This window comes from Poecilia mexicana, unplaced genomic scaffold (genome assembly GCF_051168715.1).
Source record: "Poecilia mexicana isolate PSO_F unplaced genomic scaffold, ASM5116871v1 scaffold_5, whole genome shotgun sequence".
In the NCBI taxonomy this organism is placed as follows: Eukaryota; Metazoa; Chordata; class Actinopteri; order Cyprinodontiformes; family Poeciliidae; genus Poecilia; species Poecilia mexicana.
The window spans coordinates 27,115,526-27,242,347 of NW_028263374.1; the positions used below are offsets into that span (position 1 = coordinate 27,115,526).

General features: G+C 37.3%; 9 protein-coding genes and 1 pseudogene across 11 annotated transcripts in view; 4 read left to right on the forward strand and 6 right to left on the reverse strand.

The window, feature by feature from the left end:
- Positions 1–3,232, forward strand: part of apcdd1l (APC down-regulated 1 like) — a 13,887-nt gene extending 10,655 nt beyond the window's left edge. For all 3 annotated transcript variants that reach the window (XM_015005670.2, XM_015005668.2, XM_015005669.2), the window contains 2 exons: positions 1–199; positions 1,169–3,232. The exon at positions 1–199 is cut by the window's left edge and continues 321 nt beyond it. In XM_015005670.2, the coding sequence (XP_014861156.2) occupies positions 1–199; positions 1,169–1,930 (961 nt within the window). In that variant the 3' untranslated portion in view covers positions 1,931–3,232. The remainder of the gene's footprint in view (positions 200–1,168) is intronic.
- A 9,282-nt stretch (positions 3,233–12,514) lies between these two features.
- LOC106929015 (vesicle-associated membrane protein-associated protein B/C-like) lies at positions 12,515–32,137 on the reverse strand. Its single transcript, XM_015005666.2, has 6 exons — positions 31,889–32,137; positions 26,802–26,954; positions 20,976–21,079; positions 20,091–20,171; positions 19,146–19,322; positions 12,515–14,789 (listed from the first exon to the last, which is right to left on the reverse strand). Exons 1-6 carry the CDS (start codon positions 31,944–31,946, stop codon positions 14,634–14,636), a joined length of 729 nt encoding a protein of 242 aa, XP_014861152.1. The 5' UTR covers positions 31,947–32,137; the 3' UTR covers positions 12,515–14,633.
- Positions 32,138–36,323: 4,186 nt separating this feature from the next.
- Positions 36,324–48,597, reverse strand: rab22a (RAB22A, member RAS oncogene family). Its single transcript, XM_015005659.2, has 7 exons — positions 48,244–48,597; positions 47,673–47,752; positions 45,862–45,943; positions 42,513–42,584; positions 42,148–42,254; positions 41,723–41,832; positions 36,324–39,100 (listed from the first exon to the last, which is right to left on the reverse strand). The coding sequence occupies exons 1-7, from the start codon at positions 48,277–48,279 to the stop codon at positions 39,003–39,005; spliced, it is 585 nt and encodes a 194-aa protein (XP_014861145.1). The 5' UTR covers positions 48,280–48,597; the 3' UTR covers positions 36,324–39,002.
- Positions 48,598–48,623: 26 nt separating this feature from the next.
- Positions 48,624–65,307, forward strand: ppp4r1l (protein phosphatase 4, regulatory subunit 1-like). The gene is made up of 20 exons (XM_015005656.2): positions 48,624–48,893; positions 50,915–50,959; positions 51,303–51,432; positions 52,362–52,468; positions 52,555–52,697; positions 52,847–52,993; positions 53,146–53,253; positions 53,702–53,767; positions 53,873–54,031; positions 54,233–54,357; positions 56,476–56,957; positions 57,038–57,330; positions 57,883–57,966; positions 58,065–58,250; positions 60,642–60,803; positions 60,890–60,990; positions 61,092–61,212; positions 61,965–62,099; positions 62,389–62,530; positions 63,577–65,307. Exons 1-20 carry the CDS (start codon positions 48,887–48,889, stop codon positions 63,720–63,722), a joined length of 2,889 nt encoding a protein of 962 aa, XP_014861142.2. The 5' UTR covers positions 48,624–48,886; the 3' UTR covers positions 63,723–65,307.
- Positions 65,308–65,505: 198 nt separating this feature from the next.
- Positions 65,506–67,819, forward strand: LOC106929010 (cytochrome c oxidase assembly protein COX14 homolog). Its single transcript, XM_015005661.2, has 2 exons — positions 65,506–65,651; positions 67,391–67,819. Exon 2 carries the CDS (start codon positions 67,401–67,403, stop codon positions 67,575–67,577), a length of 177 nt encoding a protein of 58 aa, XP_014861147.1. The 5' UTR covers positions 65,506–65,651; positions 67,391–67,400; the 3' UTR covers positions 67,578–67,819.
- A 7-nt stretch (positions 67,820–67,826) lies between these two features.
- bcdin3d (BCDIN3 domain containing) lies at positions 67,827–74,093 on the reverse strand. The gene is made up of 3 exons (XM_015005658.2): positions 73,740–74,093; positions 72,134–72,975; positions 67,827–68,457 (listed from the first exon to the last, which is right to left on the reverse strand). Exons 1-2 carry the CDS (start codon positions 74,043–74,045, stop codon positions 72,442–72,444), a joined length of 840 nt encoding a protein of 279 aa, XP_014861144.2. The 5' UTR covers positions 74,046–74,093; the 3' UTR covers positions 67,827–68,457; positions 72,134–72,441.
- Positions 74,094–74,799: 706 nt separating this feature from the next.
- LOC106929009 (cytochrome c oxidase assembly protein COX14 homolog pseudogene) lies at positions 74,800–76,933 on the forward strand (annotated as a pseudogene).
- Position 76,934: 1 nt separating this feature from the next.
- cers5 (ceramide synthase 5) lies at positions 76,935–97,371 on the reverse strand. The gene is made up of 10 exons (XM_015005657.2): positions 96,927–97,371; positions 87,545–87,650; positions 86,453–86,583; positions 86,306–86,363; positions 86,163–86,213; positions 83,320–83,412; positions 81,229–81,357; positions 80,534–80,640; positions 79,594–79,750; positions 76,935–77,736 (listed from the first exon to the last, which is right to left on the reverse strand). Exons 1-10 carry the CDS (start codon positions 97,097–97,099, stop codon positions 77,572–77,574), a joined length of 1,170 nt encoding a protein of 389 aa, XP_014861143.1. The 5' UTR covers positions 97,100–97,371; the 3' UTR covers positions 76,935–77,571.
- Positions 97,372–99,408: 2,037 nt separating this feature from the next.
- LOC106929022 (glycerol-3-phosphate dehydrogenase [NAD(+)], cytoplasmic) lies at positions 99,409–104,483 on the reverse strand. Its single transcript, XM_015005676.2, has 8 exons — positions 103,880–104,483; positions 101,997–102,174; positions 101,758–101,898; positions 101,317–101,455; positions 100,831–100,943; positions 100,509–100,745; positions 100,329–100,435; positions 99,409–99,971 (listed from the first exon to the last, which is right to left on the reverse strand). The coding sequence occupies exons 1-8, from the start codon at positions 104,059–104,061 to the stop codon at positions 99,875–99,877; spliced, it is 1,194 nt and encodes a 397-aa protein (XP_014861162.2). The 5' UTR covers positions 104,062–104,483; the 3' UTR covers positions 99,409–99,874.
- A 1,960-nt stretch (positions 104,484–106,443) lies between these two features.
- On the reverse strand, positions 106,444–121,289 carry smarcd1 (SWI/SNF related BAF chromatin remodeling complex subunit D1). The gene is made up of 13 exons (XM_015005667.2): positions 121,060–121,289; positions 115,150–115,328; positions 114,401–114,443; positions 113,297–113,419; positions 112,841–112,963; positions 112,632–112,748; positions 111,958–112,059; positions 111,716–111,877; positions 111,070–111,167; positions 110,354–110,489; positions 108,645–108,767; positions 107,581–107,682; positions 106,444–107,471 (listed from the first exon to the last, which is right to left on the reverse strand). The coding sequence occupies exons 1-13, from the start codon at positions 121,243–121,245 to the stop codon at positions 107,418–107,420; spliced, it is 1,548 nt and encodes a 515-aa protein (XP_014861153.1). The 5' UTR covers positions 121,246–121,289; the 3' UTR covers positions 106,444–107,417.
- Between the last annotated feature and the right edge of the window lie 5,533 nt (positions 121,290–126,822).

Consider the following 126,822-nt stretch of genomic DNA (forward strand, 5'->3'; position numbering starts at 1 on the left):
CAACACCCGCGCAGGCAGGGCGTGTCTGGCAGCCATGGGCTTCTCTGTGACGGAGATGGGTCTGGTACGCGTGGAAACGCAGCATCACAGCCATGGAGGGAAGGTTCAGGAGCTGTTTTTAGGGGATATTCACACAGACTGGGCCCAAAGAACCCAACACAGACCGTCAGGGTACCAGCAGCCTCTGCAGAACGCCATGGTGAGATTAATAAGAATCATTGATTAATGACTGCAAGACTGTCCAATGAGCAGCTGAAGTAGTACTAGTGCAGCACTAGATAACTTAACAAGTAACAACTCAAATGGCAAAAGATTTAGGTGCATTGACATCAGCCCTGTTTAGTCCGCTTTAATTACACTTCAGTTTGTTTGCCTAGAAAGTCCAGTTCCTTGGAGGAGGTGTGAATGCACAATCAAACTGTGATGCAGACCAAAACCACAAACTAAAACCTAGGTCTCAGGTCGGTCGAAGTGAACTCTGATTTTGTTTGAATGCATTTGCAAGTGAAACAGAGACCACTTCAAAAGCAAGAAACAAACTGTGGTGCTGGGAATTCTGGGTAAATACAATCAAAACAAATGTGAGTCTATCACAATCGTGTTTTTTTAACAATGACAAAGGAGAAATCCTACAATCGCTAAAATCTGATGCTACTCCACTTTCGTTTACATTTTGTGAAAAAGGGTGTTGTGCTTAGTGTTTTCTTCAGAGGTTTTCATGTTGTTTCCTTCAGTAGTTCTTGGTGCAGCGCCACCACAGGTGAACGTGGGAATAGGTTGCTTAAAGAGTTTGGTTTGTTTGACAGTGATGAGATTTATGGTTGAGAAACTATGTCAAAGTAAAGCTACATTAACTCACTTTTGGCCAATAAATGTTACTTAAACTACAGCAAGTTTGATGTTAAACTTGATTTCTGAATTGATTATGGATATTTTTACCTCCACTTTTTTAAAAAATAGGTTTTGTTTTAGTGCAAATGTAAACTTGAAACACATTTAATAGCAAACTCTCTTATTTATGTAGTTTATTGTATGTAGTCAGAAGTTTGTGTCTTAATTGCTGTCACCAGACAGAACATAGCACTAATTTCTCTGAGGTTAAGCTAATTTTTATAAAAACAATTATTAAAATCATCAAACCTTCTCACCTGTCTCTGTCTTTTTACAGCATCACATCCATCCCTGCCCTGTGTGTGCCCTGGTGTACCGATCCTCAGAGCAGCGCCCCCCTGTGTTGCCCCGCGGTCCTGCAGTTCCTCTGTCTCTGACAGGCCACTGGGTCAGCCTGCGCTGTGAAACCCGACCCAACGTTCTTTTCCTCACCCGAGACTTCACCTTTAACCCAAGCCAGCATGCCTGGGAAGGCATCTACCGTCACTACTTGGACTCCGCCTGCTCACAGCCCACGTTCACCCTGAGAGCCTGGGGGCACTACGCTCAGGGAAACCCCTCGTCCAAACTCTCAGGAGCCTCTGAGTTCGTCTTCAAGGTGACGCAAGTGAGAGTCACGGCCATGGACGAGTCCACTGCCAAACTGCTGAACAGCACAAGACCGGGAAAGTGTGGACGAGCGGGAGACTGGAGTGTCGGTGTGGAGCAGGACTTGACCGCCACAAACGGATGTCCTATGCTGGGCATCAAGCTGCCGCATAAGGAGTATGAGCTCTTCAAGATGGAGCTGGACCACAGAAAACGCCCGCTGTTATTCACAGGGGAGAGACCGACTGACGGGTCCAGTCCAGATCGACCATTAAGGCGGCCCACCTCCTTTCAGGCTCCCATGGTACTTTGCAACGGGGGGGAGACACACCCCTCCTTCTCAACTTTTAATAGCAGGCAACTACAGTTAGCCAGTGGGACAGCAGGTCTGGAGAAACTGGTGTTACTGGTGTTTGGATCAGCACTGTGCAGCTGGCTTGTTGTTTACTAGAGACGTTCTCACAAATCAAACCTGGTTCTCAGCTCAAGGAGGAGATGGATGTTTGGCAGCTGAAATCATCTCTTCCCTTTAAAGACTAGAACTAAAACAAGAATCAGGGGACCTTTAAAAAGCGCTGACAGGTTTTTCACATCTTGAGCTCAGATGTCACCTCATGAGTAAAAGACTAACCTGTTCAACAAGACTCCATTCTAGAATGAATTGAAATAAGATGGGAAAGTATCTTTGACAATATTTATCCAAAAGTGCCACAATCCATTAAATAAATGAGTAATGAAATAATTATTCCAGATTTCTAGTGCAAATATCTTAGTATGCTTGAAATAAGACAAAGCTAACTTTCAAGTAGCTTTTCAGTAAGGCAATACATAGGAGCTTGTTTAAAGTCAATAATTCCTTAATATTGATGGAAAACTATTAGTTCCATTGACAGATTATTTCACTTATAACAAGACATTTTCCCATGTCTTGTTATAAAAATAGAGCCACTGAATGCTCTCCAATTCATTAGATGACAGAAATTGTTTTTCTTGTTGTTTGGATAGATCAATGAGTTTCCATTAATCCTGAGTATAAATTTCAGATGCTGTATTTAAACGTTTTTGTTCAAAATATCTCCACAAAAAGCAGAAATCATAGATTAACCTGCAAATTTGATTTTCTGGACAAGACTGAAGAAAAAAAAATAACTACATAGAAGGCAAAGAGATTTATTTCTTTCCTAGTGACTGATCTATCTAATCATGTATATAATGGATTATTTGTGTATATATTTCAAGATTTAATGACACCCAGATATTGATTAAATTACATATTAGTGGAGTATGGCACTTTTGGACCTCCATATATTTTGGCTTTGGATTGGATTGTGCAGATGTTTTCCTCAGATGGCTCACCTGCATTTTTGAAAATCTAAGAATGTTTGAGGTGTAATAATTAAACAAAATACAAATACTGACATGAGTTAGTTCCACATTAAAATTTAAGAGATGCATATTAGTTCAGTTCACATTTACCAGGAGACACCATTACTAATTCAGTTTGTACAGAACATTTTTTATTTTTCATTGATAAAAACTAGATAACCACCGTCACTGATCCACAGACACTGTGGACTGAAATGTTATTTTATCTTGATGCCTTTCTACCAGCAAAGTAATCTAATCAAATGAGTATTTATTTTTTACCATTTATTTTGTATATTTACACACAAAGAGAATGTTTTTTTTTACAAAAATGGTTCCCTTGTCATTTAATATTTTGTATGTCAATTAAAAAGGACTTTTAATAACACATGGAGTTTATTTGCTCTTTCAAACATGATCTCAAGCTTGTTTGTTCATGCAAGTTCCTCTCTTGAGAAAATCATCTGTTTCCATACAGACAATGGAAACTGTCTTTGCACTACCACAGATGATGACATCTACTGTTGTCCTTATCTGCCAATCACTGTCAGCAGAAATGAGTGGCACTCATGCACTGCAAAAACACAAAATCTTACCAAGCTTTTCTGTCCATTTTGTAATGCAAATATCTTAAAACACTTGAATTAAGTCGAAACTAACTTACAAGTAATTTTTCTGTAAGATAAGAGCTTGTTTTAAGTGGATAATTCCTGAATATTGGTCCAACTGCAGATTATTTTACTTATGTATGGATATTTTTCCCAGAAGTGAAATATTCTTCCAGTGGAACTGTTTATTTTTTGTTTCTTTTATCAATATTAAGTAATTATTTACTTAAAACAAGCTCCTATGGATTGCTGAAAAGTTACTTAGAAGTTATCTTCACCTTATTTCAAGTGTATTAAGATATTTACACTAGCAACCAGATCAACAATACTTGGCAAGATTTTGTGTTTTTGCAATATAGATTTTTTCTGGTATAGTTTGCAAAGTTTCTATTTCATGTTCTTTCAAATTGTTTTTAGACATTCTCTGTGGAAAAATATGCAAATATTCAAATTTTCCACAGACAAATAAAGTTGCTGTTACATTCCACAGAAAAAATGCTAAATACTGAACACTGAATACGCCGAGTGGTTCAGATCCAAGCAAAGCCTGGTGTTAAAGTCAAAGTCCAAATCTAAATCCAATTGAGAATCCGTAGCAAAGCTCAACAATTTCTGTTCACAAATGTTTTTTCATCCAGCCTGACTGACCTAAAGCTAAAAGATTTGCAGCTGCAACTGGAGTACAAAGGTGTTTGTTCAAAAGTTTTGACCCGCAGCAACTCAATACATATGCATGCCACATTACACTCGGAAGATTTATACTTTTTAAAAGAATTTGGAAAACGTTTATATCGGTGCTGCCATGTGGAAGTGAGCCGGTGATTTATTTTTCCTGATACTTTAATAGGAGTACAAGAGTATAAAGACGGTTTTGATTTCACGCACATAATAAAAGGGCATTGTTAGAGGTGGAAAACAAACATGGCCACAAGTTTCACTTCAGTTATGAGTGGAGACAATAATCACAAAAAGGATTTTCTATCTTTTCCAACCAGCAAGACGGTGAATTAGATGCCTTTGAATCAATCGTTTAAATGTATTATAACTGCTTATGCCAGTTATACTGTACTGAAGGTGCAAGTTTGATTTAGTCCTTCACATTATTCAATTATATTATTCTAACCTTTCAATGATAGCACAGTAACCGTAAAGGAAATACAGATATTTTGGTCTTGTAAAGTAAAAATGTTACAGTTTAGCACAGACAGCTGACAAAGTCCAAATCAGAGCTTATGGGAGTGTTTGGACAATTTTATAAAAGCCTTCCACTTTGCAGCTCTGCTTTCAGGTCTTGTTTTTCCCAAAGTTTGCGTCTGTCGTGTGTAACATTTTTATACGTCCACACAGGATATACATGAGGCTCTGGAGGCTTCAGTTTTCAGTAATCACTGACAATCTGCTCAGTAACTGCTGAAATATTTATTCTTGACCAAAGAGGTGGACCGACTACACTCGCAACAGCAATAGTGAAGCTTTGTTTGAAACGTTTCCTGATGCAGCTGCTTTATTTCAAGAAGAACCAGAAAATTGAAGTGAACTTCCTCTGCAAGTTGTCGTCTTTAGCCTGATTCAGAGCCCAGATAGTGAGTTAATGTACTGGCATTTAATAAATACCTGTCATATCTGGTCTGCAAATTATTCCAAAGGAAACCCAGTGCAAATTCTCCTGAAAACACACAGAGAGGGACATCAGACAGCTGTCAGCACAGAAAACAGTCTTTGCAGCGAGTCTGGGAAGAAATGAGCCGAGAAGAGCTGTTGGAGGGAAATAAAACTCGTGCAGTGTTATGGCTAAGGCAACTCAAGAGTTGTGCACAGACCCGTATTAATAACATACTGACACCTGCTTCCACAAAATGAAGATTGTTTTTAGTTTAAGTCACTGCCGTGTCTCAAAAAAACAATCCATCACAAAAGTTCTTTAGTTTTAAAATCAGAAATAACTTCCATGTTTCTATGGTAATTTTTTAAATGTTTTTATTATTATCATTTTTGAAATGCCCCCTATAATGATTCAGCTGCATATAAGTGAGAATTTGATCATCAAATAACTACAGTGCAGGTGATACAAAAATCCTGCATATTCTAAGTAATAATATTAACATTTTTGCCTCTTTTTTTTTCAGTTAGTATTTTTTATTAGCTTAAATAAATGTCTGATTGGTCTTTGCAACCCTATAGAGTTTACTTCTTCACAGCAGAGGTAGAAACAAATGACTCCCTGAGAAGCACAGACATCTTTTAGTTATGAAACCTACTGCTGAATGGAGCAGACCATTTATGAAAAATGTTATGTAAAATGAAAATAGTTGACCCTGAAATGAATTGTTCTGGACCACAAATCTCACAAAATGGATTGTACTTTTTGAAAAATCTTAGAAATGAGGTGGAGATTTGTCCCTGTCCTCCAGGGAAATGTGCAGCCTTAGTAATCTACTGTCACAGTTTCCTCCTCCAGCATTCAAAATATCTTGAGAAAATTTCATGGTGATTTTTCAATTAATTAGATGAACAAACAAAGACTGATTGGATCTTAGCAGCATGTTTTTCAGTGAGTCTATTATGACATCAAAGTTTTATTCACATAAACACAGAGTTACTGTCCATCAAATACAGAACACACAAAACTGTTAAATCTGTACTGTAAGAAAAACTCACTCAGGTTACTCATCATTGAAAAAACAAAGGAGTTTAGTTTTTACTCTGTATTTAACCGTCAAAGTGAACAGTCTGTTTTGTCTCTGTAACATCGTTTATCTTAATTATTCTGTAATTATAAATTGAAAATGTTGCTCGTCCAATCAGAAAATGTAACTATTTCCACTTAGTAGCTTCTTTTTTGCATAGACTGCACCAAATATGCCCCTTGGGATCAATACTCTCCACATTTTAAAAAATTATAATCCAATAAAATAAACAACGGTGCAAGTTGCTTACATTCAAGAAACATAGGAAAAGTAGTGTCTATTTCCCTCAAGAAAGAAAGGAAGGAAGAAGAAAAGAAAGGAAGAAAGAAAGAGTATTCAGAGGATGCATGCTGTTTCCATTAACTCCTGTGAAAATGGTGATGGCAGCTGCTGGCCCCATGAGGTCATCCTTCAGGCTCGGATGGAGGATACAGGTCTGTACCCCCCATACTGACCCCAAGCCAACACAGAGAGAAACGAAGACTGATTGGAAGAAAAACAGAGAGTGGGTGAGCACCATTTATCTGTTCAACAATGCGCAGACTTTGTAATTAAGCCAATCATGATCCTGGATAAATCCCGTCTCCCTTTCGCTGAATCCAACAGCAACCGCACGGATCCATCTGGACGGTTGCAGGCTGGGGAAAACGCTGCGCTGGGGTCTGTTTGTGGTTTCTGTTGCACACCAAAAAGGCAGAGAGGAACACGATGCCAACCTGTTAGCAATCAGACCCGGTGGCTTATTAACTGCATTTAGGAAAATATAAAGCACACTCACAAATCAATTAATTACATCATACAGCGCTGTGGGTTTGGCTTTACACCAAAGTAACAGATTTCCTCTTTTCATTCACCATTTTTAAATTAATTTTGAGTATGCTGCATTTGGAGCCAGTTAGCTCACAAATTGTGAGCTTATAGATCTAGTTTCAGATTTGTATAAATGAAAATTAAATGACAAACACCAGGCACAGCTGTCTTCATGTTTTCACTCCAAATGATGCCGTCATCTTTGTTTTTTGTGTCGCATCTCTCATGCATGCATCTTGGAGAGATCCAAAGGATCTGACGTGTAGTGAGAGGATTGAGTTATAAATTAAAGGCTCATTTTGAGCAGGATGTATCTGCTTTTTAAATCACAAGTAATAGAGTGGACATTCTGTTTGTAAGTGGTACAAACAGTTCCCTGCTGATGTTTTGAGAACAGAAATAATCATAAATTATGATCCCAGATGCAGCCCATGTTATGCTGCATACGCACAATTTGTTTGAAATGTTTTGTAACAGAGGTAGTTCTTCAAACTTGGCGTGCAACAATCAGCTGGTCCTGATTTTTTTTCATTTTGGGAGGCGGACAATCAGCTGATCCTTATTCGGAAAAAGTGTCTGAATTTTCAGACAATAAAATCAATATCAGACAGCTGCAATTGGAAATCCCCTGATTAAAACCTGTTATTAAAATTTAAGTTACTTCTCTCACACGTCGTAGCAGAAGCCACAATATGAACTAATAACATTAACAACACATTTTATTTAGGACACAGTACAGATCAAGCAGCATAAAGTAAACAAAGGCACTTCGTTCTTGAAGGCCGAGCTAAGTCTGACCAGGCGTTTTGCGCAGCTGAATGGTTGTCATGGAGATTAAAGGATTTCTTAAACATGCATGAAAGAATCAAGGCAACATTACAGGTATGATTTGGATGAGGAAATAATATTATAACATGATGTAAAACCCAAAAACGTCTATTTTATGTGATCCAGCCTCTTTAAAGAACTAGATATTTGTAAAAAAAAAAAAAAAAAAAAAAAAAAAGAAGAAAAAATGTATTTAATGAAGTACAAATGAATGGTGTGCCTTTTCTTTAACTGTGTAAAGTAACACCTTTTACAAAGATAACTGACGAAACAGTTTTTAATCTAAGTCATTTTTGTTTTTTGCAAAAAGCTTTATTTTTGAAAACTTAATAAACAGAAAATCTTTATCTTTTGCAGTGTGATGCAGCACAACTCTCCCCTGCTTTCTTTGTCTTTGTGCCCGTCAGTAGTGAACAATCATTGGATACGCATAGCGCCATTTTGAGCCATGAGTCTCATTCAAGACCTCAATAACAGCAAAATAACTTTCCTAGCTTTAGCAGAAAACATACCTAGATTAATGTTGCTGAGACTAAAAATATAGAAATATATATTGCAGGCTTAAGATTGGGTCATTGGGTCAACGTTTATTGGATTAGGTAGAAAACAAATATGAAATAGAAAATAAAAGATTATAATCGGTTCCAACAACCACCATTTGATTTGCAGTGATGTTCTGTGTTGATCGATGCGATGCTACTTTAAAGCCAACCAAATGAATGTCCTGTGGTGCAGGAAGTCTTGTTTTTGGTGTTTGCTAATTAGACTCACAGGCTGCACCAGTAGCTGTCCAACATTTTCCACTGACCACAGAGACACAATCATCAGATATTTGGCCCCAGATGGTGAGAAGATTAATAACATTTTCAAATCTGTCTGCTGAAGGTGCAGCTGCAGCCAGCAGCCAGTTAGCTTAGCTTAACATAAATACTGGAAACTGGGGATTCAGCCAGCAGCGCTCCATCCAAAGGTAACAATATCTGCCCACTGACAGAGCAAATGCTTACCATCTAACTGCTTACATCTAGCCTGTGGAGAATAAATGTCAGGTGAGCTGTTTCACTTAAGTCATGGGAGAAAGTAAAGACAAAATGACTCCTTTTAGGCATAAAATGTGATACTGCAGGATTTTATAAGTGCCAACCATTAAAAGGCTAGCAGAAATATTAAGAGACAGATGTGGTAATACATGAGAAAACTGGCCAAAATTCCTCCAGTTGAAACCATCCAGACTAGAAGTGTGGTCCAAAATGATGTCAATCAAAAGAAAAATAATGTAAGAGGGAAACTTTTATGAAGGGCCAGTTGAGGAGTTCACAAAGTTGTTGTAAATCTCTGCTGCTCATCAGTTTTTTTGTTTAGAAATGATGTCGTATGACACTGTAGTGCCTTTATTTTGATTCCAGAAACACATTTTTTGGTCTTAAAAAATAAAAGCAAGATTCCAAAAGGTTTCTTTTCAGACAAACCAAGTTCCCAAACCACAAATAGTTTAGTGGTTTAGTTTGACAAATGTTCTAGTAAAAGAAGGACCGACTGCTGACTTTGGACAGGCTTTCTTTTGGTCGCTTCTCCAACATTCCCATGAAAATCTTACATGTGCAGTTAATGCTCACAGACATGACTGAGATGACTTCACTGCGGTAGTATGGGTAACTTCCAACTTCTCCCACTCATTCAACATTTCAGGCTCGGTTAAGAAAATCCCATTATTTCTATAAGAATATGAGCTGCAGCTGCATCAAAAAAGGAAAACATGAGCCACAACTCGGTTGGCTTAGTTCAAACAATTGAGTTTCTATTTAAACAACAACCTTCTGTCCTGTTGGCCGCAGAGCTGCAGCGTAGAGCAGCAAACGAGTTTTCCTTGATCTCAGGCCAAGCAGAGCGCGGGCTCCTTTCTGTCATGACCTCATGCTCACACTCACTGAACCAACTGAACAGAACCAGCGCCGCATTCTTCTCTGCTTTTTCAAAATGAGCTCCTCATCTATCACACCAACAAGCTGAAAGTTTAGCATGTTTCATTACATTATAGGTAAAAATATATATTAAATGTATTTTTCTGCAGCTGCTATAGAATGCAAATCGGCTTCAGAAGCTTGTGATTTCCTCTGGGTCGCTTAGATTCCTGCATGGATAATGATTTAAGAGAAATCAGATATTCTATCAGCACAACTCACAGATTAAATAATTTAACTGGATGTTTGTCCTTTCTTGGATTTGAACTTATTATTGCACTCCAGGTATTTTAATGTTTTTTTTATTCATTTATTTTGGCCATCTGAAACATCTGATAACAAAATTAATCAAAGGTGCCAATACAAAATGATTGATAATAATATTTTCTTTTTTCTTGTCATTTTATAGATTTTTAGTTTTATCCATTATAAATAAGCTTGAGTAAACAAACTGCAACATCAGTGGGAGAAAAAAATATTAATAAAATAAAATAAATAAATAAAAAGTTAATATGTAAAGATTTTGTGTTTTTGTAGTGTTGCATAAATATTACACTGCAAATACATAAAGTATCTTTGGTCTAATTTCAACTGCAAATATCAAAGCTAACCAGCAAGACATAAGAACTTATCTTAAATCAATAATAATATTGACAAAAGAAAAAAGTACTAGTTACACTGGCAGATATTTTCACTTATAACTAGACATTTTCTTTATAAGTAAAATAATCTGCCATTGGAACTTGTCCCTTTTTTTTTGTCAATATTCAAGAATTTATTGACTTAATGTAAGCTCCTGTTTCTTGCTGACGTTACTTGTAAGTTAGTTTTGCTTTATTTCAAGTCCGCTGAGTTATTTGAGCTATAAACTAGACAAAAACACTCGGTGAGATTTTGTGTTTTTGCAGTGAATGCATAAACCTGGTTGACTGGGTTTCATGCAGAGTGAAAAAAAAACACTTCCAGAGGATAAAATTATTGCAATTTGCATATTACATATTATTTGTTTAACCTGGTTCACATTTTATGTTTTACCATGGTTACAATCTTCTGGCAAAGTCACAAGCTTGAATTTTGAAACTCATATTTTACTTAACTTTTCCTACAAGTTATACTTAAACCACAAACCCATCGTTTTCATCTTCTCAGTATTTTCAAGCATTCCCCAGCAATTAATTTTGAAAATAGATTCTTTCCAAATTGAATATAAGAGCATAAATTAATCCTGGTAGCTTACCGAGTTTGCAGCTGTGCTCCAGTCAAGCCAAGCCAAACAGCCGAGGAGCTTCTGGCCCAGGAGGGCAGTTTCCTGACCCAACCTCAGCTGTGCTGCCTTCATCCAGGAGGTACACACAGAAACATTGTGTGGTTGCTACTCATGCAATAACACTGGGTGATTTACAGGAATTTATTTTTTTCTTAAAACCACAACTGAGTAAAATTTTAAGCAGTGATTAATTTGCTTGCAGCTGTAAATATTTTACCATTAAATCCACTGCAGATTGCGGTTCTGCCAACTCAAATAAGAAGGAACAACCAGCTTGGGCACAAATGGTGCTGCCTGCAAGTCACTGGGGGAAGTCAGTTAATGATCTGTTAATTTTTATTCCTTACTCTCATTCTTTTTTTTAAATTACATGCTATATTCACATATTTGGAGTTTCCTAAGTCCTCAAAAACTATATTTTTTTATTTCCATTGGCTACCAAAGGCTGGATCAGGGATCAGGGATCAGGGATCGTTCTTCAAATTCAACAAAAACTCATTTTCATTAGTTTTTAAAAAATCAATATTAAATATTAGTCTGAATTTGTCGCTGTCTTCAAATCTAAGCTACAAACCTGTTTAAAAGGACTTACATTTTATTTCCATCTTTCCTATTGACTCTCAGTGTAATACCTGTTGAATGTTATCATGTGCTCGTACCATTTTTCAATTTTTGTAGATGGTAATGATTATTTTGTTTTCATAATTTTCTTTTTTAAGCACTTTACGTTACCTTTGTGTTTTAAATGCGTTGTATTGATTAAATTTAACAGAATTTGATCTCTAGTATGAAAAGAAACATGTTCCAGCTTTTGATCATCTGTGATTTTATAGAATAAACGGTGGGTTTGGACGTCTGCTGCCTTTGCGATAAACCTGTGGAGACCTGTATGCATAAACGCATTAATGTAATTCCAGGGATATCGATGGTTACAGGTGCATTTCAGTAAATTAAAACATTACATTACATTAAAAAGTTGATTGATTCAATTTTTTTTTCAACCATGAAAGGGGTACCTTGCAATGGATAATGAAAAAGAAGATAAAAAGCATTTTCTTTGGAGAAAAAAAACTTAAATTATATTTAAAAATGCAAAAATAAAAAATTCAAAATAAATGATTCTAAAAAAAATGCCGTTAAAAAATATGATTTTAACAGGAAGAAACTTCCAGCAAAACCTGTCATGAGTTTTATCAATCACAACAAAAAATTAGCTTAAAACATTTTGAGCTCACTTGTGATAACCGTTCATCAGCAAACTTTCTTTAAGTGTCGTGTCTCTATAATTCCATAATAATCTCTCTTCACATAATTTTCGTATAACTAAAAATCATTTTGTGGTGTCTGAGTCAGCAATAGAGCTTCAACGTTTAACAGAAAATAACTTCACACATTTAGGAAGAAGCTTCATTCATTTAATTTATTAAGATGCTACATAGTCCAACCAAGTCAGGTTGGGTTTTTTTTTCGTTATTTTATTTTTTTTACACCAGACTACTCGACTAAGAATTTTAATCATCTTCTCAGATATACTTTTTATTTATATACATACAAAACAGTTTCTTGAGTGCTTACAATGATCACGGTGATGTTCGGAGACTTCAGGAAGGTTCAGCGTGGAACATTTTACAACCACGCCCGAATCCGTTAGTGTTCACACATAACTGCTTTATTTGGTCAGTCCCATACGGTGAAATTTACAGCATCAGAGTCAAATTTACACATTTGATTACAGAGTTATAATCTGGTGTTTTTAAAAGTGCCAAACATTCGGATGCTCCAAACGGGATGGAACTAAAGAACAACTTTGTGGAAACACTAGAGACTGAACTGTAGCTCCGGTCTGCTCTGCCCTCCCTCCAAAGCACAAAGTGATCCTCAACCCAAAAACCTCACAGAGATACAGTAAAAACACAAACTCATGTTTATTTCCACTTACTTACCCACCAATCAGATCCATATCAACGTTCCCTCCACTCAACAGAAGAAAAAAATAGAACATTTCTGACATTTTCTTTATTTCTCAGCAAATGTGAACTGAAAGAAAGTTTTTGTTAACCTTTTTCTGATTATTTCATTTGTACAGATGAAGATAAATATCACCAGCTGCTTATTTTTCCTTCAAAGAATGACAACTAAAAATAAGACGCTCGTCTACCACAGAATATGGATTTGAAGATGATTTGTGAACATGGTCCCCCACGTCATAGCCTGACTGCATTCATTCTCTGCTGCCATTCAGACATCAAATCAGCTGCAGAAGAATCCGTGATCCTTTTCAGTTTAGTGCATTACATTGTTTGTGATGCAATGCAGAGATGATGAATTCACAAAAATAACAGAAAAAAAACTCAACAAAGGTGTGTATTTTTTTTGTTTGTTTTTTAACATGCAATTTGCCAGAAATAAAACAGAATGTCAACAAATGTCAATGAGACGGAGGAAAACAAGAACTGAAAAAGGTAGTTTCTCCATCACATTCGGGACCCTGATCCTGCTGATGTCAGGGAAAGCCATCTGATCTCCTTCAGTCTATTATGTACTGTAATTGTACCTCCATCTTGGCCTGAGAATAACTTGCCCCAACAGGTCACAAGGCAAAGCTTTCATATCGATTTACAGAAACGATCCAAACGCCACTTCAGTTTGCTGAAATACTTTTGACTGCTTTACCTCCTACCAAAGAAAAAAATATATATATATAACATAAAACAAAAAAAAAACTGCAAGAAAAAAAGGACAAAGGAGGAAGAAGGAGAAAAAAAACAGCAATTAAATTGTGCAAATCTACAGTCAAATAACAAAAGCAATTAAATTAGATTCAAAAGTCCAGATGCAACACTCATGTGAACGCATGCAAACATCCTCCTCTGACAAGCGAGGATGTGGTGAGCAGTGATCGACAGGTGGCGGGAATAAATTAGGGCAACAAAAAATAAAAAGGGCATGAGGAAATAAAACACCCGTTGTAGTGTTTCTTACACATATCAAAGCTGTTCCAAAATCAAAGACGAGATTTTACAAAGCCTTCGACTGGAGAAGACTCTGTTGTAGCCCCGTGTGCGACCTCTGACCTTTTGGGTCCTCCCTTCCTTTAAAAACAGGGTTCCACCGGAAGGAAAAGCATGATTTACTGTGCGGTGGAGTCATCACATGTCGGAGAAGACTGGCTCTGGCGTGCATCAATTAGAAAAAGAAACGACAATCTAATCGAATAAAACGACATTCGCACAGCTGCAATCTGACCCGGTCGCATCGACGCTATCTCGCACGTTGTTAGAAGACTCTCTGAACTGAATTACCAGTTAAATGATGAATCTGTTTCCCCACCAACCCCTGAAACAAATCATCTGAATACATGAAACTTTGGGAAGAAGGCCAGAAGGATTATGTGATGATTACAGAGGTGTTTGTTCTTAAGATGAGTCATTTTTTCCCTCTTTGTCTCTCATAGATTACCGTTTTAAATTTAAACTTTTTACATAAATGGGACTGAATCAAAACTAGTACCGCCCCGCCCCACCCGCCCCCACCCAGCAAATATGGCATTCTGATCCAAAAATCCAAGATCCTGTGTGTATTTTCATCCACCATGAAAGCATGCTGCGGCTGACCGAAGTGCTGCGCTCTACAACATCAACTTCCCCACGATGACGCCGACGGTGAAGAAGAGGAGGATGAGGGCCACGGAGCGGGCGCTCAAGCCTTCCTCCCTCTTCATGGAGCCTGAGGCATGCTGGGATGACATGATGTTGCTCTTCCCCATCCGGAAACCGTCATCTTCCTGCAACAGGTTGGAGGAGGAAGAGAAACGGAGGAAGAGGTTAAAAAAAAACTGTACAGTTTGTTAATCAGTTGGGTAATGAATGGATTTTAATGATTCAATGAATTTCCTGTTTTTGAAGTTTTATTTTTAGGAAAAAGTGGATTTTTTTTCCCTACTAATGTCCTCTTTGGGTTTCCATAGTTCAGAGTGAGGTCAGCATCTTGTGCAGCTTCTATTAACTACAACTCTACAACAAAGTGTTAGGGCCAGGCTGCAATTATTTTTATCAACTACAAGAATAAAGTTAAAATGTTAGGAAAATAATTTAATTTGTAACTTTATGAGAACTCTGACACAAAAAACAACAAAAACTAAAATGAGGAATGCTGAGCATTTTGGTTAAAGTTTTATAGATAACTTAGTATTCAGAATATACTTAATAGAAAAACTTTATCTTTTAACAACAGAATCAAATTATTATCTGAATTCAACTATTTTAAAGAAAGATCGACACAAACCGAGGAGGTCACATCAGATCTTGGTAATAAAGATTTTTTTCTAATTAAAATAATTTTTTAATCATAATTTTGAGATAATTTTTCTGCTAATATTAGTGATGCGTTTATTGCATCGCTCATCATTTACCGTGATAAATTTCTATGAATTTTGGTGCATCGTTGTCACAATAAAATGCCAATTAACAATATTTAAAACCCTCCAAAACTGTCAATATTGTTAGTTTATTTTCTCCACTGTTCAACAGAATAATTAAATATCAATAAAATTGAAAATATGTTTAAATGCAGTTACTGTGTGCATTTAATTCACACTTTTTTATGTGACTGGTGTAGAAATGTATTATGAATGGACATGTTTTTCATGTTTTCAGAGGTATGATTGATGTAGTCACAGCCACACAGTTAGGTAAAAAAGAAATAATAAATAGTTCTTAGGGTCACATTATCACCACAAAGTATTGTGATAAAACTTTAAGTCCATATCGCCCCCGTTACTCCTAGTATATTCTTATCATAAAGCAAAAATTCTGGTAATCTGGCCCTAATACTCTGTCGGACAACTCACAGAAAGAATGATTAAAACGAAAGCCACTTTTTGAAAACATTTTCTGTAACTTTCTTTCTGGAAAAAAAAGAATCGGATCTGATATATATATATATATATATATATATATATATATATATATATATATATATATATATATATATATATATATATATATATATATATATATATAGGAGTATATATATATATAGGAGTATATATATATATAAAAATTCCCTTCTCACCCTCCGCGGGTGGTCTGTTTCATCCTCTGAGCTCGGGTCCTCTACCAGAGGCCTGGGAGCTTGAGGGTTCTGCGCAGTATCTTGGCTGTGCCTAGAACTGCACATTTCTGGACTGAGATGTCTGATGTTGTTCCTGGGATCTGTTTGAGCCACTGCTCCAGTTTGGGGGTGCCTGCCCCGAGGGCCCCTATGACCACAGGCACCACTGTGGTCTTCACCTTCCAGGCCTTCTCCAGTTCCTCTCTGAGGCCCTGGTATTTCTCCAGTTTCTCATGCTCCTTCTTCCTGATGTTGTGGTCACTTGGTATTGCTACATCCACCACAACGGCTTTCCTCTGTTCTTTATCCACCACCACAATGTCCGGTTGGTTCGCCATTACCATCTTGTCTGTCTGGATCTGGAAGTCCCACAGGATCTTAGCTCGGTCATTCTCCACCACCTTTGGGGGTGTTCCCCACTTTGACCTCGGGGCTTCCAGTCCATATTCGGCACAGATGTTCCTGTACACTATGCCCGCCACTTGGTTATGTCGTTCCATGTATGCTTTCCCTGCCAGCATCTTGCACCCTGCTGTTATGTGCTGGACTGTCTCAGAGGCCTCCTTGCACAACCTACACCTTGGGTCTTGTCTTGTGGTAGATCTGAGCCTCTATTGCTCTGGTGTTTAGGGCCTGTTCCTGGGCGGCCAGGATGAGGGCCTCTGTGCTGTCCTTGAGTCCAGCTTTCTCCAGCCATTGGTAGGATTTCCTGATATCAGCCACTTCAGTTATTTGTCGGTGGTACATCCCATGTAGGGGCTTGTCTTCCCATGATGGTTCCTCCAGCACCTCGTCCTCTGTTCCCCATTGTCTGAGACATTCGCTGAGCACATCGTCCATGGAGGCTTTGTCCTTGATGTATTTATGGATCTTGGATCCATAAATATATATATATATATATATATATATATATTTTAAAGTCATATCGCCCAGCCCTAGAAAAGAGTTTATTTATCAGCTCAAAGAAACAGGATCTGCTTAAAGTTTCATCCGACCCAATCCCCCGAGGAACACACAAGGCGCCAGGCTTTAACACACTTCATTTCCCAGCAGCGGGTGGGGTGGGGTCGGGGCGCTCTGTTAGTTTAATCTGAGCCGCAGGACCAGCCAACAATCGCTCTGCCTCTGGCAGGACCTTAAAGGGGAGGGATGGCGGTGATGTTAGAGAGGAGGCCGACTCTTTCTTGGCAGCCTGGTGGGAGCGTGTGTGACTCATGCCCAGCCCGACTTTTGCAGAACTCCTTTTCAAACCTTACCTCATCGATAGTTGTGACTGATAGCAGGCTCATTGATTTAAATTACTTGTTGCAAAACTGGGCTTTGAATAGCTGTCACAGGGTGGAGGGCTCTCCGCTTTCTTTGACTCAACAAGCTAATTCATTTGCTTTACTTTACCGTGATTATTAATCAGTACCAAAATGACGGTTTATTGAAGTCATATAAACTTTTGATGAAAAGTTTATTTGTTCAATCTGTCTTTCATTTAGGATGCAGGATTCATTTCTGCCATTTGGTTTTATACGCAGCACACATGAGAACATTTAGGCTCATTCATTTAAGTTGCTTTCATGATTTCTCAGACACTTCAGGTTGGGGCTGAAACAATTAATCGGATTAATCAGATTAATCTTTATTAATCTTGATTAATTGATTGTTGAAATAACTAGTTTAGTAATTGATTAATCATTACTTTGAGTGTACAGACGCAAAAAAAAAGCCATTTTCTGAGGGAGCAACATACACAGAGCAGTAATTAAACCAAAATTGTAGGAAAAATCAGTAGATTTTGAATTTAAGATAAAAAAAATTTGTCTGAAAATATGTTCTACACAAAACTCATCAAGTGGCGTAGTTTTAGTTTCACCTGATTCACATTATTAAAAAACTCTCAAGCACCTTTTGCTCTCCATTTATCAGTTAATGAATCCAAAAATAATCAGTCAAAAAGAAACAGCCAAACTTTTCATATATTGATGTTAGAAGCTGTTTTTCAGCTCCTGGTGCATCCTTTGCTGCAAATAATAAAACATACACTAAAGGAATATTATGTTATTGCATCTTAGGCAATAAATTATTTTCTTATTTAAAAAGCAATTGAATTATTTGTTTATTTCCATCTTTTAATGTGTTTCTAATGTTGTGTAAAAGAGTTAAGTGAAAACTATACAGACTGTGCCAAACTTTTTATCCAATTATCAGATCAGATTAATTGATTAATCAATTACTAAAATAGTCATTGGCTGCATAAATATGAAAAGACCTTCTCTTAGCAATATCTGAATATATGACCGATGGTTTATTTCAGTGATGAAACATTAAGTTTCCTGAAAACAAACAAAAATAAACAAAAAATATATTTAAATAAAGTGTTTCACATACATTGTTTTGTGTTTTCCACATATATACATAAATAACATGACATTTCTTGGATCGATACTCATAATGCCATTAATAAAAGTAGAAAAACTCCCTTAAAAACAAAAAGGAACATAAGACAGATCTAAAAGATCCCTTTAGCTGATGTAATGCTAGCCAAGATCTTATTTGAGATGGTCTTGATGGAAGGATGGATGTCAACCAGTCTTCCTAAGAAATGTTGAAAAAAGACTAAGATGGACTTGGACAGACTTAACATTAATGCAGTCCAGTGTTTGAAACCAACTCTAAATAACTGAGCTCGTTATATTTTATCATTTGACACTCTGGTTTGAAAAACCAACATTATTTAGTCTGGATGTTTCAGTCTAAACAATGAGTGGTTTTATTCGTCAAATTGTACTTTTGGGGAGATAAGCACTCACATTTTTCATTCCACAACAAAGAATAAATTTTAAGCCACAATTAAAACAATTTTTTAACTGTATTTAATTTCCCCTTGGGCTCAGTGAAGTATTTTTTGAATTGAACAAACTCAAGTTTCCTGTCTCTCTATTGACTTGTGAGCCTTTGAGAAATGGACCAAAACAAGAGAAACGAGGAGGACGAGAAGGAATGAAGTAATTCTTGTCTTTCGAGTTGTTTTACTCACTCTAATCTGTTTGTTTTCTTCCCGTAGCCTTTGAGCCTCCATCTGCAGCCTCTTGCACTCCTCCATGAAATTTTTTACTTCTCCGTCGTTCAGGGTGGAGCTCAGCGACTTCACGGGCAGCGCAGATGACTCCGACTTCAGCAAGCTCGACGACATCTTATTGGACTCCATATCGTGCTGTAAGTGGGTTACGGAGGGTTGATGCAATCAGTAAACTGGTGCTAAAATGTTTACACCGACATTCCCAACAACGTCTTAGTCGCCTGGCATGAAGTTAGAACCATCTGTTTACATTTGGGAACTTTAACACTGTTCATTTACAGCAGTAGAAAGACACAGACACCTCTGTAGGAGAGTTCACCCAGGAGTGCCTTTCATAAGAGGATCAAGCTGGTTTCCATCACCATTATGTCTGCTTAAAACACTCCATGGCACACAGCCCCTACTGGGAGCCCAGCAAACGTCTCATGTAGGTCATAACTAATTCAAAACAACTACTGAAGGCTGTTTTTGCTCCCTGCGTGCAATAAGCTGTTAGACTAAGCTGCTATCTCTGATGAAACGCCGTGTCTACAGCTGAACGGAATCAGGTGGCCAAGGAAGAACCACAACAAAAATAAACTACATGTGAGACTAAAACAAAGTGACTTTCTTAAAGGCCGTTGGAGTTAAAGTGTGGTTGTTGCAAGAAAAGGTGAAGAAACACAAGAGGAAATGGAAAAATAATTGACAACCAGAACTTGTAATTTTGAAAAAGAAACTTGAGAGTGTAAAAAGAAAATAAATATGCAGCCTCTCCTTGTAAACGTATGTATTAGGTGTTGTAGATGTGCTGGAAGGAAAGAAATGTTAAATAAAAATATACCGTAGTACAACAGTTTGAATTATATGTAATGACACAATCAGCATGCACAATAAAACAAAGCAAAAAGTACAAGAGCTGACCGTTTTTTCATTCTCTGTTGGCATCTCAAAAACACATCTCAGCTTAGAGTCCATCAACTCCTCTGGCTTTGCTTCTTTCCACTGCAGACAGAAAAATATAGGGAATATTTTAAACTATAAACTCATTGGTAAGAAACTTGTGATATTAGACAACACATGTCTCCTAATAAGCTGAAGGCTTATTAAACAATTAGTATGATAAATAACCAGAGTTATGATGAACAGCCAGCAGCACAAGAAATATTACATTAGCAAAATGAACCAAATTATTACAGACACAGACTGTTAAAAATCACTTATTTTATATTAGACAGATTTAAAATAATGATAATAATAATAATAATGATTATATATATATATATATATATATATATATATATATATATATATATATATATATATATATATTTGTACCATAACAAAAAATTATTAATATTGGTATTATTAATAACCAATAACAATTACATTGACATTTCTTTGAACCAAAACTGGTAAACAAAATGTGTGTTTTGTTTATGAAAAGCACAAATTTAGGCTTATTAATATTATAATTTGCAATGGTTGACACACTTCTGCTAATGCGCTAACAGCGGAGCTAATTTTTTATTTAGCGCTTCTGCTAAGTTTGAATGAACAGATAAATCGCCTGCGATTTCCTTAATTTTGGATGATACTCGCGTGAGAAACCAATCATTTCTACCACAGCAAAGGTTTGAAAATCAGCCGATGTCACTGTTTTATTGTTTTTATACAAACAAACAAAAATGATCCTGTAATGGTTTAAGTGTTTTTAATGTGTTTTCCACATATGCAGAACAAGAAAATGCAGGAACAGTTTAGATAATATTCCCAAACTACAGCCAAAGAATGATGAAAAACACTTACCACTCCCTCCATGTCAGTCATGTCAGGAGGCGCTAGCATGGACTGGACCATAAACTTGTGCTTACTTTTTTCATTTGGGTCGTATTCAAAGGGTTGCAACATGACTGAAAAACAAAAGGACAATCAGTGACAGAACAAATGAGCAAAACAGCACTGTAGCTTATCTGAGTCACAATACATTTCAGGTTGGCTTTAGGGATTTTTGAAGCCACAGCAGTAAATCTGAAAAGAAATTTGGTTGGAGATGAAAGAAGAAAGTCACAGTTGTTTTCAATATGATAGTTTTTCATTTTCTTTTATTTGAACTGACAACATTTATTGAATATGATGAGACATAATGGTGCTTGATTTAAAAATCCCTTCCTATATGGAAGTGATGCAACCAATAAATCAGCCAGCAGCTGAAATCAGACAGTTTTTTTCTTGTTAATGTTTGACAGATTAGACAGAAATATCTGTGTTTTCCCTGCTAAATAAATGCATTTCATGAACTGAGGTTGAGAATAAAAATATAAATGATTCTAAAATCACAGAACCACAATTTCCAACATGTCATTGTTTGTCACACAAATATGATGTAATGTTCCTAAGACAAAAAAGTACATGCACTAAACCCAAAATATGTACAAACTATTTAAAATTATAACCAGGCATTGTACTTTTTCAGCATTACTACATGGTTGTATCAATTCTTTTTAGAAAAAGAGTACTTTTTTTTTTACATTTTATTGCTTTACTTTTTTAGTTTCTATTGTCAGGCCAAAGTCACAGCAATGGTGCATGATAGTTCTGTGGGTTGATCAAAACAAATATACATTTTTTTTCTTATTTTCTTCTTTTTATAAAAAATGTTTTAATCAAAAAAGTAAAAGGAAAGGAAGAAAAACAAAGTAATGCTGAACCCTTCCCCCCACACAGCATGACTATTGTTTTCACACCTCTAGTTAATTCATGGAAATCAAAAATAGAATTTATTTTTGCATCAACAGATAAAACGGAACAGCAGACATTTGTTACAGCTTGAAATGTCCATCATGTCTACATAAAAGTCAAAGGCTTTGAGACTGCTTGAACAGCATGGAGAAAGTGGTGAATATGACTCGTTTCTGTTACCATGATGATGATACAGTGACGGACCGACAGATACCCCTGGGGCTAATCTTTCTAACAACTTTGAAGCCTTTTTCCTTCCGAGCATTACATATCGGCCTAACAAAAAGCAGGTGTGGAGAACATTTCTCCTCAGCCTCTCGCTTTATCAGTCCTCCTAGTATTTGATGTCACCAAGAAGGTATTTTAAAGCTGTAAAAATGATTTACAGTAATCACTTACTCGTGTCGTCAAACGGAGGTCTGGAAAGATGAAAATGGTTATAAATGGAGGATAATTTACCTCCCTTGACTCCAACTTTTAAATCAAGATGTAATCAGAAGCCATATTTCTACATCAGTGCTGACTACGTCCTCGATGCTTGTGGGATTATTATTTTTTCATTATTACTTTTATTATAATTTCACTGAAAACAAATGACCTGTATTCAAAGCTGGCCTGGATATCAGCATGACTTTCATATATGGCACATGCCAATGCTCCCAAGAGCAGAGTTGTGCACCATTTCAGCAATCAATGTGGCTCAACATTGCAAATCAGAAACAGACGGCATGAACAGATTGAGAATGTCCTGTTTCAGTCAGACCCAATTTGCACAACCATCTAGCTTGAGTCCGCTGGGACAACACCAGAGAATGGAGGCAGTAAAGTATGAATGCATTTTAGAGTAACAAAGGAGAGTGTTAAAAAGGTTGTTTGAGATGAGAAAAAAGTCACAAGACTTCAAAAAGAGCTTCTTTTTTAAGTTGTGTTATTTATTGCTCTAGTCTAATGCCAGAACTATCACTTTGTAAAACTCTCAGGAGCTAAAAGTAGCAAGCACAGCAAAGGCAGCTGGGTAAACAACAACCATTAAAAGAAGCCCTCAAAAAAGCATCGACAGAATGGTTTACGTGTATAATTAATATTCAATACTCCACAATGACGTAAGCTGACCTCCTGAGCTAAAGCAAAATATATACAACTGATATTCTTTTAAGCTTATTTAACAGCAGATGAGGAGATACATGTCAGATCAAAAGTTACGTACATTTTGCCAAAACAGATTGAAATCTTCTCTGCTTAATCGCAGCTGCATTCAAATTTAAAAGAAAACAGTGCTGCTATGATGTGATGTCTTAGTGTAAAGCTTTATACGGATAAACTCTTAAATCAGTACGTCTATACAAGTGGAAACTGACCGACAAAGTGGCTTCTTTGCATCAACAAGTCTGTAAAATCTGAAACTGGTGCACAGAAAACACTTTCCCCCCTTCCGACAACTAAAACAATGCAGTATTTTGTTAGATAGTTGTCTAATTCACAAATAGATAATGCATGCTATTTGCTGCCATAGATAGGTGCACTTTATTTTCAAAAGAACACATAACACTGGAACTGATAACTAAATAAACAAAGCAACCAAAAACAAAACTAAAATGGATTCTCAGTCTCCATTAACAAAAAACGTACTTGAATAAAAACTAAACAACATAAAGCCAAAGTGGAAATAAATACTGCATTCAACCAAAAGAGTGCAGATTATGAAGTCTGTATACTGTATTGCCCTTCAGTAATCACTAGATTTAAATAGAGAAGATGGGACATCCGACTACCTAATGCAGTAGTTCATACTACACCATTTTTTGCCCCCATTTTGCCTTTATGACAATCTTAGATCGTTGGCCGATCTAAGATTGTCGCTGGTGATTTCGTAACCGATCGTCCTGTGTTACGGTAGATCGTCGTGGCCGCTCTGATCTAAATCAGGGGTTTTCCCCGACTGGGAGCTTAACGCTGAATGTGACAGGTAGCCAATCAGAAAGCGCGGATTCTCCTCCGTGTTTTCTGAGGGGAAATTATGGAGGAGAATCCCAAACAGCTGACACGGCGCAACCCGAAGTCCAGCGGACATCGGAGAAGATATGTGGAAACAACATTAATATTTATTCAACATTTCGTACAAATAATATAGAAATGACAAGGGGAGGAGTTGGAGCCAAATTGCTACCACAGTCGATAAACCCGGTAACTTTTCATCTGTTCTTCGTTAACGTGACATAAATAGGTTATAATGATTTTCATTCAGTCAGGATTTTACGCTGACTCTAGCCTCATGCATCACAGGTAGATTCTAGTAAAGCATTGATTAATGCCCCATTTTAAATTAGTTAACTGGACTTGTAGCCATAATTTTGTGCCAGGTGGCTGGACACCACACGGCACGATCGAAACCGATAAAACAGTTACCTAGATTTTCTGTCGGCTAATGTGTCTTTCAGGTTTTGAAAATGGGCCGACAACTCGTGTAGTGTCCGCTGGACATTACACTAAGGAAATGAGGAAGGGAGGGTCAGTGCAGAGCACCGGAGTTGAGCCTTTTTTCATTCAGTGTCATCAACAGAAAGAAAAAAACGGCAGGAAGAGACGATAAAGCCGATAATTAAAATGAGGTCAATAGGTTTAATTTATCGTGCAATTAATTGATTTATCGTTTATCGCGACAGGCCTAGGCACAATGCCTTTACTCCCCTGATTATGTGCTTCTGAGACTGTCCTATTCAATTAAATCTGAAAGGGAAATAAGTACTGACTACACAGAAATAACCTGCAACTCATCGCCTTCCACTTTATACGTTGAACTTTGTTATGAAAATATATTTGACTTGAAATGGAGCTAGTACGGCCTCTGATTATTAGAAAACATCAGACATGACTCGGAGACTTTTGAGCTGATATATTGAGTAAATATCTACTCAGATCTCGGCTTGGACAGATGAATCAGTGTCTGGTTCAGTCAAAACAAAAGGCCCACAGGAAATAAATGCAAGGACAAGCTAATGAAATGATAACAGTATCCAGAGCTGCATATACTGTGTCATAAAAACATTCACAATGAGCTACATACATTTTAATAGTTGTGGATATGAAAGATGTTTTTACATGGTCAAGTTAGACTTTTCCATTTAGAAGATGTTAACACCAATCATGAACAACATTCTTGTGGTCGCAGTCAAACTCAGCATACAGTTACAGCAAAGAGGTATATATAATTATATTAGGGCTTGGACTTTAATGGATTAATTTTGATTAATTATTTCGATACATTTCAACCCGTTTATGTAATTAATGGCTTACAAAAATTGTATTTATTTTTATTTGTATGTTTCTGGTACACCTATAAATCTGACACACAAGCAACATGCACAAACAACTCAGTCAATTTGAATTAAATTTAGTAGAGAAAGCCTAGCCAAATATGATTTGAGATAGACAGTATAGATAATATTTTACCATTTTTACTTTTAAAGGTATGGAAGACCTTAAATCCATCTGGATGTATCCATCAAAACAATGTGCTCTGTTTTTAATAAGTACATTTTCTGAAATGCAAGAATCCACATTTCACGGTTCTGTCAACTGCAGTGCTTTAAAAACACCATGTAAGCCTGAGTACTTGCTGGGAAAAGAAACTGGTTACAGAGCACACCTTTAAGTTTGCCAACGAAATTCTGTTCTGAGGCAAGAAATCCTGTTTTGTGACTCCAAGTTGACCCTTTTCAGCCTAATAAGGGTAATGAATGATGGACTCAGCTTGTCACCTACTGTTGACAGCGAGCAGCAGTAACTCAGTCTGGGGTTGTTGACACCAGATAGGGGAGGCTGTAAAATGAGCATCTGGTTGGGGTGTCACAGTATGGAAACATTCATCTCTTTACTACAGAGCGAGTGGAAAAGCAGCCTGGTAGAACTCGGTGTACTACCTGGCTTTTTGGAGGAAATCTTTTGGAAATATCCTTTAAAATTTCCCATTGTTACACAATATTTAAAAAACAAACAAAAACCTTTTTTTGAAGGGAAATTTTGTTTACAGAGACATCACAATCAATTTTATTTATAGTCTTGGTTGCGAGGTGTTTTTATTCCCTTTTTATTTATTGTTTTTGATTGTGTTTTATTGTGGAAATCTGAAATGTCTTCCAATTCCAGTGTTAAGTGCCTGTTACAAAATTAAAGTTTTTAAGTTTCTGAGAGGGTGAACTTGCATTAATATGTCATTATCAATGCATTATTTGAAAATTATCTCAATAATAATATTTTTTATTGTAATAATTACTGAGAAAAAAATAAATATTGTGACAATCCAAAGAGCTGTATAATTAGATACTGGTGTATTATATTATTTTATAGTTATGGACTAAATATCCAGCATTTTAATGAACTACGTTGGACTCCCAGCAGCACATACACAAGTTTGATTGACAGCACTAAAATCCGCCTCCTGGCTCTGATTGGTTGTTTCTGGTTAGCACTGGCAGAAGGCAGAAAAGTTCATTTTTTTCACAGATTACCTGTCTCAAACTACGGTCATGATATAGAGGCTATTTTAACAAATAAAATAAAATAAAGTTACATATGCATAGTTGAAGCCATCTTTGAACAACTGCAAAAGCTAACACCCACTCCTGAGGGCACAACCAATCAGCAGCAAGGAAAATAAATGGTGTTCCTGGACTGGCTGCTCTGCAAACACCAGCCAATAGCATGTTAAGTACAATCGCACCTACATATTTCAGTTTTTTACGCTGCATTCTCTTTTGATTTACAATGAAAAAAAATCCAAGAATAAGCAAATTCGGAGTCACATTGCAGAGAAAAATTTACCATAACGCTGGGGTTCACTGAAACTTGTAGGAAAATCTAACAAACAAGTCAGTACTACTAATTTATCCTTACCAGAGACATTGATTGAGGTGCCTGCATCAATGATGCCGCTGTTGGGCCGCACACAGTACCGGCGAGGCGCTGTCGTCTTGACCTTAAAACATACATTCCTGTCTGTAGGGTTGGAGAGCTTAAGATTTGTGGTGACCACATCTGAAAACGGACCTGAGAGAAAAGTAAACAGAAGAGGCCCGTAAAAATATGAACTTTACGTAATCTTAATGGTTGGAAAAATAAGAGAAAAAAGAAGAGAGAAATAATTTCCAGGAAGAAACACATAAACTAAATCTGCAGAAAGATTCTTTTTAATTTAAACCTGGGGAGGTTATGATTTGAGCGACCACACAAACGGGTTTATACCATTCCTTGGTCAGATTACTGCAATGCCAAATGCTAGAAAAACAAGACAAATCAAAAAAGACAGATGGAGAATAAACTGTAACTGGCACGCAAAGTCAAAAGGTTCATAACGTCTTTAAGCTACACAGTAAAAAAAAAAAAAAATGAGCCAAAGCAAATGATCAAGATTCATCAGAATATACATCCATCATTTACTGCTGCAGGGGAAACACCAGCAACAGAAAAACAGTCAAACAACAAAAGACCATTTCAAACAAATACATGTTTTAATAAACTGGACTGAAAAGTATCTGTAATCCAGAAAAATAAATCCATAAATCACATTCTCCTTTTATGGTAAAACCTAAAAACAGGACAGCTAGAGCACTTTGGCTTCAATTAACTACAGGCAACATTACAGATGCAGCCCACATCTCTCCAAGGCTCTCCAAGGCCAGCTGCATTAGGTTGCACAGATTTGTCAATAACGCAGAAAACTAGAGTTCCTGGGAAAACAAAAAAAAAAACGGTGCTAAACCTGAAAGAGATGGTGAAGCTTTAATTATTCATATAGATTGCAAAACAGGATCAACATTGTTCTTGTAACAAAGTTAAATCCTAAATGTAGAACAGACAGAAACGCAAATGAAAATTTCATGAATAAATAAAATTCGAGTCAAATTACAGTTTACATCCTGATAAATGTGGGGCTGACAGAAAGCTTTCAGGCCCTTCGAGCTCTTTTTCTCATCCGTCTACACAAAATTCATAACTATAACAAAGCAAAAATGTGGATTAGTAGTAGTCTGGTATCAATTTAATTAAAATAAAACAGAATTATACAATTTAATAACACTTTCGGAGCAGTATGAATGTCAAAACAGACATTAATGCATACTTCACAAAGAAATAAGACTTTATTTAGAGTTCAAGTTAACCAAGTTGAATTACTCTGATTTTTCCTGTCTTATATAAAAGCAGAGGCAGCATCAAAAATACTATAGCACCAGAAAGGGATACATGCAACGTTATCAATAATACCAATTTATTTGTCACATTTAAAGGAAATCATGGACTGTAATGCAGTCAAAAGTCAAAATACAGCTGAAGACATGAAAATAACACCACTGATAACAGCAGAGCACTGTCTATTACTTCTCTGTTCAGTAGATAAGGATTTAACACTAATAATAAGTAAACACTAACAAATGTTGAGCTCACATGGGAGCTGACAAGTAGAGCAGCTGTGGGAACCTACTCTGCTGATTAAAACAAAAAATATGATGAAATATATCCAGGAACAAAACAGGCATGTTGCTGGATACATTTTCAATGGCCAGATCCTTTACAAAACAAACTAAACCTTTTGTACAAACCAGATCCTTGTTTACACATTGGATCTGGTTTGCCCATCTGGACCCAAAATTAATACATAAAGGACATAAAGGACATTACTACTTCTAAGTGTTGGCTTATCTATGGATTAGCTATATGAAAAAATTAGCTCTAAATCGATACTAAATTCCTGGCTTCTTACTCGTTTTAATATAATTAAGAGAAAGAAAATATTGTTATACAGTTGTTGAACATATTCTGAGGCACAGAGGCAACCCTGTGCTTTAAAACAGGTTTCCACAGAATCAAAAAATGGTGGAGTATTTTTCATTATCGAGTTTCAACTCTAATTGTGTTAATTAATCCTAACAACTCCGTTCAGGTTGCATTTTCTTTGGTTAGTAGGAATATGTTTTCATGTTATATAAGATAATAATCATGCCAATTCAGAATTATTTCCATTAGGGTGAATAATATTCATTTTTCTCATTCTGAAACATAGCATACTAAACCCATCAAATGTTTTTGTCCAGCTTTTGTTCACACTGGACAAAAGCTGCATTGAAATGAATACAATACAAAGCAAAAACAAACAACGTCTCCTTGGAAACTTATCAGCAAACTAAATATCTCTTCACTTTCTGCACAAACAGCATTGATTTGTTGAAATGCTTTCTACATTGGCAGAGAACCAAAACTGAAACGAGTACCTCCCAAAATAACAGTGATAAAGGCAATTCATAACTGACTAAGCAACAATAAAAAGTCTAGATGAAGTAGAAAGATCATACATACAGTTTGCAGGCTAACAGTTTTCAAATGTAATGTTTAACTTCTAGAAGACTATTTTAAAATACACATATTTGTAATAAAGTCCTTATTTATTTATTTTTAGCTAACTACCACAAAGTTAATATATTGTATCAACAGTAATCCTCATCTGCAGATCTTCTATGATGTGAAAAATGTTACAGCTTACAAAATACTATTTGTTTTCCTATTTAACAATTATAAATTACTCCCACTGCTCAAATCAAATATGTTTTATCATACCAGACGTCTATAGAAGCAGCTACTTTGAGGATAAGATTTGAAACTGAGTAAAGCAAACATTTACTGAGAAAAACATGGACATATACCACGAGATAAGATAAAGTTCCAGATCAGCAAACATCATCAGCTACTGATACTTCCCTTCTTTTCTGAGCAAAGACAAAAGGTAAATTCACACCTTCATAATCTTTGTTTGACATCTAAAAATAAACTTAATTGAAACAATCCAAACTACTGTAACACCTGATCTACTTCTTCCTGGAAGCAGCTTTGGGTCTAATTCAATTTATGAAAACCATAAATAAAAGCTGAAGACTATTATGAAAAAATTATATTTAAGAAAACACAATACATAGCTGGATCTTACAGTCAAGTTTTTTCCCTTAGATACGCATTACTAATGTTAGTGCTGACAATAAAACAGTTTAAAGGTGAGAAAGTTCAGTTCTTGATTGTTTAGGATATTTAATCGAGAGGTCATGCACAAAGCTAAACGGCCTAAACTTTATTTACGGGGTTTTCACACTGTGTGCCTAGAGAACTACTTGGGGATTAATTATGAGCATGTGATTTGTGGTTATTACCTCGTGTGCTAAGACTGAAATCTTTCTGTCTTGCACAGAACCATAGATTAAGACAATTAAATAAAAAAAAAACCCAGCAAAATCATGTGCAAAGGTTTTAAGACTTATAGGATTACATTGTTGCCCACAGTTATAAAAAAAAACAATTAAAACTGTAAAAAAAAAAAAAAAAAAGCGGCTTTGTAGGAGTGGTTGCTGTTTTTACTGCCTGGCATTACTTCTGGGAGGCTGTAAGCACAAAAAAATAAGAAAATGCCTTGCAAGCTGATGTCAAATGCATCAACAAAAATAGTGCCACTTTAAATAATGATTGTGACTAGCTGAACCACAAAAAAGGTTATGATTGAGGCTTTACAGCTTTTGTACAACACTGTAAACTATGCGAGAGGTTGCTTCGAGTCAAAAATATGACAGTGTGATAGATATACATAGTGTAAAAGTTGTGCAAATGTCAAAATCTGGGCTTTTTTCAATAAATAAAATCATGATATGTTTTATATGCTGATATACCAATAATCTCATTGATAAGACTTAATGCCTGTTTGTCATTTTCTCATTTTAAAATTCTCCATTGCCTCCTTTGTTTGGAGTCATCATTGCTAATCAAGAATGATGATTATCTATAAATCCTGGCTTAATTCTGAAATCCTAATCACCTGCACATTGAAAATGAATTACATACATTCCTTTGTGTAGTTGATAAAATAAGATGTTCATTAAATATGTCCTCAACAAAATTGCAATAATAGTGCAAAAAGACAAATGTAACAATAATGAAACAATTTCATTGATATTTTAATTCATCTAACTGAAGACTGAGTATTAAATTGCATAGGAGCATGATTAGACTTTGTTTCTTTTGAACACATTAAAATTTCAACTTTTTGCATTTTTCATGCTAACTAAAACAATCCCTAATTAATACATTTGAATCATTCATTAAACCCATTCAAGCAAATATTTCACAATTACATGGTGGATATATTATAACTATTCTATTTTCTTTTTTTTTCTGTGTCTCTTATAAATATCTATCATTGTCTGAGCAGTTTATTTTCTTAAGCAATCAACGTTGTATCTCTTTTGTGCATTTCAAGAGCCAAAGTTTAATATCTGGAGCTGTGGCAGAGCTTTTTAATCTGCTGCAACATGCTGAAGTAGAGTACAATGAGAGTTTATGTAACATTATTTGGGCCTAAAGCAGCGTGATGTCTCTAAACCGAATACCAAGCGTGGCTAGGATGTTTGCGACTGTTGCTGGACCCTCAACAGTGAATGTTGACGGCACCGTAATGATGTTAAACAGCAGAAGCTGCCCAGTGTCCGCGTCCTGTGTGCTGTCAAGTTATTAGATGACAGCTGGCTGGCCAATCAGAAACCAGGCTAATGCTACTAAGCTATCATTGCTAGAGGTGATTTAGCTGAGGAGTATGGCATTTTACCTATTTCACAAAGCCCTATTATGCCCAAGAGAGTAACAATGCCTTCTGTAAGCTAACAGGTGTGCGTTTCATGTATGAACGCTTAAATATGATTGCTGCAGGAAAAATGAGCGACAAGGCCCAGCTAACTTCACCGTCGAAAGCTAATCCAGCTAGCAGATCACCTAGCATGAGTCCTTTCAGAAAAGCATTGGGTCTTTACAAAGCAATACTGTCAAAATACAACTGCTCTGCAGCCTCTCCCCGTTTTGATTATTCCTACACTGGACTGCCCCCCATTTTCATGCTGGCAGAGGAAGCTCCCCCTCCCCTCCTCTCGTCCACAGCCGGGGCCCTCCCCTCTTACCTCTGAATTTCAGTTCGTGCTGAGGCTCCAAGAGCAGAACCTGTTCCGGCCTGGCCATATCCCAACAACTGGAGCGGGGTTATCGCACTGCAACCGCTTCCTGACACCTAACCCCGTGTTAGGATGTTGTTAAACCTGCTAAAGGCTGCTGTTTTCTGTGAACTAGCGCTGTATATTCCGTCCCCCGCGGTCACAAGTACTACCAGAGCTGCTAAAGGCTGCTGTGATGCAGCAGGAAGGGAGTCAGCCCAGTGACGTCACTGCCTCTGCATAGCCGCCCGGCTGGGGAGGGGTGATGCCGGGCTAGGGAGGACCCAAGGCTGGCGGGGCCCCCTTCACCCTGCTGGGGCCTGTAGGAAATCTGAACCCAAACAGAAAGGTGCAGGTTTCAGCTTCAGAATAAAACACCTGTTTACACCCTGTCACCCTCAGTGCTGAAACAGACTCTGTAGTGTGCTGTTGCGACTTCTTTCTTCAACTCAGCATATTAATAAATCATTGAATATTTTTAACTTAAGAAAAAAATAGAGAGCATAGAATGCAAATAATAAAAAGCATACATTTTGCATCGTGATGTGTAGGATAGGAAATATTTTCTATTCATTTTCCATTCTATTTTACTTCATTTAATAAATATGAATCAATCAATCAATCAAATTTTATTTGTATAGCACATTTCAGCAGCAAGGCAATTTAAAGTGCTTTACATAATTAAAATAAAAACAGAATGTGACATTGAATAAACAGTGAGAAAGAGAAAGAGATTTTGAAAAAGATTTAAAAAGATAAAAACATTAAAACCCGCACCCCTTTTAGGACTTCAGTTAAATGTCGTTTAACTGGGGCTCTAACCCTCTGGGACTTTAGTCAAAAACACCATTTGACAAGGACTCCAACCTCCAGGTTTTTAGTTGAAACGCCGTCAACTGGGACTCTAAACCCCATAGGACTTTAGTTAAACGTCGTTTGATTGGGACGTTTTCCAGGGGGGTTTATATCATTAAAATGTAAACAGTGAGAAAGAGAAATAAAAAGAAATTAATAAATAGATAAAAACATTAAAAACATCAAAGACATCAAAACCCGCACTCTAACCCTAATTTAGCCATAAGCAACTCTAAACAGGTGGGCTTTAAGTTGAGATTTAAAGGCACCCAGTGTTTCAGCTGTTTTACAGTTTTCTGGAAGTTTGTTCCAAATCTGTGGTGCATAGAAACTGAATGCTGCTTCTCCTCGTTTGGTTCTGGTTCTGGGGATGCAGAGCAGACCAGAACCAGAAGATCTGAGGGGTCTAGATGGTTGGTACAGCAACAACAGATCTTTAACTCTTAGAGAAAGAGGAAGAACGGTCTTTAACTACAGGGAGCCAGTGTAGGGACTTTAAAACTGGTGTTATGTGCTCTATCTTCCTGGTTTTAGTGAGAACGCGAGCAGCAGCATTCTGGATCAGCTGCAGCTGTTTGATTGATTTATTAGTCAGATCTGTGAAGACGCTGTTGCAGTAATCAATGCGGCTAAACATAAACGCATGGATGAGTTTCTCTAGATCGTGCTGAGACATTAGTCCTCTAATCCTGGAGATGTTCTTCAGGTGATAGAAGGCCGACTTTGTGACTGTCTTAATGTGGCTCTGAAGGTTCAGGTCAGAGTCCATCACTACTCCCAGGTTTCGGGCCTGATCGCTGGTTTTCAGTTGTAATAACTGAAGCTGTGCATTGACGCTAGATCGCTCCTCTTTAGGTCCAAAGATAACAACTTCAGTTTTGTTTCTGTTCAGCTGGAGAAAGTTTTGGCACATCCACACATTTATCTGTTCTAAGCATCTGTTCAGTGATTGGATGGGGTCAGAGTCACCTGGTGACATCGTGATGTAGAGCTGTGTATCATCCACGTAGTTATGGTAGCTAATCTTATTTCCTGCTATAACCTGAGCCAGTGGGAGCATATAAATATTGAAAAGAAGGGGTCCTAGGATTGAACCTTGGGGTACCCCACATGTGACCTTTGACCTCTCTGATGAGAAGTTTCCGATTGAAACAAAGAAATCCCTGTTCTTCATGTAAGATTCAAACCAGTTGAGCACTGGACCGGAGAGTCCAGCCCAACTCTCCAGTCGATTCAGTAAAATGTCGTGGTCAACAGTGTCGAAAGGTGCACTGAGGTCCAACAGAACCAGCACTGTGGTTCTCCCACAGTCTGTATTTATATGGATATCATTGAACACTTTGACTAGGCCGTCTCCGTGCTGTGTTGAGCAAGAAAACCAGACTGGAAGGAGTCAAAGCGATTCGTTATTGTTAGGAAGTTAGTTAATTGTTTAAAAACTGCTTTTTCAATAATTTTGCTGATGAATGGTTGGTCAGAGGTCAGAGGTCAGAGGTCGGCCTGTAATTCTGCAGTAGTGATTTGTCTAGATTGTTCTTTTTTATAAGTGGTTTGATAACTGCTGTTTTCAAAGCCTGGGGGAACACACCTGAGGAGAGTGATGAGTTTACTATTTGGATCAGATCTTGTAACAACTTACAGAGCATAGAGAATTATAAACTTATATCTACTCTCTGTTAACATAAAATAAATTAGCTATTCAGCTAAAAACACTATTACAAATATATTTTAAATATACAAAAAAAATCCACAACAAACCATGAGCTTATTCAACGAAATATCACTTCATCATAATAATTTTCTATTTCTTCTAAATGCAGAAAAGATTTAGATTATTTTATTTCACTAACATTGTTCCATAAACTGACACATTTAATTGAAATGCAGTTTTCCATCATTGCTGCTCTGAATCTACGTTTTTTTAATTTCCATTACTTCCCTGAATCCATGACTTTCACACATACTGGACTCCAGTTGCAGTTAATAATTTTAATACTTATATACGCCATCATCAACAAATAAGCCATTTGTAGATTTTTACATATTTGTTAAGCTAATTATGTTTTATTAGATTGTGACACTTCTGCCTCTCAACACTGCAAAAATCTTACCAAGTATTTTTGTTTAGTTTCTGGCACAAATATATTATTTCACTCAAAACAAGACAAAACGAACTTACAAGTAACTTTTCAGCAAGATACTGAAGCTTGTTTAAAGTCAATAATTCTTGAATATTCATAAAAGTCCTACTGGTAGAATTTTTCACTTATAGCAAGAAATTTTTCTGATGTTATAAATGAAAAATATCTGTCAGTGGACCTGATTTATTTATTTTTTTTATCAATATTCAAGAATTATTGACTTAAAACTAGCTCCTATATCTACTGTTTTTTTGGGGTTTTTTTTTTTTCTTATTTCAAGTGTAACAAGATATGTCCACTAAAAACTAGATGAAATACTAGTTTGTGTTTTTGCAGTGAAGGAGAACATATAAAGAATGTTACTTTGTTTCCCTGGGGCAAAAAAATGTGACAAGATACAGCAGTCTATTTCTCTCAGCCACTCTTCAAAATGGGAAAGACAAGAGAATGTGGCATTTAGATTGCATGCAATTTAAAATCCCAAAGGAAAAGTTACATAACTCATGTCATCCAAGCATCTTCCATGAGTTGTTGTGGATGGTGATGCTGTGGAGAAGGAAAGATCTCCAGCAGCAGTCAGTCTTGCAACAAATTTGATGAAGCCTCAGACTGAACCCAGTTGCTGGTTGACATTCTAGCAGCTCCACTTCCAGGAAACAGTATCATGTCCTGGATGACAACATCAGTTGTTAGCAAGCACTGCTAATCCACTTCATTTGCTTTTGCAGCTCATTTGTCTGAAAGTCGGGCAGAGAGACGAAGGAGTCAGGGATACGAGATGGTTTGGTCTCTCTGAATCCCTGAAGCCGTCTTTTCAGTTCTTCTGGAATTTGGGGTCAAAGTTGAGGTATTATTTAAGCTTTTGAAATGCTAATCAGTCCCAATTGTAAAAAAAAAAAAAAAAAAAAAGAAGCAATACTTTGTTGCTTGTTGCAGTGGTTAGACTTCATAATGACTGTTTAAAACAAAAAAGGAGTGCATTAATCTTGTCTGCAATTGTCTAGAGATGGATCCAAGTTTATTTTGCCACCTGTTGCACAGTAAGGAGGATAATGATTGAGCTTAGTGTTGAAAGACTGCAGAATCTGCATCTGTTGGTGTGAAGTTGTGCTATAAATAATTTATCTAAAAGGCTTTTAGACATTTTTATAATGGGTGTTAGTAAGTGGAGAGAGCTATAATTGCTTTGACTTTTCCCCATGACTTAAAGTGTGTTGAAAGCCTTCTGCCACTTAAACACGCATCTCAAGTGTCATATTATACTTTATATATATATTTATATATAGCCTAGAAGCTGGCAGAAAACTAAACACAATAAACCGCTGACAACATTCTTACTGTATTCCAAAGGCTAATGGAGACATTTCTGTTGAGAATGAACAACTACATTTGAAAAAAGAACATACTCATTCTGTCTTTTTTAATAAGTTTTATTAGTAAAAAAAAAAATCCCTTTTCACATATTTGGCCTCACACTGCAAACAAGTCTTAGGCATTTTGCTACAATCAATATGAAAAAATAAAAAGCTAAATATAGTTGCTGATATATGTACTCAATGTGGTGTACAGAGATATTGTGTTTGCAAATAAAGAGTAAGGAAATTAAATTGTGTGCAATCTGATGGCTGATATCTACACTGTAAAATGAACATGTTACATGTTGGTCAGATTCCTAGGGCCAGCCCAAGACTTTTTGTTAATTTCAACAACAAAATCAAAACTGGTGCATTATTAATGTCATGCCGTTGAAATAATCAGAGAAAAGATATGGGTTATAAGGAAACTGTAAATCATATCAAATCGTCAAGATGGGTAAATGTGCTAAAATGACTTTGGCACCAAAATCTTAAAAGGTAAAAAAGAAACAAAACTCAAGGTACATATAACAGTTGGGACTTATTAAACTTCATCAAGTGATGGGACATTTACCAAAGTGCAGCGTTTATACTACTAAAGTGCTGTCCCTTTTCTACATATTTGCCAAAATTGTGATATAGACAAACAAGACAAGTAGGAGTGGGTTTTTTTTCAGGTTCTCATGTCTTTGCAAGTTAGAAAATAGCTAGAACAAAATGGTTACTTATTTAAACCGGCCAATTAAGTATAAGTCAGAGAAAAAAAAATGTTTAAAACAACTGGATATATGACAAAAAAAAATGCAACAAAAATGAGAATTATTCCTTCTACAACAGGAGTGTCATTAAGTGTGAAGGGTGTTGTATGTCTGAGCAAAACATAGACCAAACACCACAATACAACATCTATGCTAAACTCTTAGAGAAAGAGGAAGAGCGGTTTACACTGACAGTAAGGGAAAAAAGGCAGTTCGAGCTTCCGTCTCAATATTCCAACATTTGTTCCCTTTCAGTTGCAGTTTCAACTGGATCTAAAAAGCAAATTGTGGACATACAAAGAGTCCAGTTCATGCTAGAAGAAAGGGTGAATCACTCTACCACTGCAACTCAGAATTAAATTCATGCAGAGGACAAGAAAAGGCTCCAAAAATCATATTGTGTGCAACAATTAAAGCAAGAATCAAGGCCCTGGTGTTAGAGAAGAATGAGGCACAAAAAGTAAAAAAAAAAAAAAAAAGAAAGAAAGAAAATCCAAGCCCACAGTCATTTAGAGTCAAATACAGATCAAAGTTCAGTGACGGGTCAACATTGTTAACGCAAACCCACGTCTGATGAAGCTTTCTCACTTGCTAATATGAGATCAGAGCTTTAAAATAAAAGTTTTCTTTAAACGAGGCCTCGTTTCCAGATCTCAGTATTTTCATCACAAGCCCAGTAGTAAAACAGCACTTGGACATGCAAGGCAGTGCTGATTAGGTAAGAAAAAAAAAAAAAAGGAAGGATGAAAACATCTTTATTGGACAATTAAAGAATCAGTGAAAAAAACTTTCCCCATTAAACAGTTTGGAAAGTAAAAGAAGGATGAACAGTTAGCACGGGGATGTGAAGCAGAGGGCGTCTTCTGTGACTATAATGAGGAAATGTAGAACAGATGGCAGGAGATGGCGGCGTTAACACAGAATAATTAGCCACTGTTTAAAGCTCTGATTAAACACAGAGCTGCTGCATGTGAGGTTCTTCTGATCAAAGAGGTTAAATTACAGTAATAACGTATTATTCCCAGGAACCTTACAAGTGCCAAAGAGACTATTCTTCAAAGCCAAAGAGAGAAGAATAACAGCCATTCAAAGAAGGACTTCTAACAGGCATGCACACTGACTTCACACGTTTTTAACGCAGGTTAGCCTGCATCTGTCCTAATAATGCATCAGCAAACCAACTCTAATTTTAGTCCACACTCTAGACAAGGTACATAAAATAGTTGGGACTTATTAAACTTCATGAAGTAATGGGACATTTACCAAAGCGTAAATGTCCCATCACCTTTCAACCAAAATGTTGAAGTATTCCCTCGGTGTAAAGGAAGTAGACTCCCACACGTCTTTCATTTCTGCATTGTTTGCTGCATGATTGTTGTTTGCATCTAGTGAACATGTGGTGGGTTTGGGGAGCAGGGTTGCTTTGTTTGGAACAAAAAAAAAAAATCACGCAATAAAAAGAGCATATAAATAAATTACATATAAACATCAAAGAGGAGATCCTTCATGAAGCTGAGATTATTTTTTTTTGCCTAAAAAAAATAACTTAGAACTTTAAAAAAAAATTACTTCAATGCATCATTAATTTTTTTGCTGACAGAAAATATTGTTGTTTTTTTTTTTTTACAAATGTACAAATGTACAAATATAAGTGACTTCCACGGAGAACACTGGAAAGCTTCACTTATCACCATTAAGGTATGAAAGTTTGGTTTAAAACCTGAAAAGTTCTTCCTCAATCATTTTTAATACGAATCATATTTTGCAAAAAAAAAAAAAAAAAAAAAAAAGGTCTTGGCTGCTGCTGTCCTAGTCAAGCTGCAGTGACCAGATATGAGTGTTTGTTGGGTTTTTTTTTAAAAAAAAAAAAAACATTTTATAGTGTGTTGTGTCTTTAAGCTGAAGCACACCAGGAGAATAGCGGGGTGGGTAACATTTAGTTCTTAGGTCGCGTTGAGTTCAGCCACCAAAATTATCAGCAGCACGTCCGTCGGGACTCTGAGACCTGCCGTCCCAATTTGAAACTTTTGCCTGATGTTGCTGCTGCACTGTCAGCAACAGGGATCCTCTTACCTGCAAGGAAACACACTGACATGTTGACATGAGCCTTCACATTTTGTCACAATACTGAGATTGTATGCAATAAACCAATAATCAGTAGTGCAGAATTACAAGAAAGTAAATTCTTGTGTATTTTATATTTAGCTAGTTTTGCTGTGCAAAAAAAATCTGATATCAGAATCCCCCTTATAAGTAAGTGGAGTTATTTAAATAGTGTTTAGTTTAATCTCAGTATAAATCCAGCTGATCTGTGAAGGCACCAACACAGCAAACAGGATAGGTTTCCAAAAAATATCCCAGGCTTTGAAGAGAGAGCGCTGTTCAAACAAAAATGACCGTCCACCTTAACATACAGGCAAAGCAACGAGCCGCATGGTGCTCTAGTAAAATGAGACTGAAATGTAAATTTTTAGCTTGCATGTAAAATACTACGTCTGGAGTAAAACCAATACTGCAAACCATCCTGAATACACAACCCAAGCTGTGAAACAAGATGGTGACAGCATCATGGTGTGGGGATGTTTTTAATCAGAAGTAGCAGGGATGTTGCTCTGATAACACAAAGCAAATTATGGAAGAAAAACTGTTAGAGGCTGCAAAAATATGGGGTTAAAGGTCACCTCCTAGCAGAACAACCACCCTAACCATTGCTTTAGATCAGGGATGTTCAAAGTGTGGCCCATGGGCCAGTAGAGCCCCCCCCCACTTCCCACCAGCACAGATGGCTGATGCAGGAAGAGTCTTTGTTTACTTTTACAACAGTAAAGGTGAATAGGACAACACAAAGTATTTTTCTTTAATAACTACACCTTGGTCTTATTTTTTGGTAATTGACCATAAATTAGACTTTTATCTGAAAGCAGTCTTTGAACCTAAATATCTTTTTTGATCTGCAATAATTTGCACATACATTTTCTACAAATATCCAACTACTTTACTCTTTTAACTAATATATAGCACATAAAATTTATTTTGAGCATTTAAAAAAGAAGTGTATGTTTTTAGGCCCCGGCCACTCTTTCTTGACAATTTTGGCCCATACAACAAAAAGTTTGGGCACAACTGGCTTAGATAAAAGCAAATTTATGTTAGAATGAGCAAATTAACATCAAGACCTACATCCAATGGAGAATCTGAACTAAATGAATGCTCACTGATCCATACATCCATCTGAGTACTGGCTAAGAGGAACTAATTACAAATACACACCACACTTATTAGATTTATAAATTGTTTTCCTTCTACTTTGCAATTATGTGCTACATTGTGTTAGTTTATCATGTAAAATCCAAATGAAATGGTTGAAATTTAAATATCAGACTGTAAATAATCTTTTAACTAGGGCTGTTGTAAACGAATATTTTAGTAATCGAGTAATCTATCGATTATTCTTACGATTAATCGAGTAATCGGATAAAAAAAATTATAAAATGAAATATTGGTAAATCTGGCATAATACCGGTGTTACTATCAGATATCAATATCAGTCCAATTTTTCATATTTGAGCATCCCTAACAGTTGCTTTTTTGTAGTTTAGAAAACTAACCTGTAACAATAATAGCTCACTTTCTAAGTTAACCAGAAGAAAAGTTATAGAAAAATCTGAAATTATATTGAATGTAATAACAAAGAGGCAGGCTCACAAATATGCTTATAAAAAATGTCTACAATCCAGCTTTTAGTTTATGTATTCATCTTCAGTGAGTTTAATAGACTAATTAAACTCACCTTGCCACCTAACCTGTCACGCTTTGGGTTTGAAAATACGGGAAATGCCGCCTGGAGTGGGAGGAGAGGGCGAATGAACGAACATGGGGTGGAGGGGAGGAAATAGACCAGCGGACTGACGAACCGTTGGACCGGGGAACGAACACGGGGGGAAGCAATACGGGATATTTACGACACCTTCACTGGTCACACTCAGAAACTCATCTACCAGCCATGTACGATGCGCTCCGCCACCCGTTTCTTCAGACCTGGATATGACATTTATTGTGCGGTTCGTCGGTAAAGCTACATTTACACGGTAAGCATCAGCTACTCAGCCGCCCGCCCTGTTCAGGCTATCCGCTCACCTCAGCGCTCTTCCCGCCGTTCGCTTTCAACCAGCAGCCCCGGAGGAGAAAGGCTGCCGTACTCCAGGCATTCCCCCAGTCATTTTAAGGATGCTTATTGGTTCCCCAAAAAACGATAAAAAGTCGGGCATTATCATCAATCAATAAAATCCCCACGGGCCAATCTTGAAGATTGGACTTTATGCCGCTGAGACTTAGCTTTTGTCAACAACTCAGAGGCGGAAGTGAGAGCTCCGCGCAACGCAAATGAAGTCCCGGCCGGAACACGGTGCGCTAACTAATAAAACATAAATTAACGAAGCTTCGAGGCAGGTAAATTTTCCTCGAGGAATTTTAGTAATCGAGGTACTCGAATCATTCGAGGAATCGTTTCAGCCCTACTTTTAACGGACCAAAAAGAATATATTTCACTTGTTTTACTTGTCGACTTATTTACAAAACTTTTGAAACATTTTTTTATAAAAACATCTTAAATTATTCAAAAAGGTATCTGCTTTCAGAAACAGAAAATAATAATTATATGAGGAGTCATGCTGAGGTGGAGAGCAGAAAACTCACTTATCTCTACAAACACCTCGTTGATGTTTATGGCATTCTTGGCACTGGTTTCCACAAAGATTGCATGGATGGAATCAGCATAGTCCTTGGCATCTTTTTCTGGCACTTCTCTGTAAACACACGAGATATATTAAAAACAATGTTTAGCAACCTGCAAACCAATTCTCTCGCTAAGCACCACTTCTTTTTTTCTGATGACACAGAAGATTTCACAATTTAACAGATGGAGAAGGGAGAGTGTTTATCAATGTTCAAGAAGATAACAGTGAAATAAATTATTAACAAAATCCCTTTTGTATAATTTTGAAGGAAAAATCGAGAGTTTTTTGAAATGTGATTGCCTCCCTTTCTTTATTGCTGTAAATTGGGAGTACTAATCATCAGATAACTTTAAAACGTAACTATAAGATCAAGCAAAAGTTCACCTGGAGTCTAACAGGTCACATTTGTTGCCAGCAATGGCGACCACTATATTAGGAGGTCCATGCTGGCGAAGCTCTTTCACCCAGTTCTTCAGAGTTTGGAAGGAATCCTGATGAGACAAGAAGTATGTTATTATAAATGAAAAATGCATGGAGAGGCGCATAAAGTTCAATCTCCATGGAGAACAGGAAAACTGAAGCATTATAAGAACCAGATTGATGCCACTCTCATGTCAAAATGCATAAATTAATTTCAAAAATGTTATCGTTTGCAAGGTTTTGTTCTCTTAAAGAACTTTTATTTATTTTCGCACAAATGCAATGAATGTAAAAAGCTAATTAGTTGAAAAAAGAAAAGTTAAAATCACCTCTTTTGTGATGTCATAAACAATGATGGCCGCCGCTGAACCTCTGTAGTACATCGGCGCCAGAGCACGAAACTATGGGAAGATGAGAAACGCTGTTTAAAAAAAATAAATAAACAATGCTGTGTGGACCTTTGAAAGAGAAGCGACATAAATGATGAGTTTAAACTGGCAGTGAGTTTAATCTCTGCTTAAACCGTTTTTATACTCAGACATCGTCAATCCTGAAAATAGCTTAAAATCCAATGAAATGTGAGAAGGATTTAGAATGAAGAATGTGACTGTAAATAATCCTATTACAAACAAGCGACGCTGATGCGTCAATGAGGACCTTCATTTCCTTTCTGTCATTCATTTTGTGATATGCGAATGCTAAATATATCAGTTCAGTATAACTGCACAGTTTTACATGATTACCTCCTACAGATTGTGGTTTTTCATAGACTCTGACGCAGAAAAGAAATGACACGACTAAGCTGGACTGTGGCAAGTGAAATAAAACTCTGATCAACACAAAAAAGGTGTGTTTTTAAAAAGTCAAGCAGTGCAAGTCCTTTCTCCTTACACGTTCAGATGTTATCAAGGGGAAAAGGAGCAGAAAGTGTCAAAAGATGTTAACAAGTAGACATTTATGAACGATCACAAATTTGATCTAAACCAAATGCATCATAGAGACACTCCTTGATCAGAACAGCCTGTGCAGAATGTGTAAACTCTGATTTACCCGGTTCTGGTGTTTAAAGATAAAACTCTCCCCAGCTCAGACCTGACCTCATTAATAAGCCCACTCCGTAGTGTTCGGATTCCTCTAAAGGAAATTACTATTTTTCTATTGGATGTGTGAGATTGTGCTACTGAAATAAAAGACTGATTTGTTTAAAGTGTCTTACATATTGTTGGTAGATATTATCTACTTTCAGCATTACAGCATTAAAGTACTGTCACTTGAAAGAAAACCTTTAATACAGTATGTAGAGTTTTTTTTTATTCTTTTTGCTGTTGAAGCATCCAGCAAAAACAATGACTTATTTTCTGATCTTGTGAATAAAAAGTAAAAAGATATTTAACAATATTTGTTCATTTTCAACATACTGGTATCAGTCTAATAACTAAACTACAAACCTGACTCACTTACACCAGTTCTGTTAGGAGGAGCGGACCAGAACTAGGACCAGAACTTCAGCAAACTATTGTGAGAAACTTGGGAAAGGAGACCCTAAAAGCATGACTCAATTCAAACAGCTAAATGGCAATGCAATCAAGTACTTAAAAATATGTACAATGACGTTAATAAATGAATCTCTGTATTTTCTCATTATTCTGACATTTAGCTATTCTAACTGACCTAAAACAAGTGAAGTTTGGTCTTATTTTCCTTCAGACAGTGAGAATTTTTGTTAATCTATTTATCCTGAGTATGTAAACTTCTGGTTTCAACGGGTAACTCTGAAGCTGATTCAAGTGTCACACATCAGCTAATGATATCTATTTGGAAAGCAACGACCCAGAAACTCGAAATCCTGGGTGACCCAGCCTGTACGGCAATTCAGTTTTCCTTCACAATAGAACAAAACAAACCATTCGTCTTGGGGTGACAATGTTACCTCAGAAAAGCACACATTCCCCATAATTACAGTTGTTACTGGCCTAAAGTCTAGCAGCAGGAATCCAGCTTGGGATTTTTTGGCAGCGGCACCGAGAAGAGCTCTGTCTGTTTCGCTGGCGAGTGTTGGGGCTTCGCCACAGCAAGACCTGTGTGGTCGATCGCCGCCTGAACCCAAAGAGCAATCACACCGAGGCCAGACGTCTGGCCACACAGAAGCAAAAAAAACAACTACAGTGATACCCTGGCAGAGCTGATTAATAGCTGAAACCACAAGCTGGGTGTACGAAAAGGACTTTCTTTTTCCAAGTGGATGTGAGGCTTCACTTCGCTTGATTTCTGTGAAACAGGGCAGTCAGAGGCGGAAGCTTGGTGGGTTACAGTTGGGATCAGTTGTCGCTTGATGCCTGATCTGATTTTAAGATACGAATGCTGAACTTGGGGAATCTCAGAGACTTCCCTTGCTGCACTTATGTTTCAGCTGGTTTTGTATTCCTTTCTTGCAATTTGTCAGATTTTGACGGGCCAAAGCTTCAAAGAGATTAGAAAACAAGGCCTTTAGATACCACAGCCGCTTTGTAGAAACAGGAACCCAGGGACACATGGTGCATTTGACTCTTTTACATTTATACATGTGGACTTGTTAAGGGATCAAGAGGTTGAAATGGTTGTGCATAAGAAATAGGGCTGAAACATCCTGCATCCTTTGCTACAAATGACTGTATAGAGGGATGCTATGTCACTGCATTTTAGGGAATAAATTATTTATTTTCTTATTCAAAAAAGGAACTGATTTACTTGGTTATGTATTTTTATTGTTGTGTAAAAATCTGCAGAATGCAGCAAATTTTTTTATCTAGTTATTCAATTAATCATCAGAATTAGCAAAAGAATAATCACTTTCTCAAATAGTAATTTGCAGCCCTAATTAAAAAGTAAAAAAACATAAACAGGGGACAGTCTGATGTAGAGTGGCAGAAAGCGTCAGATAAGATACACCAGAAACAGCAGCACACGCCACAGGGCTGAGACGCCGAGTTCATCCTCCTGTCTTATCTTAAATAGGTCTGCACGGATGTCCCCTGAAGAGCACAAGGAAGAGGAATCCTCCAGAGAGAAGGAGGATGAAAGACGAGCCGTATCTTATCTCAGCTCTGTGGAGAGCGCTGACGCAGGGGACAAAACATTACAATAGCAGAAGGTTGAGCTTGAGAAAGGGAAGTTCAGAGGAAAAAAGGGAAGTGATGTTGGATATCTAAGGCACAGAGAGACAGGAGTTAGACAGTGAGTCAAAGGAGAAAGCTGCTCCTTTCACAAAAAAAAAACAACTGTCACTGGGCTGGTTTCACTTTCAGTGTGGATTCGCTTTTATTCTATATGTCTTCTATAACCTCCAAGAAGATATTTTAAGAAATGCATTTATATATGAACAAAGGTCAAGTTTGTGACAGGGGTGACATCATTTTGAGACAAACACGTACCAGAAACATCAAAGTACAAAATATGGTAGATTTGTATTTGGCTTTCAAACAAAACAAATATCCATCTCCGATTTAAAAAAAATACCACAGAAAATATTCCAGACCTCCTTCTATAGAAAGGAAAATGTTGCCCCCTTTCAGAAGAATTAGCTAACTGCAGGGGCTCACACACAGAGTTAGAGCTACATAACTATTTCACTTGCTTTAGAAATACATGGAAATTTTGTTATACTTCAACTTCAGAGTAACTAAATTAAAAATTACTTACCCGCTCCTGTCCTGCCGTGTCCCAGATTAGGAATTTATGCATCTCGTTTTGGTATTGCACTGTCTTGGTCATGAACGATGCGCTGTTGGAAACAGTGAGCAGATGATTGTTAAATTAATTTGAAAATCTTGGATGGGTTTATTTTTGAGGCTCAAGAAAATAAAGTCAATAAATGTCTGATAACTGTTGATACCATCTTTACTTTTTTATTATACCCTATTGAAATATTTGTACTTAATTTCTGATCAATATGTACATAATTAAAAAAAACATTTTTAACATCATATTTTAATTTATTATTACGTTTTAAAATTTTTCTAGCTTGATCAGATGGCATTTATTTTAGCTGCATTTAAAAATCTTTTGTGACTTTTCAAATGTATTAATGATGTTATTTTCTGTAAATGTTTAGAAGCATTACAAGTATTGATCTCTTAATAATTATAACTCTGTAATTATAATAATTAGTAGACAGAGAATATTATAGAGCTGGATTTTATAGGGTATCCAGTTTCTGCACATCAAAAAAACCTTGGGATTCTTGGCACAAAATCAATCTTGTTCGCTGTGCGGATTTGACTCTCCCAGAACTGCCCAGTATTCCAGATCCCGTTTATAGTCTCAAGGTGTAGTATTAGACAGGAGGCTGTTTTAGGAAGATCAGAGTGTTTGTTTTTCACCAATTATTTGGTTGTCATGTGTGTTTGCATTTTCAAGCCATGGTCTTCAACAGGAAGTTGAGTGCCAAGTAGCTGGAATTAAAGCCAGCTCTAAGTCAGAGGCCATTATTTTTTACCAAAGAAAAGACGGAATGCTCCTTTTGTTTTATGAACAGTGACGATGGATAGCTGCCCTTAGCAAGGGCATTGCTGTGGTCTGTTGAGATAATGAACTAGACGAGTCGAAAGCCAAACATCTCAATATTCTGGTCTATCAACATTCCAGCAATGACTTATGGTATGACAAGTGATTCATGATGCTGGACACAAATGGCTGAAATCAGCTGGAGAGAAGTCAGGCTCAGACCAGAGGTTGGGTAAGAGATGTGTCATCCAAGTGGGATGATGCTGGTCATCTGCACCAAAACGGGTGAGCTCAAGTGTTTCAGGCATCTCGTCAGGACGCCTTTTTGAGATTTCCCAAGCCCATTCTACTAGGTGGAGAGCCCGGAGCAGACACATGAACACACTGGAGGGACGATAATTTCTTTCTGATCTAGGAACACCTAGAAATCCCACAAAATGACATGAAAAGTGATGCTGGGAAGAGGGACATCTGGTTTTCTCTTTTCCAGGCTGTGACTTTTATGTCCTGATCTCAGATAAATTTAATTCAAAGCAATTCAAAAATACTCTATTGATGCCAAATGAGAATTAAAAGTTGTTGTAACTATAAACACAGTTTATAGTTATAGGAACGTCTCGAAGTCGTTCCTATTTCATTAAATATTGTCATTATTGTACGTAGTTAGCTACATAGCTAGTGGATGGATGGATAATAGTTTTGGGGTATTTTTATTAATAGCCTTATTAAGTTATTTTCTTAATTAAATATCAAAATTATACTTAAAAACACCCAGTTGACCTAGTTTGCATCTAATAAGAAACAGAAAACTTGCATATTGTCGTAAAGACTTTGGCAAACAATCATTTTAAAATAATTATCAAATGTTTAACAATAAGATAGCCCCATTTCCTGTCAACAAAATGCTTCTTCTCAGCTTTTACTGAAATCAATACCAACCATTTAAGAAAGCATTCTCCCAAAGCCACCAAAAAGGTGACAGTATATAAGCCACAGGGGAAACTTACCCAATAGTTGGGTTGATATTTGGGTCAAAGCTGTCCTCCACAAATCTACAAACAATACTTGATTTTCCAACTCCAGTATCCTGCAGAAACAAAACAAAGAGAGTTTGTATTAAGCATGGACAAAAGCTATTTTGTGGCATTTTCTTCTTGACTACTACATTACAGAGAATTAAACAGGAACCATGAGCTCATATTATTTCCTTAGGCAAAAAAGTCAGTAGTTTAAATTAAGCTACTGACAGATTATTTCCGTCTTTACTGATAGAATATTTTTAGCTGGTTGACTGTCCTCGTTCTTTTTTTTCCTGATATTCTCATTGTGTCATTAACCTATTAATTAGGTATACAGGCTGATAATTCAAGGTGCTTATCGTACATATAAGAATAGTACTTATGACAAATTGAATAGTATACAAGACGATTAATTACCTAAAATCATGTTTAAAGTGTACCTGCTAAACCTTCACGTCAGATCATATTGAATGTAGTTTTGATTACAAACGTAAGTACAGATCTGGAACATCACAAATACATACGTCTTATCGTTAAACAAATCGACACCGTGACTTACCCCAAGGAGACAAACTTTCAGCTCTCTCAGTGCCATGTCGTTGTATTTTAAAGCGAGATTAGATTGAGATTATGTACAATTTTCTCCTCTTCTCTCTTATCTGAATATTCTTCAGGTGGTCTCTGTTTGCAAACACTATAGCTTCATAGTGACCAAAAACTGTAAATGGACATCCTGATTTAGGCAAAAAATCCCACAGTACGCATCAAAACGTCTCGAAGTCGTTCCTATTTCATTAAATATTGTCATTATTGTACGTAGCTAGCTAGCTAACTGCGAAGCCGCTGAGTCGCGCAGGCTCCATCTTGAACTACGGCATATAGTCACGTGACTGTATAGCCTCTCTTTTTTTGTTTGAAGGCGCACAAAGAAAAGCTCAGTTTTTGCTCAGTTATGTCGAGTTTGTACCAGAGCTGCAAAACAACAGTAACAGTAGTTGTTTAAAACATAATTAGTCGGTAAAGGGCAGCGTCGGGAAGTACTTTCAGGAAGTAGTTTGTTGCCGTCTTTGAGTGACAGCCCATAACGGGACGGCGGACGGTGTTGTATCGAAAAAGGCACCCCTGCCATGAAAAGCACCCCTGTCGTCGGAAGCGCATTAGAAGGCAGATAGGCAGCCCGCAGAGCCAAGCCGATACTCAAGATGGCAGGTAATAACACTTTTTTAAACCATATTTTCTTACAAACTTTTGGATTTTTTTGTTCTAGATAAAGTGCCATTTTATTGTTCAGAGATGTATTACTTGAACTGCAGTAACTATTTCACCACTTGTTTGGTGTAATGGTAAATTAGGAAAGCCGACTCTAGAGCAGGGCTTGGACAACCCGTGTTAGCAGACTTAGCAAGACTAGCCTATTCGCTAACGAAAGCTAATCAGGAGTGTCGAAATGGGTCGTTTCAGAAGCGTGCTTTGATAATTTATTTTCAAATTGAGAATGCCGTATTATAAAATCACCGAGTTAGTTTTATTTAAATACAGATTATCTCTTTTGTTTGGATGATTTTCGACCTGTTGTAAAAGCAAATGCTATCGAGTTAACTTAGCTAGCGTTAGCCGGGTAGCCACAGTCAGTGTCAGCCATAAGCTGACAAATCCTGCCATATATCATAACAAAGTGTATTGTTTGTTTTTGGTCGTTGGGTATATTGCTGGTGCCTTAAAGTCTATCGCAACGTTTTCTATTTAAGTTGTAAAACACCAGCTCCACAACATCGTTCCAAGTTTTAGGGTGTTTTAAATCTGGAGCACATTCCTTAGCCTCAACAGCTGTAAACACAGGCTTCGCCTCCTGGATCCTTTTCTGGGCTCCTCTTTGAACTTTCTGGTGTTATGATGTATCAATTACTGAATGGTATAAAAAGTCGTATTTTTTATTTGTTCTCTAATAAAATCCAGTAGGTTTAGAGTGTGTTGGTCAATGCAGGAAATGTCCCATCAGCAGTAGTTCTTTATTAGTAAAATAGGCTACGTACATAACAATATACATGTACATAAAATAAAGGACAAACATTGTAATTTGGAACGTATAAGAGCATAAAGTATGTAAACATATCACAGTCGGTTGTATCAATACTCATGCAGATAATATTTCTTTATCATTGTTTTATGTTGGCTACAGATTTTTTGTTTTTGAGAAAGATTTTAGAGTTTTGAGATCCTTATCAGGTTTCTCATAAATAATTAGATCGAGTAATTGGTAGATACAAGTAATAAATTGTAAGGCTTATAACAGGTTCTCTTCTTGTCACTCTGTAATGTTATTTGTAGGAAAACATTTATTAATAGTGCTTTTTGCTGGAAATATTAATGATTATATCATTATTGGCTAAACTACAAATTTTTTAAGTTTCCTGAAACTCTTATGTTAGTTTTAAAATCTCAGCTACTATAAACATACATTACTTGAGGGTATTAAAGGCAGTTAATCCATCCAACTATTCCAATATATTATCAATTTTCAGCATGAATACATGGTCTCCTAATAAAATGCTGCACCCAAAATTATTATTATTGTGTTTGCTGCACTCGCTGACATGATAAAACAGTTAAGATTCAATATATTGTTAAGTTTTGGTTATTTGATCATTTTTAAGCATATCTATTATTTTATTAAGCCAAAATAAATTATATGGGTCATATATATTCTCTGTGTAATTCCTTTATTGGATTTAAAAAATAAATAAGCAGACTGAACTTCTTATTACAGGAGAGATGAAATGGATATGAGGCTTTTTCAATTGCGATAATGCTACTAAATATTATACTGGATCCCATGATCTTCTTGTCACATAATTGAATTATCCACCTTTGAACTGCATATCTTCCAAACAACTTCAGCCTGAAAACCTCTGATTTTATTCTAAGAGCTCTGTTTAGTAAAAATGTTTTGATATGAAATGTAATATCAAAGTATACTAAAATATATCAAACAAAATATGAATTAGTAAAGCAAAAGTGTAATTATGTATCTAAAAGATAATTTAGATGTTGAGTTGAGAGAAATTATCTTATGCACCAAAGTCTTAATCATAAAGTGTGTTAAAATTTAAATTGTAGGCACAATAAAAGATCAAATGCAGTCAGTCACACCTGATGCAACGCTGTTGCTCACCAGACGTTTATATTTAGTTTATAAATTCAACTCCCCACCTACTGTTTTATTGTTGCAGGTCTATCTTTATACTTTGAAGATGGCCATGATGATCTGGACGATTGTAAGTATATCAATAAATCTGTATGACAAAATATAGACACTTATATTTAAAAAAAACACAATGAATTTTATTCTGCCTAGAGGTTCTTTTGTTTTTGGACAACTTTTTAGCGTTGATACTGTGCTATCATTGCAATTTTACAGCCTAACGTGTCTAATTTACATCAGCCAAATTAATTAAACACAAGTAAATCTTATTAAATTGCAGAATATTCAAGCTCAAGAAAATCCTGCTATTTACCTCTGACATAAAACTTTTTATAATGTCACATGAGACTGCTGTTCTATACATTTTTCTTGACTTTGATCTAGCTTACAACAAAATATTTTTTTTCCACCCATAGTTGGATTTGATGATTACGCTGCAGATTGTGATGGCATCCGTATCACAGCATTCCTCGATGCTGGACAAGACAACCTAACTCCTCTGGGAAGGCTAGAGAAGTACGCCTTCAGTGAAAATACGTTCAACAGGTAAGTTGAGTTCTGTGTTCAGTCGGCTAATCCTCCTGTCCTCTAAAAACAGGTCAAACACTAAGATCACCACCTCTTTTGCAACCTGTGCTTGACCTGTTTGCTGCTGATATAGTTTTAGAGAGGGAACAATCTAACATTTGTCTGAGAATCAAACAAATTCTCAGACAATTCTCCCTCTTAAAAAGGGAAGACCATCTTTGCTTTTTATTTTATCAGAAGTAACAAATATTCTTAATACAGCAGTATTTCTGTTTTCACCAAATGATACTCACTTGTGTTCTCTAAAAAATCATGAATAGTAAAAATATGCATTAGTTAAAGGGAAACAAATTTTAAAAATCTCTTTATCTGCAGCATAATTTTGGCGTCTTTGCAACAAGGAGACGTCAACAAATAAATCAGTATTTACATGGAAGGGATATTAACCGGAGTCAGTCATTACTAGGAAATTGTGCAGCAATAAAAAAAAATAATGTTCATGGTCTAAATAATAAATTGCATTAGGTTACGTAGTGAAATTGTGATAGCAACACTTTGTTTTGAAGATTTACTGAAATTAATTTCAGTGAAAGAATGTCAGAAAAGTGTTTGAATGTTTCCTTCTCCCTCTTTATATGTAGAATTTCTTTAATTTTAAAGACAGTTATGTTCTTCAGTCTGTTTTTGCCTGATGCAGCTTTCATAAATAACCCCACAGTCCTAAAGTCCTTTGTTTTTGTCTCATGTGACCCTGCAGCTACTGATTCCAGCTGTTGTCTTCATGCTTTTTATGCTCTGATGTGCAGGGCTAAGCCATCCTCTTATTTTGAAATAGATTTGTGTGGAATGTACTTGCGTTGCTTTTGGAGCTGCGTGTTGTGCTTTGCGAATTTGACCCTTGTAGGTATTGGCAGGCATACCACTAACTTGGAGCTGTTGCTTTCTAGGCAGATCGTGGCGCGCGGCCTGCTTGATGTGCTTCGAGAGTTCAGTGACAATGAAAATGACTTTATCAGTGTCATGGAGACAATTGCCAGAATGTCAGAGGATGGAGGTAGATGTATTTTCTTGTCATTTTTTGTTTCAGCTGCCTTGTTTTAGTTTGGTTTATTAAATTGAAGCTGTGATGTGTGTGCTTAGAGCCCACTGTGCGATCGGAGCTGATGGAGCAAGTTCCTAATATTGCCATGTTTTTGCATGAGAGTCGGCCGAATTTCCCAGCCGCCTTCTCAAGATACTTGGTACCCATTGTGGTCCGGTATCTTACAGATCCAAATAACCAGGTAGGTTTCAAATAAATAACTTCTTTAGGTGAACTGCAAAACTAAGCAAATCATTTTAAGTACAAATAAGTATGTTTTGGGGAGTTTAAAAACGGAGCATTTGTGTTTTTGCATGTTGACTTAACAATCGACCCATTCATCGTTTGCAGGTGCGGAAGACGAGTCAGGCAGCGCTACTGGTTTTATTGGAGCAGGGCCTCATCTCTAAAGCTGACATGGAGACCAAAGTTTGTCCTGTTCTGCTCGAGTTGACAGAACCAAGCAGTGATGATGACTACAAAATTGAGGCAGTTGCTGTAAGAAACATTTATTCATTTGACCCATTTCTTTTTTCTTATGTTATCATTAGAGACCATCAATGCATAGAAATAAACCCAGTTTGATTTAGATGACTTTTATCGACCTCCTTTTACTTGAGCTCCTGATGTGCTTTCGTTCCGTCACACAGATCATGTGTAAAGTTGTCACCATGTTGAGCAAAGACACAGTGGAGCATCTGCTGCTGCCACGCTTCTGCGACCTCTGCAGCGACGCCAGACTCTTCCAAGTGCGCAAGGTAAAATCTTTCCTTTTTCACATTCAGAAATCTGAAGATGATTTGTAGGTTAGTTGTTGTGTTGCAGCCTAAAGTGCGGCTCAGACAGCAGGCATGTGAGGTCAAGTTTAATTCTGTTTGTGTTGCTCTGTCAGTGTGAATTCAATCAGTCTGTGAATCAGCCTCAGTTCTGTTTCGTCCAGCGGCTTTGCTGACACTACGCCGTTGTTTCCCCCGTGGAATGTTAATTCTGTCTAACTGGTGCCAGTTGGTGTCAGGGCTGCAAATGTGGTTAAACATTGCCAAGTATTTTATTTTTTCCCTTTGTAATTCTGTTTTAACTATGCCCCCATGCACAAATGTATGTACTGTGATAATAATCACAGTACATCTCATCAAAACATACTTAAAGTATTAAATTTTGTCTGAAGTGTTTGACCCCGTTTTCTCCCCATCATGCTTGTTACAGGTGTGTGCAGGGAATTTTGGGGAATTTTGCTCTATTGTTGGTCAGGAAGCAACAGAAAAACTTCTGGTGAGAGACTTCAGAATACTTTTTACAACATTTGTTTTCATAATGTTTTTTTAAATTTTGTCCCTATCAACAAATCTCACAGTTTGTTTTATATTTTTAACGCAGATGCCGAAGTTCTTCAACCTGTGCTCCGACAGCCTTTGGGGCATCAGGAAAGCGTGTGCTGAGTGCTTCATGACCGTCTCCAACTCCACCTCTCCAGAGGTGCGACGCTCAAAACTGTCCCCGCTGTTCATCAACCTCATCAGTGACCAATCACGTTGGGTGAGTCTCACAAACTGGGAAAAATGTTTGCGCTGTAAATGATTGCGTCGAAATGATTGGGACATTTATTGTGACAGTTAAAATTTAAAAAAGAGGAAATGGCGCCATTTGAAATGGCTTCATCTTCAAATTATATTTTATCTAATATTGTGGTTTCTTAACTCATTAAGTCTTGTAAAAACAAACTTTTTCCACCTTCAGGTGCGACAGGCTGCCTTTCAGTCTCTGGGGAGATTCATCTCCACCTTTGCCAACCCCTCTAGCACAGGCCTTCATTTCAGGGAAGATGGTGCTCTTCCAGAGGTCCCCAGGTGTACAACGGACAAGTAAGACCATCACTGAACTTTTATTATAATGACTCTGGATCACATGTAGGTGTTCTATGTCATGTTTGTTCTTAAACCTTTCCAAAATGTCTACATTTGAGCAAAACCGGTAATTTCAACATGTTGCAAGGCAGTGGCCATGTAACTTCTTTCAACACCACTTTTATTCATAGCCTCAAGTTGCTTAAGAGTTCTCCATCCAACTTTAGCGTGCCATCGAAGGAAAAGGCGTTGTTTTGTTTGTGTTTGAAAAGAAGCACTGCTTTCCCTTTGTAACTGCTGAATCAGGAGCCACGGATTGGATTGGATGGCAGCTTTAGTTTCCTTCTCATCAGCACAATGCTGCAAGTTAAAAGTGGAAAAGATGTTTCTACAGGACAACAGGAAGTCTTACAGCGAGTTATTTAATCTGAGACAATAAACCATCACTCTTAAATAAAGAGATTAACTGTCTTGATGTTTGAGTGTCATTCATTCTGATTACTGATTGATTTAGATGTGTTAAAACTAGTGGTGACAATTAATTAATCAGAATTAGTTACATTTTAATCAAACTATATATCCACAATGTAAGTAGCATTTGCAATTCATTTAATCTTTTTACTGCTAAACTATTGAAAAATAGACATATAAGTTTAACAACAGAGTTTTACAGTTTTTGATCTGTTATTTGGGTCATTCAACCCTCAGATTGGTTCAAGGGGTTGTTGTACTGATTCAAGTGTTTCAGGAACCAAGGATCATTTATGGTACTTCTTTGAAAAAATACTACTTTAGAAACGCTGCTGCAACAAGTTTAGCATTGAGATGGTCCTGGTCCTAATTAATAATGTTAAAATGGTCAAAAAGTAACTCTAAGCAGGTGGAGTTTTAGCCTTCATTTAAAAGAACTCAGTGTTTCAGCTGTATTGCAGTTTTCTGGAAGTTGGTTTCAGATTAGTGGTGCCTTTATTTAACACAACCCACCAGGAGGGTCGGTGTGGCACAAAGCAATCCCTTTTTGACCACGCTCCGTTCTAATAAAACAATCCAATTCCCCTTTAAAAGCTGTAATTATTGTCCAATTATTATTAATTATTATTCATAAAGATCAGCGTTCAGATTCCTGCAGATGCTGAAAAAAATTTGCAAGAATAATTCTGCTACGTTTCATGGATACCTCAAATGTCGAGGACTGTTGGGTTTCTACAGGGAACTTGTGAAATTTGCTTTCTACTGTCCAGTAGAACGCAGATATGAGTAATGAGTTACAAAGTTTTTTTTCTTTTTTTTTAGGAAATGTGTGTGGTAATAGCTTGTCATGCACAAATTTGTCACATTTTTGCTTCAGACAGACTAGATCGGATGTTTTCTTGGCTGAGGAAGCTGCAGCTTAGTCACTGGTTGAATGAATCACGGTTATTAATGAGACATGATTATCAGCCTGTTCTTCTCTTCATCTGCGATAAGTTTCATTACCAAAGAAATAGACATAGACAGATTTTATTGTTTATACAAATGAAACTCTGTTTTAACCATAGAACTCTTGCTTGTAGAGAGTTTTAGGGGAGTTTCACACCTGATAGTCCAGTAGAATCAGTTCGATTGGGAGCCAAAATTGCAGTATTTGTTATATTATCATCCGGTGCGGTTGGCTTTGTCAAACAATCCAAACTAATTGGATTGTTTGATAACAATTGTTCACTTCCTCACCTGTGGCGGCGCTGCATCAAAAATCACTGAAAACCTTTGAAGAAGACTGAGTGTAACTTCTTTGCGCTCAGTGTTGCACCATTTCTGGTGTTGAATTTTACGCGTTTAGGATTTCTCATTGGTTAAACACCATGGCCCATTTCTGCCACAAGTGCTAGACTTGGACTATTTAGATTTAATTGGATTTACCCAGAATGCCTTGCATTATAGTTTGCTTCCTGCTTTTGGAGTGGTTTCCAGTCAGTTTGGTGTTCAAATGTGCATTTGAACCACACAAGAGTTCACTACAACCAAACTGAGCTTTTTTGAGTTTGATTGCGCATTCGCACCTCCCCAAACGAACCGCCCTGTCTACTTCAGATATAACTTTGTAAAGTTACCAAAATGGCAAGCACTGATTGTTTCTGAACTTGTATTTCTTTGCAGCAACTGCTCTCTGAACTCCCTGAACTGTTCCGACATTAGCAGCTGCCACAAAGACAGAGCCATCACACACACGCCTCCCAACCAGGACGGCCGAGCCACGCCGTCGCCGGAGCACGTGGCAACGCCAGACTGCGAGGACTTGAACCACCTCGAAGACCAAGGCCATTTTTCTGTTCCCGGCTTGGCTGTGACAGACAGCCCCCTGGTTACAAACAATGCTAAAAATACAAAAGAGACGGAGCAGGCCGACGACAGCTTTAACTCTTTCAACTACTGGAGAGAGCCTCTACCTGACATCAGCAAGGATCTGGAGATGCTAAACTGTCAGACATCAGAGGAAGGGACGGAGGAAAAGGTAGAAGAGGAGGAACCAGAAGAAAACTGTTCAGAGTCTAAATCCAGCCATGGGAAAGCTACCAGTGATCAGATCCAGAAGGTTTTGGATTGTTTGCAACCTCACATTGATGATCCAGATGTGCAAGGTGAGTGTTTGATGCCGGAATGTGAGACAGTGAGATTTCTGGGAATGCAGATTTAATTACAGATGTGGTTTACCTCCCAGCTCAAGTTCAAGTATTGTCAGCAGCTCTGAAGGCTGCACAGCTCGACAGCCCAACTGAACAGCAAGCAGAAGAACTACTAGAATCCAACCCTGAAAGCCTACTGGAGGACAAATCCACGGATATTCAGCCGTCTGAAACGGAGGAAACCAGCACAGACGAGGAGCAAACGGCAGAAACTCCTCCAGCCACAGAGCCGAGTCCAGTCCAAGAGCAGGAAGATGAGCAGACACAGACGGAGCCGGAGGAGGAGGAGGAGGAGGAAGAGGAGTCTTCTCCTGACTCTCCAGCGCCAGTAAGACACGCTTCAGATTGTTAACATTTGGTCACATGTAGATAAGAAATGGTTTTTGGGCAACATGACTTAAAAAATGAACCTGATTTTTTTTTCTTTCATACCAGATCTTTTCTTCCTTTTTTCTTCTTTCCTGCCTTCTGAACTTCCTTCTTTCTTTATTCCTTTTTCTTCCTTCGTAACTTACTTTCTTTATTTGTTCCTTCTTTCCTTCATTCTTTCGTTCCTTCCTTCCTTCCTTCCTTCCTTCCTTCCTTCCTTACTTAATTCCTACTTTTCTTCCATACTTCCAAACATCTTTCCATCCCTTCTTTCTGCATTTTGTTCCTTTCTTTCCTTCCATCCCTTCCTTGCTTCCTTCCTTTCTTTCTTTATTTGCAGTAATTAAGTGAAAAATCTGCAAAATGTGCCAATATTTTACATCTGCTCATTTGATTAGTCATCAGAATAATGGATTACTAACGTAACTGTTAGCTGCACCTTTAATTTAAAGTGTTTTTTTGTATATAGTCAGCTTGGTTTGTTCTATAACTGTATTTTCATTTTTCTCAGGAGTCTGAATCAGACGAACCCATAGAGATAGAGGAGGTAGAGGTGATACAAACCCGAGGGTCTGAGGACAAACCGAAAATCCAGGTCAGTTTAAAAACGCCGGCCTGTAAATATTCCACACATTCTGTCTTTCACATGATTATTTTTTTAAAAATCTTACTCTCTGTGCTCCGTATTTGCAGAACGTTATCCCCCAGCAGCTGTTGGATCAGTACCTCTCCATGACGGACCCGGCCCGGGCGCAGACGGTGGACACAGAGATAGCCAAACACTGTGCCTTCAGCCTGCCTGGCGTGGCGCTCACGCTCGGCCGGCAGAACTGGCATTGCCTCAAGGACACGTATGAAACGCTGGCCAGTGATGTTCAGGTAGGAAATCGGCCCAACAGTCTGATAGAGATGATTATTTACAGCCTAGATTTTATCTCAGTGGGACGTTTTTATGTTTAAGCAGCTGTTTGAGCAGCCAATCGGGGGGAAGTTAACTTTTTAACAGACGTGATAATGCAGGTTTTTGTCTAAAACCTGGGGAGGGAGAACTTTTTAGGATGCATTAGATTATATGTAAATGGGTATTTTAATAATTTTTAAAGTGTGGATTAAGTATTTTGTCCAAAAATAAAACCAATTTCTTTAACGGTTTATGAACTGTGCTACTGCAGATTTTGAGAAATGAGCTCGAACAGCATCGTCCCACCTGTTCGTCAGCCTGATTCTTTAATTCCTATTTTTCTTAAACGTAGCTTAGCTTTTCTGAGCCACAAACACAGTGTTGTGAGGCGCTAACAAGACAATTTCTGCAGAAAAGTGATACTTGAAACTAGGGCTGAAACAATTGTGATGAATCAATTATTGAAATAATCATTCACTAATTTAGTAATCGATTCAATGTTAACTGGAGCATACGAACTAAAAAGGTTCTCCACCAACATGCTGTGGGCGAACGGAGAAGGGTAACCATCGTCAAGCCACGCCCCGGCCCAGTCGAGGAAGGTTCTCCTCGCCGACCGGAGTCGGACTGTTTTATTGACATTCTTTGTCAACAAAGTGGCTTTAGACATTCATGTGGGGTGCTTTGGCTAGGGTTACCAAGGGACCAGCCCCTATACATTTAAAGCCGGGGGGGCGGGGGAAGAGAGACAGAGACTGCGGCGGCAGCGTGTCGGTTGGTCTGTGTTACCCAGAAAGCATTTGGGCACAATATCGCAACACCAACACCGTGAGTGAAACAATGACTGGGGCAGCCTACTATATAAAGTACTCGGGGACCACTTCATTATTATTACACATCCACATTTGTAGAGTACGGTGGCAACCCTAACTGAAGCGTCTTATTCTATGCGCCTTATATATGAAAAAGGTTTTAAAATAGGCCATTCATAGAAGGTGTGCCTTATAGTGCGGAAAATACGGTAAATTGACACAGAAGCAACTTTTCCAGTGAAATCTTGTTTTTTCAGTAGTTGGACTGTTTGTTGTCTGGAGTCCATGTTTCCTCTAATAGGACATTTTAATTATTTAATAGTCACAGGTCATGTTGTTACGCCCTCCTTCAGTTAATGTAATATTTCTATTCTCACTCGCACTCCTGCTGATTCCATCCTGACAACTTTAAAAGTCAGGGCAGCTCTACAGGCTTTTCCTCAAGTTGAATAGTTGGAGGACATGTTGGGACAAATAGATGCTGGTGTTGTCTTTACATGCCCCGAGTCGTTTCTCTGACAGATCCACTGTGTGAAACTCTTGACTTACCACTGAATCCTTCACTTGGATTTTAATTTTCCACAGTTGGCCCTTAACAGCAGTGTTTTAGCCTAAATATTAAGGTTTTTGCTTGAAACTTGGGGATTCTGTTTTAAAACTTATTTCTGTTATATTTTTTCTTTGACAGATATTGTTGGAAAAGGCAGATTCAGCCTACTTCTGTTGTCATTTTGCTCATAAACTGGCTTTTATGTAGTAAGAGTGCACTTTGTGTTCTTTATAAATTAAAATGCAGGTCATTTAGTTGGGATAGCCTAAAAAGTCTGAGACTGTTTTCAACTATTAAGCCACAAAACTTTAGTTCTACTTGACTGAAGTTGGGGGGGGGAAATTTCACAGATGGGTGGAAATTTAGAAACATTTTTAACCAGATTGTTTTACTTTTTTAATTTTTTTACTTTGTAAAGTGTTCTGATTTCTACTGCAACGAGAAAAAGACCAAGTGACAAGTTTAGAAGCCTGAGGTTGGCCTGTCGCAATAAATCAATTAATGATGAATTGAAACAAACGTAATAATTTCAATTTGGATGATTTATTGTTGCTTCTTTTTCTCTTTTTACCAAAAACTGGATGATAAAAGTCTTCAGTCTGGTGCTTTGGTGTTAGCTAACTCTTTGTTAAAAACACACTTTTGTTTACAGAGATTTATTAATTAATTTTATTTGTTCTTTCTGTTGTTTTTGTTTATATTGGATATTTAAAATGTCTTCCAGTTCCAATGTTAAATGTTCACTAGAATTTAAAGTTTGAATGCGTTTCTTCCATTATTTGAAGAAGGTCTCCAAACTGCAGAATTATTGTTTGTTGCTGCAACTTCTGGAACAATTTATCGTCCAGTAAAATGGGTTATTGTGACAGGCCAGTCACAGCAGATTTAAACGTAAAAAGGTTAAACTGATGCATCAGGTTAAATTTCAGCTTTCCTCAAAATTATGCTAGATGTTTACTAAACATTGCTTAAAGGTTGCAGCAATTTTTTTACGTTTTCTTGCTCAGTGGAAGGTGCGGCGAACTCTGGCTTTCTCCATCCATGAACTGGCGGTCATTCTTGGCGATCAGCTGACGGCGGCGGATCTGGTGCCCATCTTCAACGGTTTCCTCAAAGACCTGGACGAGGTTCGCATCGGCGTGCTTAAACACCTGTACGACTTCCTGAAGGTAACATCTCTGGTTCAGCTGATGGAAAATTGACGCAAAATACTCATCAAATCTCTGCTAACGAAGCTGGTTTGAACTTCCTGCAGCTGCTGCACGCAGACAAGAGGAGGGAGTATCTGTACCAGTTGCAGGAGTTCATGGTGACGGACAACAGCCGCAACTGGAGATTCAGATATGAGCTGGCAGAGTAAGTTTGCTTTGATTTTTGTTCTATTATTTGTCATAATGTGCTGTTCCTTTTTACCTTTTAGTTGACTATATTTACCTTTTGTCTGCGTCTCCCTCCAGGCAGCTGATCCTAATCATAGAGTTGTACAGCCACTACGACGTCTACGACTACCTCAGACAGATAGCGCTCACGCTTTGCTCTGACAAAGTGTCAGAGGTCAGGTGGATCTCCTATAAACTGGTGAGTTTGAAAAGTATTTTAGAAGAAAATAAATTACAGATGTTAAATGTTCAGATATTGATATATTGGTCATATTTGTTATGTGAGCAGCAGATTTTACGTTGCAAATTCTAACAATTTTCATCTGTAGCTTTCATCTGTTGAAAGCTACAGATGAGCCTTACGGCCTTTGTGGAAGAAACATGATGTCTCTGAACCTCAAAATTCAGACTTTTTTTTTTCCTCCAAATTCTAATTTAGGATGGTTTTTGTTCTCAAAATTTTCTTTTTCTCAATTTTTTTCTAAAAAAAGAATTGACAAAAAAATATGGATTTTTTTTGTTGTATTTTCTCCTGTGGAATTATTTTTTTTACTGTAAAACTGAGATTTCTGTATTTTTCCTCTTATTTTTTCCTCAGTTCTCTTATTGTCCAATATTTTTTGTTTCACATGGAAATTGTCTTTTTCCCCCTTTGGGAATACTGTTTTTTTGCTGGGTTTTTTCCCCTTACCCTATTGATTTCTGTATGTTTTCATCCAGGATTTTGTTTTCCATCTTAACCCACAAAATTCTGACTTGAATCTCAAACTCTTATTTTCCTCAAAATTCTTCAGAATTCCTTTTTTAGCTGTTTTTTTTCTCTTCTCATCATAATTCTTTTTTTTTTCTTTTTTTTTTTCCCTTCCAGTGCTCCTAAACCTCTTCCATAAAATGCTTGTTTATTCCCGGTAAGCGTAGACTGACGGCTCGTTTTTCGCTTTGTGCTCTCAGGTAGTGGAGATACTGCAGAAGCTTTATGCATGTGGGGCCGATGAACTTGGTCTGAACTTCATCAACGAACTCTCAGTCAGGTTCTGCCACTGTCCCAAGTGGGTGGGCAGGCAAGCGTTTGCTTTTATCTGCCAGGTCTGTACATTCCTCCACTTATTTTAATATTTCTATAGCTTTTGATGCCTTTTTTTATTGTAAAATAGTTTTTTTTTTTACACCATAATGGTTGTTTTATGTCATGTCAGTATTATAATCTCCAGAGGGATGAGAATGCGTTTTGACCGTAAAACACTGGCAGAAAGCCATTTCTCGATTAACCGGTCTGATTAGATTGTTTCTGTTCTCGTCACATCTTTGCATCATAAATACTTTTTCCCTGGGTGCTGGTTGCAGCTCAGTCTGAGTGTTTGTGTTTTTGTTGAAGGCCATTGTGGAGGAGGACTGTATGCCCATGGATCAGTTCAGCCAGCACCTCCTGCCCAGCCTGCTGAGCCTCTCTGCCGACCTGGTGGCCAACGTCCGCGTTCTGGTGGCCAAGGCTTTACGGCAGAGCATCATGGAGAAAGGTAACTTGGAGATGAGCTCAATGATTCGACAAACAATAAGTTTAAAGGAGAACTATTATGCAAAATTCACTTTCTGCACATTTTACACCTCTATTTGAGGTACAAACAAACACCCTGATATTTTTTGACATGTTTGTTTTTTGGTGTCTGGAAAATTAGCCATTTCAAAAACCTTCCAATTATTGAGTTGCTGCTCCGTTACCTAGCAACCCAAATGGATCTCCAGCAAAACTTTTTCATATTCCACAAATGTCCAAAAAAAAAATCTTGCCTTTAAAGAAAAAAACGTGATTAAAATCACACATGAATAAGTTTGTTCACGTCATTAAAAAACCTGCCACACCATCAGACTCCAACTACTTCCTGTCTTATTTTTTGTGGTTTGTGGGAGCAGCAACATCTGGTTATTAATCATGAGATGCGAAAAGTGTTTTCATTACAATTAAGCAAAATAAGCCAATTTTGAAGAATTTTAATGAGTTACAGCAACATTTGATTTTCCTTTGGGATCAATGAAATATTTTGAATTTGAACTGAGTTTTGATATGACTAGAGAAACCACCTCAACCAAGCACCAAAACTTTTTCTTTTTAATCAAAAAACAAGATTTTTTTTTCTAAATTTCCGTATCTCTATTAAGTACATGTATTTTCAAAACGTCAAATTGTGATGATAGAAACGCAGCTAATGGCTGCTAGAAAAGAAAAACGTGTTGTTGGCCATCCATCCACAACCCACTTACTGTATTCTTGTTGGTCGTGCAGGAGTCTCTACTAATACTTTTCACAGATGTATGGTTATATAATTGCACATCTGTTTGCAGCTGTTTTCACATGCAAGTGTAAATGTTGCATTGTGGGTTGTGGCTGGCAGCAGCTTATTTGGATTTAAAGTGACAGGAGGCGCTGAAGAGGTGACCAGACTAAAATCTCATTATTATTAGGAATGTTTTTATCGCCCATAGACGGATCCTAACCTGTTCAAGGAAGCACAACAGGTCACCTTTACAGCTTTTCTTCCCACTAATTGAGTGTTTTTGTGTTCAGCTTACTTTAAGGAACCAGGCTGTCCCTACTCGGACAAGTTGGAAGAAACCGTCATGGCTCTGCAGTCTGATAAGGACCGGGACGTCCGGTTCTTTGCCAGCCTGGACCCAAACAAAGGCCTGATGGACACGGCTCCATTGATCTAACCCCGCCCCTTCTCCCCACCGCGTCGCAGCCCACCTGCCTGTCTTACCTGTCTGTCTGACCGACCGACCGACGCACAGCCGGCGTAACGTACTACACCAGCACCTGACCGGTCCCAAACCACTGGCCTGTTGGGCAGACCTGACCACTTCCTGAATCAGGACCGATGTTCGGATCAAGACTCGAAGGGACGGCGCAAGCCCGTCTTCTGGTTAGGCAAAACGAAGCGCACATCTGTTAAAAAAACAAGCCTACTTCTCAGAGCTTTTGGAAAAACAACCAGACTCGGGCGGCTAAGCCTGACTGTTCCTCCACACTAACATCCACCGCAAACTCAAGTCAGGCTTACCTTCTCCAAAGCGGTTTCTAAGCTTGATCTGATTCAAAATACCTTTTTTTTTCTCAACTCTTCTTTATGTGGGCTTCTAAACCAGTGGGCCTCGGGCCGCCTGACTCTGTGCACTAACTCAGGGGGACTTTTCTGAACCTGAACAGCATTATGAAGCTTACAGCTGGAACCTCTGAGCAGAAGACCAGCCAAAACAAGTAGCTCTGCTGGTAACTCGCCTCTCCTCCTCCTAAAGCGTGTCTCAGATGTCTGTTTTTTTTGTTTTTTGTTTTTGTTTTTTTGGTCATATTTTCCCTACTTCTCATATCACGTTCTCTCACAGAAACCACTAATTGCTTCACAGAAAAAGCATGATATAAAACCATATCGTGAAACTTTGAAACATGTTTTGGAAAAGCAAACCCTCCCCTCAGCTTTTCTCTGACATGAAGGGGGGAAACGGGTTCTGAATGTCCATTTTTCTTACATTTTCTGAAATAAAACAAGGGCTGACGATGAAGTGACACCATAAAAGAGAAAGAAAGCAAGCAAGCACACTGTTGAATAATGCATGTTTCCCCTCATGTAGTGTCTCTCACTTCCTTTAATGTTGACGTCCTTTTGGTGAATCTGCCTGGTGGGTTGTACAGTAGAAAATAGTGTTGGTTGTGTAAAGAGCTTGAAAGATGCCTGATCAGATTCCCTTGCTTCATTGGGATGATTGGGGGTTTTTTCTGTACAGTGTGAACCTTTTGAGGAGGAAAAAAAAGTATTTTAATGGAACCAAGGCCAGTTTAGTCGAGGTGCGTGTGAATAAACGGAGCAGTCACCAAGTCACTTTTTTTTTTGCCGTCTCTCAAGCTCAGTTGTGTTGTAAATTGTTTCCCCTTTCCTTTTTATCTTTTTTTTATTTGTGAATGAGCTTAATTGGAGAACTAGAGCTGGTTGTGGTTTGTGCTGTGCATCTCTGGTCTTTGCTTCCTTTGAAAGGAGAGCTCACCGCAGTAATGGCGGTGTCCACTCATCTCGTCTGTCTGCATTTTGTGTCCCCATCTCATCTTTTTTTAATGTAGTAGAACAGTTAATATATACATTTTATGAAATTTATTTTTCTTTTTCAATTATACACCACAGTTCAAAGATTTTATATCCTAACTTTACAAAATTTACAACCTTTGTAATATTCAATGGTTTCTTTGAAAAAGACATTTTATGTAATGTTATTTTTAGTATTCTGTAATTAAAGTGATGAAAAATAACTGTGTTTGTCTACTACATATCTTCTGCTTTATAACTTCTGCATATGTCTGATATTATATACCGCATCAGACGTCCAGGTCATGTTAAAAAAAACTCCTCCGAGTGCTGAGCGAGAGGGAGTGCTTCAGAATCGCTTTCTGTGGGGAAGTGGGCAGTTAAATAGCTCAAGGGGTAGTGTAATGTGGCCTCCTGACCGCGTGGTGGCGCTCTCCCCAGAGCACCAGTTTCCGCATCTTATGGAAGACGAAGGTTAGCTAGCTAGCTAGATATCTGGATTCTTGTGTGCTGACATTGAAGCACAGAAACTATCGTTTGTTGCGTTTACTTTTTGGATAAAAAAAAGGTAAGAAAACACAGATTTTCTATCCATTTATTCCAACAGTCTTGAGCTGTGAGCGTTTAAGAGTAACTATGTTGTTTGATTTGGATACGTCTGTCACCAGATCCATAATCTGTGTGTAATTTCATTTCACTTTTAAATGCTATTGCTTCTTTTGATAGTCGACATATCTGTAGAAAAATGTAATTTAATTTCTCAAACACATTTCAATTGGGTGTAAAGTAATTATTCATTCTCTAACTCTAAAACTGGGAACGACTGACACGAATCATTTTATTTACCATTTTACCAGATACTGTTATGAGACAAAGTTGTAAACTGTGGTAAGGTTTTTTGTTACAAAAATTTGTTGTCTGCAGGAATGGAATAAATAACTTAAAATATAAGAGATTTTTAAAAGCACACTTTTAAAAGAGCACTGAAATCTTATTTTTAAGAAACGTAAATTTTAAAATCTAGTTTCGTGTGTGTAATTTGTAAAATATGTCTGATTAGCCTTGTACACTGAACAAAAGCATAAACGCAGCACTTTCGTTTGCTCCCATTTTTCATGAGCTGAAGATCTAAAACACATCACAGGTTTATGAACAATGTTTGAGAGAAATTATTTTGGTGTATATAGAAAATGTTTCAGATCATTTTATTAAGTGTATGGGAATGTTGAAATTGTCTTGTCTCCAGAGTTGGGTAGTAGCTAGTTATATTTACTTAATTACATTTACTTGAGTAACGTTTTTGAAAAACAAAATGTACTTTGAGAAATATTTCTACTACGCTACACTTATTACTTGTATTTGTTTAATTTTATTATAAAGTATCGATACTCTTACATAAGTAAAATTTCTGGATTCTCTACTTATTGGAAAACAAACATGTTTTAACCAAAAATTTACCAGACACAAACACACACCTGCAGTTTTTGTTAAAGTTTTGGAGGTTTTATAGTGGAAGAAACTGATTTAGAAAAATTTTATTTTGCCTGATTTTGTTACTTATATAAATTGTAATTTTGGCCCTTAAAATAGCAAAATTTCTACTTAACATTTACATGTTGGTAATGTAATTTTTAAATATTAAATGATTGATAATATGATCAACTGCTCAGTACTTGAGTAGACATTTTTCCAAATACTTTTTTACTCTTGAATAATCTTTTGATGGCTAAAGTTTAATTTTACTTGAGAAAAAATAATTTGAAGCATCACTACTCTTACTTCAGTACAGTTTTTGGGGTAATCTACCTGCCTCTGCTTATGTCTTGTATGAATATTTTTATCAGTTGGAACCACGGAGGATTAGTAGTAAACGCTTTAGTGATAACTAATTGGTTAATAATTTAACAAATTGGACTTGAAAATGTTCAGATTAATTTTTATACTTTAATTTCTGTATGTTATACATTATGATAAAATATTATAGTTTAATTACTTGGATGCTTTCTGCCATGGAGGGGTCCCAATATTTAGAGATTATTTATATAGTTAAAGATATTTAAGCAGTTTTGTCTAAGCTTTTTGCCTCTAACTACTCTACTTATCAATTTGTCAATTTTATTGAAAGATGACTGATTTTTTTACTTTTCAGTCTAAGTTGTGTACTTTTATAAAACATAAATTCTTCCAGTATTTCCATATCAAAAAAAATACTTGTAATTATCTTAAATGTCCTAACTTCAGCTTCTAAATGTACCAGTTGAGTTAAACCCAGTTGCTGCAGCTGCTCCAACTTCTCCTCTCCTTCAGGACCATCACCATGGTGACGGCAAAGCGTCTGGCTGATATCGGTTACCGCGCTTTTTCTGCCTCAATGATGCTGCTGACGGCATACGGAGGCTACCTGTGTACGATGCGAGGAATCCGGTACTGGGAGAAGCAGAAACAGCTGAAACTGGCTGCAAAGAACCAGGACCCTGAAATCATGAAAGACTGACGTCGCCTGGACTGGACTGTTACTCCTACTGGACGTTTCCCTCTAAGCTGTCTGAGTGGTGAAGAGAAGGATTCCTCCCCGAATGTTTATCTGTTCCCATGCAGATTTTGTTTTTCTTTTGTTGTATAAAACTTAACCAAACAATGGTAGAGAATATATTTTGCCTTTGTCACATGTGCAGAGCATAATTTCAAGTTTGTATTGCATAAAAATGCCTTAAATAAAAGTGACAATTTCTCACAGTTCTGCTTTAAAAGAGACATCAAACAACAGAATATATTTGAAAATACATTTTTACAAGCACTCAAGTAATCTTTTTCATGGTTCACATATACCTGGAGTTACCGGCTGTGAAAATCTCATACACGATTGGTCTTGGATGAAGTAGTAAAAACAGTAAAATAGGTTACAAAGTAGCCAGACATTGTTGAAAAGTAAGTCCACATCATTTTGCATAACTGCCAACTTCCTGTTACTCATTCAGCAGGTTTTCTGTATTTCAGAGCTGATAAAAGCCCAGCTGTAACACATGTTCATCTTTATTTGAGTGATACCTGCTGTGGAATGGTGGCACTGTGCAAACTGTTGTAAATAAACCCTTCAGGATAAAAATAACTAAGTTCCTCTGACCAATAAAACTGGGAGAGAACATTCAAACTAACCAATCTCTGCAGTCAAACTCATTAATCCCACCGCCAGGAAAAATAAGGCTACGCAAATCACATGATTCGATTTCCGCACAACGCTGTCAGTGTCTGCACATCCATCCACCGATTCACAAATCTGTGCGCTGTCAGTGTTAATATAAAGTGGGAGAGAGCCAAGCAGGTCAGGCAGACGTAGCTCTTTGGAGGCTGCAGGGGGCGCTGTCATTACACACCTTTGGGACAGAAGGCAGAATCCAATATTAAAACTCATATGAAAAATCAGTTCTGTGTTTGTCATTAATAAAAGTAGACCATTTGAGTTGCTTTTATGCAAAACAGCATCTAGATTGTTTTTTTTTTTTCTTAAGACTAAGCAATGGGACAAGAAGGCTGGTTCTGTTTTGGGGAATATTGTGACTTAAAGTTTAGAAAATTATACATTATCGTCTTTAGTCAGAGGATCCTTCAGAGTCTGTAACACTGTTTGCTATAGGACATTCTTTGTCAGCATCTGCAGCAACTCTGAAAAGTAAATTTCATAATGACTTGCAACATTTAGTTTTCCTCTTGTATAAAAAAAAAAGTAATGAATTTAATTTTTGGAAGAAGTCTTTCAGTATATTTATCCACCTTCATAACTTTTTTTCCCCAAAACTTGTTCAAATCTATCTTTCATTTAGCTCAGATCTTGGTGTGACCCAGTCCTGAAACTTTAATATTTTTAGTCAACCCGTTGTTGCTTTAATTGGACGCATGCTGTGGGGTTTTTTATCATGTTGAAAAATAAAACTTCTCTTCATTGCCAGTTTTCCAGCAGAAATAATACGGTTTTGATCAACATTTACTTGTAATTAAAGCCGTTTTTCATTCCCTCCACTTTAACTCCCAGGTTCCAGTTTCAGCTGAAGAAAACACAATGCCCTCACCGCCGTGCTTCCTGGTGGGTAAGGTGTCTTCATCGTCTCGGTTTCCCCAAATGTGTCTACGGCTTTAATTTCATCAGATTGCTTAGACTTTACTAAATGTAGCCACCTTATTTATTTATTTTTTTAAATATCTTTATTATTGCACAGCAATACAATAAAATACCTTGTATGAATATTTATCCATGTTGTGTTGCATTAGTTGGTTGAGATGTTGCATGTTTTGGACACTTATTCCCTCTGGTTTTGAATGCTGTGCAACTCTGGCAACCAGTGTTGTGTTCAAGACCACCTAACCCGAGACCAAGACAAGACCAAGACCAGAGTGTATCGAGACCGAGACAAGACCAAGACTTTTAGGGTCCGAGACCAAGTCAAGACCAAGACCGAGGAAAGTCGAGACCGAGTCAAGACCAAGACCAGCGGCCCGTGCTACATGACACAATAAAATGTAAAATATGATCGAAATTGCTTCTCAGAATAATCTGAAAGATCCATATTCCCATAAAAACACCTAGATATTAAATACTTAATACATTTTACCAATATTAAATATTCCATTTCTGTGTTACAATGTGTGATGGTCTCGTGCCATCCCTAAAAACATAGCACCCTGGGAATTTGCCCATATTGCTCATATAAGAATCCACCACTGTTGCACCATTAAACATAGCAATTGAGGCAATGCCCTGATGGTAAATAACACTCAACTATGAACACTGACCAAGGAGCAACAAGCAAGAAGTAACCAAACAGAAGGCGCTCATCGGGACTGTTTTCACTCTCTCTCCCAGTACATGAAGCCAGGTAGTCTGACACCATGGCAGACATTACAGCTGCCACTTTGAACAAAAACAATCAAAGAGCAATGTGCATGCTCTGCGTGCTCTTTCGTTCTTGTGTTTTAGTTATTTGTTAATTTAAATATCAACGTACATAATTAAATGTATGTACATTTAATTACATACATACATAATTAAATGTATGTACATGGCATGGTACACAATGATGCAGTGTACACAGAGCATTACTACAACAAAGAACGGGTGTTCTGTCAGATCAGCATACGTTGTCAGATAGTCGTACGCTTAGCTCAGACATGCATACGCTGTCATTACCATATGATTTTATTTAATCAGCAACATAGAATGATGACGTAGATCATCATACACTTGGTTATTAACAGTTGTATGGCATCCAGCTGCAGCCAGACCTACTTTAAATACACTTTGAAACCACGACAATGCATGTATATCTATCTAGTTATCATATTATGTCATATTATAAACAATTTAATGACTTATTTTTGTCATAACTTGTTGCATATGCTGAACTGACAACTCCACTGACGGTCGGACTTCTTAAGGCGCATGCGCTGGCATGGTACTCACTGCATGTATGCTAGGAACATAGAATCATGACGTAGATCTGTTATTAACAGTTGTATGGCATCCTGACTTAGCGGTTAAGTGAGTTTTACACGGGCGTGTGTTGTAGCTGACTCCAGCTGCAGCCAGACCTGCTTTAAATACACTTTGCAACCATGACAACACATGTATATCTATATAGTTATAATTGAAAACAATTTAATGACTTATTTTCGTCATAACTTGCTGCATATGGTGAACTGACAACTCCTCTGACGTCGGACTTCTTAATGCGCATGCGCAGGCATGGTACCCACTGCATGTATGCTATTCTGACAGCACACGGTAATCTGATAGAACAACGGCTCTCAGTGAGTGACACTCCAGTCCTATCTAATAAGTAAAGAGCCGTGGAGAAGAATCGACTGTTTCTGAATGTCACATCACTATATTGCAGACTTTTGGACATAGCGTTGTCCTATATATGCGACAAGTCAGTCAACATCTCCGCACAATAATTCAGGCAGAGTGACTTTTTTTCATCACAAATTCTTATGTGTCTCTGTACAGCTAGCTTTGCTAACATCACGTTAACGGAGCTTACCTTCTTTGAGCTACTTTTCTAAGTGACGAAAATAGTTAGACGTTGTCCCCATCGTCTCTGAAAACGAAGCGCTGCTGAGTTAGCTGTGGCCATCGGATTTCTTACTATTTATGCAGCGCTATTATATGACTGACGATTAGACAAACATTTTCTGCCGCTGAGACAAAACCACTGCGCATGTCCTGGAGCGCCATGTGCGAGTGAAAGGTGGGGAAGGGAGGGGGAGGAGGGAGGAGGGAGCAGCGCCGTGCGCGAGTGAAAGGTGGGGAGGGGAGCGGGAGGGGGAGAAACGCGTAGTTGCTTGGATTTTAATCGGTGAGTTTTGCATCCACTGAAAACAAAGATGTTAACAAATAAACTGGACAGTATGCTGCACGTTTAGTGATATTTTCACAGTTGCGGTCTAGACTGGTCTTGAAATAAAATGCCGAGTCCTCAGAGCCCGAGACCGAGACAAGACCGAGACCAAATGCAGTCGAGTCCGAGACGAGACCGAGACCATCAGAAAACGGTCTTAAGACCGGACTCGAGACCAAGACCGATCTCGAGTACCACAACACTGCTGGCAACAATGTGTTATTTTTGACAACTGGGAGCAGCTAACCAGCATCTCAAAAGCTCAAATAATACCTGAACTATGATCCCAGAGGAGTTGAAAAAGAGACAAAGTTCAAATATGACGGCCAGACTGAGGCTTGAGGAGGAGTGGCAAAAGCAAAAGAGGTGGATTAGCATTGCTTATGGTGTCATCCTGGACGTTTTACTATTGAATGTTCTCTCTGGTGTCTGGTTTCAGTCAGATGTTTCTTCATATTTATTAGAAGACTGGCTGCTAAAGGAGATCCTTCCTGCCCACAGCATCACCAACCACAATAACTCCTGAACGAAATTAGTTACATTTAATTTACCGTTGGGATGAACAAAGTATTTTTGAAATAAATATTTTCTGTTTTTTTATTACCATCTTCACTATGTTCTATTTTTAACTAATACCGTTGAAATTATTTATACATACCCTCTGGCAGATACTTCTTGATAATGAAATCAGCGTCTAGTTTTGGAAGATGTGACAAAAAACTTGAAGAGCAGGGATTTATTTGGAGTCAGTCACTTGATTGTAGTGAGTAATTCTGCATTGCTTCCTCCCATCATAAAACGACATAGTACACTAATGCCACTTTTCTTCATCGTTTACCAAAAAGATTGTTTTTTGTCTTAAATTACATAGAATATGTTGCGTTTAAGTCGGAAACTGTTAACCTTGGTTTTGTTTGTTTACGTCCCAAAGAACTGGGGTTTTAAAAGCCATAAAATCCATAAAACTCATCTCCGTCTAAAAAGCAGCAGCTTCCGGTCCCATGCGGTGCTGCCAAAGCTCCGTATGAGCTCCATGCCGCAGTGTCTCTCCAAATGCTCCGTGGCGTGTTCTGCAACGTCGCCGCGGATCTTCAGGGTCTTAAAGTGATCGAAGTCCGAGCGGCCCAGCTTCCTGAGGCGGCGGGCTGCAGAGCGGTAACATTTCCAGGGCTGAGCCTCCAGCAGGAGGTGGCTGCTGATGGCGGCGAGGCGCGACAGCAGCTGCAGCAGGCCTGAATCTCCGTGGTTCAGGTGGACCCACATGGTGACGGCCAGGCACAGACACAGGTGGAAGTGGGAGCAGCTGTGCTGGCTGAGGAAGTCTTGCAGCTGGTTGGTTTCCTCAGTGATGTCCAGCTGGATGAAGGAGACGTTGCTGTGGAGAGGGTTGGTCTGCTCTGCGCGCTCAACAAGAGTTTCATCCAAGTCAAACCCCAGAAGGTGAACTGTGCTCTCCCCTGGTTCCTGGACAAGATGCTTGTAGACGGCCACACTCAGGTCCTGGTGTTCACACAGGAGGAAATGAGTTATTGTTCAGACAATGTCAAAAGGAGGTTTTCTTTTCTGCTTAAAATTTAGTATACACCAGGGGTGTCCTAACTATTTGCCACATGGGCCAAAATCATGAAGTCAAAAGAAATAGAGGGTCATAAAAGAATAAATTATTTTACCTACACAACAATAAACAAAGAATGCAATGTTTTAATTAAACAAAGTAGTCAGGTATGTTGCTGGGAGGGAATGTGTAAATTATCACAGATCCAAAACTCAAAAAAGAAATAGAAAATAAACTTTTCACATGTTGATGTTAGAAACATTTTTTTTCCTGCTGCAGATGCTTTCTTTGCAACAAATAACCAAGCAGTCATTAAATGAAATGAATGCAATGTACTGCATTTTTGGCACCAAAATGTTTGTTTTCTTATTAATAAAGGAACTGAATTATTTATTTGCATTTTTATGTAATCTAATATTATATGGAATAAGCGTAAATCCCAAACAGTCTTTAGTTATTGGTCTATGATATGAAGCATGGTGGGGCATTGCAGTTGGTGACGATGGGGACCGTCATCAATTTATGGAATAAGAAACATACATTCAACTAATCTACCTTTACACTACAGCAGCAAACACAAATACACTAAAGTGACAAAATAGAAACAGGAATGTAAAAAACGCACAAAAGGCACCACCCAAGAAGACTGCTATTATCACCACGTGCATTTTAAATAACAACACAAACAGGAAGTGTGTCACTTTCGTACCCCTGAGTTACACCCCACGTCCAGGATGAGCGTGGGCTCGTCCCCTCCATCCCTGTAGCCTAAATCATGAAGGAGCGTTGCTGGGATCAGACTCAAGCGGTTTTCCGGAGGGTTAAAGCTGTAATAGTTTATAAAGTTTCCGTAAGGAGCAGCACCAGGGTCTTTTACTGCATCGTCAGGGTCTTTAAGATTCGGACATGTTGCCATCGTAACGTGTGTGCTTGAGAAAAGATTCCGGGTGGAAATGTCGTAGATGGGTTCCACTAGTTTTTCTCTTATTTTCACGCGTGCTGTGGGCGCGGCCATTTGAAGAAGTAAAGAAAACAGTTTGGGCCTCCCTTCTGAAGCTGCTGCCCCCACGACCCGACCCCGGATGAAGCGGAAGAAAATGGATGGATGGATGGAAGAAAACGGTAGCTAAAATATTCACTGTTATATTTATGTTTCTTGTTAACACTATACGTAAATGAGTGCAAAACACTTAAAACGACGCTTACAGTTTTAAAATATGATGCTTAATAGAGTTAGTTTCATTTAACACTTTTTAACTTTAATCAAAACTCAAATTCAAATGCAAGATGTTTTATTTAGAAACTGAAATGTCCATTACATTGTTTTATTTTAAATAGCCTAACTCGATTTTTCAATATCAATATAGATTGTAACGAACCCCAGGTTGTTTGGGGTTAATTGCTGTATTTGTTGTATTCCCCTTTTTGCACTTATTGCATTTACTTAGTTTTATTTTGTATACTAAATGACAGACTTCCGGTTTTTGACTTGATGCTTTTATTTTGGTAAGACAGCTTCCTGTGTTTATATGGTAGAACGGCGGCTTAACAACAGAACGAAAGACAAGTTGCAACAGCGTTAGCAAAATTTATTTTATTTTTAGCGGCCCTCTTTTTATAGAGGCACAAGGTCTGTTTATTTGTCTATAAGGATATTTCTTTCAATGATCTGTCCGAATTGTAAATTTGCTATATTATATATGAATACTGGTTTAGTTTTGAGTCAAAGTTGATATTTTAGTAGTGAACGTTATTTTAGTTCAAAAGTTATGGTTGTAAGAGCATTGTTCGTAGCTTACACTGTTTTCTGTTTGTACACACAGCTCTTACGGTGAAACTCAGGGTTTACTCCCAATGAACCTGTTCTAGTTACATAGCTAGTTTTATACTTGTGTAGTGTGTTGAAAAACAGTAAAAATAAAAATAAAATAAAAAAGAGAGAGAGATGAATACACCCCCTTTTTTAATCATAATTTGTCTTGTCTTTTGTTTTCTTTTTATTATTATTATGTTTATTGTTCATACACGTATTTGTCATGTGCATGTGTAGTCTTGCCAGTGGGGGCGCTCTCGTGCCGCTGTGGGTCTAACAGGGAGAACGAGTCTCCTGGCTCTGGGCATGCGAGGCTCAGAATAAACGAGCTCCTGCCAGAGATGCATTGTTACGACTCGCTTCCTCTGTGATCCACAGATCTGGTTGCACAGGATTTATCTGCCTGTGCACCACTTGATACTGGCCCCAGATTCCCCTAGGTCTGGTGCCGGTAACACTTGTCATTACTATTTATGACCTCCAGACGGCCAATATTAAATTTAAAATGAATGCAATATTTTTAAGTCTTAGACCTTTTAATAATTAATGTGTTTTTGTTGGGGTGTATCTAGTTTTTCTAGTAAATATCTATTAATTTTAGCACTTTATTTGTTATATGTGATTAAACGTGTTCTGTTATACATTTTTCATTAAGTTAAGAAAAAATTAAACATGGGTTTGATAAGTATATCCAGTCTTAACATTTTAATTCAGGGAGTTTTAAAATTCAAAATTCCAGAGACGTGGTTTTATTTTGAAAACCGGAGTTTGCACTTTACTCGATAGGTCTGTGCAACTCTTCTTGTTTAGTTGTCGGTCACCTAGTACAATACAGAATAAAAACTCTTCACAATCTGGCTTTGACTGCAGGCAAGTGGTCCGACAGGCTGAAAAATAAAAGACACGGTTAGTGTCGTGACTGAGTGGTCAGCCACGAACACCAACCGGCGCAGCTCCCACTCATAGGGTCACATGTTTCCTGCCCAACCACGAGAAAAACTTTACAAATTATATTATATATTATACTTCAGAATCGCTTTCTGAGGGAAAGTGGGCAGTTAAATAGCTCAAGTGGTATTGTAAATTGTTGCAAAGTGTACTTTGCAACAAATTATAATTTACAAAATCATGCAAAGTTGGCATTTTTAATGGGCTTTTAATGCAACTTTGCATTAAAAGTGTCATTATTTACCAAATGACACTTCATGACAACTGTCAAACATTCATAAAGACTCCTTTATGTTCATGACAGGTGTTATGTCATGTTTATGACAGTGTCATGTCAGTCTTATGCACACCTCTTCAAATAAAGTGTTAAATATTTTTATCAGTTGGAACCACAGAGGATTAGTAGTAAACACTTTAGTGGAAACTAATTTGTTAATAAATTGGACTTGAAAATGTTCAGATTAATTTTTATACTTTAATTTCTGTATGTTATACATTGATAAAATATTATAGTTTAATTACTGGAATGCTTTCTGCTATGGAGGGGTCCCAATATTTAGAGATTATTTGTATAGTTACAGATATTTAAGCAGTTTTGTCTAAGCTTTTTGCCTCTAACTACTCTACTTATCAATTTGTCAATTTTATTGAAAGATGACTGATTTTTTTACTTTTCAGTCTAAGTTGTGTACTTTTATAAAACATAAATGCTTCCAGTATTTCCAGATTAAAAAAAAGCGTCTGGCTGATATCGGTTACCGCGCTTTTTCTGCCTCAATGATGCTGCTGACGGCATACGGAGGCTACCTGTGTACGATGCGAGGAATCCGGTACTGGGAGAAGCAGAAACAGCTGAAACTGGCTGCAAAGAACCAGGACCCTGAAATCATGAAAGACTGACGTCGCCTGGACTGGACTGTTACTCCTACTGGACGTTTCCCTCTAAGCTGTCTGAGTGGTGAAGAGAAGGATTCCTCCCCGAATGTTTATCTGTTCCCATGCAGATTTTGTTTTTCTTTTGTTGTATAAAACTTAACCAAACAATGGTAGAGAATATATTTTGCCTTTGTCACATGTGCAGAGCATAATTTCAAGTTTGTATTGCATAAAAATGCCTTAAATAAAAGTGACAATTTCTCACAGTTCTGCATTAAAAGAGACATCAAACAACAGAATATATTTGAAAATACATTTTTACAAGCACTCAAGTAATCTTTTTCATGGTTCACATATACCTGGAGTTACCGGCTGTGAAAATCTCATACACGATTGGTCTTGGATGAAGTAGTAAAAACAGTAAAATAGGTTACAAAGTAGCCAGACATTGTTGAAAAGTAAGTCCACATCATTTTGCATAACTGCCAACTTCCTGTTACTCATTCAGCAGGTTTTCTGTATTTCAGAGCTGATAAAAGCCCAGCTGTAACACATGTTCATCTTTATTTGAGTGATACCTGCTGTGGAATGGTGGCACTGTGCAAACTGTTGTAAATAAACCCTTCAGGATAAAAATAACTAAGTTCCTCTGACCAATAAAACTGGGAGAGAACATTCAAACTAACCAATCTCTGCAGTCAAACTCATTAATCCCACCGCCTGGAAAAATAAGGCTACGCAAATCACATGATTTGATTTCCGCACAGCGCTGTCAGTGTCTGCACATCCATCCACCGATTCACAAATCTGTGCGCTGTCAGTGTTAATATAAAGTGGGAGAGAGCCAAGCAGGTCAGGCAGACGTAGCTCTTTGGAGGCTGCAGGGGGCGCTGTCGGCTCCTCGTCACCAGCTACTGTGGTTCTGCGTCCGGGCTCTGGCTGCCGCACAATGGCCGTTGGTGCCGTTTTCTCCCTTTAGAGTGTGAGTGGAGGCCTTCCGGCCTTCAGTTGGTCCGTCAGGTTCTTCTTCAGAGCTGCTCTCAATGTCGCTACGGACATCGTTACACACCTTGGGGACAGAAGGCAGAATCCAGTATTAAAACTAATATGAAAAAATAGGCTAAGTATTACTACAATGTAAGTTTTCCTGCTGGTAGCCGTTTGTCTGAATTATTGTTTTATTTGCTGCATTAAGTTTTAAATAAATGTATGAAGTTCCCCCCAAAAAATAATAATTTCTATATAAAAAAAGAAGGATAATTTATAATTTAGAAATATATTTATTGATCTGCCCCCTAAAAAGACTTATTGGTTGAACTGCTCACAACACCCTTAATTGCCACAAGGGGGTGTTGTTGGACAATTTCAACAACACACTCCTGACTAATTGGAAACAGTTGGACATACCTGACGTTCATGACACCAAAACCACATTACTCATCATTTTACAACTCTCCTCCAAACAGGACAGATGAGATTAAGATCTGAGAGAAAGTGCAGGGAGAGTGGATGGAAACTTACAGCCAAACACAGAGAGATGGCAAAGTTGTCAAGCAGACAGAGCAGATGTAGAGAAGTGAGAGAGCAGCGGAGTGGGAGGGCGGGGAGTTGGGGGTCACTGGACAAAGATAGAGAGAAAGACAGGATCTCCCACTCTGATTCTGGAGAGGGGGGGGATCATCTGCAGGGAAAACGAGAGAGTCAGGGGCAGATGGGAAAATACGGAGAGAGGGGGAGGCTACAAATCTATCACCAAAAATAGCCATCAGCTTTCTGTGGCAAGACGCAGATGGACAACTGGCAGTGGGACTTTTATCTGTGATACAGTTAGAGGAGCAAAAATTTATTTGACATGAAGTGTCAAATACAGTGAAGTGAAACTAACAAGTGGTGACAAGTCAGAACATAAGTACTGAGTTTAGAGCAGGGGTCTGCAACATTCATAATCTAAAGAGCCATTTTGTTCTCTAAACCATCTAGTGCAGCAAATGTCACATGATTTTGAAAAACTTATTTTGATAAATATCTACAATAGGAAACTTGTCATTTTTGAAGCTTCGTTTTCTTTTTCAGGCCTTCTGCAAGTTTTACCAACTTCAATAAGACTTTTTAAGACATTTGAATGGAATTTAAGACCCGTATTACAACAGAAATGTACAAAATGTAATGGACATAAAAGCTAGCTAGCAATTAGCAGCTAGTTAGCGCTGAGTTGAGTCACAGAAAGCAGAAAAGTTGTTGGTGCATGACTCAGAGTTTTGTGCAACAATAAGATCCAAAAGAAAAAACAAAACTAGATGGAATGAGATTCAATAGTCCTGCCACAACACAATTTAAGACCTGTGATTAAGATATTTAAGGCCAACTTATTGTTTTTCATTTAATTTAAGACATTTGAAGGCCTTACTTTTAAATATGTGAATTTAAGACTTCAAGAATGTGCGGAGACTCATTTTTTCTATTTTAATCGTTGAAAATAAAGATAAACATAAAATTTAGCAAAAACAGGATGGATAACCTTTTCCTGTGGGAAAAGGTTTTTTTTTTTTTAAAAAAAAAAAAAAAAACAGATTCCAACCCAATGACAAAAAAAAAGATATAAATGTATATTACTAATACGTTTAGTGTTAGTCTTTGTGGAATATTGTAGGAATAAACTGAAAAACTGTTAAAACCCCAAATTTAGAAACTTCTTTTTAATTTTTAGCCAAAGTTATCAAGAGACATTTTGGAAGGTCCACTTGTGTCCCCAGGGCCATAGGTTGTAGACCCCTGGTCTGGACCGAATCCATTTAAGGTCAACAGATATCACCAACCTCCTGGTTACTCAGATTTTCATAACAAAGCCACAAAAAACTGCTTTTGCTTTGGATTTGACAAACAGTAGAAAAAACAATCAAATTCAAACTTTTGAAACTGATCTCACCTTTCCTCGCATAATAGCTTTGAAAGCTATGCGGAATATGAGGTAAGCCCAGAAGACGTGCATCACTTGGAGGAGAAGCAGCAAGACATTGAAGACCCACCAGGACGGGTAGGGTCCAATGATGGCCCAACTCTCAAACATAGTAGAGTTCAGGACCCTGGAAACTCAGAAAGACAATCCATTATACAGAAAAAGAACACCTAGCAAAGACAGACCCGTCTCCCCCCCGGAAAGGTTTGGATTTCAGTCCAGGTAGCTTCACCACTCATTCATTCACACCAAGACACTGAATATAGCTGCTCAGGTTACTTCTGCCAATGACAGGTTCCCTATTGTTGGACTCTGTGGAGGCAGAGCTGCAACTTTTAGTGCTCTGTCGAGGAAACGCAATCATCTAAAAAGCCTTTGTAGCTAAACGTCAACCCGAATCTAAGCGTGTTTTTACACCTGATAGTTCAGTAGACTTATTTCAAAAGGGGACCAAAGTTGCAGTATTTGTTAAAGTTTCAGCTGGTGCGATTCACCCCCCTCGCCTGTGGGGGCGCTGCACCAAGAACTGCTGAAGAAAACATGAGCTCAACATCCTTCAAAATATCCTAATGAGTGTCGTCATATGTTAGAGGGCAGGATTTCTCGATTTCTCATTCACACCACCTCAAACAAACCGGACTTTCTAGGCCAATGGACTGGAGTTCGGTTAAAGTGGACTAAAGGCTGAGGCTGGTGTGAACGCAGCCTCAGAGCTCTGACCAAGAAATTCAATGATGTGTTGCTTAAATTTTATCGTTCCCTGAAATCCAAAGGCTCAAACCAAACAAAAAATCTCCAAAATGGTTTCCCAAAAAGTGTTTCATGTTCTTGTGAAACTCCAAACCATCGTTCACGAATGTGTCACTAAAACCAAACCAAATATTAAGTTTGAGTGGCTGAAAATACTCACCATACTGGAAATATAACAAGCCGTGTGATAAAGAACACCACACTGAACACAATGAAGAGGGAGTCACACAACCGCTGGTATTTGCTGTAGTTTGCCATCTTGGCTGCCTGTTGGAGAACAAAGACAGAAATCAAACATTATGATAAGATGGTAAGGAATGTTTGCTCCAAATACAAGAGGTTTTAAAAATATGCAGCCAGGGTGAATTCCAGTTGAGACATAAACAACTCAGAACTCATCGTTATTGGAAGCTGAAAAGTACCTGACACCACATACACAAATATCTAAAACAAACAAACTCCACTTTGGTCCATCTACCAAAACGATATTATTGTGCAACTTGTGGTTTCTTCAAATGCAACTTTGTAAATGTGCAGTAATTTGTTGCTTCTATTCCTTTTTTTCTGGAAGATTTTTATGTAAACATGCAGGAAATGTTTCAGGACTCCAGAGGGTTGAAGTGACTCATTTTTCCCAAGACATTCACACGTGTCATATGCTCGATCACATTATCATACAAAAGAAACCACTTATAGTGAGCTACAAAGGTAAATGAAAAAAAACTAAAAGTAATATTTTTACTATATGTAGTTACTAGAACTACACATATGATGCTTATTTGTGATGAGATGTAAGCAGAGACCATTATTTATCATCTCAGGAGTGTTTCCAGATCGTTTATGATCATTACTGACCTCCAGCAGGAAGTCGGAGGCATCGTGGACACACAGCACCAGGCTCCCCACGCGAGCCATGTTGTTGGCGTAAGAAAAGCTAATGAGGCTCACTGTTGCTAGGTGATGGATGAACATGATGAGGAAGTCCTGAGAATAAAACAGGGAGGAGACAGTGATCATTGTTCAGGGTCACAGAACACACACACACATTTCTATATACGCTGACTGCAGCTAGATGTGAGAAAAACCCAAAAGAACTGATGCAGAATTACTGAATCACAAGACAAACCAAAACGAGGTTACATTTCTGACTAACTGACCTCAAACCATAGAGGACAGAGAGGATGTGTTGATGGGTTATGGTTGGGGGATTTCTTTAATGCTCCACATACATGACAGAGTGTTGCTCTTTGAACTGATGGTGGATGGCTTCAAACACAAATTTAAATTCAGATTTAAATATTAATGGTGTCATCAACTATTACAATTTGATCTAAAGGCGCCCTTACAGAGACCAAGAAACAGATATTTACAAAAATATGTAACAAAAAAAGAAAATCAGTTAATACTAAAATTAAAGAAATACATAGTTGGATAATATCTTGAATAAAAATTGTTCTTATGTTTGGTAAAGTGGCTAAAAACTGTTTAAAGTATGAATGTCTTCATCATATTTCGGGGTGCACCGATCACAGTTTCCAGCTGATCACTGACCTGCTAATCGAGATTTTTTTTTTCGTCAGAAAAGTTTCTAAGTTAGATATTGGTAAAAATGAGGTGATTATTGATCACCACAAAACATGCAGACAGACGTGACCTGGTCTGACAGACAGTCTTCTCACAGCAGAGCAAAGTAGGACAGTGGCCGATTTTCAGACCTTAACAGATGTACATACATTTTGGTTTCACATACGACAAGAATCGGCCAATAACCCAGATTTAAGAAAATAGAGGCCAGGCGATTGTTGTATTTGTGTTTATTCTTGTTTTTAATTTGTATTGTTTTATTATTTATCCATTTTTGTTTTTATCTCCTTGTAACTGTTCACCACTATATAAAGAAATAAAGTTATTATTATTATTACTAAGATCGGTGATCAGTCACAAAACGGCAATCAATGCATCCATTGTTCACATCTTTTGTAAAGTGACTAAAAAATGTTTACAAATGTCTTCATCATAATCATTTCAAAGACAAAGAGGAGAAGGGTACAACTTAATGTGATTAAATGTTATTTTTAGACTCGTGCCTCTGACAAAACAGCTGAGTAATCGTGTTATTACACCCACAAGCAGTGACTTAAGAGCATGGCGTAAACAAAGGACGCACATTTTGGAAGTTTAGGCAAGTAATCCTACACAAAACTAAGAAACAATAATAGAAATATAACATCCATAATTACCTGGAGTTTGTAAGATACTCATATCAGAATCATTTTACATGGGAATAAATTTTAGTTTAAATATCTACACATCAAATTTATGATTTAAACAAACATTAAACAAATAGTGAAGAGGGGATTTTAGAATTTCCCACAACAATAAAGGATGTTGACATAAAAATAAACATCTAATCAAGAAACTCCCTAAGCAGATGTTGTAGCTGCTTCCTCTGAGCATCCAGTAACAAACGAGAGTTACATCAGCGAACCAGCAAATAAAACCAAGCTAAACAAAATTACAATTCAAGAATCTGCTGCAGAAAACATCTAGAGCTCTGGCATTCGGAGGAATTTCTGCAATTCTAACAGAGTCAGGGCTGCTCCATCCTGCAATCACATGACACACTGAAAACACAGAGCATTCACAGACCGAGCGCTACGAGTCTCACCACGCCCCTTTAGAGGGGAAAAAAAACCCACATGTGACCTCACATCTAAAGCTAACCTAACACAGAAACTATAAAACACACTTTGAAGTCTCCCAGCACACCATAATGCTAGCATATACAGCTGAAGGGGAAAAAAGTGCACTCTTTCATGCATTCTCTGCGCCTGCTAAAGGAGGAACAATAGACATATTGACAAATGTCTAGCAGGGAGTGGCCCCTGGAGAGGACCTTCTGCAGTCTGACCTGACAGGCAGATACTCAACCTGAGTTACACTCACCTTCCGTTTAATGTCCGTGAACTGGGAAAACATGAGTGACCAGTAGAAAGCCAGCTCAGTCACATAGTAGTGATAAAGACCTGGGGTCATGACCTGGAGAGACAGAGAGCAGAGGTCAGAGAGCCGATCTGAAAGCAGCTCCAGCTGGTTTTACTGGGTTCTGCAGAAAAACAAACTACACTCAATGCACCTTTTTTATTTAGCAAAATCACAAAAACAGTTAGGAATAAATGCTTCAAAATATATAGAGGATAATCTGACAATTCCTTTAAATCTTCTATGTCTGTAATAGAACCTGCAGCACAGTTTCCTGGTTTTATTCCCTAAAGCAAATTCGGCCTTCTGTAGCGTTATATAATAACTAGAGCCTTCAAAATAGCAGTTGTGAGCTTAAATGTTATTTTTATCATTCAAATCACAGCAGTTTTTAATATGTTTGCTGCTAAATTACATTAATCCTCTTTTCACAATTTTACGATAGAAAAAATTAAACGCAAAATCAGATTTTTGTGGGTTTTTTTGCAGGCATGCAAAGTTGTGCGTTTATTACAAATTTTCCGCAAGAACAGTCAAAAACATCGGGTTTCAGTTACTAACTCCCACCTGCAGGTGGCAGTATTTATTACTTCAACTACCCTGCTGCCTCAGCCTTGAGGTAAAGTTACAGTCCATACGGTGAGTAACAAAAAAATCATATTTACAGTAGTACACAAGCGGAAATATTGCAAAATATGTTGCATGTGTTTCTAACCACAAAATCAGTGATTTTAATTGCAAAACAAAAGAATCACAAAAACAATTTCATTTTAAAAAGTGTGTATTGAATGCAATCAGGTATTGATTAATATTTTCACAGTTTGCTAATAGGTTTTATCAATACATTCTGGTACAAGCAACCTTTTAAGAACATTCCTGATTTTAATATTTAATCAAAATGAAAATGAGTTTGACACCTCAGAGGAATCAGTAGGTCATCAGTATTAGCCCAGAAAAACCCGACCGTTGCATTTCTAAGGATTTATAACCATTTAACTCCTCCCCCGTTCACAATAAAACTAGTTTCTTGCTTAAAGTGTAGCGACCCATTGTTGTGAAGCGAATATATGAATCTGGTTCATTCAGATTCATTTCAGTTCAGAGGAGTGAATGTCAGTCATTAAACATGCGCAGATGCCCCAGGCGGGAGACAGGGTAGCACAATAACATTTTTCCGACATCTTGCGGTTTACATCGCCATAAAGCCCAACCCTAATGGCCCTACTGAGTGATAAGCAGCAACACAACCATCAGCCACGAACGCTGACGATGTTGATTCAGCACAAAAACACAAAGAAATAGAGATTTCTGCCCAGTACAAGATTCAGTGCAGAGAATCTGGTCTTTTTTGCTGTTTCGTTCGTCCTACCCGAGGCAGAAACAAGCAGTTTTAATCTCATCTAAAGGGAAACAACAGGAACATTTCTGAAAGTTGCCTGACTGCATTTCATGAGAGTGGCATGTATTCAAGGAGAGGCAGTGGAGTGAAGGTAAGCAGATAAAGCTGTTCCAGTCTGATGGCTGGTTGTTCAGATGTGTGATAGTGGTGAAACTTTATTTAGAACGGTATGGGAGGAGAAAAAGGTCAATACTAAACCCATCAGAAAAGACGAATTTAAGACTTTTTAAAGCTGTGGGGACACCCTGGATTTGTCTCGTTTTTTATGAGAGTCCCAAGACGAGTAGCAAGTCAGAGAAACGCTGGCTGAGTTATTTAAATGGAATGTTTTTATTAGTTTGCACTTTCTGTTTATATAAACTTTTGCTTATTTTCCCTGTCTGAGCCTAATGATTAATACTTTATGAAAGGCAATTTTGTTAAGAGACTTGTTTTTTTTTTTGGGGGGGGGGGATATTTCAAAAGTCTTCTAGTTCCAGTGTCCTTTAGAAATTAAAGTTGATTGATTTTGAGAAGGTGTATTTACATCATTAGGTTGTTTTGAGATCATTTTCAACTAATATGATAATGGCATAATAATGGAAGTACACTTGGGTTTCTCACAATTACAAATTTTACTGGACAACAAATTGTTCCAAAACTTATTGCAAAAAAAACCAATAAATAATGTTGTTTTGAGACCATTTTCAAATAATATACTGATGTCATGATAATGCAAATTTGGCCCCTCAAAGACAAATAAACTAATTTAGAACAGAAAACTCCACAGTGCAACTGGTAGACATTTTAAATATCCAAAATAAAACAACCAAAAACATAAATAAAAAGGAAAGAAAACACACAACCGAAACCAAGAATAAAATGATTATAAAGAATCTTAACAAAATTGCCCTTCAAAAAATATAAATCAGAATGGAAATAATTGTGTTCATCTTGATTAATTGGCTTAGTGACAGGCCTATTCAATCAGTGCATCAAATGAACTAAATGTTTACATCATTTGATACAATAACAAACGATCCCTAGAGGGCAAATAGAAGATATTTGTAATTTCTTTTGATTCTTTAGTCTAAACTACATTCACACAGTCCTAGTTATACACATCTACCCACTGAGCTCCGTGGAAACACACACACACACACGCACACGCACACACACACACACACACACACACACACACACACACACACACACACACACACACACACACACACAGGAGAACTGGTGTGTATCTGAGGAAATGTGGCCTGTTATCCTCCCATGTTGTTTCGACATCAGAAGCCAGAGACTGAACCAGACATCTTTTTATGGGTAAACAGCAACTAAGCCTCTGAGTCACAACACAGCTGATGTCTAGTCCTACAAAATATTGGACTAATATGGTTAACAAGTGAGAGCTGCATCCTACCTGATAGGGGTAACCGTACCAACAATGGCGCGTATCCCACATCCACGGACACTGGAGGCAGAAAAACAGTAAAATCAGAAAACAGAAGCTTGTAATGCTGGATTAACAATGGATTTATAACGGCATCAAAGTCGGTGAGCTACCTGCCACAGAAACTGGAACCCATAAATAAATATCCCCAAATAAAATGAAAACCTCCACCTAGAAACCAAAACAGAGAAAAAAAAAAAACATTAAAATCCACCAACGCATTTAAACAGGAACACGCCTCCAGTTAGCGTTAAACCTACATGCTCTCGCAGAACTTAGTGTGTGTGCTGGGTTTATCCTGATTCCTGCGGTGCCTGAACCAACGCTGGACTTTTCGCACCTCCCAGTCCAGCTGCTTAGACAGGCCATCCAGATGCCGCGAGTCTGGATTCTGTCACCAGAGGGTGGAAAAAACAACAATCAAATTAGTGTGGAATGAGGAGTTTGGGCTAAAAAAAAAAAAGGAGGAAAGAAGCAGAGAAAGGAGAATGGAGGGACATTATTGAACTACTGAATGTACTGGTAGTTCATAATGTGTCTCAGAGTTTAGATTAGATTAGGATCCTTTCTTTGTTCCTCAGAGGAAAACCTTTAGTGTATCAGCAGCAAAGTGAAGGGGAAATAGAGGCACATTAAAAATAGATATATTATACAAATATACACAAAAAATCTATACAGGTATGATGTATGGCTGAAATGATTAATCAAAACATAAAAACATGTTTTTCTGTCCTTTTTTGACAGAAAAATAATTTTTCTGCCAAAAAACAAATGCATACTTTGATGTATTTATATATTTTGTAAAAAAAAAAAAAAGGCTTAAGTGGTTCAATGAAAAATATACAGAATGTGCCCATATTTTATCCGATTAATCGTCAGAATAATCAAATCAATAACTAAAATAATTGTTGGTTGCAGTCCATAATATGATGATTATGCAGTTCAAACAGTTTTTAAAAATAATAATCTGAAACAGATGTTCTGAACTGATTAAATTGAATGTAATCAGTAAATAGCAAAGCCATAACTAAGTTTTTTCTATATTATTTTAAGCTACCAAGGAAACGGAGGTGTTACAGCTAGTTTAAGTTTAGTTTATTATTGGAATTAAACTTTATTTTTGTTTTCTAGATATTAATTTAATGTTCTGTTTATTTTACTCATACATTTCATCTGAAAAGACCATGCTGTAGGAAGTAATTTGATTAACAAAAACTAAGTTAAATAACTAATTTAAAACCAGAAGCCTCATCAGCATAAAGGGAAGAGGAAAATTACACAAATTGTAAACGGAACTGCAGATTTGAGAGCTTGAATTGCACCAGGCTCTTCTTCTGAATCCAGAAACCAACCTTAGTGATGGAGGTGAACACCTTCTCCAGCACCGCGTTGGGCTGTGCTCTCCTTCCAGCGCCTGGGTGGATGTGGAGACCTCGGGCGCAGGCACTGGCGATAAATCTGTGACATAAACCAGAAACAAAAGGTCCCTGGCTGTTTGTAAAACATGCAAACAGAACTTAATACCCACATCACTGCTTGACTTTCATTCAACGAGGAAGGGATGTTAATTTGCCTTGAATCAGGGAAGTTGTGCTTTGAGGATTTGACTACACAACCTGAAATGAACATCCAGCAGCTGAGCTCATGTGCAGCTGGACTACGGTTGGATATTCTTTCCAAGCTTAACGCTGATCATATTTATTTTTGATCAAGACATTATTGTTCTAAGCTGAATGCAGTGGGAAAGTTTAACAGTAAAAGACAGAAGTCAAACAGAGACAGACTTTGGTCTCAGAGTGAGATTCTTGCAGCAGAACAGAAACAGGCGAGTATAGTTAATGATGAAGCAGGACAGCTGAAGAAACAAGCTTCGTTAAAACTGAAATGAAACAATTTTCACTGCAAAACAAGATTCGTTAAAAAACACTTCAACATTTACAATGCTCACCTCTTTTTATGACACAATCTGCAGTTAGACTTCTTTAAGTGGAGACTTAATTTTAATGACAAAAATATATCCGTTCTTTTCTTTTTACGTTAAAAGATGAACGTTTGAAAACATTTTATTTGTGTGAACTCTTCTGGAGGATTTTCCAGCAGGATGTTGGTTGATTTAACAATCAAATTATTCTCAGGCCGCCCTCACGTTATATTTAGACAAATCCTTTAAGGCGTACTCAGTCACTGATTTGCCTTATCTTGTTTCTGAAAAATGCAAAAGAATATTTTAATTTAGTGAAAACTAAAGCTTTGCACAGCAGAGTTTTTCCATTTTGTTTTCACAGGACTCTGAAAAGAAGATACCAAATGAAAATCACTTTGCACAGCACAAAGCAAGAAGTCATAAAATGATCAAATGTGATTTCTTTTTTCTCCCTTAATTTGTGTAGCATGTGTAACCGTTCAAAAGAGAAATAAATTAAAGTGGGTGTTCTGGTTTTTCATTTTTTGCAATAACCTGCTTGGTAAAAGTGACTCCTAAATGCTGCTGGGTTTAAACTTTGTCTGGGATCCAGTTTGTTCACCAAACACTGACATTCTACTCTATTATAGCACTCATTTATTTTACCAGTTACATTTTGCAGTTTTGAAAAAAAATCATATTAATCACTGTTTGCTATTCAATTATTAATTGGTTAATATATATAAACAAAATCAACAGATTAGCCCTAAACTGTACTGATTTTGACTCCAGCAGAAAAGACGAATGCTGTGTTATTGCATTCTATCCAAGAAAATATTTTTTTCTTATTTAAAAGAGCAACTGAATTATTTATTTGCATGTTTAAACATATATCTAATATTTTATAAAATAAGCTTAAGTGGTTAAATGAAAAGTCTGCAGAACATGCAAAACTTTTATCCGATTAATCGCCAGAATAATTGACTACTAAAATAATTGTTAGCTGCAGCGCTGTAATTTCCAGCACCTGATCTGCACAATGCAAACCTGCCGCAGGCTTTGCTGCATGATGAGAAAAATCAGAGGGAACCAAAAATATTTGCCGTTAAAATGACTTCAAGTTACTTCTTACACTTCTGGTCCTTCCCATTTTTACTGTCACTCATATTACAAGAACTTGATTTGTTCGTTTTGTCCTCAGGTAACTTTCAAAGCAAAAATGACAAACATGCGCATAAAAAGCAGCGGTTTAGGTAACTGTTACACATGTCAAGCTGCAGAACGGGTTCCACCTATAACCATTAAAAGTTGAAGGTTACAAATCACCTGTTTGGGATTTCTATGCATTAAAAAAAGATTAAAATACTCCTGGTTTGTCAAGTTAATGTTGACTGCAGTTTGAGTCCATGAAATGAATAAAATGCCTCAGCTGTGTAACATACCGATAACTCAAGGTGCAAAACAAAACAAAACCATTTTTGTAGAGACGGTAGGTTGGACAGATGGGTTTCACTGTTATGACGATGTTAAACATTACTCAGAGCAATCCACGTTTTACTGTTCAAAGCTTTAACAAGCACAGTCCACCATGCAGCTATCGTGTTTGACGTTTTGATCCACGTATAAGCTCCATCGCGATAAGGTGCTGAACGGGATGAATTGTGCAAGTCTGATTCACCCTGAACTGGCACCACAAGTTAGCTTTCCAACAATCTCAATTAAATTGTTACTCAATCCCGTGGATGAGCTCAGCGATGGGCAACAACCTCGACTCTTGCCTGGACAGGTCCTTCACATTTCTGAAAAGAACAAAGATGACTTAAGCATAAATCCGATGGAAGTTGAAGCACGCAGCCCTAATAAGCAGAAGGCAGCAGCAGGAGGAGGAAACTAAAAAAGACATAAGTTAATCTATTTATGTCAAATGTCCAAACATCCCTGCTCCTTCTCAGAAACTGACCCCCACCAACATACACAACGGCTGTGACCAACCGAGAGGCTTGGTGTGGTCTGTTTACACGGACGCTACCCCGACACTGGGACACTTTCCAGTTTGACAGCTTGGCTCAATTCATATCCCACAATTTCATTTTTTAATCAAGTTCATCTGACTTTTAAAATGTTTCTACCCAGATTCTACATTTCCAGAAGTTATAAAATACACCGCAACAGGTGCCTGAACATGGTTCGGGAAAAGTGTTGAAATGCACAACATTTCCATCCTGTTTTAAGTATATACACTCACTTCCTGGATAAGGTGAAAAACCTGCTGAAAGATGAGGAAACGTAGCAGGCAAAAGAAGTCTGCAGACGTGTAATCTCAGTTCGAAACCCATGACACGGCTTATTAGAGCATGTACACACAAGGAAGCTTGGCTGTGCACATCTACAAAGTCAGAGCCAGGAGCAAAGCAATGATTAAGATCAAACTAGAATGAACTGGCAGAGAGGAAGGGGGGCTGCGCACAGATATATTTTAAGGAGCAAAATCCCTGCACATGAAATGGGAATTTACTTAATAAACCAAGAACACAATGCATATCAGGGACAAATATCAGGAATTAATCTTTAAGTATGCAGACACAAATAAACAGTCATTTCCTGAAAGAACACACTCAGAGTAGCATTTAAGCCAAAGTTGTACAAAAAAAATACACATTCTGCATTTAAGATAAAAAATAAAACTTTGTCTGTAAATCTGTTCAACCCAGAACTCAAATGTATAGTTTTAGCTTCACCTGATTTAAATTCTGTAATAAAAATCTTTTATTAAGCAACTTTTACTATCCAGTTATTAATTAGTTAATCCAAAACGTAGTTAACAGATCAGCCCTACACTGATTAGGCAGAAAAGAATGAGCTTTTCACATGTTGGTGTTGGAAGTATTGTTCTAGCTGCATCCTTCCTACAAATGATCAAACGTTCACTAAAGGAATGCTATATTGTTGCATTTTGGGCATTAAAATAAAAAAATGAATTATTTGTTCACTTGCATCTTTTAATGCACTTCTAATATTTTATAAAAATGGCTTTAAGTGGCTAAATGAAAAATGTGCAGAATGTGTCACTTTTTGTTTACCATTATTCACCAGGATACCTTCATTGACTTCTAGAATAATCATTAGTTGCAGCCCAAGTGAAACTCAAAATCTTAATGAATGTTGTGCAACCACTTTCAGACGGAGGGAGATGGATACTGGTTTTCTGTTTTCCTGGCTGTTCTTTCATAAACATGTTTCGCTGCAGCGTTCCAGACTCAAAGGCCTCCACCTAGTCGAACCTGTTCTGATGCACTGTGCCTGACGACTCAGTGGCGTGACTCTCACCTGTCGGCTCATAGGTGCAACAAACCTGACCCTCCCAAACTGCACTCTGCAAAACAGAAAGGCCACAACCGACTCGGCTCCAACAAGTTGCATCAAGGGGTCTAATGTTACACTCGCGGCTCACTCCACATGACGGAAAACTGAGTTTTGAGAGCAATGCTGAAGAGAAACAAAACTTTTTACACTATGTTTGCTCACTGCTGCAGGACTGGTGGTAAAGTACTTTAACAGCCTAAACTGTAAATGTTGTGCTTAACTATAAGAGACAATAAGGAGGTGGAATCAAAGTGTTGTTTCCATCAGTTAAAGATTCACTGTGGGTGTTACTCTGACAAAGCTGCTGAAGGCAATAAAATTTATATGCACTGTTGATGCTGTGTGTGCTGTTCAAAGGTTAGATACCGAGAACTGGGCGGATGAAAGAATAACAATTACTACGATGTAAGGAACTTGGATTCTGTCGCGTTAACTTCCTAAAACAGTTCAAGCACCTGACGTCACTGGAAGAGAGGCTCTGGACTCTATTAATGCAGGTGAATAAGCAGATTTTTATGTGTGCATGTAGGGCTGAAACAATTAATCAGATTAAGAGATTATTTATATAATCGTTAACTGATCAATTGTCAACTGGAGTATACAGACTCAAAAAAATGGCATTTGCTGAAAGCACAGCACAGTCAGAGCAGTGATTAAGCCAAAAACACACAAAAAATGTACATAATGTACCTTCACCTGACTCAAATTCTGTAACAAAAACATCTATTATTAAGCACCTTTTGCTGTCAAATATGATGTCAATCAAAAAGATATAGATTAGCCCTACACTGGAACATGTCAATTAGATCAGAAAGGAGCTTTTCACATGTTGATGTTAAAAACATTTTTAACATCGTTTGCTTCAAATGATAAAGGAATGCTATTTTATTGCATTTTAGACATAAAATCTTTATTTTCCTAAAAAAGAACTGAATTATATGTTTTGTTTTCATTGCCTTTTTAATGTATGCAAAACACTATAAAAAGGCTTAAATTGCTAAATAAAAAAATCCCCACTAGGTTTTTTAATCTGATTAATCAATTAATCAAATTAATCGATTCCTACAATACCTTTTAGCTGAAGCCCTACAGTGTAGAGAAGTTAATTCAAGTAGAAAGAGCTGAGCTTTCCACATGTTGATGTTAGAAGTATTTGTTAGCTGCAGAGGTTTTCTTTGCTACAAGCTGTCAAGCGGACACTAATGAAATGTTAGTTATTGTTATTTAGATAATGAAATGTCGAAACTCAATTATTTATTTGCACTTTTAATGTATTTCAAAAAATAGTGTAAAAAAAAAAAAAATTGGCTGGATAAAAAAATCTGCACAACGTGCCAGGCTTTTTATCCAATTAATTGTTTGAATAATTGCAAGAATAACTGATTACTAAATAAACATTAGCTGGAGCCCAACATTGCATTCATGTTAATTCAAGCAGAAATGTCTGAGCTTTTCACAAGCCTGAAGTACTTTTTCCAGCTGCAGATGCATTCTGTGCTACTGATAAAGCGTACACTAATGAATGTTAGAAATGTTTACTTTCCTACTTAAAAAGAAACTGAAATTATTTGTTTATTGTATTTTTAATGTATTTAGCCTTTTGCATAAATAATGACTTACATGGTTAAATGAAAAATCTGCGGAACATTTTTTATCCAATAAACTGATTAATCGTTAAAGTAATTGGTAGCCAACAGCAGGATGCCTTATGTTCTCTGTAGAGTGTCGTGTAGCAACCGGAGCTGTGCTGTCATGTATTCTGCTGATGAATAAATGAATGAATGAAGGAATGAATGAGTCAGTTTGATCTCTGAGGTGTCGGGCGTCAACAGAGAGTGATCGCTCTCTGATAACACTCTCCTTGAACACACCTTCACATCAGGAGTCTGGCAGCTCTGGCACCTGAGACAGATGGCAAACAGCCAGGTGCATCTTACTGAACACTTGAACATCTCGGTCCTTTTACGCCTCTAATATCTGATCGCTTCTTATTTACAGTCACTTGACCACGACTGGATTGAAGCAGATAAAGGCACAAATAATGCCGTTGGCGCTACCTGCATAACACCGGCGTTACAGCGATGTTTAAAAACCTGGACCATGTCAATCTGCCCTACCTGTTGTGCATAAGAGCTTAGAGGAGCTCCGGTTAGTTCCTGGATGTTTCTATATATAATTTGCAAAAAGCAGAAAAGAACTTCCTGGTGTAGGTGTATGTTTGTTGTCACACCACTAGCTAAAACAGAAATTCAGTACTATGGGTAGAAACCCATTGACACTTTTTTGGTTCATCTTCATTTCCACCTGAATGAGTGGTTTGACCCCCAACATGGCAGCAGAGGTTTGAATGAGAGCAAAGATCCTGGAAACGGTTTTAGGAAAATTTACATTTTGAACTAAGTGGAAAATGAGCGATGCAGGAAACAACTGGATCAAAGGTTACATAACATTTAAAGGTTAATGTTTGTTCCTTATTTCAATACTCATTCAACCAAATGTGTCCGATCCATGAAAGCCAATCTATTCAGTTTAATTCTACACTTCATGCTCTGAGTGACGTCACGCTTTCTCATTTCATACATCATATTTAGTTTTGAACCATTTGACAAAGATAGTCAACCTATTGTTTTCATCAGTTTCAGTTTTTTTATTTTATATTGGCTCCTGTATTCCTAATCGCACTGACTGAACAAATTAAAGTTGTTTTTACATGTTTGACCAAGCTTGTGAAGTTATTGGAATATTGAAGTGTGTTGTACTGGTGCAGAATTATAAATAAGTGTGTAATTTAGTACATTTAAGTATGTGGTCAAAAAAAGAAATACTTTCAGTCAATTCAGAGCCGTTTTTCTTTATAGAATCTGTATCAACCAATACTAAACCTCAAATATCAGTATCGGAAGTGAAAACATTGGATTGGTGCATCCTTAGTGTTTTTTTTGTTTTTTTTTTTTGCAGGACATTTGCATAACATATTTCTCTAACTTGTATCTTGTTTTCATAAAACATTACAAAGTATCAAAAAGTACAATAAGGGTGAAAATCTACATTTTCATTCAGAGCCTGACTGAAACTTTGTGTCAAAAAATTAAATTAAGGCGTCACAATTACGATCAGATACAATAGAAATTAGTCAAAAAACAAAAACTACCCGTGCAATAACTGGCCCTAATCTTGGTGAACGTTTTGTTCTTGTAGGACCTCTGACTTACTGTGCATGGCGTCAGGAGCCTTACAGCGGCTTCTTGGTGTCCTGTACCAGCATGATGGAGTTCTGTGGGTTGTGGTGTTTTCTCCTTAATCGGTTCAGTTAGATATGACGCATTCTATGGATGCTAGGAGTTTCTGGAAGCTGGGCCACTTATAATTATTAGTCATCTCATTTCCATGTACTTTACTTCTGAGGAGCCAGACTTTATTGTCCTCTTTTAAAGGGACCTTGAACAGTCGCTACTCAGTCTCCAAATATATGCAGATTAAGGACAGAAGTTAAAGTGTCAGGCTTAAAAATGATGTACATCAGATAATCAGAAAGTCTGTCATGTCTTTAATCAATAATAATAATAATAATAATAATAATAATAATAATAATAATAATAATAATAATAATAAACAAGTAGAGGTGGTGCAGTGACTGCAACTTTCATTATGATCACAGATTTTTTTTTTTTTTATTTTAAATTCTGGACTGCCAATACTGAATTTTTTGGTGCCTAAAATCATTAAGTTGGCAACAGTGAGGTGATTATTGTTAACTACACAGTGCAGATGTGACCTGGTGATCGGGCCTGTCTGTCAGGGGGAAAGTGGCTGATTTTTAGATTTGTTTCACATGTAAATATCGACCGATCGCTGATCAACCAAAATTAAGAAAATCAGGGATGTCAGTTCACCGCTAAAAAATATGATTCTGAAGACCAGAGACAAGGCCTGAAAGCTTCAGAAATAATTTTTTTGTTAGTAAAACGCAATTTAAATTTGTGAATTTGCGTTATTTTTTCTATATTTTGTCAATTTTGCAAAAGCATTGTGGAACAAATTGTGCGTTACATCCATTTAAGTTGTCTGTAATGCATAGAAACATCCCTTGGGTTTAAGTGCATTTATAGCAAAAACGTTTCCCAAAAGTAGTCCAGAACTAGACTGAAAATGAATGGAAAAGTAGCCAGTGTCAGAGTCTAGAAAACACAAATAAGCCTCAATAAACAGTGTTCAAGACCCATTTAAATGTTTACAGTAATTTTGAGAGCAAAACAAATAAATAATGGAGAATTTCTGACTTTTACACAGAGCTATTCCTGTACCTAGCACTAACCAGCAGAGTGAAAGAAATATCTCACCTTTTTAGGTCAAAAGGCTTTTTCTATAATTTGCATAACAAAAATATCCACTGCATGCTTAAGCTACATCATGAATATAGGCAAAAAAATATATAAAATGCAACTAGTGAATGAAAAGTTGGTCTAATGCTGACCACCAAAAATAAAAAAAAAGTGGACAAGTTGTCAGATACTCTCTTGCACAATGAACTAACCATGCTGATGACCAATGAAACCAAAGATTTTAGATTTTCTGTTATTAGTGGGTTTCCTGTTCCCGTTTGGGGAGCGTCAGTTCCCATCAGCATCGATCACCATCAGTTTTACACTTGATGCTGTTAAGTTTGACCTCTGTTGTCTGGTGAAACTGCTCCGTTCAGTTTTGAGACTGACTGAGTTTACAACACACACCTATAGATTCAGTAGGCAGTCCTCAAAAAGCACGTGGAAAATGTTTTCTTAACTATAAAGTTAGCCTTTGAACAAGGCTTGGCTGGCAATAAAATGGTTAACGTCTCATTAGTGGAACTATAGTCAATACAACAAACCTTGGTTTGAAAATTAAGAAACCCTTCAGGTTCTTAGTTTTTTGGCAAACGCAGTAACAGACTGGCGTTCAAAAATGAAGGAAATTGTGGTGTGTGTGTGTGTGTGTGTTACTGAAAGTCTGTTACGAATCCACGAGGCTGGACAGACACAAGGACAGTGTCCTTGTATCGTAATCAGTCATAGTAGGCTCTGTCATAAGATGTGTAACTTCACATGTGATGTAAACTGGAGCAGCAGTGGCACTTCCTTTAATATGAATCAGTCGAAATCAACTTAAGACATGTGATAAGCAATAATAGTAATTATTTTCGAACTAAGAAAGTTTTTATTACACTTTATTTTATGTTATTTATTTATTGCCAACCGTCCGTAAGATAGTCTTTAAAAAGTGTGAAAAATATAATTTAGAGACAACACAACTGCTGTTATTTAACCTAAGATAATTAACGAATCTCTTATTTAACTTCCAGACAAAGATACTGGTCCTCCCACCTAGTTAGCTAATCCATCATCATCCGCTGATGGACAAAAAAACGCGCAACAGAACAACTTGGAGAGCTTTACTTTCCCCCCCAACAAGCCGTTTTGGACAATACGAACCTTTCGAAGAGTATCCTGACAATAAAAATCCCGAGAGCCAGCGGTAAAGCAGCCAACAAGTGTCCAGCTTTGGGATACTCCACCCCGGGAGCGGGGTCCGCCAGATCCGCCCAGGTTACGTTGTGCGGTAGCCAGAACCTCTCGTTCCAGAACCAGGCTGAGAGAGCAGCCATTTTTCGCCGCTTTCCCGTCCCCGGATGCTCGGAGGAAAGTGGTTTCTCAACTGAAAGAGACGGCACGTTAACCTCGTTGGACGCCTCCACTTCCCTCCCAGCAACACTTGTTTGACTTGCTACACTCAACTTTACCGCACCGACATCAAGCCGGCCGCAGGACCCCTAAACGTCCGGCGAGGACTTTCAAATCAAGATGGGGCGTTTGGAAATCATTAAAATACGATCACATTTATTTTATTCATTATCATGATAGGTCGCGAGAGAAAGAGAACGGTAAAAGCACTACATTAATAAAAAAAGAAAAAATGAGCCCGCCTGAGGTAAAAAATCAAGCAAAGCTGCTATTAATGGTGCAATCCAGTTACCTCTAAAGTCAGAACTTGAAGCTGGAAGTGACGTCACACCCGAGTTAACGGCTCTGAGTGGGAAGTGTGGTTTGTGGCGGATTTTCGGGGTGTGTTGCAGATGTTTTTTGTCAAGCGACTTTTGACTAAAACTGGAGCGTAGCACCTACATTGTTGACACAACTCTACATATTAGATCTCGAAGTTAGTATTAAAAAAATTGTCCAATTATCCCGAAGTTCAGCCTTGGGGAGACATTCCAGTTTGTTTGTTTTTTTTTTACTTAGAAATTGGAATTTAGGAGTTCTGGCTACAAATAGAACCCACCTTAAACATTACCAGGCAAGCCCAAATGAGAAGTTAGAGAAATAACTTTAACTCTTTTATTCAACTGAAAATGTATTCAATAAATAATAAAGAAAACAATCATTAATATGATTGTGAAGTGAAGTAATGCATACACAGCCAGTCTAAGTATTTGTTGTCTCATTTGGTGAGCTATAATGCAAATTATGTTAAATGTAGTTTTTCACGGATGGATAGTATTAAGCAGTCCAGTGGTGCTCTGGTTGGCGGGAAGTGGGTCTCCCAAATTCAAATTCTGGTCAAGGCCTCATATAATCTTAAACTGGCACTGGGCAGCAGCCATATTTATTTTTACCCATAGTTTATTTTGTCACAGGTCTTCCATATATTCAAAAGTGAAGCATTATTATTATTATTATTATTATTATTATTATTATTATTATTATTATTATTATTATTATTATTATTATTATTATTATTTTGTTCTGAAGCTACCGCCGCCTATCTTCCGGTTGTGTTTGGGTGTTTGCGGCTAACTTTCCGGATCTTTTGCTGTCGCCCTGAGACGAGAACAAGAATTGAGGAAGTGAGGCGAGTCTCTCCTCCCGCTGAGGGGCTGGGCGCAGTGCATGCATGGATTCCTTCTCAGCTCACCTCAGTTTAACTCCGGCAGTCAAGCTGTTGTTATATTTTATGTTTTGAATTATTCAAATATGCGTGAGCAGCTTGTGTTATTTTTGATCCGCCTGATAAGTTATCTTTGCAGCTACTGTATTAAACTCATGAAAGGATGACTATGGGTTGTCGTAGACTATGATTGATGTGCTCGCACCCCCAAGTGGTCGAATTTTGTATTACAGCCAGAAATTGTAACGTATTCTGTTTGCATAATAAAAGTTAACATTTCCCGCCAAATGTGTAGTAGTAAATTGCTATTTTTATATAGAAATCTCACATATATTGAAATTGTACATACATTTTTTGAGATAAACAATGAGGGGAACATCCCTCTATTTCTGCTGACAAATGTGAGTGAGGCAGCTGCATTGCTGTCTGCTCTCTAATTATAGATGGACATTTGCTCCTCTGGGTTGGGTTATTATTAGAGATCTCACAGGGCACTTGACTCAGTAACTATTCGAAGGGTCATACAGAGAGAGACAGTTAAATAAGTGGCAACTGATTTTATCACCACAGTGAGCAAGAAAGATGCTAAATTATAGAATGATAATTAAAAAAACTACTCATGCTGAAATACATTTCCCTTTATCTGGCAATGTATGAATTAGGAGTCTTGCAACAAAGGCTATGTGAAGATCCATTGTCAAGGTTAGAGGAAATGAGCTGCCAATGACAAATGATTTGTGAAGACAGAAGAAGGATACTTTGATTGGAACCTCAAGGAACAATTGTCATTTGAAATACTCAAGGAGATTCAGGCTTAGGGTTAGCGCAGAAATTCACTTATGAGGCTTCAGACTGAGACCAACCATGCACTTAGCAAAGGCATGATCTCAACCCTCTTAGAAAATGGTAAAGGTGAAGAGTTTAAAGTGGCAGCCGGGCTGAAATCAGGTCCGGTTACAGTGAGGCTACTCCTCCAGTGTATAGGAGTGCATCATGCCTGCAGGCTCACCAGCAAGAAACACAAAGCTATCAAGATTAAAATTATTTATTCTAAAATACACAATGTAAAATTTTTGGGCACTTTGTTTGATATTTTGAAAAATACTTAATGTGAGTGATTTGTGTTCTCTTCTCTCTTTATTGTTGGAAGCTTATATATGAAAGAAAATGGATATTTGTTATGTTTTGTAAGACTGTGGTTATTGTTAGTGAATCTGCCAATTTAAGACAAAAATTTCAAAACGTTTAAGACTCAAATCCTCCGTGCATTAATTTAACAATCAGTTAAAACCAAAACATGAAAAATGCTTCTGTCAGCAGCTCAGGTAGGAAAACGGCAAATGAAGTCCATTTTTCTAGTGGTAGACCAAAAAGTGATTCCTGGAAGGGAAAATCAGACCAAACTTTTCAACACCATGTTAACACCTTGGTTGTCAAGTAGCTCTAATTAGTCTGTCCATACATCAGTCCATCCAGGAGTCCAGGATTGAGTCTTTCACATGTGCTCAGGGTGGTTTTGCAAACACTTGATGAACTCTGTGACTGGCTGGCCATTGAAGCAGATCTCATATACAGCAGTGAAAAGAGGAAACCTGAATGGAGAAAGTGAAAGAACAGAAGGGAGTTTTATTTTAATAGAGATGAAACAGTTTGACATTATTGCATTGGATGCAGTGCCGGCTATTGCTTTGTTGGAGCTGTTCTCCAAAATGAATTAATGTATCGCAATATGAACTGAAAAAAATAGTGGAAAATGTATGTCGTTTTTTATTAATACTGGGCATAAATACTAATGCTAGAAGAACTGAGCTGAGTTTTTCCATCTGAAACACAAAACTCTGTATTGTACAGTCACAACTTGAGTGCAATTAGCTGATTCCTTCATTACTTGTGATTCTGGAGCTTTTAAATTTCCCTGTGAGAACCTCATCCTCTAAAGACAAACTTACCTGTCCACCATGTTCTTCTGTTTCAATATTACATTGACTTCAATGGCTGTTCCCGGACCTTGAGGCTTCTGGCCGTTCAGCAGCTCAACCTCCAGCTGCTCCAAGCTCTAAACAGAAAAATGTTATGTCACAGTGCCTTATTTAAAGAAGACAATCAGAGATGAGGAAGCTGCTCCATACTTTTCCCGTTTTTGCAAACGCCTCTCCGATCTTTCGATTGCGCCCCCCGTAGCAGGTGGTGATGAGGTCAGCGACGCCACAGCTCTCCAGGAAGGTGGCAGGCTTGACGGGGCAGTTTGTGCAGAAGACCTTGGCGAAGGAGATCATCTCCATCAGGCCGAGGCGGATCACTGCAGCTTTGGTGTTGTCGCCGAACCCGAGGCCGTCACAGAAACCCGCTCCTACTGCCACAATGTTCTGGGAGAATTTAAAAAACATTTCTCTCCACTGCGTCTTTTATGCATCAGTCAGATAAAACAATATATTTTACCACAGGATTAACCTTGAGTGCACCGCAGATCTCCACTACATCAGCCTCTTCCACCACGGTCACACGGAAGTTGTTTGTCTGCATCAGCTCCTTCAGCAGTGGTCCGTAAACTTTGTCTTTGCACCCTGAAGTAACACAGACAACGTAAGAGACGCAGCATTGAGTTTCAGCAAATTTCTTTAATCAGAATCATTTGAAATTTGAAATATCAAAATGACAAAAATATTTGCATAATCATGCGCCAGGGTGACAAAAATATGTAATGATTCAGGAGCAACTCATGTTGCTTTGCTGAATTTTAACAAGCACAAGATTTTTAGTTACAAAATAATAATAAATTGATTTGTATAACCCTTTACAATATTAGATAGGTTAACCAAAGTGCTTTTACAGTGGGTGAAATAAGATAAAACATATAAAACACAAGAAATAGTAGGATGGATGTAACAAAAATGTAAACGTCTTGATTCAGACTGTTTAAAATAATAAAATCAGTACCAATAGTTGTTTCACAGAACTTCTCATCAGCAACCTCATTAGCGAGGTTTGCACCCATGAGGACCGTCATGGTGATGCCGAGTTTCTCCCGGATGACCTCAGAGATGAGCTTCAGACCATCTGGGCCTGCATCTACACCCTGAAGCAAAAAAACAAAAACAAAAAAAAAACATCATGCAAACAAAATGGAGAGGAGGTCTGAATCTTTACTGTGTTTACTCAGAAAATGCCTAGAGAATTAAAGTGATAATATATATATATATATATGTTACAATTCTTGGCCTAGTTGTGAGTTTTAGGGATATTTAGGGGCAAGTAATGAACTTAAATGAACAATCTCTTCATAATCTTTGTGTCATTCAGAATTGAAGCAGAAAAAGGCGCACCAAGCCTTAAGAGTTCCCGTCTGTGAAAACTTTTGCTCTCAAAGGTTTGACAGACCTTGATGAGAGACATTCCAATGGAATCCTTTTTTATGTGATCTTTGATGGTGTCGCACACTTTTCCAATGAACTGGTGAGGAACCACAAAAATCAGGATATCGGCTCCTTTTACAGTTTCAGCCAAGTCTGGAACGGCCACCTGGTGAAAGAGAGAGAGGGAATTTCAGCTGTACAGCGCAGCCAAATGCAGAAATCCCTGCGGACTCAGCCCCCCCATCATTAGCCTGCCATGCTCACCACATTATGAGGCAGCTTGTGACCAGGCAGGTACTTCACATTTTCATGGTCCGTGTTGATGATTTCTGAAAGCTTACGGCCGTTCACCACCTCCTCAAACACCCACATGTTCACTGTGGAGTCAAACTTGTCATATTTGGCCGCGTTGGCTCCAATGATCTTGGCAATGGCAGAACCCCTAAAGACATGAAAAGACAATGTTATCATGTTGTTAATGGAATTTTATTGCTTTTGTATAAATAAACTGTCAATAATTATTGTGTGAGGCGTACAAATAAAAGACAAATAGCTCACTTTGATTCAGTAAATTACTTCAGGTTGTTTATTTGTAATACTGAGGAGATTTTATACTGTTATATTTAGGAGTTTTAACAGTTCCAACTTGAAAATTGGCTTTCAAAAGAAAATATACATCCATCCGTTTATTTTTTAAATCTATTTATATTTGCAGGGTCAGATGCATGCAGAAAACCCCAAAGTCAGGATTCCAAACCACAAGTGGCATTTGGTAGCAGCATTGCTACCTAATGCCCCATAATGCAGCCCAGCAAATAACTTACAATGTAACAGGTTTAAATCATTTAAATCTAAATTTCCAAAGTTAACACACAATATAAGATATATACTATCAATTAAAAGTGAATTCTCATTTTAAACCTTGGTCAAACTACACGTTTATTCTGCATCATGTCATGTGTGTCTTCTCTGTGGAAGCGGTTGTTACTGTTTGCTTTAATCGAAGCCCATAGAGCGGACTTTGTTCTCCTGACACAAAATGAATCCCTAACTGGCTTTATATCCTTTTCACTTTCATTGTGAACTGATGGGAAAAGAAACTCTGTTTCCTTTAATTAAAAAAAAAAATTATAACTGTGTCAATGTAGACATTTTACATTAGACAACTTAAGATAAATTTTGGTGAGGTCGGGAGAGAGGGAAAACATGTCAAAACTCCTCTTTAATAAACAGATTTGCATTTTTTTTAATGTTCCTATTCAAATAGGAAATTACACCTACAAGTACTTATTTCCTCTTCAAGCCATCAAACAACAATTACTTGATAAAGAACTGCCCAAGATACAATAGTAAATACATAATTTACTACTATAGCTGCCTCTTTAGTTACATGTGGTAAAATGAGAAGTTAAGTAACTTGAATTTAAAAGCTTTAAATGTTTTTTTATATTTTCTTCTTTCAGAAAATGACCTGAGATTTTTGAGTTAATTATTAATGAATGACAACATTTTAACTTCAAATGGGTTACCATTAAAAAAAGTCTACTATAATAATTACACATCATAATTAGGTATCCTTTAAGTGGTTACAGAGAGACTACTAGTTATGAAAAAGAACTGTTTTATACAATATCTAAATTTAATTATCTTAATTTAAATGCTGTAGATATTTGAGGTTTGGCTTGGAGAGCCTGGGTGAGAGCTAACAAAAAAGAAGTTCTAAAACATTAAATATCTACGCAGTGATTCAACCTTCAGCTATAATGAAGAAGTAGCTCCAGAGTTGCATCCAGCTCTGACTAAATGTCACACAGGCTGAGGGACATCAGCAGCACTAGGCGGCTGATTCAGCATGCCCTGCAGACTAATAAAGTGGCTTCTTTAATAAATATTTTATAGTTGGGGAGTCTTGCTTGACTCAGCAGCAGTCTCAGAGAACGTCCAGTCTGCAGCCTGGAAAAAAGACAGGTGGGTTTATGAACTTCATTAATGATTTATCGGCTCTTAAAGTTGCACAAGTTCTCTCACTTTTTAGTGTTTATCCACCAGACGTTTCGCTGTGTGCTGAAGCAACAGCCACCACCTGCGGTCTGCTGAGTTTAAGCTTTACATTTTGCACTAAAGCAACGCTGAACGCTCCCACTCACCAGTTACCGGAGCCGATCACACAGACTTTCTTTGGCGCTGCCATCGTGTGCCAAGGGTTCCCACAGAGAGACCTGCAGCTGCTGCCGTGAGGTCGGACTGAGGACCGGAGCAGACTGGGTTTATACCAGACACTCCCTCTCCTTATGGTTGGTCTGATCTGTCGCCTCTCACGGCTCGGCATTGGAACAGCAGCGCCAGTCTAGAGATCCAGATGCAGAAAAGCCCATTTAATTTTAGACAAAGGCTTTGATGCTTTTGATGATCTGCAGAGAATGATTACTACACTTCAGATGTGAATCACATTGGATTAAAAATAAACCATACAGCTGAGACGGATAGTCTATCAATTGGTTTTCAAACTTTTGCATCTTTCATCAACCCTTATAACGAGTTACCATTTAACACAAAAAAATAAATAAAAAAAATAAAAAAATTGCAGGTGTACCATTAAATTTTAAACTACAGTTTGGACATTTATTGGAGCCTTGGAGATATGTTGGGATCCTGGATTATTGGCCAAACAAGTTGGACTTTTAAGAGGATAGTGATTTAAATCAAGACAAGAGAAAAAATAAAATCTTCCCAGTTTAATTCCACTTTGAAGCTCGGGTAACTTTGTACAGTAAATGTTTAAACTGTAGTCTGAGACAGTGGTCTGCAACCTCCAAATCTGAAAAGTATATCCATGTTTTCAAATATGGATATAACAACAATTATGTACATTTTACTTAAAAATTGCCTTTTGTCTTGTCTTTAGGTTGAAAAGATTTTTTTCATATTTTCCAGACATAACATCCTGTAGAAGAAAAAAAGTTTTTTCCCCCTTATTTTTAAAATCTAAAAATCAAAATACAATGGTTGTCCTTAAAGTAGTAAGTATTTATATAAAAAAAATCTTTTCTAAAAGAGGTCATGTAGCATTAGTGGTGCTGAACAAGTTTTGTTTAGTTGGACTGAGGACAAAAATAGGTCTTTGGATTGTAAAGGTTGCAGACTCCTAGGAGTTAGGGCCAATATATTTTCTTCCATTTCTTAAAATGCTATTTTATATGCCTTCCATTTCTGACATACGAGTTATTCAAGCACAAAGTACAAAGTAAAGTAGAGCATCAGCTAATGGATGACGTATCTCTCAGATCTGTGCTACATTTTTTTTAGTCTTGACAATTATTCATCCTTGTTAATTTGCTAATTTTTAAGCAGGCATTACACAACATGTTGCCAATGAATATTTGTTTGAAAATTAAATAAAAGGTCCCACCTCACTGCAATTGTTGAAGTACAGTCGGAAGATTATGCAATAACCTGAAAATGTAATGACGTATTATGGACTTGGTGCATTATTTTATTATATCAGTTTTTTTAAATTCTTGTCTGAACTTTAGAGCTCTCAAACTAAGGTGTTTACATCCTTGCTGGTATTTACACATCTCTGTCATTAAAGTTTCATTTTGTTTCATACATTTCAAACTGTTAACTAGAACTCGGTTTTTGTACCTGAAACAAAAACATGCATTACTAGCTTATACATAAATCTTAATGCGACACTCCAAGTACACTGCTCTACATCTTATCAACCAAAGAAAAAAACGTCTCTTCCAAACACATAAATACTTACAAAAGACTAGTTCAAAGTACATTCCCGAATGTTCGAGTCCGTTTACCTTCTGCTGCCTAAATTCTTGTTGACATGGTTACAGCAGAAATTTATGACAAAGACAGTTTGTTGCCAAGAGCGCTCACTCCGTCACGTTTCTACAAATAGAATATGATAAAGATGTAACTGATCAATTTTACAGGTCAAATTTTTATCAGCCATGCTTAGCGTGAATTAAGTTCATACAGATGGCCAAATATGAACTTATTTCCACTATAAACTAATACATAGTATTTAACCATATAGCATCCCACCACAATAAATTTATCATGAGATCCATTGAAATTCCAAAAAAGAAAAAAAGAAATTTGAACTGATGGTCAAACTAAAATCAAAGTGAATTATTAGCAGATATTTAAATTGAAGGTCAGCTTAAAACATCTTATTGTAATTACATTTTGACATATTTATAATTATTTAAAACGGGGAGACAATTTTTTTTACATATCCTTTATTATAACGGTAACATACAGAAAATAGGTTTGGTCCATGAAAAAACAGTTTGCAGATTCACACAGCTCTACTGTCCACTCAGTGTTCTTACATCTCAGAGGTTCTCCAACTCACACCCCCCCCAAAACCCACATTAGTGTATTCTTTGAATTAATAAAACTCACAAGTCAAAATTGTTCCCAACACTCTTCTTAACCTGCCACAGGGAAACAACCCGATTTGCAGGAAGAAACTAGAGTGCTTCTCATCAGCCTCAGTCACCGTTTCTCTATATATTAGTGAAATATGTGAAGTTAATTTGACAGGCAACATCATTTTGAAAGCATGTTGCTGTAAAGAGAGGTGGTTCAGTGAATTTGATCAACAAAGAGCCAAATATCCGCATTGACAGTCGGGCCGATTAATATCAATACTGTGGCAACAATCAGAGTAGACAAAAACTTAAGACAAATATAGAGGTTAACTTCATATCCATCTGAAGTTTTTATTTTTGCTCAGTATTTACAAAACTAAATAGACTAGAGGTACCCATACTAGCTACTTTCATGATTATCTTTACTATCTAAGACAAGTATGGATGTAATACATATTTTTAAAACAAAGATCACTAATAGCAAAAAATTATGTCTAAACTTCATATCAAAAGGAAACATTAAAAAAAGAAAGAAAGAGAGAGAACAGTTGTAATGCAACAGTGTTCTCCCACGATTCACTGAGCCGTGAAATGCCTCACACACAGACTGTGGCGCTGTCAAAACAAACCAACACAGCTAAAATCCAAGTTACACACAAACAGTCAATATGCAGCAAAGAAGCCGAACTGATCACAAACAGTCACGATCAATATTTACCTCCAGGGGTGAACACCTGAAGGCTGGTGAGGAGCGCAAAAGGTCATTTTAGTCTCAATACAACAGAACAACGGAGCAAAAGGGGTCGCAACATTTTTTCCTGGGAAATATTACATTTAGTTTCCAAGGACAATCCAACATCTCTCTGCGTTTGTGTCAGTGTACCAAATACAAAAGGAATGTGTTTAAGCTAACCAAGCAGCAGAAAAATAAACCTGTGCTCAGAGAAATGTGGCAAGACAAAAACAAAAAAAACTTTACATAAACCTAAAGCAGAAACTAACCTAATCGTTAATCTGCATGAAAAAAAAGAAAAGAAAAAGCAACATCATATTTAACAGTAAAGTCATTTGATATCCATTCTTTCAGAGTTTTAATGAAAAATTTGCAGACTTCAGTTTGAACACACACACACACACACACACACACACACACACACACACACACACACACACACACACACACACACACACACACACACACACACACACACACACACACACACTAAAATCAACTCCAACAGCACAACTTGGCCCATCTCTATCCTGACGGGATGCTTCATGGGAAAAAACCTCTTCAAGTGTTCCTGATTCCAAGCGCCTGTTCCAGCTCCTGCCGCCTCTGCTGGACCTGAAAGGTGTCCAGAAAAAAATATTACCAGAAAGAATGCATTAAAGCATTCTGGGTCAGTGTGGAAGGAAATAAAGACTAAAACTAAATAAATCTGTTAAAGCATTACCTTGGAGTAGAAGTAACGACACACCGCCTCCTGAGCCCACGGCTGATAGTAAAACTCTGCTCTCCGTTCCTCTTCTGGGTTTCCCACAACATCTGTAATGGTCTGGAAATGAACAAATTTAAAATTATATATTTATATAACTGAATAGGATTCTGTCTCAACAGGAACTGCAGCTGATTATTTTAAATCGGCATCGTCTTCCTGTGCTGCAACCATCCACCTTTTGTTCTCTCCCTTAAGAGTCAAATCAAGATTATTTATGCATCACATTTCAGCAACAAGGCAGTTTAAAATGCTTTACACCATTAAAAACATCATACATTCAGCACTAGTGATTGCATGATGTTTACATAATCTAAATATTAGATTATGTAAAATACCATCATCAAAATTATCAAGCATGAAATATACTGATCAATGTTCCAGTAACTAGGAACTGGTCTCAGTTTATTTCTGGAATACTGCATTTAAAGAGATGATAAATGTTCGTGGCGTTTGGCCTCTGAGCCCTCCTGAACAGGTTTTATCGTTTTTTTAAGGCTGCACTGATTTCTGAAGACAAATCTCAAATCTGCCTAGAAAAACAACAAAATAAAGATGGAATATTTTCATACAGAAATGCATTTTATTTGAAGACAACTAAATGCAAAAAATGTTCTGTCAAGAAAAAAAAGAGTCAATAATTGGTGAAAAACAATGAGTCACACCAATTTACTTTTGTGACGCATTCAGATGTTTTAAGAGCATCCTGTGTGCAGAAACGGGCAGTGCTGCGTTTTCATCTTTTTGAGCCCTTAGGGAATTTATTCTGAATAGCACAATCACACAGAAGGGCTTACTCAGCCTGGACTCATCTGAAAAACTGACATTATAACCAATATCTATGCTTCAGAACATCAGGAGAGAGAAATATCTTTCTGAATTCAATCATGTGTCATATCCTCTGTAGAAAATAACCAAAGAGAGCCGAGGGAGGATTTCTGTAGCTAAACTTGCGCGGTATTCGCTGTAACACTGGAGCACAGATAAGAGGGTCAGTCTGAGGTCATGACACACAAACTTACCTTGAAGTCCCTGCACTGGGACTGAAGCCAGTCGTTGATAAAGCCCTGAGGATCCCTGGCAAAACTCAACATGAACTCCCTCTGGGTTTTCAGCTGGTTGATGGTCTCAATAGTTTCATGGATCTGAGGAGAATTTGACAGCGGAGGGTTCACTCATCTCTTTAAAGTCATCATAAATGTACATACTTGATCAGCGGTAATCAAACAGAATATCAGAAGCATTGATTATCTGAGAACAAGGGCTGCTTTAATAACTTCCTCATCCAAAAAATGCTGCATCAGGAAAACCCTTGAAGGTGTCTCCAAAGTGATCTGGGCTTTTTTAATGAGAGGTAGAGAGGCTGATAAATCTCTCTGTTGTCACTATTTTAATCTGTAATGCACCTTCAGATACGAGCTTAAGACATAACATAAACAGAGCTTTACATTTTAAGGGACTGCGCAGAAGTTTGTAGGATTGAACATTTCTCAGATTTATTTCCTGTAATGTGTGAAAACGCCTGCTGAAGGTCCTGACCTGTTCCTGTGGCCTGTAGGCGATGGCAACATGCCAACAGATACAGACAAAAGCCTTGGAAAGGTTGTTAAAAGAAATTTAAAAAAATAAAGGCCGAGTCCCACAGGAATGAGCAATCCTCACCAAACTCAAAGTAACTTAACAAAATCAGAGGCGAAGCCTTTAAATAGTAAAAGTCTTTCCTGTATATTTACATCGTTAAGCTGTCTCAGAACAAAGACTGGCCAGGGGGACGTCCTTCAGCAGGACAGCTTTAGGCCTCATCAGTGTGATTACAGGCCTCACTGTCAAGGTAATGACTGCTAGCAGGAAGACAGGCAGGAGGAACAGCCTGTCTGAAAATTGCACATGCAAATGTGCAGAGATGGTTCAGATATCTGAAAACGTGTTGGACAACAAGAAAAATAAACAAACAAAAAAAGGTTTCATTTACTGGTGCACCGACTGCTGTTTTCTGGGAGATCACAGATCTTTAAAGTGTCTTTGTTTGGTCGATACCGATTTTACCTTTTAAATAACCGACAGTCAGGTGTCAGAAGGTCAATGTTTTGGTCTTATTTTACTACAATGCAAACCTGTCTTACTTGCACGTGAGGTAGTGTCAAATATAAAAGAAAAGTTTAGAGCATTGATGTTCAAATTACTAAAGTAACTAAAAACATATTCAGTTCCTCCAATTTTTCTCATCTTAAAAGCAAAGCCTCTTACCAAAAATTAAATGCACATCAGCATTTTGCTTCTCAGAGTTTAAGGTCAGGAGAGGACAATCTTAAAAAACACCAATAAAGTGTCCTGACTTTTAGGTTTTCTTCTAGTGCAATAAGAAAATAGCTGCTAAAATGTAAATTAGTTTAATGGATAACATCAGTTTCACATTAAAATATTTGCAAATCGCCCAAAATTAAGGAAATCAGGGCTGATCAATTGGTGTAACTGTAGTTTCACTTTGAATCAAACGAACCTAAATCTGCCTTAGGAGTAAAAAACGAAACAGAGAGAGAAGTCTGAATCTTTAAAAATAGATGCTCAACAGAGTTTGAGCTCAAAACTGACTAAAACCCTAAATACTATTTGATATCATCTGTAAAAACATGAAAACACTTCAGCACAATTCCTTCAGAAAACACCCAGACGGAGTAAAAACTAGGAATTGCCTCAGAAAGCTGCTAGACTCTCGGGTCGAGGTTCTCACCTTGTTATCCAATCCTGCTATTTCCTGCTGACTGGCTGTGGAGAGCAGGAATGAGTTCATCTGGGTCTTCAGCGTGTCATCCACCTCCACGTCAATGTCATAGCAAGCAGTCTTCTTTTGATCATTGGGATCCACACTGATGAGAAATATTACCCATCAACTCTGGATTTCACCCTTTCCAACCAGTACTTACAATAAAAATGGATTTTCTTCCAATCCTTCTACTTTGATTTGCCATTTTGTTTAGAAAATGTTTTAAAAGGTGTTTAACAAGACAAATTCAAATAACCTCAGTAAACAGCTGAGGTTACTTCTGCACAATAAACTCAAACATGGTTGTCAGCGCAGCGTCAATATTTACACTATAACAGTTCCAAACGACTGTTTGGATGTAATTTTGGTCAGCGATTTTACTTCAAGGCCCATGATTTCATGCTCTGCATGCCTGTGATATATTTGTCCAACGGTTGAACTCAAACTGCCCTTCACAGACAAAACTTACACAGAAATGCTGCAACTCATGCAGAAATCAAGTGATATAAAAAAAAGACAGGAAATAAATATGTGGCACTAAAATATTGACCTAAGACATGAGTACAGTAAATAGTGTCAGGCTTTTTAAATTAAGTCTGCACAAACTTAACAGGCATCGTTTGAATCCATTAAAACACGTTAAATTCACATAGAACTTCTGCCTCTTTTATTCAGAGCCTTACCTGATCACATGGTTGATGATGATTGGTTCTGGAGGCATCAGCAGAGCATGCAGGCGCTGTGGGATTTCGGAAAACTTCATTCGCTGAGTTTCAAAAATCTAAAGAGGAAAAAAAATAAACCCCAGTTATTTCCAAGTATTCACAAGTTTCAGATTCCAACAGCTGTTTGGCTGAATCAAGCATTGACTAACCAACAGACACGAAGCAAAATATGTGTTTACATCAAGAATATTCTGTATGTTTTATCTAGAACTGCAAACTTGTAATCCATGCTGCTGTTTCTTAAAAAGGAATGAGAGTTTTAAATATTTCTGTGCTGTTTTCAATACCGCTAAGCTCCATTGTTGTAGATGAAACAAATGAAAGCATATTCTATATAAACATCATACATTTCACACATGGAAAGTAAAATAAATCCTTTTTAGGTTGTGTATCTTGGCAAAGAATTTGTGCCGAAATTCCTGGGAAACCAGAAGGACACCAGCAGATCTACAGCCGTACAAGGACACAGGGAGGGAGAGTCAGACTGTAAACAACGAGAAGACAAGAACCAGATCCACTCCAGCACAGCATGGACCCATCATGATCACACAGGTTTTATTGGACATATTAAAATCGACATTATGTGGAGAAGTTGTCTACTCACTTGCTGGAGGTATTTGTCACAGTTGATGAACTCGCGCTCATGAGGATCTTGGAGTTTGTGTGTTTTGACGTACTGCCACAAAGCCTGGATGATGACAGGTCTGGTCTGAGTGTGGATACCCAACATGCGGGCCAGTCGGGGGTCCAGCTTGAACTGGGGGGGCTGAAACATTGACCAAACACAAGGTCATTTAAAGCAAAACGGACCTGGCTTTAAATAACTCCAGCAAAACAAAAACACACCTGGTAATCCAGCATGAGCAGGACGGTGCAGCGAACTCCCACATCACCAGGCCTCTTCACCTGGAAACCATCCGTCTCCTGGGTAGTGGCCGTCCTGTGCCACTAAGATAATGCACACAACATTTCAGGATATCTTATATTTAACAATATTCAATTCCTACTGCAGCAAGACCAAGATCTCTGCATGTTTCACAAATGTTTTAAGTCCATTATGGATGAAATTTAGACCTACATTTCCACAGAAACGTACAAACTTTGTCCAGGCGAATGGCAATAAATTAGCATTCATGCAAAAATGCTTCCTACTTCGCTAGCAAGGCTATATTAGCAATTAGTTAGAGACGTCAATCGTCTCGAGTCATGAATGATGTCTGAGTGCGACTAATTTTTGCCTGACAAAAAAAATCCCACGAGAAAAAAAACAACAACATAGAATGTACAAGATTAAATAGTTGAGATCTGGAAATTTAATTTAAGACATTTTAAATTAAATCATTTATCTAAAGTTTACTTTAGATAAACGAATTTAAGACTTTTTAAGGATGTGTGAATACCCTGAAAACACTTGATTTCACAATCATATAATCCACTTTTCTAAAAATAATCATAAGGAAGAATAAAACAAAATGACAGAAAGACACAAGCAGGTCAGTAAATGAAGGAATCCGTCGTACTTCCACAAGGTGATTATCTGGTCCATACAGGTCTTTATCCAATTCGATCACAAGTGACTTAAAGAAGGAGGAGAACTTTCTTTTTTGTTTGGTAGCTTCATACTTGGACACAGCAGTCTGCAAACAGGATGAAACAGAAATGCATACATTTGTTTAAAACAGAACTGTACACAACCAAAATTCAAGTGTATATCAGTGCAACAGCTTACATCTTCTAATAGTCGCCCTTCAACACGCAGCTCCCATGATGCAACTGTGCCTTCTCCATCCTCAGCATCAGGCTTCGCAGGATTGAAGGTGTTGGATATAAAAATCCGAAGCTTTCTCTTTTGCTGTAGAACCATGCAAGAAAACAAACTTTATATTTTATAATTACATAATCAATAATCAGCTTGATTAAAAACAAAGTGTGTAATGCTCTGCAGAAAGCAAACACAGGAAGGACAGTCAGTGTATGAGCTACATTTGTAAGACAGGTTTGACAGCTTTACAATGGCACCAACACTTTCTATATATAAACATGACATCCAAAGAGCTTCCACAAGGAGATCATCATAACATAAACCCACATGAGCAGAAACAGTATTGTGAAAACAACTTGAAAGCCGAAGAATTTACTGAATAATAACTGATTAGTTAGAAGGCTAGAGTTTAAGAGAAAATACCTTTATAGGCCTTTTTAGGGCCTCCTGAATGTCGAGCCGTTTGCGCATGATGGTCTGATCCAGCTTCCTCTCAAAAGCCAGAAGATCCATGTAAGCCTGAGACTCTGGGACCAGCTCTCTGATCTAGGACCAAACAAACAGGGACGACACTTCAAGCTTAAAGGGAGCACATCATACAAAATCCACTTTTTTAAAAACTGCTTAAATACATTTTGTTGATATTTATATTCTACTGGGGCCATATTGTTCCATCTGTTCAATTTTCTTTATTCCTAATTGCATTTTCTGAAGTTCTCTTTGTCTGCATGAAGCACTTCAAGGAAGATTGTTTCAGCCTCCATTGATATTAAGAAGGATTTGCTGAAAGACTTCATCCGTTTAAGGGGCCAGTTCCTTCTGTCTATGGAAACGACAGAAATAAAGATAAAATGACAATATGCTTTATTTTAGACATGAATCAAACTACAAAAATGGTAGAATGGGGTGTATTTAAAGAGACAGCACCAACAGGAGTTGCTCTTAGATGGGCTTCAGAACAGCTTGTGCAGCTTCAATAATGATTGATGCCAAAGCTTTGCAGTCCCACTTTATGTTGGCAATAACTTTATGAATTAAATGGACAAATGAAGAATATAAAAGTATGATATATCCATTTTAAGAAGCTAAGAAAAAGACAGATAATTTTATGTTCAGGAGAACCAAAACTGGCATTACAGACAAACCATGTCACAACAAGTACAGTTTTCAAAGTGAATAGAAGAACAGAACAATGGATAACAAACCAGGCTATTGAAGCATCAAGTCAAAAGCTTTAAATAAAATTTGAAGCATTTTTTTGTTTTATTAAGATATAACATTTTCAACTGAGCAAATATTGCAAAAACTGATGTACAAAAAATAAATAAACTAGCATTTTTTGTGGTACACCATCACGTTTAAATGGTACTGTCAAAAATCTTAACCAAGTTATACCAACTGTACTGACCTACTTTTTCAGTCCAAGAACATTATAACTAAACATTTTCTAAACAGCATAACAAGGCAAGTAAGAGTTTAGTTGAAAAACTTCATAATTCATCCAGTTTCCATAAAGTAAATACTCACCCTCTGAGGTAGAATTTTATCAGCCATCTTCTTCTTCTTTGTGCTGTAAAAAGCAAATAAAAAATGGATATGAGTGTAAGCTCGCTTTAATCTGAGATCTCTCATCATAAAGAACCCCCCCACACACACACACAGAGAGAAAACAGTCCAAGCATTACCACCATAATTAAATTCCTCATTTAGACTGGAATTGAATCAAAACTGTCCTGCGGCCATTTAAATCCTGCAGCTGCAAACGTACAAAATTAATCATGTAAATGAAAGACAAACATTTTCCATCTGCCTTCCAATTTAAACAAAGCCACTTCATCTAGGCTTAGTGACTAAAAATAAACTTCGAGGTGTGGTATATAAAATCTCGATGGTTGGACCAATGTGCAATTTGATCATTAACTTTGCAAATTGATCACCGGTTATCTGGTGTGGTCTAAACAAGTCAACAAACAAAAACTGCTTAGCATATCTGATGAACAGTTCAACACAGAGTTTCATCAGAGGAAGATTTGCTGTTTACCCATCAAACAACATCTTAAAAGTTTGATTTATACTTCATTTTATAACAGTTTTCATTCTTGTTGAATAAGTCACTGTGAGAAACAGTGACTGTTTGCATAAACAGATATCTGCTCTGCTGGTAAGATTTTTTTTTTTAAGTATTAATGCTCCAATGGAGATAATGAAACTCCAGCTCTCAGCATCGATCTTTCTGCTTCCTGCACGGCTGATTTGGGACAATCTGAGGAACTCACTGCTGGTTGCGGTTCTGCTGTTGCTGAACCTGCTGAATCTGCTGAGGAGCGGGTCTTTTCCGGGACGGGTCCATCACGCCGGGCATCCCGGGGCGAGACACGGGGCTGCTGCCGTAACCCGGTGGGCCCATGGCGGGGCCCTGCGGGGTCATACGGCTGGATGGGGGCATGCCCGGCCTCTGCAGACGAAACACAAAACGGATTGTTGAAAAATCCTGCTGAATTTCACCAGAAATAATTAATGAAAAGAAGGTTTTCAGGTGCTAAACATCAACTCCTGTTGTACTTCTTAGGTTTATTTTCATATCTCGGCTGGTACAAAAACAGTCTCCAGTTTTGCAAAGTGTTGTAGATGTGAGGTGCTCATTTATTCTCACTCACCAAATGTGACTAAACAATTATTTATTTAATGGAGTGATTTAGTTGGGGATACAGGATTTATACAACCTTTAATATATTCTCTTGAGATGTAAAGTCTCTTGGCAGTAAAGGAAACATCCAGTTAAGCTGAGGACACATTTCTCTTCCCTTAGATTTTATCCACAATTTCCAGTTGGGTACAGAAAGCGCCAGTCTGCCATGGCTAGTTGGGATAAAAATCTGACACTGTGACAAAAGGAAAGATTTAAATCTTTAAGTGGTGTGAGGGGAAGCGACTCGACTTCATCTCAGCCAGTCAATCAAGCATGTAAATATGAACTAATTATCGATCCAACGAACACATGCTGTCAACAGAGAAACGGAGAGACTGTAAACCCTGTGGACAACATCAATGTAAACACACAGGAGCTTCTTATAAGAAGGAAAATTAATGGTTTCAAGATTAATGTTTGAAATTTGGATGCAAATCAACCCAATACTTGGAGTTTACAGGAAGGAAGCAAGTCAGTTATATAGGATAGTTTAAAACGTCTGCATAGTGTTGAGGTTTATGTAACTTTTTGGACATAAACACTAAACAGAAAGATCATTTAAAATGCACAATAGTCATTTTTGTTTTTAAATGTAATTATCTGAATGCGGGATTTGTAAAAAAAAAAAAAAAATTGAATAAACTACTAAAAGGCAAAATTGTCATCCATGTTTGTCTATTTCTCCATCGTGTTAGTTTTAATAGCAGTTGGCAAAATGTTTGCTAAGCAATTAAATTGTCGCATTTGCGATAGTTTTGTGTTCTGTTGGTTTCAGTTCATTTGACAAATCGTGCAGTCTGTTATCTCTCATCAGATACAGACGTTAAGTGTGTGATATCAAGTCTTTTAGTCATCATAAAACATCTGCTTCAACCAGCTTGACATTGTTTACTCAAATTCTTTTAAAATCTTTAAAACACTGCAACAGATGTTTCATGTTTGCTCATTTACTTAACTACCGGCAGCCTGCCAAACACTAGGAGCAAATAATTGTTGGAGGCACGTTGAATCACTGCAGCATTAGTTTGCTTGAACAAAGTGATAACTAAAGCAAATGTGCTGATTTTAATGAGACTACTTATAGAAGTGCCAACAGCAATCAGTAAATAATAAAAGCTCTGCAAATGTAGCTATAAAAAAGACAAAAACACCAAAATATAATAATAAGCTCTTTTATTAAGTTTCTTTCCTGAAAATAAGTTCATGTGGACTCCCAATGTAAAAAAAAACAACAAAAAAACTCCATTAGAGGTGCTCCGATTCCAGTTGTCTGGTTGATCATCGATTCAGATTTAGGCTGAAACCAAAATTTTGCCTGGAAAATATCTACAAATCAACTAAAATCAAGGAAATGGGAGTCAATTTATTGATGCACGATTTTAAAAATATGTTTCCAGGGCTTATAATTGGTTACGACAGTCCAAATTAGTGATATGTAGATATAAAAATGTTATTCAATATTGATATTTGATATTATGTGCCACTATGCACAACATTTCAAAGCTGTTATGGCTGATAACCGTTATTTACCGATATTATATACATTTCTTTATCCTTTTGACACCATAAAAAAAAAAGACAACTCCACTGACATTCTTGGCTTCAGATAAAATCCCAACAATCCTCTAATGCAACACCATCACATGACCACACAATACCACAAGGCCTCCATAAACATACAAAAAACAATGAGATTGAAAACATTAGTTATCAATATCAGCCCATTTTACTGATGGTAAACATTAGAGCATTAGCAACATCAATAGTAACCAATATTAAAGCCCATATATTGTGTATTCCCAGTATAAATAATAATAAACAGTTTTCTCCAATTTAATCCCCAATATATGATTATGTAAATTTATCACCTAACAAAATCATAACATTTTATCTTGGACTGCAGATTTAGCACATTCAGCAGCCATATTTTCAAAATGTTAAACCTAAATATGACATTTTCAATCAAAAAGGATAAATTTGTATTTAGGGAAATATTGGTATATCAGCATAACTCTCACATTAAAAAAACAATTATGCCTGCAAATAACAACCAATATAATTTCCATACAAAAGTTCCTGCTACGACTGTAAAGAACACAAAGCATATTTCCAGTGTCAATCTGACCATTTAGCTTCACTTTTACTTCCTTTTAATAAATAATATTGTTATTAAGTACATAGTTGTTCACGTAGCAACAACATAAATGCATGCACAATAAACTTTAAAAATACCTACAAGGTTCATACATTAGTGCAAATATTAAAGAATTGGTAAAACCTAAAAGTAGTAGTGAACATTAAGGAAACATACTGGGTGTGTGTAGGTTTCACCAGACAAGCAAATTCTTCCCATGCCTCCCTGACAGGCAAATACAGAGTAACAACCTCAGTCAACTCACCAAGCCATGTGCTAGAAACTCAAACAGACGACTTCTTGTGTTTGACTGCATGACTGCAGGAGAGAGGAGAAGATAAACCACGAGCCGCTGACTGCAGCGTTTCCTCCAGCAGTAAGTCCAGCAAATGGGACAGATGAGAGCAAAACACACCTTCGTCAAGCGGTGCTGGAAGGGAGGAAAAGTGGCCGACTTCAACAATATAGGCTCTGCCTTTTCCACACAATGCGTATGAGTAGGCAGAGGGAGACTGCATGGCTTTCATTTAGTGCTTTTTACACTGAGCATCAGTACGACCTTGCATTGCCTGAGAACAACTAGTGATGTGCAGCATTCAGAACAAGAATCCTCTCTTTTTTTCCTCGCTGTGTTGTGAAAGGCTGCCTGTGTGAGTGAAAGCAGCCAAGGACACTGGAGGAAAAAAAAGAGAGATGCAGCAACTTTTCTCTGAATTGTGCTCCACACCGACTGCATTCTGCAAACCGCCAATAAAGGATTTATCATTTTAATCATCACTATTTGCACCGTATCAAGCAGCATAATTAAGACAAAACCACAAGCAAAAGGAAAATCTAAAAGCTAGAAGATATAAAAGAAGTTATCTAACGTGACCATGAGGGATGATTTAAAACTGTGTGCAGTGACAAGATGAACGGCACATATTAAAAAATACAAACACTAACCTCTCATTTACAGCCGATCGCTAAGCAACAAGTGTTATCAGCTTACAGAAAACATGTTTGCATTACTCGGTTTCAGTCTGACTCTGATAATGTGATATGACAAAAGAAAACCAGCCAACTCTTCTGTTATACAACTGAGCTTTTAAAATGGCGATTTCTACGTTTTGTATGTCTGTCATATTCATATGGAGATCATTTTTATTAAATTCTAACACAATACATTTTGCTGGACAATGACTGGAATGAAGTTCCAGAAGTTATTGTGATAAAATATAATGTTGCTTTGTGCAGATTTTCAAGGAATATAACACTGATAATAATGAAAGAAAACATTCTCAGAGCTCAATAAGCTTTAAGTGTTATGATTTAACACCCAGTAAATACATTTTTACCCAACTGCATATTATAATTGTAAAGTTTAACAATTATAATAAATATATATATACAGTGTGATTAATGCATTAATGCATCAGTGTATGCAAATTTATATTCCAAGCTATGAAGAGCTGAAATGCCATCTATGCTAAATTGCAGGTGTGGTTGACCCACCTTGCTGATGTTCTAACTGCAGGTAAATGCAGTAAAATTTGCCCCAAGCATAATTTATTTTGCCAATATGCAACTCTGATTTCATTTCAACCAAAAAAAAAAACCTGATTTGTGTCACTTATCCAATAGTTTTCAAAGTATTCAAAGTCAGAACGGTCGTGTCGTATTTTATTCGATTTTAACGTCACTGAAGCGAGACGCTTCATAATTCTGCACCAGACGAACGCTGTAAATCTGGACGTAAAAAATGGCTGAAAATTATAATTATGAACTCATGAAAGAAGTCTTTGTCAGTGAAGGCATCACATCACAATCACACCACCCATGGTCCGACTCCACATCGATCTCGTGAGAACCCTGTTGCTGAATAACTTTTAACATTAATTGACAGATGGAAGCATCTGCATATGCAGATCGCCATGGGTTATGAACTGTTTAAACAGAAGTCTGATTACAACTGCATTTTATTAGTAGCATGTGGAGTAGAGGATCACGACCTTCTGTGAGAAAGTAGCCTAAGTATCAATTCACATAAGCCTTAAGGACATCTGGTTTCTGATTTAAAAAACAGCAGATTTTAAAGTAACATTCCATCTTCTACTTGTGATCTGTCGTTATGATACTAAAAATAAAATCATATCCCTTGGAGAGCTGGAATCAGAACTTTAATCAATAGAAAATGGCTGTAAAGCAACATTTTCTCAACACAATATTAAATTAAATTCTGCTTGAGATTTGATTTTAATTATTATCACCATAACTTTTATAAATACTCAACTACAAAGAGAAATAAATTAACATACAATGGTTCATACTGCAGTTGCAGTTGTTAACTTGTATAAAAATGTGTTTTGGGCACATAATGGCTAGAATACACATATGAAATAGCAATGCATCTACCAATGTCGCATAATGCATTGATTATATTATAATAGGCTGGCAGAACATGCAATATTCCTTTGACACAATGTGTGCATTGCTAAATGTCCAAAATAAACAAATGTTTGTTTTTCCCCCAAATATGTCGGGTGAGTTAATGATAATGAAGAAAAGCCAGATGGTTGTAGATTGTGGCAACACATTTAATTTAAAAAGTGTTCTTAATCAACCATTAAATGTTCTTTTAATGGTCCAGACTGACCGCAGATTTATGATTATATGCAGAAGTTAAGTAAAATAATTTTAAAGTTTAAAGTGATGCAGATGTTTAGGGGAGATGATGATATATAATTATATTAAAAAATTCTAATAAGATAAACAGACATTTTACAGCTCACTAAAACTAAAACCCATCCACGTATACAAAATTTTCCCCAGGGAGGATCGTCAATTTCTCGCATATCAAACAAAAACAGAAAATACTCAACTGCTTGACCCTCTTCTGAACTTTTCTTATCGGAAATCTGGCTTGTAAAAGTCCGATTTCAGTGGAAGCTTTTAACTCAAAAATAGTTTTGAGTTTAAAACTTCTGCGCATCACACAGCCACGCCTCATCAAAACAAGATGTTAAAATGCTAAACTTACCATCTGTGCAAATTTTATATTGCTTGAGTCCGTTCTTTGTGAAAAATACTGAGCGAGAATGGGGGAGAAAATGACCAAAGCGCAGTTAGCAACGTTAGCAAGCTAAGCTAAGGGCCAGTTGGGACTAAGCTAACTTTAATGTTAGCAAACTGCAGGGAAACAAATTCAAACTGGAAACTCCGACCATAACTCAAAGTGAGTGATTAAAATAAGTCATCGGCTGACACTGACTGTTAGGCAGTGGTAACTTCGCTTTGAATTGTGGCGGAGGATAGTGTTAGCCACTTGTGACAAAGCAGCGGTGAGCGGCTTTGTTCTAGCGGACTGATGGAGCGATAACTCACCGGGTACCCAGGCCCGGGCATCGGAGAGCGGTACATGTGGTTCTGTGCGCCTGAAGTCGGTCCCATTCTTCCAGAGGGAGTCCCAGGTCCCATACCTGGCGCTGCGCCTGGTACCGGTGGCCCAGGTCCCATTGCTCCACCGCCACCAGCAGTCGGTGTTGACTGAAACCCCCCTCTGGCCGCCATCTCCTCCCTGAATATCGCCGCCGGTGCTGGAGCGCAGCTACCGCGAGAGCGAGACCTCCGTGAAGCGTGACGTGTTTATCAAAATACAGCGCCCTCTGCTGTTCATTTTCAGTACAAATGCAAACTGACGGTGTGAGAAACTGCCTTTCAAAAGTATCAATATCCCTTTAACTTTTTCACTTTTTCTCACGTTACATCCACAAACTTCTGTGTATCGGTAATTTTATTGTGATAAACAAAAAAGTAGTGCATAAATGTCAAGCGGAAGTAAAAATGACACTTGACTTTTAATACTGAAACGTAAAGCGGTGTGCCCCAGCGTCCCTTCCTCAATAAAACAATTTGCAAACAATTGCCTTTGAGCTTCATCTAATTAATAAACAGTCTATAGTGAGGTTTGTGCAGCTAAGCTGACTGACCTGTCAAGAAGAGCAACAGTGAAAAGGCCAAAATGCTCATGGTATCTCTGGAGGACATGCAGAGATCCAAAGGTCAGGTGTCAACAGACCATTTAATATGTGTTATATAGAGAAGATAGCAATCAGAAAGAGAGTACTCTATTCAGATGAGACCAAAGCAAACAACTTTAGCCTATATGTATAATGCTGCATTATCCTGAACAAACCATTTCTATGAAAAAATTAATGCCAGGCAGCATCATGTTGTTTTTATTAGAAACAGTGAAGCTGGTCAGAACTGATGGAAGAATAGACAGAGCTTAATGGAGTGGTTTAGATTATAGCATATTCATATATTGGAAAGTTCCAGTCAAAATCTAAATCTAAAGCAGAAACTTTAAAATAAATCTTCTCAGATGCCCTTCATTGTGTTTGACTACAGTTTTATGTGTAAAATTTTCAATCTCTGTATGTTTGAGGTTGGTAGAGCAATATTTAATCTGAAATTACACATCGCACATCACACTGTTCAAATTTTAATTAGCATCTTTCTCCTACTTCATAGAGGAGCCACACTTCCTTCATTTTTTAGTAAAATAAAAGAAAATTGAACTTTGTTTTTATAATCTATTTAAATATCTTTTCAATCATTTCTTTAATTGTAGGTTTCATTTTTCTTTTGTATACTTTTCAATCCATGTGAAACTCAGAATGAGTCCTTTCAGATTTAACTGTGAACCACAATAGTATATATAACCACTTGAAATTTCTTTTTTGATCTTTTTCAATTAAAAAGATGCTACAGTATAGTCAAGAAAATATAGCAGTTAATTGGGAAACAAGGAGCTGTGTTCAGCATTTATTTATGTATTTGTCCATTCATCCATGCATCCTTTGTCTTTGACAACATCAGTTTGTTTCAGACAAAGTCCTCCTCTTTGGTGTAACCGAGCTTTAGAGCAAACAATAAGTTTAATTTTCATCTCTCTTTTTTTGCAGTACTTGCATTTGGTTCATCTTAAGAATGTGTCAAAAAACATCTAAATTACATGTTTAATTAGGAAAATATGATCTTATGCAGAATTTCATTTTAATGAAGAGAAGAAATGATGATCATTTTTGTATGTTGGACTTAAGAACAATATTTTTAATATTTTAATAAATTCATTACATAAATAGTCTTGCTGCAGTTATTTTCTACTTGCAAGAAGTGAAAAGCACAGCTAATCCTCCCATTTTCACTGTTCCAGGTTTCCCTGATGAGCCTTTTCACCAATTTGATGCAGGTTTTTAAGGTCAAGCCATTTTCACATCAACTGAGAAACTGGTAGAAAACAGAATAAAATTTCTATCATTATGACATCACCATTTGAAAAAGCATATTAAGACAAAACAAAAAATACACAAATAAACGAAAAGTACACATGTTGTGTAAATCATAATCTTGTATGTGTAATATATCTATGTGTATTTGATGTTTTGTAAACTAAAAGTGCTGCTAAACAGAAATGTATCATTTTGCACTATCTTACTGTATGAAAACCAAATGGAAATTGTATCTTGCATACTTTTGCAAGATATGTTGGGTTTATTGAAGCAAAGCTGAATTTATTGGTTGAATATAAGACTATCCTGTCAAGGTTTCCTTGGAGCAAATAGATTAAATGTGACGCCAACTGTCTGCCAAGGACATCAAATGACTTTAAAACAAAAGCAGCATCTAAAACTCTCAGTCACAATTTAAAAGCTTCAAAGTTGAAGCAACTTTTAAGCATAAAAAAGTACTGAAGCTTTCACAATAATGCCCCAAAAAAGATTTATTTGTCACTTTATTTAATTTAAAGTCCAGTAATAAGATTTAAACCAAAACTTGCCCTGAATCCCTGCATCTAATTTCTGTTCATGTAATTCAAAACACCAGAGTCCTACAGAGGACTAACCATCTGCTGCAGATCATCTTTCTTGTTTCTGTCCTTCGTTCTATGTTGGACTTTGTTAGCAGTCTTCTTCTCTTGACTTTGATGTGCTGAGAGGATTCAAAGAGTTTGAATCTTACAGCTTAGACAAAGAGCCAGGCAGCTTTTCACCACAGAGTCTAATGATCTCAAGTTTACTCCAGGAACAACACTGATGATCTCTCGGGTTGAGCACCTAAAAGTTCAATTGCAATATTTTTGCATTTTTTCTGAGCTTTTTATGATATAATAAGAACTATTTTGTCTTTTTATTCTAAATAAATTACACCAGCAAGCAGCACCATTTTGACTGTAGACAGGAAAAGCAACAGTGCGTTTCCTCAGCTTGGTGAACCCATATTTTAGCTTTAACGGAGTCTCTGGTTTGACATATTTGCTATCACAGTTAAAGCAATTGTTCGACCGGGTTTGGAAGAATTCCTCAGAGACTCTCCTCACAATCCACCGGATCTGAGAATCCACTGAGATGCTCTAACAAGGCAGGGTGGCTTGGCTGGTAATATCTTAAACTGCTGCTTCTACAATTGACAGAATGTGAAACATCTTCTAAGGAAAAAAAGATGAAAACATAATAATATGGTAACACAGTGAGTGTGGTGGAGGGTTCTGCAGACTTGCACTAATTAATTTTTTTTTTTACAATCGCCTACATGAACTTAAAGTCACATAATTTTCCCTCTGCATATTTCCTAATGAGTTCTCCCACAAGTCAGACATTACATTCCCTTTAATCACAGCAGGGGCTTATAAATGAGTAAATCTTCCATGTTTATTTTGCATCTGAGGGACCTCCACACGGCACCACCATGACCTTCTTTGAATGTGTTTCATCATCTACATGTTTCTAATTGTTTTATCAGACAGCAGAGGCAGAGAGAGCATCTAAAGTTGCTTCTGTATTTAGTTAGCACCAAGCCTGAGCGGATCAGAAGGAGTCCTGAAACAGAATTACAACAGTTTGCAAGCTTTGATCTGATTGATGTCAAACATGAAGCAAAAACTGAACAAAACATGGCAGAAAATGAGGTTATGCGTCTTTTTGAACAGGTTGCAACTGAATCCTCATTCTCAGCACTTAACAGTATCTGATGACATTTAATGGGCTTCCAGTTTTTACATGAGCTTTTTCATTCCATGTGAGTGATACAGCTTATCTTTAATAGGCCTCCTGACAGGTTTAATATCAAACAGCTGAATGCAGGGTTCGTACTTTAAACAAATGGAAGGCCAAATCTGTCAGGCCCAAATCCGAAGGCTAATACAACATCTTCTAGGGGTATCAAACTTGACTGCATGACAATAATTAATCTTCTTAATGAGCTGAAAGTAAAGTGGAGCCCAGAGGAGCTGCCTCAGCCTTATCAATGACAAACGGCTGGGCTTTCTAATTGCACCGCAAGATCTGACAGGATAAATTTGCACCAGAAACGTGACTGATATGACACGCGGACGGGAACGGCTGCAAAGACGGAAACAAGCTGTAGAGAAAGATCAAAAATTCATTTCAGCACCGTATAGATCCAGAAATATAAAACACATGAAGAATTACACGGTCAAAAGCGACTATTTTTGGGTGAGAATAATTTGAATTTGACCAGAGGATCTGAAAATAACATGACTATGATGTACTACTTTTTTTTAAATCTGTAAAAAATACATCTTGAAATGATGTGGAAAAGTATTTGCTCCCTCAGAGATTTAATTAGTTTTTCTTTTCTTTTCTGTCAAACACAAATGTTTCATCAGATAAACAAAATGCATTTTTCAAACGGTAATATAATTTATTAAGAGGTAAAAACTACCCAAACCATCCTAACTTCATGAAAAAGTAATCAAATACCACTCCAAAAAAATCCTCAATAAGGTGTAGTCTGCATTTTTAAACTTAATTCAATTCCATTTGAGTCTTGCTGACAACAGGAATTAGGGAAGGATCTTACAAAGAAACATAACTTAAATACTTTCAGGAACTCATGAAACACATATTTGTCTGGAAAGGGTTCAAAAAACTATTCTTATAAGGGTAGTATTATGTATTTTTCAGGCAAATTATGCCATTTTACAACACAATCAAGTAAATTAGCTTCTTTCAGTTGCTATAAAAATGCTGTCTATATCAAAAATAAACTAAAAGAAATTTGACTTAAAATTTTCACACCTTAAAATTGGTTCTCTGTCTCTTTAAGAAGCTCCTGCTCTTTCAGCACATCATCACAACATTTCTCCATTAATCCTTTAATAATGTTCTTAGGAGTGTTGCACTATGAGGTTTTGGTGATTTTCAGGTGTTTTTATTACCTCACAACTTGGCACAATGCAATTTCCCTTTGGGATTAACATGACTGAATTGAATGAATTTCACAACAGCTTTTCTTTTGGTTTGTTTTACTTCGTCTCACTGTGTGCACTCAGAAACATTTAACTCACAACAAGTAAATGCCCTCTGGTGGCCCAAAAAGTGCCACTACATGCAGTACATAATCTTGAAGTTTTGGATATCTCCATGTTAAAGTATAAGGTAAATAATTTGCAAGTCAATTGTCAAGTTCTCCAGAGTCGTGCTAATGACTGAGAGGAGTCAGACAATCAGTTCATGAGCTAAAGCACAAGGGCACTTGGGTTATGCAGCACGGCAATGATCTAAATTCAGCAAGTCTGCTCTTGAAATGGGTTAACATCTTATAAAAGCATAGTTAAGATTTTGGAGTGGTCTAGTTAAAGTTCAGGTTGATTCCGATTCTGTGGAATGAGCTTAAAGAGGTTCTGAAAACCTGAAAATGAGGCTTAATTAAAACAATTTTGAATGAGCCAACAATTCCTGCACAGCGACGTTAAACTCTCTTTGGCAGTTACTGCAAACTCCTGATGGTAGTTGCTGTTGCCAAGGGCGGCTGCAAGAGTTTAGGCTTGTGGGCGATTGCTTTTTCATATTGTGCCAGGTGGGTTTGGATACATTTTATCCCCTAATGAATTCAATCATAACTTAAAAACAAACATTTTGTATTTACTGCAAAAATTGGATTCACGGTTTTGCTGCCAACTATATTGAGTTGCAGGTTTCACAGAGAGTGAAGATAAAAAGAAAAGATGCACTAAAACCTGCAGATTCAGTCCGACCTGCTGACTTTTGGAGTGCGTTCATAATGAAGTGAATAAACGCGGCTCGCCACACAGAGGGATGGCGAATGAGGAGTGTAATATCT

Excerpts from the sequence above, each read along its gene's own strand:
- LOC106929015 (XM_015005666.2), bottom strand. The coding sequence starts at position 31,946 with ATGGCCAGGCCGGAACAGGTTCTGCTCTTGGAGCCTCAGCACGAACTG. Across the intron at positions 26,955-31,888 it reads GCACGAACTGAAATTCAGAG|GTCCGTTTTCAGATGTGGTC; the intron begins GTAAGAGGGGAG and ends CTTTTCTCTCAG. Across the intron at positions 19,323-20,090 it reads CAACAGAGAATGAAAAAACG|CACGATATGGAGTCCAATAA; the intron begins GTCAGCTCTTGT and ends ACCCACTTACAG.
- LOC106929022 (XM_015005676.2), bottom strand. The coding sequence starts at position 104,061 with ATGCCGAGCCGTGAGAGGCGACAGATCAGACCAACCATAAGGAGAGGG. Across the intron at positions 100,746-100,830 it reads AGATCTGCGGTGCACTCAAG|AACATTGTGGCAGTAGGAGC; the intron begins GTTAATCCTGTG and ends AAATTCTCCCAG. Across the intron at positions 100,436-100,508 it reads CGTTTGCAAAAACGGGAAAA|AGCTTGGAGCAGCTGGAGGT; the intron begins GTATGGAGCAGC and ends TTTTCTGTTTAG.
- LOC106929010 (XM_015005661.2), top strand. The coding sequence starts at position 67,401 with ATGGTGACGGCAAAGCGTCTGGCTGATATCGGTTACCGCGCTTTTTCT.
- rab22a (XM_015005659.2), bottom strand. The coding sequence starts at position 48,279 with ATGGCACTGAGAGAGCTGAAAGTTTGTCTCCTTGGG. Across the intron at positions 45,944-47,672 it reads AATATCAACCCAACTATTGG|CGCATCGTTCATGACCAAGA; the intron begins GTAAGTTTCCCC and ends TGTTTCCAACAG. Across the intron at positions 39,101-41,722 it reads CGAGGTGTTTGTAGAGATAA|GTAAGAGGATCCCTGTTGCT; the intron begins GTGAGTTTTCTG and ends GTTTCCTTGCAG.
- cers5 (XM_015005657.2), bottom strand. The coding sequence starts at position 97,099 with ATGGCTGCTCTCTCAGCCTGGTTCTGGAACGAGAGGTTCTGGCTACCG. Across the intron at positions 87,651-96,926 it reads GTCAGGATACTCTTCGAAAG|ATTTATCGCCAGTGCCTGCG; the intron begins GTTCGTATTGTC and ends TTTATGTCACAG. Across the intron at positions 86,214-86,305 it reads GGTTCCAGTTTCTGTGGCAG|TGTCCGTGGATGTGGGATAC; the intron begins GTAGCTCACCGA and ends TTCTGCCTCCAG.
- bcdin3d (XM_015005658.2), bottom strand. The coding sequence starts at position 74,045 with ATGGCCGCGCCCACAGCACGCGTGAAAATAAGAGAAAAACTAGTGGAA. Across the intron at positions 72,976-73,739 it reads ACGTGGGGTGTAACTCAGGG|GACCTGAGTGTGGCCGTCTA; the intron begins GTACGAAAGTGA and ends TGTGAACACCAG.
- ppp4r1l (XM_015005656.2), top strand. Across the intron at positions 52,469-52,554 it reads CAGAATGTCAGAGGATGGAG|AGCCCACTGTGCGATCGGAG; the intron begins GTAGATGTATTT and ends GTGTGTGCTTAG. Across the intron at positions 56,958-57,037 it reads TGATGATCCAGATGTGCAAG|CTCAAGTTCAAGTATTGTCA; the intron begins GTGAGTGTTTGA and ends TTTACCTCCCAG.
- smarcd1 (XM_015005667.2), bottom strand. The coding sequence starts at position 121,245 with ATGGCGGCCAGAGGGGGGTTTCAGTCAACACCGACTGCTGGTGGCGGT. Across the intron at positions 111,878-111,957 it reads TGCTCATGCTGGATTACCAG|CCCCCCCAGTTCAAGCTGGA; the intron begins GTGTGTTTTTGT and ends TCAATGTTTCAG. Across the intron at positions 108,768-110,353 it reads TAGCAGGATTGGATAACAAG|ATCCATGAAACTATTGAGAC; the intron begins GTGAGAACCTCG and ends AATTCTCCTCAG.